Source organism: Oxyura jamaicensis, chromosome 6 (genome assembly GCF_011077185.1).
Source record: "Oxyura jamaicensis isolate SHBP4307 breed ruddy duck chromosome 6, BPBGC_Ojam_1.0, whole genome shotgun sequence".
NCBI classification, from domain to species: Eukaryota; Metazoa; Chordata; class Aves; order Anseriformes; family Anatidae; genus Oxyura; species Oxyura jamaicensis.
The window spans coordinates 26264337-26379865 of NC_048898.1; the positions used below are offsets into that span (position 1 = coordinate 26264337).

General features: G+C 39.8%; 1 protein-coding gene across 5 annotated transcripts; it reads right to left on the bottom strand.

The window, feature by feature from the left end:
- Positions 1-52512: 52512 nt before the first annotated feature.
- On the bottom strand, positions 52513-101205 carry GPAM (glycerol-3-phosphate acyltransferase, mitochondrial). 5 transcript variants are annotated; one of them, XM_035329392.1, is made up of 21 exons: positions 101182-101205; positions 81528-81658; positions 79401-79523; positions 76370-76443; positions 73924-74037; positions 72563-72712; positions 71576-71672; positions 70469-70605; positions 69756-69855; positions 68811-69023; positions 68258-68371; positions 66142-66227; positions 65072-65187; positions 64117-64187; positions 62794-63058; positions 62142-62284; positions 60809-60886; positions 57684-57824; positions 56997-57186; positions 56830-56888; positions 52513-55823 (listed from the first exon to the last, which is right to left on the bottom strand). In XM_035329392.1, the coding sequence occupies exons 2-21, from the start codon at positions 81627-81629 to the stop codon at positions 55707-55709; spliced, it is 2490 nt and encodes an 829-aa protein (XP_035185283.1). In that variant the 5' UTR covers positions 81630-81658; positions 101182-101205; the 3' UTR covers positions 52513-55706. The 5 variants fall into 5 exon arrangements, with proteins under 5 accessions (XP_035185283.1, XP_035185282.1, XP_035185281.1 ...); XM_035329391.1 differs by lacking the exon at positions 101182-101205 and adding an exon at positions 99042-99133; XM_035329390.1 differs by lacking the exon at positions 101182-101205 and adding an exon at positions 83045-83136.
- Between the last annotated feature and the right edge of the window lie 14324 nt (positions 101206-115529).

The following is a 115529-nucleotide window of genomic DNA, read 5'->3' on the forward strand; positions in this document are numbered from 1 at the left end:
AATAGATCAGAAAAAAAAATCAGAAGGTTTTGGGTTCATTCCACAAGAAAAGAATATGGCAGAACCTCAAAGTTCTCCAAAATGGAACCACCCTGTAGTTAGCTCCAAGTTCATGCTTTACACCTGTTACTGCTCTCAGAACATTCCCTGCAATAACTTGGAATGGTTTTTACACATTAACTTATAGTAGATGACAAGTAATGGGAGAAGCTCTGACTTCTGCCTACAGTATAAAACTTAGGTTCTCCCCTTTTGAGAAGAACAGGATCCAAGCACACAGATCACTATTGCACAGTGGTCTGAATAACACAATTCAGCTGGAAAATAACAGAAGTTGTCCATATTTTCTCCATTACAGGCACTTCCCTGCACAGCACACACAAAATAAGTCAGTGTCCATATTAAATACACTGGTGACCAAGCCTGGGCAGTTACCTGCCCATGCATTCCATGTCTGGTGCATACCAAAGCATCACAATCCAGGATTCACAGGATTGTGAACACCACTTGTGTTGCCTGCAGTGTGCTATACTCTTGTGCAAGCTTCCTATGCCTGGAAGACATATTAGAATGCCCACAAGGTGCAGGTTGGGACAACCATTAAGACTTTATTGGGGAGTTTTTTTTTTATCCAGCTGGTCCTGGATGTTTTCCTAGGCTTGCTAGGTGAGGCAATTGTTTGCTTTAACATTTCCTTCCTTAGCAATTCTAAAAGCAATTGAAGTAGTTTAGAGATCAGTAGAAATAATGCATAAAAATTCATCCCATCCCTAGAGATATTATAGCATGCTCTTCTATAGCAATACTAAAATACCAGATGCAAGCCAACAGCTGTCAGCTTTAGTTTCAGTAACTGTACTGGGTTTAGAAAAAAAACTGACCCTGATCTGCAACCAAAGCTTGGATAAGAGTCATACACATTTATTAGCCTGAAGATATTTAATTAATCCCACAAATAGGAGATAATTTTGAGAAGTATCCATCTCCAAAACAGCCTGTGGATCTTCTATCATGGAGAAAATAGTTTTCTTTGTTCTATGCCATTTTCTCTAGCAGAGGAGATAGAATGGGCTGCCCAGAAAAAAAGAGAGATCTGTCACTCAATTTTGTACATACACAAAAGATGAACCCTGCTCTGAAAAGAGCACACTACGCTTGACAAAAGGCAAAGACAAAAAGAACAAGGTAACTATTCAAATAGAACTTAAACATGCAAAGCAAGCTCATTTTTTAGAGAAGTAATTATTAGCCCAATAAGAACATTTAGTGAATTGCACTGTCCTGTGAATATGCAATTTGTTTCTAAATTATAAGTTCTATAGTAAGGACATGTTTCTTAGCCCTTTCCCACCTATTGAGCTGCGTTGTATACACTTTTGATACTTTACAAATGGACAAATAATAGCAATAAAGCCATGTCATTTCCTGTTCTCATTAAGGCTAGAAAAAGCAGGGAAATAGAACATTTTTATTTTCTCTCCCCACCCCCAAATCCTGTCATCTATTTGGTTGTCTCTCTAGAGGAAGCTGTAGGCGTGTTCACCAGAAAAATAAAATCTATCTATAACAAGCTTCACAAAGTAATTACCCTACTTGGAGTCTGATTGTGCAGTTGCTTCTTACTGATATGTTTGCAGAAGAACTAAATTAGATGGGACTAATTAAATTCATTAAAGATTATGAGCATTCAGGATCAGATCAGGAGTGAAACTGATTTCCGTCTATGATTACACAAAGTGCTAAGAAAAGTACATATCTGAACTAACACCCATAGATTGTGTTTGCCAGCAATTGCTGTAATGGGGGTGGAGAAATAAGCACTAACCTATGCTCTTACCATAAAAATCAATAATGTGCACCATTATCATAAAATTGCAGCAAACAGCTGGAGCCTTCACATTTCCTACCTGAATTTACATGCTCCATAGCACCTGTAGGTCATAGCACAGAAAAAAAAGGTAATCATTTGCTTCAGGTAGAGTACGCAAACAAAAGCTAAGACTACAGTTTGCACAGGTTTTATGCTTGCATTTAATTGCCTTTTGAAGCATCTAATGCTTGAAATGCTAAAAATTGAAGGGATTTAAGACAACATGTTTTGATAAGACCAAAATGTTTTGTTCAAATATCACTTATGAAAGTTCACAAAGCACATTTGTGTGCTTTTACCCCAGAATGGCATTTTGCAACACTAATGCATTTTCTTCTAGAGCCTCCAGCCAGCTCACGGTTCATGGATTTTATTTTGTTCTAGTTCCACCAGGTAAATGATTGGCTACCAAGCTCCAGCTATGGGCTTCCTGACACTATCAGCACAGCCACAGGCTAGCAGTCTGCCCCATAGTTCCAGCAGCTTTGCATTCAGGCAGTCATATGTAGGAAGGGTCATACTTTAGGCCTTCTTTTGTTGCTCCCAGGATCTTCAAGATGAGGGTTTATGTAGATACATAGATTTTCCAGAAGGTGGTCTGAATGTTTTTCCAGTAGCTTCTCTATAGACCCAGAAGCCAAAGATAAGCAGAACAATGAAATATTGCCAAACAATAACTTCGGGAAAGTCAGACCAGAGTAATGTCTCTGAACTGTAGAAACATGTCAAAAAGCATAGAATTTTGCCTGTAAGTATTTTATCCATGCCATAGAAGTCTACTTAAGAGTATTTATTGCAGTCCAAGTTCAACCTATATGAAAGCTCAATTCTGTGCATTACCACAAGCCTGACAGCCCATTAAACATCTAATGCATTAAAAACACTTTTCTTGTACCCAGCTAGAACTGCAATATATACTTTTGCTGGCAATAGGTTAGCTACATGCTCACTTTTAAACTACAGGAAGACTGAGCTCTCAGAATGAGCTCTGAACAAGGTGGTAATTTTACTATGGCTACCCAATAATAGTACTACTAAAATTAAATGACCTCACTAGAATATTTTTGGCAAAACCTGCATGAAGACAGCAAGTGACTTCTGTATTTTTTTGTCAGTTATTTCATATCACCTCACCTTGCTGGTCAAAATTTTAGGAAGGATAGTATCAAATAAAACCTTCAGCTAGTGTAGAACCTAAAAACATCATTAAAATCACAAATTTAAGCTGGTTTTTGTTGTATTGCATTTTGGAATCTTCTACTGTGAAAGTCTGATCAGGATCACCCTCATATGATAACAGAAATTGCGTGCTTGAGAAAGATTAATATCAGACAAGTGAGTGAAAAACATCAGTGAAGTTTTACTCTAAGTCACAGCACCCTCATCTTAGAATATTTCCAGAAGTTTGGAAGTCCTCCCTTTCACCTGATGATTAAAATCTGATTTCTCAGATTCTTCACAATGAATTCATTTCCTCCTACATGCAAAGGATGTTTGTTACAGCTGTAAGTTGAACAGGTATCATTTACACCAAGAAGATACCGTTTGCACTTTTATCTGGTTTCACCGTACAAAAAAAAAATCACAGATAACTTTCAAGGAACCATATATTTGCATGGCAATAGCTCCTAGGGCTATGAGCTAGGAACAATGGAGGAGGGAAAGTTATCAAAGTTTACTGGACTTTTCAAATACCAACAAGATATCTGAAGTAAGATACCCCTATGACTATGATAAGTCTCTTAATTAACCATGAAAATTGATTATACAGTTTGGACAGTAAATAGTTTGAGACAATTATGATGTAGCCATAGAATTTTCAGGAACAGAAGTAGAAAGCTAGGCCTGCCGTATATATTACTTTCTGCAAGTTATATGTTCAGCATACTTCTGCAGAAAATTTATATAAAATGTAACGCAATAGGACTGCATAAAAATTTTAAGTCTCTGTATAGTTTAGTAGTTATTTTTCTTTTGTATATCTATTGAACCACCCACATGCTTCTATAACCAAGTTATGGGAGAGTTTACTTTTTACTTCTCTAAAAAATTCAATCAGTCACCTTCAGAAACAAAAAGGCAGTAGAAAGTTTCAGAGTTTAAACTTATTTAATGCTTAGAGTTTTCTTTAAGGGGTTGGGAAAAAAGGTATTACGCTCTCATTCTAGGTTCAGCTTTTAGGAAAAATAAATAACCAGACTTTAACCTACTACATAGATGAGAGAGGAAAAAAGATTCACATGGCATGCTCACACAGTATATCCAAACCTGAGTTGCATCAAATCCATAAATTCTTAAAATGAATGGACACAAACTAGTTCTTTACCTTGTACTTCCAGGCATCACTCTTGTAATGCAATTTCCTCCTAGACCACAGCATATCTTAACCAGTGCATACCATGCAGAATTTTTAAAGCAAAGAAAGAAAACTCTTCCTATAAAGGTAGATCAAGAAACAGTTTTATATTGACCACATGCAGAAGACAAGAAAAGAAGCCTTATCTTACTGTTTTAGTGGTCTAACAGCCATTCTGCATTATCATCAAGAAACAGTAGTTTAACTTTTACCCTTCAATTATTACAAAATGAGTATAGAGCATCACGAAGTAAGGCTAGAGAACTAGAGCACAATGGTCTCATCCTCAGCTCAATAAGTTATCTAGCAGCACTACTTTAGTAGTTATATTCCAGACAAAAGTATAACGCCTATACTATGACACTTCTGGACATCTGGTTATCATGACCTAGACTCACATCTACCCTGTGATACAAGTATAAACCCAAATCCCACGTGTCCCCACATCCCTATGAAGGAAGAGAGAAACAAAGACCAGAGTGTTCAGACTGCAGATTATGTATAAGCCACCTCAGGAGGGACCATGTTCTTAACCAGAAAGTAAAATAAGCCTGTCTAGAGAACTCAGTATTTCACAGAATCACAGAATCATCTAGGTTGGAAGAGACCTCCAAGATCACCGAGTCCAACCTCTGACTTAACACTAACAAGTCCTCCACTAAACCATATTCCTAAGCTCTACATCTAAACATCTTTCAAAGACATCCAGGGATGGTGACTCAACCACTTCCCTGGGCAGCCTATCCCAATGCCTATTCAGTAAAGAAGTGCTTCCTAATATCCAATTATAAGAAACAATTGGTTTATACAGCAGCACTCGAGTATTTTCCATGTTATTCTCCAAGCTGATGCAGCTTCTGTTCTCAACCTGTATCATTTTAATGTAAAACTATGGGAGATTTTATGTCTCGCATACCTTTGGGCCTGACCCATTTTTTTTTTTTTTTTTTAAATTATATTGATATGAAATTCAAACCTCTCCTTTGTTTTACATTAGAAAGAAATTTGCTTTCAGCACTGGAGAAGGAAAGCTTGAAACACAGCGTAAGTCACATTTAAAAACAGAAGCCAGAGTATTTAAAATATTGAGACCATGTACTAGTTACATTCTTAAATATTTTGAATCAACAGTATTTTGGTTATACTAGTCATGTTATTCCTATATTTGCAGTATCTTCTAGATTTTAAGATACTTTTGGTCCAATATCTGAAATTAGCTTGATACAAAATTTCAGACCAAACCCTGATCTCCAAGATGCTTTTCAGAGTAGTGATGTTTGATATCAAACACTTACAAAAAGCAAAAAGTCAACTAATTTCAAGTATGCAGAAGCTACTATTACTCTTGTTCTCCATGTGCTCGAATGTGACCAACAGCCACAGACCTTTAATTTCTTGCCTTGAATTGAGAGGTTCAAAACACCTCAGAGATACAAGATAAACTATTTCTGCTGAACAAATCCTTTGTTATTCATTTCAAAGAGAATTTCACAATAGTAGAATGGAATTCCCAACATCACTACTGCCAATTTACATGAGCCAGCTCAATACAACTTAATATTTAGGGCAGCAAGAAACAAATTACATGCTAAAGGACCAAGTCACGTTCATAATTCATCTTTTGAGATTAATTTGGTAGGCATCTAATCTGAGCAACTCATCCAGATTTTTTCTATATTCCAAGGAAATAGAGAGATGTCTAGTGAGCAATTTGTTTCATTTTAAATCTTTCTGAAGGCACCTTCTAGACTCTACTGATCACAGAGAGCCTAAAAGATTATCTTTGAGTATCTAAATAAGATTAGAACATGTGAAGTTTCTTAATGTTTGCATTAGTACTAATTATATAAAGAAATTTTAGCTACCAGTATGAAAATAATTTGTTTTGTATGCACATAATTGCATGTTTCATTCACGTGACAATGTTAGTGGGTATACTACCAATAAATCTCTCAAAGAAAAAAATGGACTCTTAAAAATTGAAAGGCTACCATATTTTTAAAATCCTGTCCCCAGGGGTTGACTAGATTGGTTTTCTACAGTTCCCTATTAGCATGCTGCTAATGGAAAACTGCAAGTCCTCTCCTTTGTTGGGCATCTAATGAATCTGATCTGTTTCAGTCTGGCCTACAGCTCTATACAATTTTATCCTACAACACTGAATGTCAAGTGCCACTCCCATCCCTGCCTGTGTTCCTAAAAACCCAGGCAACACATCCTCTGGGAAAGAGGAAAATGCTATATACCAAAATTAAACACTTCATTGTTTTATTACAATATGCTTATTCACATAAATGCCCTCTATTTATCTTATTGGATCAGCACAACCACAACAAAATTTACATTTAAATAGTATCACTATAATTGACATCAAGTACCTGGGCTTATTTTCACACTCTTATTTCCATGCATAACAGGCAGGAAAAAGCTTTCTCTACTCTGAGAACAAAAGATCAGCATGAGATAATAAGAAGAGCAACTTCTCAGAAGTCTGCTTAAGTTCTCCAGGGACCCTGTGCTTTTCCCTACTTTAAAATATGTTGGCAGTTAAAGAAAAACAGCAAAGTTAAACTTGATCTACTCAAGAGAAGATTGAATCTACCTGTATGATCTCATACCAAAGAGTTCTACTTATAGTCCTGAGTAGAAGTGTCACAGGACAAAAGCTATTCAAACAAAACAAATGGGCAGCACTGGCCATTGCACTTGTTTTCTGATCAGCACAACTATCATGCCAGTGATCATACACTGGAAAACAAAAAGGTGCTCCACAGAAGTGAAGTTTTTTACCCAATACTTGGCTTTCACTGGAAGAGCTTGTCACTTTAGAATAGAAAGAGATGGCTATGGGAATTGATCCCAGAGCTTCTCTGTAGAAGCATTGCTGGAGAAAGGCAGTTGGATCATACTTTAGAGATGTTATGAGAAAAATTGGTGATGAGAATCATACAATTCAGAGAGAATACCCCCTCAGAATTCCAGCTTAGTTTACAGTAGATTAACAGCCCCACTACCTAAAAGCATCATGCAGACCCACATTTTGCTACAGGAAGGATACCACTTCGAAAATGCTTTGTCATCTCAAAACAAAGCCTGAAACAGAGGGAGCTAATGAAGGTTTCATTTCCTGCAGTTCTGGAATACAGCATGAATCATTGTTGGGATGAAGAACAGGAGTCCAATAATAATTATGGGATACTGACTGTTTTGCCGAGGTGGTGGTTGTCCCCCTACTCCACCCCAGTTCTCTTCTCCACTGGGCTTCTGATCCATAAAGGCACAGAAGTGTCATTGCTGTTTGACAATACTTCCAAATGAAGCATTGAAGATAGAAAGCTTTTTCTTCTGATTTCAAAAAATAAAGGACAAATATTGTAGCAATATTCACAAAGGGAAAAAGCCTGGGAGAGTGCGGAGAGATGTATAAACACAGCTGAGCTACTTCCATAGAGCAACATTTCTAACAGAATAGGCTGTAAAGCACCAAGATGCTCACAAAAGACAACCCACTTCAGACAAGAGGAAGACAGCTCATTTCTCACAAGGTGAGGCTGAGCACAGCTGTTCCAGTTAGGGGCTGTAGGTTTCACAAGGAAGACAACTGTTACCTCTAATTGGTAATTCTCCAAATCACAGACATTGAACACTTTGAAGAGCATGTGGGGTGGGGAGGGTGACCTCGAAGAGCATGCATTGTACAGCCTTCAGACTGAACTTTACGCATCATTGTATGGAGGCCTCATTGTTATGTGAGCATAGGGTGTTTTTAAAACAATTAGTGATCTGTTAGCTGAAGTATTTCATTGCTCAGTGAAAGAACAAGACCGACCTTGAACAAATTCACACACACCCTGCAGTATCAGAAGTATATTTGTGTTTGATTTCTCATTTCTATTCAAAGAAATAAGACAAAACTTTTCAAACAGATGTGAAACTCCATACATAAAAAGCAGCCAGAAAAAAAATGTTTCCAAAGACAACCCAGAAATGAACATTTACATATTTGCAAGTTCTCTAATTATCCTCATAAAATCTTAAAGTTGCAGACAAAACACTTGCACGGCTTAGTCCTCAGATGAGCTGGGAAGGCTGAGGAGAAGATACCAGAATACATCTTTCAGACATTTCACCAATCCCATCACCCACATTCCCCAGTGCAATCAGAACTACTGCAAGGTGGGTCTAACATGTGCCTGCCTGTAATGGCCATTTAGGAGCTGCTGCCTCAGCAGGGTTCATCAGAATGCACTACCTTTTCACTCTGGTGTGCCTCTGATGCCAGAGACCCTGAAAAAGGCACCATTTGCTCATCTCTTCTCTTGGCAGAGCAATCAGCTTTACAGGTAATGCAGTTTCATAGTGTCAGTTCAGGAAGTCAGCTGTGCTGCGCTGGGAAGCTGAGCAACTGAAAGCTAAATCAGAGGATCCTGCAACAGAGCTGTTTCTGTATAACTCTGCTCCAATCAAGTTAAAAGAAATAGGACAAACAGGCTGTTTTATACTTGCAGAATGACAAACCCACACTGTGCAGCCCATCAGATTATCATGAATCTCAAAACACAGAAAAGCTGATGTTAAAACAGGTCAGTGCTCAAGCATAAGGTTTCACTTCTTCAGTCCCCAAACACAACACAAACAAAAGAGCTCCAGAATGATATTCTTTAACACTCAAATGCCAACCCTGTCTTAAATATCACTGAGAAACAGACTGCTGTGTACTGGAGTTCAAGGACCTGTCAGACCCAAGTGTAAGTGATTTTAATCAAAGACAATACACTTATTGTTGCTCATTTACATAGCAAGGTAAATCCTTTCAACCCAAAATGCAGAATTGCTATGCTGAACAGCAGAGTCCATTTCTGCATAAGAAAAGCTGGACAACTAGGTACATCTTGTCACAATTATTGTGGCATAATTTATCAAAGAAATAGTTGTCACACAGTGGTCTTAGAGGACATTACATGGTAACAGACATCTTAGCTACAGAGTTTAAGTTGAACTTCTGGTGACTATCATTTAACTGTGTTTTGATCAAGAAATTTGGTGTGGTCTTGTCTGTAGCCAAAACCATGTATTTATGCATTGTTCCTCAAAACTAAAGGCAAAGATAGACTTCAGCTACAGAACAGACTGTGTCAAAGGATATTGCTAGTGTCATATCTAGGCTTTGAAGTGTGGGAACATTTGAGCAGGGAAGGGAAAATGCCTTAAGTACAGAGAACTCTACAAATTACATGAACGGTTCCTGAGAACCTCTGATATGCTTAAAGCTCAGTTGATTATGATCAAAGGCATGCAAGTACTCATTTGTTAGTCTCTCAGATTCTTGACTGTTTACAAGTTTGCACACATGTGAAATCAATAATTTAAATTTTGAGCACTGTACAGCAAACAATCCCTCTGCAAAAGGCCTTTTTAAATGTAACTGGACTAAATAATATCATTTATTCCTATTAGGAAACAGTGCCCAAGACTACAGTAACTGGGTCTCATTTAAAATCCACATAAAAGAGTTAGAGATAAAACATTTAATTGAAATGTAAAGGCCACTAGCAAAAGTACCAAAGCCACCCCCTCATTTCTGTGCAAGATTCTGCTGCAATTTTGCACTGCTAACTTTATCAATAGCTAGAGAGTGCATGTTAAATCCATGTTACCTTAGCTTAAAACAGTTTCAAGCAATTCAGGACTTTTATACTATAGTTTGGAAGGCACCATAGATCTTGAAAAGTATCTAGTCACTTAAATTGATGCAATTTGTACCAAAGCCAAAATGGGCACTTAACCACTCCACTGCCTACAAACCTCAGACAGTCCAATGGCCTACTAAAAACTATGACATAAGTGAACATTTTCCTCAACTTTATATGATTCATTTTTTTTTTTTTTTTTAATCTTTTAGCCAGGTATTAATGGGTACAGGAGAACTGCCTGGCTTGTTTCTTTGAGTTATTGCAAGCCAATGGACTTGTCAGTTCTGACAAATACAGTGGTGTTTTTGCTTTTTCTTCCAAGATATAAAATTCAGTTACAAGTTGAATTGTTGTGTTTTAAAGTCAATTCCCCATCCTCCTACCAGTCAGAACAAAATGATCCACTAATACACTGCACTATTTCAGGTTAGATACAGAGGAGTGATCAGTTCCCACTGCTGCACATAGGCATATCAGGAGTCTGCAAAGGGATCAGAAGTCAACATGTATACACTTTTTCCCCAAAAGTTGATGATTTTTTACTTCTAGTAGAGGAATAAAGTTCTCTACACACTGACTGTTCACTCAATCAAGTCTCAGATTGTCAGCTGCTTTAAAAAATTAAACAAGCCTCTTTTAGTCTGTTCTCCTCCACCCAGCTATAAGAATTCACTTCAGATTTGTCCTCGAGACACTGAATTCAAATGACTGACCTTTGGCTTGCCTTTGAGCTTTCAGCTTTACGGTATCATGAGTTAAGACACTGGGCAACCATGAAACTTCACATGAACTTGAGTGTAGACATGGGATCATTAAATACTAATGGATCTTCCACTTCCTGCATCTCCTCCATCTTCAGTATTTATCCAGTCAAGTTATCCTAGTCTTGACAGAAGCCTGATGGCTGTCACATTTCTGTTACTCGTTTTTTCAATGAACATCATGCTCTGCATCTAGTGACTCCTCACTCCTTTCCACACTGGAATTGTACCTAACACCTCCAATTGCTGCTGGTGTTCCTATATGCAGTGTTTTGGTTGCTCCTCTCTGCTTTGGAGAAGTACAGCCTGAACCTCACTGGATATCAAATTCTAATGGGTCTTTCAATGCTTACTCTAAAGCGATTTAGTATCTATCCTGCAGATAAAGCATACTAGGAGTACTGGCAATTTTGCTGGTCTCTTCTATAAAGCACCCCAGTTTCAGCCTGATGAAAAGCAAACCCCAGTTCTCATCCATTACTCCTGCAGAAGCAAGTAGCTTGACCTGCTTAAGTGAGCTGAGGCACATCTAAGTTTGACAGAGAAGCCTCATGCTATTCTGCATGACTCTATGGATGTGAATGTCCATAGCTGAGGGCTAAACCATTAGCAATACTTCATATCCACCCCTTCTCTCACTCCCTCCTTCTGCTGTTTAATGCCCTTAATGTGTTAAGGATATGTTTAGTTACCAGGGAATAACAAGTTCATAATGTTCCTTAGTTCCATTTACAAGTCATCTTGTCCTTTCCTTTTACCTGCAATATCTCACCATTGACTATCTTAGCTTTGTATTTCAGTGAGTCATTTCTGTGCCTGTGCCCCCCTCCCCCATCCTCTTCCAGTCCTCTGTGCTCTACCTCTCCTACTTGTGACCACCTTCACCTCACTCATTTCAGACTCACAGGAAAAGTGACATTGGAGGCAAGATGTGGTCAAGTCACCACAAGCCATAAGAAGTAATTCACAGGATCACAAGTGGCTTTTGCGAACTGTAGAGCAAAGAAAAAAATAGGTAAAAGCCCTAGTAAGCATTGAAAGACCCATTAAAATATGATATCCAGTGAGGTTCAGGCTGTACTTCTCCAAAGCAGAGAGGAGCAACCAAAACACCGCATCTAGGAACACCAGCAGCAATATCCAGGCCAACGTTTTTGGAACAGCTATTCATCAGCTGCTGTGGAGACAAGGGATCAAGGCTTCAGGAGGAAGTCCAGTCCCATTAGGGCTTTCTGGGTGAAACACTATGCCCACAGCTTTGCAAGGAAAAGCTGAATGGATGAAGGCCAGGGCCTCGTCTTCCAGTGAATTGGCCTCAAACTTGGGTGAGCAGAAATTAATATCCTACTGAGCAGTTGCAAGCTTCTGTAACCCTAAAGTAACATTTTCTTATTTAGAAAGCAAGACTGGTTTCATATTTCCACTAGAAATTGTCAGAACTCATGCCTTCCTTATCTCACTTTACAACTTTATTTTCTTCCCTAAATGTAGGGGGACTTTAGAAGACATGAGCCTGGCAAAACCAACTTGTGAACATACTGATTTAGTCCAGTTTGTTACTGAAAGCAAGCACAGCAGGATATGCGCCATAACATCTGTCACACAAATCCCCAGGCTTAAGTACAAAAAAGAAATCTGCTTCAGTTCTCATCAACGCTAGGGCTGTACACGTGAACCTTGTTGTAAGACTTAAGCTGTTGTGCAAAGTACGGACAACAAAGCCCATAAAACTTGTGCTGAGCAACTGCTAGTAATAATACGTGAGAGCATTAACCTGATCGCAGATAGCAACATTTAGAAGTGCAGCTTTCTGGGGGGGAGGGGGATAAAATCTAGAAAACACAGCTCTTGCATTCAACTCTAAGGTCAGTTGAAACTGATCTAGTAAAATGTTAAAGAGGCAAGAGGGCTACTGCTGAAGGGTATGGCTGCTTTCCATCACTGGTAGAATGAAAAAAAACAACTAGAAGAGTATTTCCTAAGGGCTTATATTGACCAGATTAAACTCTTGCAACAGTCCCATTGGTAATGGTTTAACAGAAAGTGCACTCCACCTGTGCAACTACTACTAGAACAGCAAATAGTAAAATTTTAATGTAAAAATTGAGTTTCGTGACTGCTAGTCAGGGTTCTTGTTCTGCTGAAAGAGATTAGGCTCCGCAAGGCTGCCTTTTATGCATCTTTTCAGGTTCAGAGAATAGCTTCTGGTATTACAAGGTCATACTGTGTTCTTTTGTATACATGTTTTTATACCTTCTTGAAGTCTTTGCAATATATTTCCAAAGATAGTAAAAGAAAAACCCAAACAAAGCATATTGATCTTCTCCAGCTTACTATTCAGGTTTTGACTACAATTTCTGTAGTGTGCTACACCGGCCTCAGAGTTACACAATTGGTGTATCCACAGCTTGAAGCTTCTGAAAGGCCAGACAGCCCAAATGAATTGCCTTTTATAAAAAAAAAAAAAAAAAAAAAAAAAAAAAAAAAAAAAATGAGTCAAGTAATCTCTTCCGTATGCTAAAATACTTCTAGAAGAATTCAAGGGGTGAAGCACAATTACAGAAGCTGTGTAAATGAAGCAATAAAGAGCTTAAGTACTCTTTATAATATATACAAATATGAAAAATAATACATTTGTAGTACACCAAAAGGATGTGTGACAACCTATGCAACATACCTATAGAATGGGAAGGTGTAAGTGAAGAACAAGAACATCCACATACCTTAAAATCTACTTAGGATGAAAGGAAAACACAACACTGCGAAGAACTGCAAAGCAGGTGTTGAGGCTCCAGCAGGGTAAACTAACACACTCATTGAGAAAACACAAACCGTATTGCAGCTTACCCCATACAAGGATGAAACACCCTCATAACAGACAGAAGTTTGAGGCCAGGTGCTCTGCTCCAGGACAGCTGCCTTAGCTATTGTGTTTGCTGCTGTATTCTTCCAAACAGAACACACCAGAAATAAGAATTTCTCTGCCAGAGGGAAAGACTTGGAGGAAACGCTGGGCAGAGTCTTTTCTTAAGTTGCCCAGCATTTAAATCCAGCCCTTTAATACAAAAGGTGTTCCTCCTTTCCCTGCCTTCATGAAAACTTCCTGCATTCCCAGCAGCTTCTAAAGCCTTATATTAACTCCCTGCTCTTTTGTTCTCCTGTCTGCCAGTATCTGTATCTACCTTTTTTTAAGAAAGGATTAGCAGGAACATGTTTCAGACATGCTTTGATACCAGTGTCAATTCACCTTACTCATAGACTCAGCATGGTCAGGAGACCACAGCTTGCAGGCAGACAGTGTTGCAGTTCAAGTACACCAGCAGCAACTATTGTTACTGATGGGTACAAAAACCCACACACCATAACCACAGCCCACTGAAAAAGAAAAGCAAGCAAGTCAGAAATTGATATTTTGGTAGATTGCAATTACTTCCTTCCTGCTCTGCTGCCAGACACTCGCACCCCCAAGGCATGCCAGAGGAAAACCAACATCTTTTCTTTACTACTAAGGCCTCTCCCTACAACCTTGCTTGCCTCATTACGCACACAATTGGTCTGATGTTAGTTTATGTTCTAAAGATAACTGCAATAATTGTTAGGTGAGGAACAGAAATCAGATTCATTGAGGCTACGGAAAAAGGAAGAGCAGACCATAAGAAGTCTGCTGATTTCTAAAAGTTTGGTTAGAGACGATTTGAAAAAAGTTCTGGTAGAGGAACCTGAGCTGAATGGCCTCCATCAGTTACGGAAACCTTTGACTTCCCATTTCCACCCATTTTACCAGCTGCCTTCTGAGCATTTCAGTTCCCTAATCATTTTCCTGTTCCCTGAGCTTGTTGTTTGCTTATTTTCAACCATGAAGGATACCCCTTCTTGGCATGACTAGGTCTACTGAAGGGTACTATTTCCACCACTGCAAAATATCTAAACATAAGATCTCTTCCAGGTTTTCCTCACTCAAGATTTACAAAGCTTGAAAGCGCTCATTTCCCACAGGATTCTGAAAAATTCCTTTGCATGATGGATACAGTTTGTGCACATAACAGATTGTCAACAGACAGAAAATATGCTTAATTTCTGCCTACACAGTAAAAGGTATGCTCCTAGGTAGCGCTTGTTACTAACCTAGTTACCTATGAGTCTTTTTTTCTAAGCACATGAATTCATAGATAGAAGTTGGCTCATTTTTTGTTTGGCTGGTTTGTTGGGGGGGAGGGGAGGAAAAGTTTTTCTACTTCTTCTTCTTCATGTTTTCAACATGAACGTTTTGCCAACTCAAAACTATAACTATTACTTCAGAAGTATGACATGTATTACTGATGTATCCAGAGTCATTTTGGTCCTCACAATGTGCTGTTCTCTATACACGCATCTCAAGAGCTACCCCTGCCCTAGAGAACCAATCTGAGTAGTGAGAAAAGTCTCACCATGCCTACTTCACAACAGGAGAAGCTGCCATGATGAAATTCACTGACCATGGATCACAGCTGGAGCTCATTCCTGGCCACCAGCAATCTAGCTTTGAGCAGACACCGTGCATGGTAGCTATGGAAGCACAGGATGACTGCAACACTGCTGCATGTAAATACTCAAGTGAGGCAATTTAAGACTAGTGCAAGGTGATTCCAGTTGTAGAAACAGCTTTGGGCTGAGGTCAGAGACAGCCTTAACCAAGAGCATGCAAGAAATCACTAGCAGAGCACAGCTCTAATCCAGCTCTCCTAGATCACTAATCAGCAGTTTTCAACTCAGCATTTTTTAAAGCTATGGTCTCCACTTCTGATGTTCAGAGACTCATTTCTGTTACTTTTTTTAAAAAAAGTAGTTTTATTTTTCCTTTCTCACTATTTACGCAAATCACTCCACAAGACCCGTACTAAGCATCTGGAAGTGCTGCTTAATTTCTTGCCTTCAGCAGATCAAGCTGCTCATCCTGATCAGAGACAATAGCTGTGATTTCTACAGCTTTCTCATGTTTTAGTTGAAATTGGGCTTTATATTTGAAGAACAGACATCAGATAGCTACAGAAGGGAGTTGTGCTGCCAAATCAGAAGCAACTACATGGTCACAGGAGCATGAGTAGGATGAACACACATAGCTGTTCTTTATCCATTTTTTCTTCTACCCTCTCTAAATCTTTGCTGACATGAATGTATGTGGAAACAGTAGAGCTTAAGGCTAGCCTTCTCTTTCAAATAATTACATGCAAACAAGAAATTGGTCAGCTACTTCATGCCACTACGTTTATATATATATATATATATATATATATATATATATATATATATATATTTAAAAAAGGAATCAAACAGTGAAAGTATGTCTTGCTTTCAGCAGCTTGACTCAGGCAGCTATTTCTCAGCCTACTAACATACGCCTCTCATTCAGTTAGGTATTTAAGCACACGACTATCATTATTTTCAAGCCAAATACAATGAAAGCAGTGGGGTTTCATCTGCCCTTAATGTTAGGCTTCCCTTTGATGAAAGCAAGGCTAGATAACCCATCCATGGGGCATATTACTCCAGTGAAATATTTGCATGCTCTCAGGTTTTTGTTAATTCCCTAACACCAGATTTATAAAGAAAGATCATATTTTCCTCTAGTAAAACCTACCTGATCCTTGAGCCCACGCTGATCATGGCATTCAGACTGAAATAGTGATCGCATTCACCTCTGCCTATTCCATTCCCTCCTATCACTAACATTGGAGAAGTACTCATTTCAGGCTTATTAACAAATCTGCTCATGAAACATACAGCAAAAAGTTTCAAATCTGATGCTTTGGAAAACTGTCCCATTTTGCAAAATATGGGATTTTTAGAACACTGCCTTATCCCATTTCATGATGGTTATGGTAACTTAAGAGTCATTTTACACACAGCAGAAGTTATGATTTTTACCCTTGCACACAGGGCTGTGCCTAGAGAAGGCAGGCCAGGGTTTGCATGGGAGATAACATTTCTCTTCTCCTTCCCCATTTGTGGGAAAGGACGGACAGCTCTGGAGCCTATAGATATTACACGTGTGAAGGGCAATGGGTATCCCACATGAGAGAATCAGTTCTCCACTCAGCTCAGGAAAAGGGAGAAGTTAACTACTGCTGTTTTGCATAGTGCCTTGAAACAAGGTATTAACTATTATTTGACATTCATACAAAGGCAAAAGGAGAATCAATCTTCTTAGACACCACGATAATTTGGTTCTTTTGTGTATTTCAGCAACTGATAAGACATGCTCAAAATTTCATCCTTTACTGAGTCACTTTACATTTCCTTGTTCCCTCCTAAAGGATTTTGTCCTCACTCAAGATGAAGGCAAGCCTCACCTCAGGCATAGCCCCATCTTCAAGGGCCAAGACAGAGGAAAATAAAGAGACAGGAAAGAAAAGTTTGGCAGATGGTATCTTTAAGAAAATCATTAAGAGCGGTGCTTCTCTTCCTCTCCAGTCCCACTCATATTCTAGTTATCTCACTTGAATCATAATTAACTTTACAAGTAGTAAAAAGAAAAAGTAAGCTAAGGTCTGCATCAGTATTTCTGCTATGGTACTGGGTAGCAAAGTTCACAAGCTCTCATGGCTATACCTAAGTCCAGAAGAAGAAAACTCCCTTTCCAATTTATTCCTTACCATCCAAAGCCTAAAGCCACTATTCAAGTTTGGTACTCTAGATTTACAGAAAAATCCCACCAGCCCCAGAGACAGTTCCTTCATTATCAGCCAAGTGAAAGCTGCCATGCCAGCCATTCGACAACGCATTAATCCCTTCCCAGTTTGAAGGAGTGAAGAGGGTTTCCTGACTACATAAAATACATAAAGGCAGGTGAGTTAAGCTGAAGCAATCCTGACAGGAACCTCCCAATGCTGCCATTAGAAAAAATGGAGTGGGAGAGAGAGAGCAAGTAGCAAAACATTAGCTAGGGGATCACAAGAACTTGGTTCAAAACCTAAGTGCGTTTTCTTAATATAAGGGGCTCTTCAACTTGTTGGCATGGAAATATTTTGGAAAAAAGTTTTCTTAGCTTCATATCCATGTCTTGTAAAGGAAACTGGAGGATAACTCCAAGGTATGACAGAAAACACTGCCAAAATAATAAAAACAAAGAGAAAGAAACATGCATGCTGAAAAGGAGTTGGTTTTGCAACACTAGCCACAAGACAAGTAATTTGGTCAGCACTAACAAATGAAAACTGCATTCTCAGACCATCCAGGTGAAAGACCCCTCCTGAGTTCTCACATGATCCTACACTCTTCAGAGGAAACGACATTCATTAGCAAAGCATGCAAGGTCATCTATAACATCAGCTATTTTCCTGTGGAAGGCATAAGATCTCCTGAATTCTGTACTAAGTGCTAACAAAACAGAGGGCACAGTTTCAAGTTTTCAGATTCTGCATCCATCTTCCCAGCTCATTTAATTAAACAAAAGAGTTACAGCAGAAGCTGGCTGTCAAGACCTGGATGATTTATTTGGTACTGCATTAGCCTGCAGGCAAAAGTTTGGCTCTAGCCTAGTCCATAACAAATCTGGATTCAGTTCTTATAAAGCCATGAGAGCATTGTACAGCCTTAAGCAATTCCTCTTCTCCAACCTCCTTTTGGTAGACCACGGTCATATTGCTGCTTCCCACAGGGGAGAATAACCACTCTGGGAGTTGTCATGCCTACTGTCGTATGCTGACCTGAATTCACTGATGGAGAAGACTGGGTAGAAGTAGGAGCTGGAAGAAGTACAGTTAGTCCACCTCGTTCATACAGCAAGTCCATTAAGTGCCCTGGGAGCACTCTAGTGCCCCGAGTCATTTGGGTCAGCTGCACAGAGCAGCTGTGGCCTTTCCACAGAGCTCTGCAGGGGCATCTGCATCCCCAGAGATGCATTGCTCAGGAACCAGGTTTCACCCTGTTATCTCATTGTGCAAGGAGCAGACCCAGAAACAAGCTCATTTTGTCTAGTGTACAGGTCTTCAGCCACAAGTTTTGACAGCAGCTGACAAAAGAGGACAGAAAACTCTTGATAAATACCAGAACTGAACTGTCATGTCCAGGTCACTGTCTGCAGACCATGAGCATATCTCAAGTGATAAAGCAGGCTCAGCTGTGGTTTTAACATTGGTGGCCATCATGGGATGGCAAGACCCTCCTTACTCCATCAATTGGCTCTCGCAGCAGCCAGCAGAACAGAGGAAAAAAGGCAGGAAGTAATTCAGGAAAGGGAAGCTCTCTCCAGGTCATAGTGCCTCACAAAGCCATCCATGTTGCAGGCAGATTGTCCTTGGAGCTGGCTACAGCTCCCAAAGTTTACAACAGCTTACTATTCAGTCACATTGAACTTGCTCCACAAGTTTCTCCCTAAACACTTACACAGCAGGAAAATGAGTTAAACACATGGAAAGAGTTCATTTTATGGCTAAGTCAATCTCTGCCTTGATGCACTGAAAAAAAAAAAAAAAAAAAAACAACACAAACACGAGATAGAAAAACCTCAACACTAATGAGCAAGAACTATGTGCGAGACAGAGGCAAGTTAAATCTGTAATAGCTGCTAATGAGCTGATCAGTTGCACAATTATTTACCATTATTAAAAGAGGACAATCACTATAGCAACAGGAGCATCTACCAGTTTTGATTTCTCCAAGACACAGAATTCCTCTTGGGAGCATACACCATGGACTGACAAGCTATCAGAGCTTTCCACTGGGTCTACTAAGAAACATTCACTTGTTTTTCATTGCAGCAAGTTCTGCTGCACCCCAGTCCCTTGTTTTGGCTGAAAATTTCCCACCATGACTCCTCAAAACAGGGGAGAGTTTCTAGCAAGAGTAATAAGGCCACACCAAGACTTATGGCACCTTTGGGACCAACTCCCAGGTTGTAGCAGTTTATGTCATTTCTCAGTGCTCAGCTCTGCCGTTCTCATTTCAGCTCCACTTCCTTCCAGCTCACCTTATGGGTCAGGGCTCCAACTTACCCCTTTCCCTGATGCTTGCATCCATTTACCACCCTCTCCTAAGGACCGAAACAGTTGCTTTTAAACAAGATCAGTTTCCAGTTCAGTTCATTATGCAACACCAGTGAAGAGTAATACAATCAAGGAGCAGAAAAAATTGGTAGTAAAAGCAGCAACATCAAATGAAATGCTGATGTATTTTTATGCAAAAGTGAATTTCTACAAAAACAAGCAATGCAGACAGGAGAGTGCCAGGAAGAACAGCGTTTCTGTCCCTGTCTGCATGATTGTCCTATCTTTGTGCTCCATAGGGAGCTAGGGAATGCAAGTCTGACCATATTATTTTATTGGCCAAGTCTATCCCAGAAAAACAAGTTGGTTCTCACATCAGGTCAGTTAGGTCTTCAAATCTCCCTGAGGCCATACATTGACATTTGGTGCAAGGGACTCTGGACCACAGCAAGAAACAAGCCTAAAGTCATATCAAATAAAGTCTAATAAAGTCATGCTCTAATGCCTACCTGCAGGCACCTGAAGTTACAAATATACTTTAGGTCACGATGACACTGTTTCAAACTCATTGGCCACTGGTAATAACCAAGGCGAGTACCATTTTATAGTTGTGACAATTTTGAGTACAGAAGCACAGTGATATTTTGGAGTATTGCAGTAGCAAAGATCTACAGTAGTCCCTCAACAGTTAGCAGATACTTTCTATTTGCAGAAAGCTCAGTGGACAACATGGGAGCCAAGAGATTTCAATTCTTATTTCTGAAGTCACTGGGACACAATTTGTTTTAGCATTATTAGAAAGTTAAATGTACACTAAGGCACTTCCTCAAGAACAGCAAAATGAATGTGACCCTATTTTCTATACTTGCCTGGAAATACCTTATCTGAAGATTGCAGGAACATGAAGTACCCCAAGGAAAATGAACGTTTTAAACCAGTGCTAGAAAATAAGTCAAGGAGCAATGCAGACTTTCAAAAGATTCTTAGGATCAGCATAGTTAAGAATAATCAGCAGTAAAACAATTACCAACTGAACTCCATGCTGGTCATTAAAACAAACAGTATTTCAAAGGAAAATAAACAACAGCTGAGGAATTGCATCTCTATGATAAAAGAAAAAGTTCCCCACTTATTTCCCCTACTTTTGGTTCAAAAAACAGTGTCAAAAAAAGTGAGACATTTATGAACCTCAAAAGTATTCATGTTCAAAAGGAAAGTATATCTTCAAGATTTTCATGCCCTCCAACTCTGTCCCAAAATAATTTCACTTAGGACAGAGAACAGAAGAAACAGTTCCTCCTATTACAGAAAAAGTGACAAAATGACTTAAAAGCTTGCCTTTAAATTTCTTTACCTTCCCCAGTATATAGCCAGTAATTCAACAATGGCATAGAATAGAGCTGCCTGTGCCTACAGTGAGCTCCTAACATGAGCTATGCACTGTGAGCTATACTGCTGGCTCAGAAACTAGAAGAGACGTTATAAGGTCTAGATCACAAACCCAAGCGTGGTTCTGCTTATTCCTTCAGAATTCTTCCCAGCTTCCCTCAATTGCCTGCCTGATGGGGTAATATTAAAGTGCCTTGCAGACTCTTATAGCAACCTGCTGCTGTTTCCACTGAAGAGGAAAAGACAACAGAACAGGTCAGTGGTCCCTTTCTCCCTTCAGGACAGCCCACTGGCCCTTTCAGGGCTTGGGGAGAAGCCCTGCATTTAGCCTCCTTACACCTGGAGAAGGGAGGGAGGAGCCTAGGTGACCAAGGGGATCAAAGCAATCAATGATCTGGAGGTCTTGGAGACAGGCAAGGAAGCACCCCACTAAGTAAGCCATGACCCATTTGGAGAATGAGAAGCAGAAACCACTGGGATGGAGGACATAGGAAAAAGATCGCCTGCTGCACCAAGGCAGATCCTCCAATATGCCAAAAAAAAAATAAAAAATAAACAAAAAAACACAGTACTACTCATCCACAGAAACAGGCAGGTCCCAAACAGCAACATAAAGATGTCTTTGAAACATCTTTATTTCCTTGTACTCCTAAAGTCATAATGCCGAGGGCCATATACTACCATAGACCAATATTATTTGGGCTGACAATACTGAACAGTAGGTTCATAAATCCATGGCACAGCTTCAAAGTTAGCAACATTGCTCTGGAGGCACCTCTCATAACATGAAAGATGAGACTTTCACCCTCCAGGATGTTATAAACACTGTACGGCACTGATTTGACACAAGAACATTTTGTCAACTGCTCTACAAGGACAGACTTCTCTTGTTCATGTTTTAAATGATTTTGCCACACCGTACCTGACTCAGTTTTCCCCACACAGTTTCTTCCCCTTCAAATCTGAAGATGTATTTTTAATAACAAGATGCTTTTTACTTAAATGTCCTTTTCTTTTGTACGATATTTTCTGTGTGGATATATGCCAGTCCATATCTGTCTCCTGCTGGGAAATGCAGGATGTGCCTTCCCACATTCAGCCCCAAGGCTGAGCCACAAGCTTGCTCATCTTTCTGTTTGTGACAGCTCCAGTTTTATGTTGAGAAGAACACCTAGAAGGAAAAGCAGCTCCCATGGCCTCTGCTTTACAGACTCCCAGGTTCTCCTGTGCCACACAAGCAATCCTATCCCCACAGCTTGCTCAATAACCACATTCGTAAGTAGCTACCTTTGAATCAGTTCTTGGAATTGGGATATATTGCTTCAGGACTTGTAAACTCTGCCTAACTTCTAACTCTGTAGCCTTCTTTGTAGTGATAGGGAGGTGGGAAAGAATTTGGGGGAGTTGCTAAGGGATTTTCAGGCTTCGAAGACAAAGCATGGCTTCGAAGAAAAAGCATTCCCTTATAGGCAGATGGATGTTGAGGTTACATTTCTTCCAGAAATTAAGAGAAATTCATTAAGGGTTAAAAATAGCCAGACACCACTCCTACCTCAGGAAGTGGTCAGATGAAAGACAGAAGCTGGGAGAGTACTCAAGGCAAATGATTACCCCCAGGCATCCACCTATACCTCTGCTGGAGTCAGGACGCAGTGCTAGATGGACCCCAGCCATGGACATATGCCCTAAATCCAAGTATGGCACAACAGATTTGGTGCAGCTCAGTGACATTAGCTAGAACTCATCCATCTGAAAAAATCCTAACACAGACAAAGTAGACAATACTTTGCCAGTTGAGAGTGCTGAGGAGCTTCCACAAGTTGATGCTATCCAAAAAGTTTTCTTTCCAACGGCATTTCATCTTGGAATATTAGTTGTCCTAAGGCTGGGCGACTGAAGTACAGCCAGGGAGGAGCAATAAAGCCAAAAACATTCCTGTCCATCCTTCCTTCTCACTGGACACCTGCAGCAGCTCCACTGCTCAGATGGCTGAAAATGATGCATCTCCCTGGAGCAGGATTTTACACGTACACACTATAAGTGCAGGTTGAATGCAACCCTTTCCTTCATACCATTTATAATCCCTTCAGACCCAGGACTATCACGCTCCATGACTAAAGGCTGGTCTTAGTGAACACAGACTGATCAGGGATCAGGGGAATCTCAGTAATACCATCGGTGAGAGCCAGAGTACACAGATTCAGCTGCTCCAAAGAAAGGAGAGCAACAGACCAGCATCCTTGAGTGGAACACCCCCTAAAAAAATAAGCCAAGGAAAGAAGCTGACGCTTGAAAGCCTTGCAGACTGAAATTATTGCTAAAAACTGCAGAAATGTGCATTATTGGAATGTACAAAATTTATTATTTAGTGTTGAGGTGAAGGACTCTGGAACCCACCCAGAATACGGGTTACAAGCCGATGAGCTACAACAGAAGCTTAAAGTGGGGCTTTGTATCTTATTAAACATTATAGAAACCCATAGAAAACAACCACAGGCTGTTCTGTGAGCAGCAGAGCTTACTGAAATTCCTTTGGGTAAGAAAACTAGCAGAAAACACAGACTGACTTCAACTGGAAAGTAGCCAAAATGGAAAAGTAAATAAAATAATAAAGTGTCACAGTCCCACTTAAATCACCAGGGGTATGAAAATACTTGTTTTGTAGAAGCACTGTTGTACATGTTGGTCTAGGCTTTCAGAGTTATTTACGCCAACCCCTTCTTATATGCAATCAAGTAATAATTAAGTCTCAGTGCTCCGCGCACAATGTAAGTGCCTTACAATTTTCTGTGAGCATAATTAAAATTATTTATAGACAAGAATGACAGCTGTGGATATGAATGCAATGCTTCAGTATTAAGTTTAATATCAGCAGGCAGGAGGGTAATTAGTTAATGGGCATGCAGAGTTTTTTTTGTTTTGTTTTAAAGGGCAAAAGCATTAATTATTTCTATTTGAAATTGCTTTAATACATATTCCTCCCTGAGTAAACCTGAAGATTTATTTCAGCTTAGGTACTGTTTTATATAATTGAAATTTGGGCTTAAAGTTAGCTGTCACCCAGGGAATTGGTAATAACTATTATCCTGCAGTTTTTAACTTGAGAAGTAAATCACTTAATCCTGAGGAGTAACTCACAAAGGCACTAGTGATGCTGAAGTTATCTGCAAAGACTCCGGTTTGCCTAGTTCAGTCTTTTCCTATGCAGATCTTTAAGGTGCTTCTGACCATCCTGTGAGTGTTCATTCACATTGTTTCACACACTACAGGACTTTTGCTCACAGCAGTTTACAGGACTGACCAAGTTCAGGGGAAGGTTACTCCAAAAAAAGCTTCATGTAGGGACATTAAAAACAGAGCAATAAAGCTTCAGACAGGTCATGAAGTGACAACCAGGAAGTTACACTCTTTCCAATTTTAGCACTATGAAGCCTTTCTATTTCATGTGGGCAATATAAGCTTGACAGGATCCATGTCTTGTTTTGGAAGCTTTCATAAAAGCCATACACACAAAAATAATGTGGTGACAGTACAGAGCCAGCAGGAACAGACAACAGTCTTTCTAGATGGGCACTAACAGGAAACCCTCCCATGAGTATTGATGCTGCACCTCTTTGGGCAAGAGCAAGACTGCTGACATTATGATCTTGGAGTAACTCTAAATATCATTATGTCTAGCTTGTTTCCTGGTGTCCCCAGTGAGCAGCAGTTGGGTAAACAGTCTTTACTCAGCAGCAGAGCTGTGCCTGTCACCCAACAGCATCTCATTGCTCCAAGCACACACAAAGCCTCTGAGTTGTAATGCTTCCACACATCAGGATTGAGCCCACCAAATAAGAGCTCTGATGCTGCAAAGATCACGTGCAGCAGAAACTGGTGCTCAAAAACGGAGATCCCAAGGACAGAACTCCACTCCCCTGCTCTTTGCCAAGGGTCACTGTTAGCACAAGGCAATTCTTAACAGTGAGCCTCAAAGACACACCACTCCCACCAAGCTGTGAGTTTTATTTGAAAACAGCTCAAGTTACTGCTAAGATCCAGTCCACCCCCATCTTTACTTTTTTCTTTTTTTTTTTTTTTTAAGACAAAGTTGATGCTGATGTCCAGACCCATAGCCAAATCTGGAACACAAAATTTCACTGTTTCAGCATTCAGTGATAGAAGGCACCAAAGTAATGCCAGTCAGATGCCAGAGGAAAGCATTTCCATCAGCACAGCAGAGTTGTTCAAGACAGGCTCTTACATCTATCATCCACATTTTGCATCAATGCCTGTCTTATACATATATACCAACTGAAGGTTTCATCTTCTGCTTCAGCTATTGAGCATTTCTTATGTTACTTCCCATGCAAGTATCTAGTAAGTTGTATAACACAGACCCTGATTCATACTTGCTAAAGACTTCGTCATTTAATCGTGTGTACTAATTAAAATACAGTATGCCGATAGAGGTGACAGTGTAAACAACACTAGATTGAAAGCTTCTAAGCAATTCATCACATTGCTAAAATATGCAGACATGTTTCTCAACACCAGAGCATCTTTTCTAATTTACAAGTGAATTAAGCATTGCTGTATGTCTGTGACTCTAAGATAATTGCAAGACACTTTTCCTGGATTCGTGTGTTTTCAGTTTGCAATTGCTGCAAGAAGTTTAACGGCAGCTGTAATTCTTTGTGCCTCCCCAGACACCCCTAAGGGGCGGGCCACAAAGCCCGTTTATCAGAAAGTAAACCATTACAGTACTTGCCTGCTATAAAGATCAAAATGTAGAATAAGTGTGAAATAGAACGTGACTAAGAACTCTTTCACCAAGAACTATTTCCTTCAGGATGTTATTCGGAAAGGCTGAGTGTTTCAGTGAAAGCCAGTGAAAACCCATCTCTTGGCCAGGCAGCAAGGACTACCTCACAATGATTGCTTTCTTAAGAATTAAGAATCCCCTCCAATTATCTGCTCACTGTAGATTACACTGAAAAACAGCATACTAGGTTGCTTAATGTTAAATCACATGTAGCTCACCACAGACAAGTGCATGAATTCCCCGTGAGATAGGTTAGAATAAGGAAAGATAAGCTTTACATAACATTGAATTGGCCAATAGTTCATACTAAAGGCAGGAAAGCTTACCCCAAAAACAGTTAAATGAATATGTGTGAATGTTTTTTGTTTGTTTGCTTTAAGTTCCACCTGTAGGATCCTAATATTCTTTGGCAGCTGTCTTCCAGTCTCTTGAAGGGAAAGTGTGCGAAAATAATTTATGATGTTTATGACAGATTCTCACTAGAAAACAGCAGAAGCAAGAATGTAAGTTCTGGATACTGAGCAGTTGCACATCTGTAGCAAACTCATGTAACTAGGATCAAAGTGTAGCCACCATTAACCCATACTGAGGTTGAGGAAAATGAACAGGTTTATCAGAAGCCAGTCAATGTGAGAAACATTTAAACCAGCAGAACCCTAAGAGTCCAGACAATTCAGAAAAAAAAAAAAGTCCCCTCATCAGATCATCTTCCAGTGAGTACTTAATTTTGGACTCATTTTTCCATGCCTGCACAGCCATGTTAAAGAACTTGAGGCTGGAGGAAGCGTTAAGTCCTTTAAAGTAGTACATAGCTCCCTTAAATACACAGTAGAGTTCTGCTGCACGTTAAAGCACGTGTCCCAGAGTTCTGCACCATAGCATCTGAACAACTAGAGACCATGTGTTTACCAATGAAAGAAACTGAGATGAACAAAGAAAAACTACTTCTGAAGTCAAAACAAACACTTATGAATCAGAAGACAAGAGGGGGAGGTCAGAAATGGAGCCTGCTACAGAGGAATACAACAGGATTATACAAACACCACATCAGCACAGTCAGAGCACAAACATTACTGCCAATACCACCATACTGCCTCCCAGATGTAATCACACCCCCTGAAGCATACTTGAGCACAAATATATTCTGCTTCTCCTCAAAACAAAATTAACTCCAAACTTGAAGTGTCCCAGAGATACACAAATGTGAAACCCAAACTCGGGGTTTGAGGTTACACAAGAATAACACCAGATAATCCAAAAAAAATAGAAGGCTTGAGAACCCCAAATCATTGGACAAAGGCATAATAGGTGTATGCAATTTAAAGATGAGAAATCTTGTGAAACACATTAAACTTTTCTACAGTTTATTCTCACCTTTCTTCACTCCAAATTTCACATTGGATCAGGAGGCAAGAGGAGAACACTCTCTGAAGTCACTCCAAGGTCTCCAGCTGTAAGGGTATGCATCTTTAATACAGGACCTTTCCATTAGGGTGAAGGTTTGCATCAGTTCATCTGCACAACAACTAAGGAGTCACTTTTGCTTTCTGCCTATAGACACTTTGGGGACACTGTTGGACCTACCAGTCACAAGAAACTCATGAAGTGGCTGTCTGTCACTGGGGCCTCACATCATCAGGGCCCCAGTAAAAAGCTTCTCTTCCTTGTTGTAAAGCAATCTGGAGAGCTTGAGGTGGCAGAAACTACACAGCATACGCTATTAATTACATCTAATTTTCTATCAGGAAGATCAGTAATTTATTAGGAGACCTACACAAGACAAGGAATTTACATCAAGCCTCCTGCAGATCAGGAAAAAAAGTGACTTTTATTAACACGTACACACCCTGTGATTCTAAATGAAGGATTTTTAGCCTGGTATAGTTTAGGTAATGAATGAGAACCAAACAGAGCTCTCACTGCTGGAGTCACTTCAAAGTGAAGCCATATTTTACTGAAGAAATCTGGGTAGAAACACAGAAAAGTCTGAGACCACATTAAAAAAAATCCTTGCCGGAGGGAGATAAACTAAAGCATCTTTAAAGGAATATTCAATTAAGCACATGTTCAGAAGTCACACCTGACATGAATGGAAGAGTTCTGCGTTGTTGTTTTTCTCCATGCAGTAGAATTGTTTGTTTTCAGACAGGGTGAAACAGATTTCCCTTGGCAAGTTAAAATCAACCCTTTCAGAATAAAAGGCATAATGTTTAATGCAATAGCATGAGATTTAAAGAGTGCTTTCCCAATAACAAAGAACAGGATACCCAAGCTTGCTATGTTTCATTTTTAAGTAACAATATGCTGCTAACTCACTACTTTCTACTCATTTTAGCCACCTGTTGTTCCCAACTACTTTCCTCCAAAACACTCACAGAAGTTAGCTATTCCCTGCATGAGACTTACAGCACCTGTCTGCACATAACAGACATTTCAGAAAAAAAAATAATCAAAAAAAAAAAAAAACAGGTATTGCAAGATAGCTTAGATAAACCAGGAGCAAGAGGTGCTGATGCATGCTGTGCAAAAAGAGGGGAGAGCTCCAGGTGTGCTTCTCCACACCTGGACAGCAAAAGGTCTGGGAAGACGTCTCTCCCAGCAGCTCTGCAAGCTGCTTCTTGTCAATACCTAAATACCTGCCAACCTTCATGTTCAAAACCCAAAGCCGTATTCACACTAATCCACTTCATAGAACACCCTTGTTCATAAGCATTGCTGAGTATTGCCCTATTTGCTCAGATTTGCTGGCTGAATAAGGTCTTCAACCAAGCAAAGAATTACTCACACAGCAGTGCTTGTAAGAAACAAACCAAAAAATACATTATTCAAGCTGAGCTCTCCCATTCAGTCAGCCTACCCCTCCAACGCCTCATTTTTCCTGTTTAGCCTAGCACAGCATTTCCCTGAGAACAGGCATAAGGCTGACATTTTAGTGATTAACTGATTTACTTATTTTCGAGGCCACTCCTAGATGAAAAGCACAGCCCCACCACACGCAGAGCCTTATTTCCCCATTGCATTGTCCTCTGGGGAAGGCCTGCTCCCCACTGAGTAGCTCCCTCCATTTATCACAGCCTGCAGAGAGCCCTGTTACAGGGCTTGGCTGTATGCTGCAGCACCCTACCGACGGCTCTGCAGGTTACAGAGGAGCGCAAGCATGTAATAAATTATGCCCGATGTTCAACATATCTCCTTTCCTCTATTAATCACCTGAATAGTCAACACGCACAAGTTTTTGAAAGATGTCTGTATTACATGTCATTGAAGTACAACCTGAACACAAGTTTTGGCTCCTGATATTACATAGTTAATCAAAACCCTCAGGCTACCGCTATGACTAGCTTTGTTGATAAAAAAAAAAAAAAAAGATTTTATTTTCTTACGAATTAATGATTGATGAATCCACCAACAAGAAAAAATATTACTTAGCATACAGGAGAAAAATTGTATATTTTGTGCTGTTCTATCACACAACGGACATCCTATCACTAATTAAGTTGCACTCATTGGGCTCTACCTTCACTTTTTGAAAAGTAGTTTATTACATTCTCTGTTATCCAAGACCTACAGAGCTTGGCCTAGCCCGTGTCACAGCCACCGCTCTGAAATTACAATGTCTGTCTGCCAAGTTCAGCACCAGCATATAACAACTCAGTCTGCAGCTCAGAGTTCATCCTGCATCTTGCACCATTTTATCCCTTCCAAACAAAGGTCTAAAATCACAGCTGACGCATGAATTTGGCAATAAAAACAAGAAACACTGAAGATAGAAGCAGGGTTGCATCCCTGATTAGCAGTTCTTCTGCAGCTCTCATCACAGTCCCCAGGTAAAACAGATATTTAGCACAGACACAGTAACTGTTTATTTTCCTTTCTGAGAGAATAAAGAGATGCAGGATCATCTTATGACATTCTTGACACACGTTTTGCAGATAGCTTGATTCTATGCCTTCACTAAACAGCATCTCTGAAAGAAAGCTCCCTTCTGGGACGCTGATGCACCACCCTAACATGAGGATCTGAAAGAAGTAAAATGGGATGCTCATTTGTGTTGCCTTGAGTAACATGCACAGCCTCTTACAGACAGGTATTTTGCTGAGGTTCAGCGCTACATCAATGAATCTTGGTACATCTTACTGGGGTAAAACTTTTCCAGGAAAACAGCTAGGACTCCCTCAAGTCACTGGCAGTTTCATTCTCTATTCTGGAGCAATACAGAGAGGCAGGCAGTAACTCTACAGGAATAAGATTACATTTCACGTAGACTATGAAGAGCACCTAAAGATAAGTAGGTTTTAGTTGCAGCATCTTTGCTACATTAAGAAATAAGCAAAAAACCTCAATGCTTAAAAGCTTTGATGCATCTACATTTCAGGCCTGCTAGAGCTCTGTACTAAGCACCAAAATCTCTTGTGAGAAAATTAGCCCAGCACACGTAGCCCAGAGAAAGCAGGGCCACAAACAGAGCAACACAGCCTACAAGTTAGGTCAGCTTCTAGAGAAAATTTTATTTTAATTAGGGAAGAAACAAAGCAGACCTGTATTTAACATGGTAGGAAACACGCATGCAAGGAACCTTACACATTAATCATTTGATACTAGGTAAAGACATTCCCAAACTAACACTTCCAGGGGATTTCAGCAGCAAAATCTAGTTTCTACTTTCCCTCTAGACTAAACACGACCTACCCGCAGCTCTCCACCATCACCTAGCTAAGGCACAATACTTGCACCTCAGGAATTCAACGCTTCATAACTGTAACTTACACTCATCTTTAGAAATCTGTAGCTACAAAAGCCAATCAGACTTCGAATGTTTTTAGGTAAATTTCACCCACATCACAGTTTTAATTTCACCCCACCAAGACCCTGTAAAGCACTTACATTTATCCAGACCTTGTCTAAAGAGCACATTCTTCTCCTAGCAGCCCATAGAAAAAATCCTCTGCAGTCTGAAAAAACCTTTTGCTTCTTCCTTCAGATTTTATCCTTTGTGGTGTACTGGCTTGTTAAGTCAGGAACTTGGCTTCACCTGGAACGTGTGTGTGTGTGCATGTCATTTTGCAGGTGAGAACAATGAACTAATCTGAGACCAAGGCACACCGACAATGGGAAGTGCATAATGTCATATTGATAAAACATGAGTGTTTTTTACATAAGAAATATTTTGTGTGTCCTTGTAAGTCTGCTAAAGACAACACAAGTATTTCCACAGATTTTCTTGTGCTTCAGACCTAAATAAACCAGAAGGATTTCTGCACTTTTAATTCAGCCATCCTAAGGTCCTAAACACATTTCAAAATGATGCAGTTTTTCTAGGACCCTGTATCCTTCATGAACACATACCCCTCCCTGCTTCCAGTTGGATCTCAGATTGAACCTCAAGTCCCCCACCTATGAGAATGATGGCATGTCTTTTTCTTGGTATCCACCAAAATATTTTATTTTATTTATGCTTTATTTCTATATAGTAAAAAAATATCTCAAGCATTTTAATAATATCAGACACTGGTTTTGCTTAGGATCAATCTCCATGTTTTATATGCGGATCTTTTCATAGAAAGAAAACACTGAAACTCTCAAAATGCTGTTACCAATCTTTTCTCACCTGGGCTCTACCCATCAACTCTATTTTTCAGTTAACTTCCCCTTGAAGTTTTCCCTATGCTTCCAGAGAAATCTTTTATCTCTCTCTTTCAGCTTCATGTGTTTTTTTCATTGTGATTACCTAAGAGAATAGTTAAATATTTCATCTTTGTCTCATAGTCAGAATTAATTGTTTTATGTTCCACTCAGAATATTTGTTTGATTAATTAAAACACACATGCAGGAAGTTATACAGTAATTTTATTGCTGTTTTCTACTAAATAGCATTTTGTGTTCTGGATATTATCTGGCAAATGTGAAGTTCACTTAAGAACTACAGAACAAAATTGAAAATTAATATAAACTGGTTAATATTGTAGCAAAACTAACAGCAATGCCATCAGTTATAAGAATAGTCATGACACACCGTGCATTACTTAAGAAAAGTGGCTTTTTTTGGTCTGTTTTTACTGCTGCAGAATTTAAATACCATGCATTGCTTTGATGACATGATAGAAATGCATCAGGTTGCTTACACACTGCCTGAGCTGATGTAGATAATTTAACATTCAAAAGAGAAACTTAAATGCAGAGCAGGCCCTTGTGCACAGGCCCAGGTGCAGCAGATCAAACCGTAAATAACGGACCTCAGCATACCTGGGCCTTGCAGCATCTGAAATACAGCTGAAGACTCAAATCTTTCATGTTGAGGCCGCTTCTAGGAAAAACTTAATATAAAGCAGAAGATATATTTCACGCACTGGTGATAATGATCACTTTAGCCAATATGGGCAAACAAACGTCTTCGTCCCGTTGGATGTAGACAGGACTGACGTTCATCACCTTTAAATGGGGCTTCTGCAGCACCCTCAGTTGTAAATGGCACAGCTATCAGCAAGTGTTTTAAGCACAACAGTGCAACGAAACCAAATCTCTGTGCATGTGCATCCTTTCCCATCTTTCATGCCTCAGGAAGGGGCTAGTTTCAATGTATGTATAATTCACCCTCTGCCTGGTTTTGATCTCCCAAGGTCAGCATGGAGTCACATCTGCTACTGTGGCTTCACAGATCAGCTTTCTGGATCCAGCCTGCTGAATCCAGAGCTGTTCATTCTGGTCACTGCCAGTCTTTTTGTATGCCTTGAAATTCACCTCTGGATAAGGAAATCAAGAATTTTTACCATAAAGTCCATCACTGAGCCTGATTTTGGCTTAGAGTCCATACCTCTTTCAAACTACAAGGCTGATCCCCAGAAAGGAGGCAAAAGCAACAATTAAGCCAAGATTAGTATAAGCCAGATGCCCAGATACTAAGAGATCGTATGTTCAAGCAAACTGAGACCATATGCATGGACACCCTGCTAATTGATTCCCAATGTTCTGAATAAGCATATGTTAAACTCACTGCACCTGGAGTTTCTTGCCTGAATTGCAACAGTTAAGGTCTTTTTTGTTTGTTTAATTCTTTGGTGGCACTTGCCACAGCTGCAGTTAAAGCAACACCAAGATCAATTTAATGTTTTAATAGGCAAATCTTCAGTCACTACCTGGTCCACACTATTTTTCTATATAGTACCTGGAACTATTTCTTTTTTATTTCCCCAGTAAAGTGTGAAATTCTTTTCAAAAGTAATTAGCACATTGTGCAGCAAGTAGGAATTAGTACAGCATTAAACATCACAAAAAAAAACGAGCAGTCCACAAAAGAATGGATTTTGAAACAAATCACCTAAATCTTCATAAGCGCTTGAGCCCAAAGAGTCAGGAAACAGTGACAGAGATTCAATGTGAGCTCCCATTAAGGCATTAAGTCACATTTAGGAATCTAACATAATTAAATTAAAAGCAAAGATTATCATTCTCTGCTATGAAATGATAATAAATAGCCTGTAGTGACAAAGATGCACAGCCTAATTCTCCTATACCTGTAATTTTCCCCTTTCTGAGAGAGGGAGCTCAGAGGAACTTCCAACACCTGCAAACAGGAGACAAGCGAACTTGCATTTCTCCACCTTGCTAAAACAGGGAATCATCAGCTGGGTTTGAAGAGATGAATTCCGACATCTCAGGAAAGCTGCACAAGCAACTGTCTGGTGCTGAGCAAGCAGAAATATTGTCAGAAGTGTTTCATCATTAATTATACCACAGACAAGAAAGCTACATGTTTGTTGTCTGGTGTTTGACTAACAATGAGATGGAGTTTTAATGTGGGGGAGAAAAGGAAGGAGGGAAGGAGGGATTGATTTCCCTTCCTCTCATTCTGCCTAGTTATTTCATTTTGTCCCTGTTTCTAGAAACATCATCATTTTGTTGGGCAAATGTCACTTTTTAATTAACTTGCTGTTCCTGTGAAACACTGGAGTAAAATGCTTATTTGACTATTTCCTTCTCAGTCCTTTAAACTTAAAATAGTTCAAAAACTTCCTATTCTTTCCAGATACTACAGATATCTTTAAAGAGATTAAAGATCATCTGTTTCCACCCCCCTGCCATGGGCAGGGACACCTCTCACCAGACCAGGTTGCCCAAAACCGCATCCAGCCTGGCCTTGAACATTTCCAGGGATGGGGCATCCACAGCTTCTCTGGGCAGCCTGTGCCAGTGCCTCACCACCCTCTGAGTGAAGAATTCCTTCTTTTATCTAATCTAAATCTACTCTCTTTCAGTTTAAAGCCATCGTGCCTTGTCCTATCACTACACTCTCTTGTAAAAAGTCCCTCCCCAGCTTTCCTGTAGTCCCCTTTGATACTGGAAGGCTGCTATAAAGGCTCCCCAGAGTCTTCCCTTCTCAAGGCTGAACAACCCCAACTCCCTCAGCCTGTCTTCTCAGGAGAGGTGCTCCAGGCCTTTGACCATCTTTGTGGCTCTCCTCTGGACTTGTTCTAATACATCCATGTCCTTCTTGTGCTGGGGGTCCTAGAGCTGAACGCAGGGCTCCAGGTGGGGTCTCATGAGAGCAGAGCAGATGGGGAGAATCATCTCCCTCACCCTGCTGGCCATGCTGCTTTTGATGCAGCCCAGACATGGCTGGCTGGCTTTCTGAGCTGCAAGTGCACATTGCCAGCTCATGTTGAGTTTCTCCTCATCATCTAACAAGAATTTCTCCTCAGAGCTGCTCTCAATCCATTCTCCACCCAGCCAATATTCGTGTTTGGGACTGTCCCAAACCATGTGCAGGACCTTGCACTTGGCTTTGTTGAACTTCAGGATGCACTGGCCCAACTCTCAAGCCTGTCACGGTCCCTTTGGATGGCATCTCTTCCCTCCAGCATGTTGACCACACCACACAGCTTTGTGTCATCAGCAAACTTGCTGAGGATGTACTCAATCTCACTGTCCATGTCACCAACAAATGTTAAACAGTGCTGGTACCAGTACTGCCCCCTGAGGAATGCCACTTGTCACTTGTCTCAGCTTGTAAAATTGTGTTGTTTGCAACTCTTTGAGTGTGACCATCCAGCCAATTCCTTACCCACTGAGTGGTCCATGCAACAAATCCATGTCTCTCCAGTTTCAAGACAAGGAAATAAAGGCAGGTCTAGAGGCAAGAGTACAAGATATTCCTGTGGGTCCATCAAGCATAAAAACTACCTACAGTGCAGGTCCAGGTCTATTCAGGATGCAGAGTTCAGGAGACAGGCACCTCTACAGAGAGGGACTGACAGCCTGTGGTGGTTTTACCGTGCTAGGCAGTTGAACACCACAACCGCTCTCTCACTCCCCCTCCTCAGATGAGGAGGGGAAGAAGTAAAGGAAAGAACAACTCACGGGTTGAGATAAGGATGATTTAATTAAAGAGGGGAAAAATATATATATATATATAATTAAGGAAATATTATTATTAATTAAACAATTCAACTAAAGGGAAAAAAGGGAAAGGGGAAAAGGGAGGGGGAAAGGGAATAACTAAACAAAACAAGTAAAGGCTATGTGGAAGTGCAGAGGAAAGAAATTACTCTCTACTTCCCACAAATGAGCGATGCTTGACCACGTCCTTGAAGCAGGGCCTCAACGCACGTAGCCGGTGTTCGGGAGGAGGACAGACGTTTTCACAACGAGAGCCCACCCCTCCCCTCTTCTTCCTTTTTCCACCTTTTATTGCTGAGTGTGACATCATATGGTATGGAATATCCCTTTGGTTGGTTTAGGTCAGCTGCCCTGCTGATGTTTCTTTCTCACTTTTTGCCCACCCCCTAGGAGGGTCAGAGAGAGTCCTGATGCTGTGCCAGCACTGCTCAGCAGCAGACACAACACCGGTGTGATACCACTGCTGTTCTAGCTACAAGTGCAGAGCGCAACACTGGGCTGCTGCAGGGAAAGTTAACATCCCAGCCAGACCCAGTACACAGCCCTGCGCTGATCTGAAATGAGCCTCCTGGGCCATGGACAGGGTTGAAGAAGGTCCCAGGGAAGGCTGGGCAGGAACACTAAGGACCATTAGTGCCCTCAGGGCCCTGACAGTATGACCTGTCCCTTCTTTTAAAAGGTGATATTTGTAAACATCATTGCCAATATAAAGGTCAACAACAAATTAACTTCAGTTTTATGATCTCAGTAGCAATTCCCCTCAAATACTCGCTGGGCTGATTTTTTTTTTTTTTCACATTTTATTTTTTCATATATATTGGTAGACAATTACCTTCAATACCAGATTAGAGAATCCACCTAATGGCTCACAGAAGTAGGGAGTCTTCATCTCTCATCATTAGCACTCAGTTAGTTCACCAGCTGACTGAATTATTGCTCATAAGTACTTTTGGATTGATTAACTCTTGCCGGATATTTTGAACTGCTTGAATAAATGTACATTAATTTGGGGATCTTAAATTGTAAGAAATCACATTATTGGGCACTCACAGAAATTATTTATTCTACCATCTTTTATATTATTTGCATCATTTACATGGATACTTCTGATGTATTCCTGTCCCACTAGACAGATAATTAAAGCACAATTAGATCACTGACACCTCTAAAGTTTTCTCTCAGGACTGGATGGTCAGTCCAAATTACGCTAATTTTTGTTTCCCTGCTTTACATTAGTTTTTGAACAAAAGTTATTTCTTCACTATTCACTATTTTAAAAATTCCTATTTAGAGCCTGACATTGATAGCATGATCCATCCAAGGGCTGCTGTATTTTTTTTCTGATGTTCTTAATAACAAGCTGGATTTACTAGAAGTAACAAATAGAAACAATTCTAATTTTAAACCTCAAATGACAGAAAACAGACATGAAATCTGCAGGAATATAGTACTAATATAAGCCTTTTTGAAGAATGAGTTCAAAATACACCTTTCAGACCTGGTACAAAACTGAATGCATTTCAATCTGGAGATGAAAGCCCATGATTTTTGACAGAAGTTTTCCCAAGATTTTGCCATTTCCATCATGCCACAATGAGTGATTCTGAACATCTCACTTCTTTTTGCAGCAGCCTCCAGCAGTGGAAACCAACAAGACACAATCTGTTCAGTCACCTCTTCAAAGCACACATCAGAAATGAATATGCAGTACTGCCTCTACACGTGGGACAAGTTGAAATATTTAGTATTAGCCAGCATTGAGGGTATTCAAGCAAATTCCAAAAAAGCTACAACAGAACTGCAACACAGTGCCCAAATATTCCCAGTCTCAATTCTCATTCCAAAGTTTACATGAAATGTGTCTTTAATAATTGCCCCACTGTGTCTTTAATGATTGCCCCCTAATGCCCGCTAATGCCCCCAGCTGGGACTAGGTCTCACAGACCAAGGTACTAACACGAGCAACATTTTTTGCTATGTGAAGACACTGTCTGCAGTGCAGACGAGGTGGTCCTGCAGTGAATAAGGTCTCTAAGTATTGCCAAATTTAAAAATTGAAGGTATGGTCCTCAGACAAATATTCCCAGCACACAATCAAAAGGATGTATAAAATTTAAGGCATATAACCCACAGCAGACGATGGGTGGGAAACGTGCCATTGAAAGATAATTGTGTAACAAATTAACTGAAGACTTCATTAGCATATGAAATTGAAGACTTACAAGTTCCAGTGACTGTAGTGGCTCAGCAGTTATGAAGGCAAGCATTTCATATATGTAAAGAAGGAATGAATCTTCCTTCTTGCCAGCTGCTGGTATTCTCAAATCCCAAGAGGTCTTGCCACTGCTCTCTTGGGGTCTGTGATAAACTTCAGCAGTTTAAATATTAGTCAAGTGGGATGTTCAAAGCCACATAAGGGACTTGTAGGCCCCGAGTTCATTAATTTTAGAAGGAACTGAGTGCTCCAAAACCTTTGGGAACATCAAGCATTTTACCCTCATTTCCATGCCTAAGATTTCTTATCAAGGAAAGCTTTTGGTGACAACTGCTATTGGGAAAGCACTGATTTACAGCTGTTGCTGGAGAGAACTGATCACTACAAGCAATGGCCACATGAATTTTCTTTGTGCTTTCTAGTTACTCACGGGTGCTGTTTGTAGAAGTGATTTTTTCTAAGATCTCTGGGCTCTCTGTTGCAGGTGACAGCTGTAAGGAGAGGCGATGAAGGATATGTGCCGTAAGAAGCTATGGGATAAAAGTTTTAAAGCACTTGCCTATGACAAGCAGAAGGATTCCATCGCTGAGGGTTACTGACTCTCTAACACAGCAGTTTATCACTTTTGGCCATTCTCTCTCTCTGCTTACTTCCCCCAGAAGTGCTGTCAGAAATGAAGCAGATGACAGCACAAGCTCACACAAATATTTTTGTTACTGGTGGACCAAGACACCACTTTCTTCAGATGTTTACTCTAATGATTCAAAAAGCAGGGGTGTTCAAACCTCAGATTTTATTTCAACATTTCCTGAAGATGGGGATTAGCCAAGTCAGCCACATTTGCCATTGAGCTGCAGGGTTAGTCATAAGAGATGTTGCAGGAATTCACTAGGACCATTTTGCTTTTTCAGCCCCATTACAGAAGCAGAGTGGTAGTTCCTACATAATGCACTCTACAGGTACCTTAAAGGAGGCTGTAGCGAGGTGGATGTTGGTCTATTCTCCCACGTGCCTGGTGACAGGACGAGGGGGAATGGGCTAAAGTTGTGCCAGGGGAGGTTTAGGTTGGATATTAGGAAGAACTTCTTTACTGAACGGGTTGTTAGTCACTGGAATAGGCTGCCCAGGGAAGTGGTTGAGTCACCATCCCTGGAGGTCTTTAAAAGACGTTTAGATGTAGAGTTTAGGGATATGGTTTAGTGGAGGACTTGTTAGTGTTAGGTCAGAGGTTGGACTCGGTGACATTGGAGGTCTCTTCCAACCTAGACTATTCTGTGATTCTGTGATAATGTAGGCATTTTCAAAGTGCTCTTAGGTCTGGCACACTGAAGAGGCTCATGGGGTGGCTTCTTCATCACAGCTGTGCACAAGCAAGTCCGCAGTGGAATTGCTTTGCTCAGCAGTGCCACGCCTCCCCTCTGACCTTCCTTCACCAGGTAATCATACCTCAGGGACAGAGCACCTCATTGCAGCCAGCCATCACAAGAGCCTTTCTGGAGGACTCAGCCTTCACATAATTCAGTTAGGTGCTTTTTAATATTCTACACCAGCAAACTTTAGATGTGGTATGAGACATTCATTGACCTTGGCAGAGAGGTATTGTAAAGTCCCCATGGCAGTAACCTCATGGCCTGCCCTCTTCCTCGTCCAGATGACAGCAAATCTGCTCACACATATTTTCTCTCTCGGGATCATTTCAGATGGTGCTTTCAGATGACTCCCTACACAAGCAATATTGCAAGGAAAAAAAAAAAGAAAAAAAAAAAAGAAAAAAAAAAACTCTTTCTTTATGAAATTCCTTAACAGGAATTTATTACAGAACAAATGGTAATAAGAAAACTGTATTTCTGTCTCACAAGCTCCCTTGCAAGAAGAAGGGTTTGAGGTACCCCAGATGTCCTGGACCATATGCAGAGTTCCCTACGTGGACAACTGCAACCTTTGAACACATCAGTTGTGCCCTTTGACACCTTGTGGCCTGACACCAGGCAGAGTCTGACCCAGTGCCTCTGGCTCACAGTCTGTTACTGTGAAGCAGTGCAGGGAGCCCTGCAGTCTGTTAGACTGATGAAACACATCAGGTGTTTCTGAGGGAAAGCTAGAGGGAAATAAAATGGTAAGAGAGCAACATATTTCTGAATTTAAACTTTGATTTTGGAAAGAAGTCCTAATTCCTTCCTAAATCCGGTAGTAAGTAATAGTGTTGCTTTATGAAATCAAAAGTTTTACAATGCAACATCACCCAGGTTTAAAATGCCACAATACAGCCTGATGAGGGAGGATTAGGAGGGACTGTTTGTTCCTGCACACACAAAACATGCAGGGAACATCCATGCTGCCCGAATCTCATCAGTGAGCAAGAGCTGATTCCTATAAGACCTCCTTTATCTGAGTGAGTCTCACTTCCTATCATTACTTAAATCCTCTATTACAGAAATAAAGAACAGTATTGGCATTTGCTTAAAAATATTCCTGAAGCAATATGGGACTGTGTGTGATCCTGTGCTACACACACACACTGAGGCACCCTGTGAGAAGATCTGACTATCAGAGAGCATAAACTTCACCCTATCTGTACAGACTACCAAACACACTTTTCCATGCTAAATATCTCTTTCACATACACTGACAGGCACCCCAAGTATCTAATCCAAAGGAGCAGCTGCAGAGCAGGAACAGGAATGTAAGGGCAGATAAAAGAGAAGACAGGAGATACAGTGGTAAAACGGGTAAAATATCGAGTTGGGTATGGAAAGGGCAATAGAGCACTCCTGCATACATCCTTACAAAAGGAGGGCAATGGTCTTGTTAACAAGAATCGGGAACCCATTGCAGAATGGTCAGAGGAAATGCATGTCAGTTTGGGAGAGAAATGATTCAAACAAATGCTAAAGAGCCCTTGAAAATCATTACCACACAGTGTCATTTCGTGCCACAGCACTGAGGAATACAGAAGACTATACAACAAAAGCTATCCTGCATTTCAGCCTGTGTTCTCAGCCATGAACACAAAGAAACTTGGAAATGAGCTGGTGTCTTAGCACATGGTCCTGGCAGCTGTCTGAGGCAGGATGACACAGACCAGATTTTCGTCCATCAGGCCAAATCTTTCATTTCTGTAATTCATGGAAACTAGAGAGTCCTGCTAAGAGTTATGTTTATTAACCCTACAATACGATGGAAAACTCCCTTTGTTTCAGTTCTTCTGAGCAAACAAAAATCCTGGGTTCTTGCCCTTCCTCTGTATTCCTTCACACACTTTGGAGAGACACTTTGCAGAATTAAAATCCTCCCCAGGAAGATTTTGTAGGACAAAAGCAGCACACCTTAAAGATCCCTGCCAGCTAGCTGAGGTCATTCAAAATCCTTCAGGAAATGTTTAAAACAAGCACACTAAAGAGACTGAAGTAAGAGAAATGTGAGCTATATGAGTATACCAGCAAACAACCACATTCCAAGAGCCCTAAGGCTCCCAATGAGAAATGAAGAATCAATTTCTAAAGCAGCAAAAAACAGCAAGCTTTATCTTTAATTTGTGATAACCGGAAATAAAGCTATGAAGAACCTGTGATAACAGATTTATAATTTGCTCTATAATAAATGTACTAATAAAAAAGTGTTTTAAAAACACATTTAGTAAGGTTTTGTGGTGGAGATTCAGCTGAGTTAATCCAAGAGCTGGAACACAGCCTAACACACTCTTATGAATTCATAAAATACTTTAAAGGATCGCATGAGCAAGACCCTAGAAAACTAATTTGAAGTCTGAAGCACGCTATTTTGTAGTTCATATATAAAATCAGAACATCAGGGGTTTGTAATGACAGTGCTGACACATCATTAACTATAGGGGGAGCTGGTAATTTTAAAATGAAAAAGGAGAAAAAATATGAAGAGAAAAATGTGATGGGTGCTCTAAGTATACATGTTTTCTGTTATTTTACCTGGAAGCGGAACTCTTACTTCAGACAAAGACAAATAGTTGAAAGCACTGCTGAAATCCTACCTCATGTCACTGAAAAGTAATGGTGCTTTTCAAAAACTCTTTCAGATGAGGACTAAGTTATAAACCAACTGAGTTGCTCCCAGCACTGGGATTTGCCATGAGTGCCATTTGTTTCTTTGCAATGTACAGCCATAAGCTTTCCTTTCCTGACAAGGAAAGGCAAAAGCAAAAAACCCTTGTGGAATATGTAATTGGGATTTATTTGATGTTAATTATATAGTCTTGCTAAACAACAACAAACAAACAAACAAAAAGACAACAATAAAAAACCACCTTGCCAAGACATACAAGTAAGAGCATGAACACAGAGAAATATACATAATAATTAACTTCATTTTCATGTATCTAATCAAGTACCATTAGTTTTCTTGCATGTATATTGTGTATAGGGAAACAACTATGAAAGACATTGTAAATATATAGATATGTAATTAATATGTATTACAATGCAATACATTTCATTGTAAATGAAATACATTGAAGAGTGTCAATCATCTTATTTCACAGAACCAATCACTGATTGGGTCATCAAGCCAAGAAACAGACAACTCATTGAACTGGGACCATTCAAAATAAATACGCTTTCACCTTCTTCTTCCTCCATCAATTTGCATGAGTTAGTAACAGATTCATTTCAGTCATGCTATAACTGATTGCTATAATTTTGCGTATTTTACTTATATATATTAAGAGGTATCACGGGGAGTCTCAGGATTAACAGATCTATGCTTTGAATTACCTTTCTTTTTCATGCAAAATCCATGCAATTCTTTACAAGGGCTCTTCAGAAGAAGTTCTGCAATAAAAAAATGCCAGTAAATTTATGGTAGATTAAAACTCAGCAGTAGTGAATTCCTATGTCATGAAGAAAGGAATTAAAATAAGAAAAGAGTTCCACTTCACATTTTCAAAAAAGAGAAAAATCATGACCTTACAATGATCTTAATTATTACAACACAAACCATAATGTCTCAAAGGCTGTTCAAGTCTGTTAATTTGTTTAAGTAGACAACTAAAAAAGTATAGTTTCCTGAAGTTTGTTCCAGTTCCCAGGAAATAAAAAAATAAAAAAATAAAAAAAAAAAAAAAAAAAAAAAAAGGTTGGGAACTACATCTGGAAGTCACCTGGTCCAACACCACTGCACCCTAACTCAAAGTAGGGTCAATTTAGGAGAGGTTTCTCAGCCTTTTTTCCTGTTGGGCATTTGACACCTCCAAGAACAGTGCTACAATAGCCTCTCTAAGCCCTTGCTCCAGCATTTCACCACCCTCACTGTGAATTTTTCTCCTGGTAAGTAATGAGAACTTCCTTTATTGCAGTCTGTCTATTGCCTCTTGAAAGAAAGACAAAGCCCTTCTCTATACTCTCCGTTGAGGCAGCCAACAATAAAAACTTGTAGGGGGTGGGAGGGGCGAACCGCACGCGTTATTCCAGATGTGGCCTCTTAAGTGCCAAGTAGAGAGGAGCAATCACTTGCACTCCAGCTAACACAGCTTCCTGCGCAGTTGGCCTTCATGGCCTGGGGAAGTACTGTTGGTGCAAGAGCAGCTTGATGCCCACCAGGCCATGCTGCTCCTTTTTTTTGTAACCAAATTTATAGACCAGTCAGTGACACTGAGAAATAAATAACATCTCTACCATGTCCTCTGTACTAGCTGAAATTTTAGAACATTCCAAGGTTGCCTTGGTGTATCTCCTATACTACAAAAATGTCTGAAGTTTTGTTATATTTTAATTTTCTCCTGGACTGCAGTCGTGTTATTAGCAACCATTGATCCAGAGTAGATTTTAAAGACACATCTGCAGAAGCCCATCTGGAGAAACAATTAAGCCAGTGCTTTTTTTGGGAATTTGAAAGAGAAAATGGCAATAATTTCAGTAGATAATAAATTTGAGTAAGCAACTGATGCCTCTCTGCATTTATTAAGTGCCAGTCTCCACTTTGAGTTAAACTCTCAAATGAATTAGAGTCCAAACCCAAACTCTTCAACTGGGTGCAGTATGAAATTTATCTAGCACCTGATATGCAGCTCTCATGTAGTTCTCCAATTACATTTGAGCCCAACTCTGCTTTTTTACAAGCATGGAAAGATACAGACAAGTCACTCAAATTTTTCTCCTGCCTAGAAGTTTCAGGTGGGTGTTATGTTTTTATTCACTGAGCTGCTGTCATCTGATGCTGTTTCAAATTGTTAAGCAGCTTCTGGATCCTCTCTTCTGATGGATGAGGCAATTCTGTCTTTACGTAATTCAGAGGAGCCACATGAGACTTAATTAATATTTATAAAGCATTTAGGATGCTCAGTCGAAAAGGGTGATGATATAAAGGCTCTACAAAAACACTTTTTTTTTTTTTTTTTTTTTTTTTTAAACTGTTTGTTTGTGTAAGGTAAATTAAAAAAAATTTTTTTTTTTTTTTTTTTTTTTTTTCAAGCTCTCTGATGGTGCAGGTCAAGTTAAAGACTCATTTTTCCCTTTCATTTTCCTACAGTAATTCTGTCCCCTATGTCCCCTAGGCTGTGTTGAAATAGTCAGTGCCCCGAAGCCAAAAATACAGGGAATTTAAAAGAAGAGAATAAACTATTTACTTGTAAAGAATGGCATCCCAGGAACAGCAAAACCAATTAAACATTATTTCCTGTGAATTTGCGTCCTGTCTCCTCTAACCACCAGCTCATCGTACATCTTCCCACAGCCCTCGCATCTCCAGCGGGGCGCACAACAGCAGAGGCAGCAGCTGGTCCGGCACCGCGCCGTGCCACGAGGCCGCTCAGCTGGTGCACGCTGCTCAGCCACACGACTGCCACGTCTCGAAACAGCAAACAGGTCGAACCGCATAGCGGTGATATTGTGTCTTGTTATTACATCTGCAATTACTCTGGCTTGTGCAAGTTGGTTGAAATTGCCTGGAAAAGAAGACAGACATCCCAGCTGTCTGAAGAGCTGCCAAGCACACCCCCAAGCAGAGCGAAGCAGACCAGACTGAGGCTCTCGAGGCCTCTCAGTGGTGTCTGGCTTCTACCTATGCCTCATTCTTGCAAACAGCTGCTGGTGCCAGCAAAGAAATCAAAAACTGCTTAACTGAGGCTGGAGCAAGCTGGAAACCTTCCCACCCTGCTGCAGGGCAGTACCGAAGAAATGCAATAGGGATCACAGTGACAACAGAAAGGCAGCGGGCCGGAAGGGATGTGTTACAGCTGGCTAACAAAAGCACCGGTTAGAGGAACATCATTGCCCATAGGGAAACATACGTGTTTATTTTTTCAGGTCTCATCTACCACACAGAGAAAAATTATAGGGAAAGTGGTTGTTTGTCTGTGTTTGTACCTCCGCTCAACCATGCCAGCAAAGCAAAATCATCCAGAGCACAAATTTGTCTCATGTGGGCTGATTTGATGGCATATGGCATAACTCAGCACGTAACCGAGGCGGCCTCCTCACACGGCCGGGCAGGGCCCTGTTGCCACCCTCCTCCTGTCCCAAAGCTGGGGCCTGCCATGGCCAAGGCCTGCTCGCTGCCCCCCCCCCCACCACCACCTCCTGTTGCCCCAGATACTGCTCCCACCCCCACTGAGCAGCTGAGGGGTGGACAAGGGGCTGCTCCAAGGATGAAAAGTTAGAAGTTTATGCCTTCAGCCCCTGAGACCTCTGCCAGCTCTGCCACAGGCAACACACTTCTGCTGCTAGGTGCCCTCAACCACCTTTCATCCCGAACACCCACAGTGCCCATTGTGTGTCCAAAACCCTTACACCAGGCTGGTGTAAGGGTGGCATCAGTGGGGTGAAAACTGGGGAGCTGCAGTCCTGGGTGCTGGAAGAGCTGCTGGGTGCAAGTGGTGGGGAGAGAGGAGAGGGAACCTGGGGAAGCAAAAGGGAAATGTTTGACAGGGCGAGCCTGAAGTGAAAGGTGCTGGGAGAGGTTGGGTTGTACAGGGCAGCTGTGAGTTTTGACGCTGCCCTCCAGTGGCCGCATTAGTATCCATCCATCTCCCCCCTGCCTAATTCTCTAACATTTCAAACGTGGAAGAAATCTTTTCAGACTTTTCCTTGTGCCAGCATGGCCAATTCTCACAAGCAGCTTAATGGCAGAAGAGTTGATTCCTTGCCAGTTTGACTAAAAACAACAAATTCTGATCCCAAACCATTTAGGGGCAGAAAAACAAAAGCACTATTCCTACAGAAGCCATCCCCAGGCCGGGGCAGGGGACTGAATGCAGCAGGCTCAGCACATGCTGTTGGGTGCATGGTTTCTGGGCTGGCAGCCACCGCCGTGCTCCTTCTTGCTGCTCAAGCACCTCTAAGGCAATTGCTCAGGTTCAGGCCCAGCCGTGAGCTCTGTTTGCACGTCATGAGGTGACCCATGGGTCCTCTCCTTGCTGCTTCATTCCCCGCTCCTCCTCCTCTGGGCTAGCTGGAGACTGCCTGAATCACCACAGAGACCCGAAGCCCCTGAACAGTGGGGACAAGGGGAAGGCAAAGGAGCAGGATTTTTTAGCATCAGTGCTGCTGGCTGGAAACACACATGAATCACATTTCCTGTGCTCCACAGCGCTGCTGGACAAGGAGACATTTATCAGAGGTGCTCTACAGGGCACTGGCCATCTCCCTGTCCAGACCTCACACCTACTTCACCTTGCTACACAGGGGCTGCGTAGCAGAGTGTAGAACAAAATCAGGGGACTCCTCAGTTTGCTTAGGGCAGGTTCAAATCTGCTTTGCACTAGTTCATCTGGAGATTTTTGAATAAAAAACACTGTTGGCTGAAGAATTAAGTTGTTCACTGGGACACTTTGATTCAGAAGGTTATCTTCACGAGGAAAGGAAAGGCCTTCAGAAGAGTTTAAAAATAAGCTAATGCTTGTAATGCTTTGCAGAATTTTTAGGAGGCGCTCTGAGGACACCTGGTACTCACATTCAGCCATGGTATTTGAGTAACCCTCCAGTTTCAGAGGAAGGTTTTCATCTCCAAGGGGATGAGCTGAGCTGGCAGCCCTGCCAGGCTCCCCAAAACACATCAAGGGCAGTGCTTCTCTTTCCCATCAACCTTCCAGAAGACCCACTTCTCAGCTGCCATCAGCTGTAGGGGGCCCTTGGTTTGCATGGGCTCTGGGGACCTGATGTGGGCCTACACCCCAGAAGACAGATCTGGCATCTGGGGTACTTCCAAACTGAGGTGTGCTCAAGTCTAGACTTTGAGTGATGTCTCTGTTTCCTTAAAGAGCCTGTCTGGACTAGAGGTTGCAGGATGACTGCTGTGGTGGGGAGGATGTGAAGTGTTGCTCAGAGCCTGTCTCCTGATGCTAATTTTCTCTTGAAGCAGCATGAACACCACTCCATGCCCACAGGCATCAAAGTCATCTGTCAATGTGTTGTTGTTAGTGTCGGGTGACAAACACAGCCTGACTCCTGTGATTATAAAAATCAATCACAGCCACAGATAAAATCAGCTCTAAAAAACGTGCTTTCCATGTTAGGCAAATATTGCATCTGGCTGCCGAGGAAATGATGTTTGGTTTCTAATGGACAGCCTAGGGGCTGAGGTATGGGAGTGGTGGTGTCCAGGCCCTCTGCAGGAATCGCAGCTGTAGATGAAACTCCACCACCATCTACTGGACACTGAGGATGGAGCTGCTCTCATGCCTGGTTGTCTACTAGCCAAATGCCAAAATCCATCCAAAGAAATGAAAAGAACAAAAAGACCAGGGCTAAAATCCTTAACTCCTTGTTATCCAGGCACTGGGATTTTTTCTACCCATGGACATAAGTGGCAGCTACTTATCTCCTTTGGAAAGCTTGTTTTTATTTCATTTTATCATAGCCCTGATACTTCTGAGAAGCAATTTTTACCTTACAAAGTACAACCTTAATGCAAAGTGACGCAGAGTGGGAAAACAGTGTTTTCTTAGGCAATTTAAGCAAAAAAAAAAAAAAAAAAAAAAAAAAAAAAAAAAAACCTCTTGTGTGTTTTACACACTAGGGAGCAAACAGAATCAAGGTTAGCCCCCTGCATAAGAATGATTTGGGAGAAAACAAACAAACAAACACTACCAGAGCCCATGCAGGCAGTAAAAATTACCATAGCCACATGGCAGCAACAGGGAGAAATGAATTTTGGTATTGAAAAAGAAAGTCCCCCTTAGCCAGTTGGACTAGGAGTCTCACGGCATCTCTCTCCCCTCATTTATTCCAACCTGTCGTGATGCTGATGGGACACACGCTCCATCATGGGCGTGGAGCAGCTGAGCAGGTACTGCCTGCAGCAGAGGTGCCCTGAGCAGCTCCTTGAGGCCGTGCCCAGCACCAGCACCTTGGCATGGCTAGCACAGGATGGCTCAGCACCATGGGCATTAACAGCTGTGGCACTGCAGAGACATCGGCCCAGCCTCCAGTACTGCCCCCAGGACCTGGGTATCACAGGGCACCACGCCATCACCTCCCAGGTGCCAAAGGACTTTCTAACAAACATAGAAATTAAGTGCTTTTACCGGGGTAACATCTGGAGACATTTTCAGAGCCAGGGGCTGAGTCCTAATTCCTCAGCCCGGGGAAGATGTTTGTCTCTTTACTAACCATTTCACCTTCTCACACGACCTACAGCAATAATCCTGAAGGAAGGGACCATTCAGGCAGCTACCCACTTAGCAAGGATTTAATCCACAGCCCAAAGCTTCCATGCCAAAGTGCCAGGTGCCCAGGCTATCCAGGAGGTCCCACAGAGCCAGGACTTTCTGCACAAAAGCCACCTTCCAGCTTATCCCAGGTCTGAAGCAGGGCACAGAACACGAGGCTATTGCAATGTCTTAAGCCTGCTGCATCATTTAGATCTGATTCCTTAATAAACGAAGAAGTGGGGCTTTAATAAGAGATAAGGGAGCTTCAGACTGCCTCACTCAGGCTAATCTTTTAATGGTTGAAAATGATAGACAAGCTGCTCCAATTTCTTATCTAGCATTTTGCTTTGAATGATTAATATCCAATTTGTATTTAATTTACTTAGTTCAGAAAATTAACTACATGTGTCATGGGTTCCAACATTTTTCATTTTTATTGCATTCTGCACTGGCAAAGGGATAACTTTGTATAAACCAATTAAAAGACAAAAGCAACCAACCTGCTGCCCTGCATTCTCTCTCCTAACTTTCTGGAGCATATCCAGAAATACCAGATTTAATATTTCTATGCTTCCTTGCTTCAGATTTCCCTAAACTACAACTTGGGTTAATGGTTATTGCTAGTAAAGGGATAAAATTCTCTTAATATCTAAAAGAGTTTTTCCAGGCTCTTGGCAAAAGAGGAACAATTCTGAGTAAAAGGGACAGAATTAGCAGTGTTGGAGAACAAATGGAGGTAGTGCTTGTGGTCAGGGTTTGCACGGAGGGAGAGATGAGGACAGAGTGATTTAGGAAACACGAGATCTGACTGCAGCTGGTAAACAATGCAACTCCTGTCCCGTTGTGACTGCTGATCCCTTACCATCATCTTTACTTCAAATTAGAATGAAAAACTTAAAAGTGTCCACCTCCTAGACACTGAAAAATCTGAAAATGGTGGGTTTACAGTAAGATGTTTCCTTACAATTATGCCAGTTCATAGCCATGGGAAATAGAACTAGAATTAATTCACATTATAAGTATTACGAGACATGACACAAGATGTCTAAATTTCCTTATCTCCTAGAAACGGGGAATATTCATTTTGTTCCATGTAATGGTTTATATGTGGGATTTCAAGAATATTGGTCAAAAAACATCTCCTGTGATATGTCTCCCTCAAAATGTAATTTGTTTGCATAGAATGCATTTTTCTGGGAACAGCAGTATAGCAGTAAAATTATTCTCATTTAGTCATTCTGATCATTTTCAAAAAAGATACGCAACATTTATTCAGAAAAACAAATATTACTTAATGAATCAAGCTAGTAGCCAAAAAGAAGGGGGGATGGATGACTTTTCAGTGCGAGCTCAATGAAACATTACAAACATTTTGATTGAAATTGCTTTCTTAAAGGTTTTTAAGGAAAATGTTTATGAGAAAAGGTTTGCTCTACCTTCACTTTCAACATTTCACACTGAGCAGCTGCTTGCTAACACAGCATTTTTTAAGGAAACAGGATTCTCTGATCGGAAAAAAAAGATGTAAATTACTCATTAATTTTAATTACCACATCTGTATTTTAAAGGAGCTAATGCTTACACTTTAGGGGCTCTGATTGAATGAGAAAGCTGAAGAGCTGCTGTTAAAAAGGAATGGCAATGACACACACTTGGACATGGGAATGATCACAAGTGTCTGAGGAAGAGGAAGCTGTGGAAAACAGAGGTTATAAATGGCTAGAGACAGAGATTTGTAGGCAGAGGTGCTGAATTGTGATAAGTCAGTTTAATTAAGGGGAATATCAACACTGAAAAAGAGCTTTTATAGCTGGCAGGTAGCATTTAAATTGTCTTTCTCCATCCTGAAGAGGTAAGAGGATGACTAATTCAAGGTGCCTAGCACCACTGCTAAAAATAGGCCTCAGCTAAATTTAGGTAACCTGTGTATTAACATAGCCATAAGGCGAGCCTGTGAAGTTTTCCAGACATGCAAAAATACTTAACTGAAGAACAAAACCAATCAACCAGCCCTCCCTGAGCCTCATCTGATGGTGAATAAATCAAAGGCAAGACAGGTGTTTTATTGATGCACTCCAGCCGGCTGTTAACAAGCTGCGGTGGGTACCCATCACGTGGCAGCCGTCACACAGCACAGAGCTCACGTAAAGAGGCTGCTCAAGTATTTGTCTGGGGCTCTGGAAAGCCTCCCAAAGTAAATGCACGGTGCTAAAATTGTGCCACCATGTATTCCGTGGCATTTATAAACCTTGTTGACTTTGGGTAGATATAGTCAGTGGAGCCCAAAGCCCTGAAATAATGCAATTGTCAAGGCAGTGGAAAACTAAAAACTCAGGAAATGCCACCTGGTTTCCAACATTTCCAAAACAGGGGCGGAGTTAAACTGTAACCTGCCAACAGATTGCAGAGTTAATTTTTAATTTGTTGTAATCTGCCAGGAAGAGTCTGGAAGGTGAACATTTTCCAACTGGTAGGGTGCTCCTACGCATCCCCTGTGGAAGTGCTCACACAGGATGCAAGGCGCGGTGCAGAGGCACAGGGACATTACTGGGTTGCTCTCTATTCCTTTCCTAATGACTTCTGGTACTGCATGTGCATTTTGACAAGCTGAGACACTAAACAAACATTTTTACAGAACAATCTTAATAAAGCCCTCATTTATGTTGTCTTGAATGGTAACAGCAACAAGTGTTGTAATTTGAATTAGAGCTGCTCCTGATCTCAGGGCTCAGGAATAAAGAGCCAACCAGCCAAAGGAGCCTGACCAAGCTGCTTCTGCACAAATCCACTTCTAGCATGCCTAGGAAAAGTGCCTGGACCTGGAAGGCTGACCTTCACCATCCATGAAGTGAATTGTTCTAAAGAACAATTTAGAGAAAAAAAATCATCTTAAAATCTGTACATATGCAGCCTTCATCAAACTTCATCGCTTCCTTGATGGAAGTCAACATCAGAAGTGAAGTGTATTAGGAGAAAAGGATAAGAGGTTCATAGGTGTCATTGAAGCCACGCATGGCTTTAGACATCTTATCTGAGCTCCATGTCTAGGTTTCCTTATCTGTCAGGGATTGTAAAGCATTTGAGACCTAGAGATTTTAAGTACTACCAGTTTAAGAACCACATTATTACTATGCTGGGGAATGTCCTTTTGAGGCCAATTACTCATAGAATTTTTTTCCAATTTTGTTGAAATTTGCATCTGTAAGTACACATGTAACTAATAGCTATACAATAATTAATTAATTAGCTTTTGTTTCTGTTACTGTCAATGGTTATGACATAGATGAAGTCTAAAAGTGTCTACAGGCTTTACAGTCTCTGGGGCCTGAACTCTGGCACTACACACAGCGATGAACATTTCATACATATTCCTTCACAAAAGTCAGAAGGTTTCAGGTGGGACAACAAACAGAAGAATTAACAGGGACAGTATTTCTCACTCAGGAAATCCAAAGTGCAACAAAGATCTATAAAAGACTGAAAAGAAAGCGTTTCAAGTAGCAATTCAGATCAAACGGGATCTTACCTTGAAAATGCAAGGCTGCTGAAAACTTTGTGTACCGTAAGAGAGAACAAAGCAGAGAGTTCAAATCAAGCGATCCTTCTAAATAAGCCTGACAAGCTTTTATTACAAGAAAACTGAATTAAGCAAAAAACAGAGCTAAGTGCTTTATCTGACATTTGGGATTTTAGAAGACTGAGCAATAGGAAGACATTTACACAAAGAATAACTTGTAAGGTCATCACCAATAAAAATTGGGTTTTATTCCAGCTATTCCCTATAATTAAATTTCAGTTTCCTACCTCAGCCAAGAGTTGTCAACTAATTGAACTTTGCTTGCAGGTGAACATTGCTAGAGGCCTCTTAAAGAATCAGCTGATTATGACTTTTTTTTGAAAGGTGAAACAGCATCCCTTCTCCTCAATTTAAGTAATGATCATCTACGCAGGTTTTATTATATTAAAGCCCCACTCCAATTGATTCACATTTGCCAGATGCTGTCAGAGTTGCTGAACGGGGCTTATTGTTCTTTCTCCTGGTCGGTTTGAAATCACCACGTGAAGGGATAATCTGTAAAATCAGACTTCTGCATGGCCCACCCCTCCCTGTAAGATAAGAGGAACTTTCAGAGACTTTAAAAACATGGAAGCCACATACAAGATCCTTGAGAGGATGGGAACAGTGAAACTAAATGGCACCTCTGCTTTGTGACCAAATGGAACTGACTCAGGAGTCAGGATGTCATCTCAATCGCCTTTTTAAATGGTTCTGCAAACACACCAGTAGAAATTCGTCTCGGTCTCAAACTGTCGTGCGTACCCACATCTGTAAGGAAGGCTTTTCATAGTTTAATTTCAGGAACCAAATGGAAAGGAACGAAGTTATCAAATCAATTATTATAGCAGGTCATTAAAAAAAAAAAAAAAAAAAAAACACTAGAAGAACTTGTTAAATGTCATATTAGCAAACAGTTTAATTTATTAAAATGAATCCAGTACACCTCTGTGCTTCTACAATAGACACCCATTACACATAACAAATAAACTGTGGTAACATTCACAAGGAAGCAGTACCAGTCTCATAAGCACAGAAACAAAATAGCAACAGTATCTTACAACACCTCCAGCTCAACCTTCTTTTAAATTTGTGATTCCAATACTTCGTGGAGCAGGCGGTCAGTTCTGTTAAACCTAAGTGTGCGTATTTGCTTCCTAATCGAAGATATGTGAGTAAAGCCCTATGTTGTCAAAGAGAAGGCAGGTATGCCTCATACATCACTGTGAGTAGAGTAAACGTGAACAAATTTATGATGCCCGGGGACTGGGTAGTTGTGGCAGCATGGAAAATGGAATTCTTCCATCACTCTAAAATACACGATCTATAGGATGCATATGAAAACATTAAATTTCACTTATTGTGAAAGACCCTGGCCCAAAAGACTTGCACACCTGAGTAGTATGTTTGTAAGAATGATGGGACTTGTGTAAGCCTTTATAAGAGGAGAGTCTTAAACTACATTTGTGGTAATTCAGAGTCCATAATTTCTTCTTTACTAGTTAACTTTACCAAGGTTAACTCAACCTGGTGTTGTATCAGCAAAGGAAACATGGGAGATTAATAAAATCAGAAGACACTGAAGGTGTAAATACAGTGCAAAAGTGTTGGGTATAGTTTTTGACTGTTACAGTCTGATAATTTTTATTCTGTGCTTTATTTTCAGGAAAAAGCATAGTTGTGTGTCATAATATACATGCTTGCATACATACACACTTGCTGCAGAAAGCAAAGGCTTCCACTGGCAGATGATTCATAGTACATGACTTCTCACATGCAGATTTTTCTTACAAAACACAGTCTTAGAGGTGTACCCTCCCTCTGCATACTAAAAGGGTTCATTAATGTGTATTCACATGCATAGTGCCCTACCCTCTCATTGACTTAAATTAATCAGATTCTTTATTCTTATTTTTTAAAAGGTAATCCATAAGTTATCTTTAGGTGCAACACCTAGCCAGAACACTCCAGTGACCTCAGTACTCCTGGGTTTTACGGTAACTAATACAGATTGTTGGCAGAACAATCTTAATAAAATGACTCAAGTTTTGTTTGCTTCATATTGCTTCATTTGTAAAAATCGTTTTATATACAGTCGTCACTGTTAGTACACTTCAGATTAACTGAAATGTAGTAAACTGAGACTTGTTATTCAGAAGCACCTAGTCTGTTTTGACATTAAATGGAAGCCATCAGCAACAACTGTTGTATGAGCGTTCATTGGGTTAACCAACAGTGCACGTTAGCTAGAATGAGATGAAACTTTTCTAAAGAGATAGAAGACTTCACAAAACAAATTATGTGCTAGTCACTACCCTGCCAAGACAGCAGAAGTGTATAAAAACAGATGCAGTTCTATGGTCAGTTTGTATCCGTATTAATGTAGCTTTGGTTCAGAAATTCTTTAAGTGTTGTAGAGCACCTGGTTTAGTGACAAAACACATGCATCTCACAGTGCTAATTGTATAATGCTAACAAACTATAAACCACAGGTTTCAAATATTAATAGCATTTAATAAAAAAATTTACAGAAATATTCTTGTTGACGAATGTGCAGTATGAATGCAAGCTCCTTGGCCACAAACTCAAATTATGTGCATCAGTTTTGTGCTGGCATAACAGTGCAAATGCTGGGATTCAAGTATGTTTGTCCATATTTATGCTAAGCAACAGAGACCCACACGATAAATTTAGGGAGATTTTCTGCTCACAAGGCCATGATGTGAGAATCAAGTGAAACACTGCAGGAATGGAAATGTTGATTTCCCTCATAGCAAAGGCAATCTAAATGAGGAAAACACATTTCACAAGCCAACCAGCTTCATGTACCACCAAGTTATTGCTTCAACTAGATCAGCTGTACTAAAAACACAGGACCACAGCTTGCAATCTAACCTCCTCTCACAGAAGAGAAGATGAAATCTACAGTGCAAGTCCTCTGTGCAAAACAATAACACTGCAAGACTAGAGTCCTGTTTCATTGGGCAGAATTATTCATCATTTGTTGTTGTTGTTTTTTGTTTTTTTTTTCTTATAAGCCAGTTAAATTAGAGCCCGAAGGACATTGTTTATGACATTCTATGTTTCTAGAGGCTACTCCTTCGTGCTTATTTTAATCTGTTCAGCAACAGAATACAATATGAATCACTGTTTTACTAATAATTGCAAAAGTTATTGCTGAAATTTTAGGGTCAAAATTAAAAATTATTTCACCAAATCAAGCTTTTACTCCACTTAAAAAACATCTGACACCCTATTAATTAAAAAAAAAATCTTAATAGCTTTTCTCAATTAAATAATAAACTAAGATTTTACAAGATATTCACACTTCAGCAACTGTCTCCTGACTTTCAACTAGCTGAAGGACAGATGCCACAATAAAAACAAAAACGCTATTCTCACATTCTTCACGACAGCAGTGATTAGTGCAATTTACCACTGCACTATTCAGCTCTAATAGTGCAAGCTGTGCCTGCTGACAACACTTCTCACAATCATCTGCTACATGATTGTTATTCTCAGATGTTTGTAACTGTTACTCTCGTTAGAATTTTGGCATTTATGTTAGCAGTTATGCAAATCTATGGCTTTATCCATGAAGTATATATAACCTGCCTAAGCAAAGTTTTAGAAACCATTTGTTTAAAACAATAAAACTGGATTGGAATGAAAGTTAGTTGTTTATGCCATAAGCTGTGTTGCCACTAAACTCAAGATCTCAGGGTTAGCTATAGATCACAAATATTTGTATTTGTGCATCTGTTACAGTCTTTAAAAGTACATTTATTTAAAACATAACACTGATAAAACTTCACTCTCCATTTTAAATCTAATTGCTTATTTTATTTTTTGCAACATGTTTAACTCGTATCTGAAGTGTCGTCCAAGTATCATAACAGGACTGGGACTGTTAAGAAAACAATAAATGCATACATAATAAGGCACTTGTCTTCCAGTAGTTCAAGTCAGAGAAGGCCTTACCCAGACAGTGGCACCTTAAACTTTGAAGGATTAGCAAATGTTGTCAGGCTTTGACACAGTCTCAAAACCTGTCTTCATGTCCCTGGACAAAGGTGCTTGTATGTGTTCTATAGTACCATGAAGCTCATGATGAATTCCAGTAGTTTTTGCCTGTTGCGCTGAGGTAGGAACGTAGTGCTAAGTTCCAAAATAGTGTCTCTACTTTGTTTTGTTTGACTGAAAACCTGAAACACAGCACGGATATATGTAATTATCACCATATTCAAGTAATTACCGTTCTTAAGAAAAGAAACTATGAAATAAGCACAACGTAAGATAAACAGCCAACTCCTAAGAAAATTGAGGAACCAAGCAGGCATTCAAGATGCATCTGAATGGAATATGCATGCACTTTGAAAACAAGGATTCACGTGCTATGCTCTAAGCAGATGCTATCTAGTTCCACTTTTCCAACAGCAGAATAGACTAGAATTAAAATGATGAATGCCTTTACCATAGGCTTTACTCTAGGCTAACTATTGTTGGCTTATTTAATACATCAGAACTCAAGAACAAAGACTACAAAACCCTCATCCGGCAATATTTTGCCTAAATGCTGGTGCTTTTAAAAATTACAATGCTAAATCCCATCTGGTGCTCAGGAAGTCATGCCATTCTGATGAAAGAAATTTTTTATTTGCACATTCAACACAGAAAATCTAAAATTTGAAATGTGAGTGGTATAGTGCAAAACTGACCCTTTTCTTCAAAAATAAAGAATATCTGTATCCTTTTGATGGGTCCAGTAAGATGATGCTCCTGGAACATCAATCAGCACTAAGACAAAATTCACCAACTAATACTTAAAGATTTAAGTAGTCCTTCAAACTTTGATATAGCTGTCACTAAGCACAGAGCATGCTCTTTGCCTTCCAACATTGTTACTGATGTGCACCAAGGACACGAAACAGAGCAAATAACTTTATTAGCTAGGAATAAAACACCTGGTCCCCTAGATAGCATCTGGACAAGTTTTCACAGGTGCAAGAAGTGGCCTGTTCTGCACCCTGTGCTCCTTTCCTTCAGCCCTGAGCTTTAAAGAAAGCAAAATGTTCAAAAGGCATAACACATTTGCACAGATACACTCACAGATTTTAAGCTGACATTACACAGATTTCACAAGCTGTCAAAATTGTGCTCCTTGTTAAAATGAAACTTAACAGCCTCCAGCTTTGATCACAGAACACTTACCCCAATTTCCTTAAAGACTTTCACTGCATTTTTCACATGACTGTATGTAGCGCTCTCAGCTGCGAGAGAAAACACAGAAATAAACAAACTGCAATTGAACTTGGGCTATCCTGTTGCCAGGACAAACAGAATCAAGTACAGTTCCAGAGAGAAACTGTTTGACATACCATACACAGCAACATTCTTCTCTGTCCTGCTTATTAAGTGCCTGTGTAACTTCTGAATGTATTCAGACTCTGAAACAGGACCACTAAAATTGTGCACGAAGATGACAGCAGAGCTATATGCCTCCAGTAAAGGTCCCAGTAACCTCTGCAGAAAAGTGATGTACTGCTGGTGCTCTTGAGACTGACTCACCTAAGAAAGAACAACAAGAGCTTAGAAGACAGAGACCAGCAGAAATGAGAAATGACCCGCACCGCAGTACGTGGCAAAATGTCAGCCCAAATAATTCCTACTACAACAAAGAGTACAGGGGCACAAGACAGTACATTATGAAAGCATGTCAAAAAAGTAGTTTACCAGTTTGTTTGTAACAGCTCTGTGAGAAAACTGGTGTAAGTCTAAAAATCAAGATGATCAATCTATGAAGAATAAAACATTTAGACACCAAGATGCTTAAGCCTTTTTGTTTCATGACACCACCATTGCCTTTCCACCTCCCTATAGGATTATTTGATATATCTTTGTGTTTTCTCCATGGGAAGGAGAGAAAGATTTTTTTACCAAAGCAAAATATGACAGACTAATACTGGAACCAGCAAAAAGAAAAAGGTTTTATCCTTAGCCCTCCAGAATGAGAGAAGTAGTCTGTCTTCAAGGTTACTAGATTTAGTACCTTAGCCTTTCATTACCTTCAGGTAGCAATCTCTCTGCTCTTCTCCAAAATCACTGTCTTCATCTTCCTCATCACTTCTCCAAGTTAATGGTTCAGGGAGCTTCTTATCCCACTGCTGCTCCGTAAGACTGGGACTAACATCCTCCTGATCATCCTGCTTAAATTTGAAAGACAAGGTGGTTAAATGGGTAACATAAATAAATAAATAAATAAAATGAAATCTAAGCAACCAACAGGCTTATTTTATAATCTCATCCAACTAAATCAGTCTCTTCATTAAGCAACACTTAACGAAAACAGGGGAGACCCTTATAGACAGGGTTGAGATATGCAGACAGAAAAGAAATTTAATGAAAAAGACTGTTTTTCTGTAGCCTGCCTGTCATATAACAGTGAAAATCTCTGCTGTAATGTTGCTGAACCTTCCCATCAGCAGCCAGGCAGCAGCAATTGCCAAGAAAGTATTTCCAATTGCATTAGCGTAGAAAGCTGAGACACTATCTGGATGTGGATGTTGCTCACCATTGTACTGTTACTTTAAGGACATATTAGTAAACCGTGTTTTATTGTATTACAATAGCTGAAATCTCAGTTAATGCAGAATGCCAGAAGTTGCTATTTCTAAGTGCTTACTGCCTCTAATGATGTTGTTCGTGTATTTGTCGCCACATGAGACATCAGTTGGAATATAATGAGCCAGCTTTAATTGCCAAGGACCCAAATTGTTTAAATCTCAATTATACCAAGAAACTTAGTCCCCTCTACCCGTTGTGTCGCAGCAAGTCTGTTCTGCTAATCACCCTGACAGGTACCACCCAGGTTTAGCCTACAAATACTCCACCAGTAATCTGTCTTCATATCAGGGCACGGATTTACACTCGTACTTACCTAAGACACAAGTAAGCGTCTTAGGTAAATACACATTTCAAGGCTTCTGAAATGAGTGCATGGCAGCAAGAATACCACTGATAGATTTTTTCACCTTGAACTATTTTTTTTCACAATATCCATAGTTTGTTTTTCATCTATTTAGGAAACAATTATTAATTAAAGGTTTTACTGAAATTAAAGTGCTCTGTAAAGTCATAAAGTATTGTAAAGTTCTGTTGCAAAGAAAAGATGAGGCAATAAGCACAATCGAAAAGTACAAACATACTCGAACTACCCAAGTAGTGTTTTAATTCTCTTGTGCAATAACGCAAGTATGTCACAAGTTCAGGTGCACAGTAATTCAGGTGCAACAGAAATACTCCAACTAACTGATGCAACAGTTACTTTCAACAATGCATCTTCAGAAATCAGTTTCAGAGATAGCAAATACACACCCAGAAAAATAAGGGAAACCCTTGTGTCAATCATTCATGAATATTTGTTTTGCTCAAAGTAGAATAGAGATTCTTAAAGGCCACCAACACTAAGTCACTCAGGAAAGATCCCCATATCCCATATAAATCATGCAAGATTAAAAACAAGTGGATAACAGACATGTCATTATGATTACTGTCATAATATTCATGACAAAGACAATGGCTTCTGTAGTAAATGAAGTATAACATCCTTCCCATCTCACACTATGATCAGATGTTATATTCAGAATGAAGCAATGGGCAGCAAATAAGCTTTAAAAAATACTTGAGAGATGTGTTGGGATTGTTTCTTATTTATAGAAGCCGGAAAAGAATCGAGAAATTTTTAAAAAGAATCGAGAAATTTTTAAAAAGCACGTATCAATCAATGTATTAGGAAATTTCCCAATGTGTTAAATTCAGCAGGAAAACAAAAACATCAGAAGGTGCAGAAAGTAGCTACCCCTTTTAGATAACAGGTTTTAAAAACCCACAATCATTTCCAAGCTGTCCCAAGTCATGAAACAATTACTGCTTATAGTGTTTGCACTGATTATGTGAATTCTTGATGTTTTAAAAGAATAAGCAGGCATAGAGTTTCACTAAGTTTAAGAAGTTTACTGATGGAATGTCTATTTTTTAAGCATTCAAATGTTGCATTGGTGTGGTATGTCAGATAACACAACCGAGTGTTTATACACTGTCTAACAGTTATGTATATCCCACCTATAAGCAGCCGAGTACCAGCCTCAGCAACCAAAATGTACAGAAGAACCATCAGGAAAGGTTGCATACTTGAGTACACAGAGGTGTGTATCTGCTACCGTCCACGCCTATTTTGCTCATCTGTCCCCAGGCATGGAACATACAAGTTTCTTCCTAATCCACTGAGTAGCATTCAGTTTTGGATTTATTTAATAATGATTACATTTTAATGCATGATAATATGTCAGTAATTAAGATAAAAAGCATGTAGTTGTAACTCCAAAGGAGGAGAAAGATTAATATCCAGGAGTATCAAATAAATATTACCTACAATTACTATGTATTAAAAAAATATCAAAAGGTGCGCATTAAGACTAGGGAGGTGTAATGGCCATGAGCACATGAGCAAGCACACCAGAAGTATCTCTAACCTCTTTTCAAAGTAGAAAGCTGGAGAAAAAAAAAAAAAAAAAAAAGGCAGCCAAATATCTCTTCTCCATGCTATTTTACTTTTTGTCACTTCCCCCTGGGCTCCACGGATAGGTTACTGTGCACAAAAAATGTCCGGGAAGTAACAGTATGCTGAGTCAGCCGCTGCCTCATCCCCACATTCCTTAACAACATATGCCTCTGGTGACAGATTGCACCACACAGCAACTCCAAAACTTCACACTGCGAGCAGAGGAGGTTTACAGGAATTCCTAGATCAATGCAGAGGAGTCCAGGAGTGCCAAAAGATCTGTTCTTTTAGAAGTAGAAATTAAACATCTGTGTAGCTATACTACAATTCTAAAGGGCTCCAAAAATAAAATCTCCATTTCACAAGGCAGTATAAAATGTCATCTTTAGTAGGTATAATGGAATGGGACAGTGACATTACAGTCATTTGTCGGCCCACTTTGACCATACCCAAATGTCTGATGCTTATAAACGTAAGAATCAAGTAGCATCAGGCCTAGACTTGTTCATTTGCTACGAGCCTTCTGTAATAACATATATATAGAACAAGACTAACAACTAACAAGCATAAACTACCCACGGCTAAAGTCACGTGCAAGAAACAGCACATTTATTATCTCTGTCATCTTACCTCGGCAACCAGAAGAATACCATATTGTATTAGCCGTTCCACTGATTCATGGCAGACTTGATATATCACCTGACAAGGCTGCAAAGCAAAATGAAATGCACTAAATAACATAAGATAAAAAATGGTATCCATTGTACCCATTACAGACACACACCAGTTCCCTGCTCTGTATGATTGTTTTTAGATACAGCATTATTATTCCTCTTAAACAAGTTATTAATCTTTTAGCACCATAATCCAAATGGACCACTCTCATCTATCCTGGCAGACAAACAATTTTTTCTGTCTGATGATTTTTTCTGGAAAAAAATCATCATAAAAGTAAAATCATTCAGACTTAAAGCAGTAATTTCTTTGGAAGTCCAAATAAAAAGAAAAGTCCTTTTTTAAGAAATTGCCTTGTATGTTTTGAAGCTGAATTTAAAAAAAAAAAAAAAAAAGCACCTCACCCCTCACCTCTTTTGCATTGATCATAACCATGTAGGAATTATTTTTTAAGTTAAAAAAAAAATTAGTTATTAACTCTGGAGGCAGAAGGATGAGATTACTGAAGAACTCTACCGTATGAACTACATTACTGCCCAGATAAAAATACTATATTTGGTTTATGTTTCAGTCAAAAAGGTGAGAGTTGGGAAAAAAAAGCCTGCAAATTTAAGAAAGAATCTGAGAAACTCTAGAATCCTAAGTAACTTGTACATATAAAAAAAAAAATCCAGCACTGAAAATTGTAGGCATCTTTCAATACTGAGATAACGTGAGTTCTCTTCAATACTTTGCAACAAAACAAAAACCGAAGTCAGGCCATATTTAAAATTGTTACTAATTATTAGGTATGGCACTGTGGGGTTCTTGCACAACAATGTAAATTAGGGTTAGATTCTCAATCTGGAGCCTTAGCTTCCAGTGTAACTTCAATCACACATGCAAACTCATATGAGTTTGGTACTCTTAATTCTTGTATTTGTTTAAATCAAAATATTTAATTAGCTTTGGGGGAGCGTAGATAATAGTTGTAATGGTCTAATGACATTAGCAAGACAAAAGATGTTAGAAGGCATTAACAAGTCCAACCTGCAGCTGTTGGAAGCTGACAGAAAGATCAACCTCATTCAAATGTTCAGACATTTCCTTGAAGCAAGTGGTAACAACACTTTTTCCTTTTTAAATGATGTTCAACTTCCTGCTACCTTTTATCATCAGACTGCACTTACAATGAAAATATCAGAATCAAGACACTTCAAGAAAGCATTAACTCTCTTTTAAGTAACGACAAAAAAAAAAAAAAAGAAAAAAAAAAAAAAGAAAGTGGACAATTAATACAATCACTTACCAAAGATATAGTAAATTCATTAGAGAGCAAGTAACACAAGCTGGCAGCTTTTCGGACAAGGTGTTCTTGACTAATCAAACTGGGGGAAGCACCGTTGGTACCATTTCTGTACCTCTTACTCTGAACCGCACGAAGACTGCAGGCTAGAGCAGAAATAAACATCACCAGAGTTTTTCTAAAGAGCTTTACAGCAAAGGAAACTTAAACTTTTGTTTTTTTTTCTATTTCTCGGTCTATAAACAGTCAAACATTACACATGCAAATGAGAAATAAAGAATCACCATTATTCCTTTTGTTTTTAATGTATCTCAGGTTGAAATAAATTCTCATTAAAATATTGCTAAACAAAGCACAGGTTCTGCCATATTGGCTCAACAATCTGCCAGTGCCTTTCCTATGGCAGTGAGCAATACATTAATGCTTCCAAGAAAGATAAAGGCTGATGGGAAAGTTGAGTGGAAACACTCCAAAAAACAAAACCAAACTTACTTCAACATCAACTTTGTTAGGGTAAACAAGGGCTTAAAAAGGAAGGTGAGAAATACATACTAGTAGTAAATTACATAGAAAACTGGGTTTGGGGTTGAGTGCAAACACTTTTTGACTTCAAGGGTCACAGAAATGTCTTTCCATGGTAAACCCCAGCACGTACCAATAATTGCCTCTTTAATGAATACATGAAGAACTCCATTGCTGTAGAAGTTAAGTTCAAAGACAGCAGGTATCGTTGTGCTGGGAGTGATGAAGAACTCATTGTTTCGACTAGTGTTTGTGATATTTACACAGTTCCCCAACAAATGGATGGCATGCATAACAACATCATCTGAGTTCCCTGAAAAACCCAAGTCAAAGTCACGGGCTAAGACCTCTTCCTTCATGGAGAAGAAATCTTCTACCAACCTGGAAAGATCAGTTCCCTAGAAATAAAAACAGAATCAAAAAGTAAAATAATTTTCTGCACGAGAGTTTATCTGTACATTACATGTATATAAGCAAACACATATTTTCAATAATCCAAAGCCAGTCATATTAGAAAGCCTTGTTTTTCACTGAAATAGACCGGGGGTTTTCAATTACATACAATTAAAGCCATGCATCTATTTGAGAATGCAAGATTTTTGTTTGAATCTTGGTTTATTTCACAACCCACAGAAACCAAAGTCATTCTGTAAGAAGTTATGTTAGAGATCTCGTATTTCCATTACCTCCAGTATAAAACAAAGGAATGGTTTATCTGGCCACAGTGTAATTAACAGAACTCACAAGTGGTTGGAGATAGGTGGAAGAGCTTGCCTTCCTTGTTTTTTTGGCAAGATAGCTTCAGATCACATAATAAAATGCTTCTTTCATCCCATTATTTTAGGAAATTGGAAAGAGTGTACGATGGGAATAGTGATACTGACTTTGACTGGGAAGATTACACACCTGACCAATACTTTTCAATGTGTTTTCAATTTATGTGCAAAAAAAGCTTCAAATTGGAGAAAAAGGAATTACAGACAAAATGCCAAACATGCTTGTAGGAGAAAAAAAAAATCCAAACCCCATGCACAAAGGTTAATTTAAATATTAAAATAATTTTGCCAACTTGGCACAATATTCTAGTAACAAGGAACAGCAAAACTCATTTGTAAATTAACTGAAGAGGTGCTAGCGTATTCAGTGGTAAATGTGCTTCAACATCAGAGATCTACAGTGTGATTTTAACACAATGGACAAAAAACATTTACTCTTTTAAAAAGGCATAACTGAATTTTGAATTTAAAAATCTATTTTTATATGAATGTATATTGTTATCTCATCAATAATGGATTATCTCCAAGCATTCACTGCTAACCAAAATACAAGAGTACATGAAATCCACTTCAAATGCATCTCTCTTCTCTTGTCAGTATCATGCAATAGTAGAATGCATACTGTGCTTCTAATTAACAAGTTTAAAGCGCTGGCCATTTATGCAGCACAAAAGCCTTACCTGCCTATGTCTATACAGCAGCAAACAGGCAACGATGTGGGTGGACATCACTGCACAGGATTTGTTAGCAGCTAGAAGTAAACAACAGCAAGTTAAACTGAAACACTTCAACTATCAGAAAAGTTTAGAACATCATTACAATTGAAACACTATCCACTACTTTTAAAAAGTAGTGATACTGGCAGAGAACTGTACATTCTGAATGAAATAAAAAGCGTATTAAGTCTATATAGTAACAATAAAAGGCTATGAGCTATAGAATTTCAAGCATGCTCTGACACTACCGTATCTCAGCCCTTAGTGCTTCAGCTCTTTCTAGCAATACATGATGATCATCATATTCACCCTACAGAAGTAGCATAAAGACTATGGACAATTCTGGAGACTTGCCGGCATGTAAAATATTAAAGTAATCAAACTCAGGCTTGAACTCAGAAGCCTGAGTAAAACTCAGAAATTTACTAAGCTAGAAGTGCTGTTTCGTATGCATCTTTTAAATCTGAAATCACAGACCTGCCAACTGAAATGCACACCACATAGCCTGTAAGCCAGTGGTCCATGCAGCTACATGAATTTATGAGAACAGTAACATAAATAAAGCCTACAAGACACTGAAGGAACTTCTTACATGGCACGATGAGAAGTCATTATATCATATTGGTACACTGATAATCAACAGAAACACTTCAAATTACATCAAGTTCAGTATACTAGTAAAATAAATACACAAGTTACCAATACAAACAGAAGGTTTGTACAAACAAGACAGTCTATTAAACATTCCAGAGGGATGGAGGATTGCAAAGGACAGTGAACTCTCAAGAAAGCATGTGAATTCAAGAAATGATCACCTGGAATGGAGAGAATTTGGAAGTATGACACTGTCAAACAGCAAGTTAGTTCATGCAACAAGCAAGACAAAATAGGTAGCTGACAGTGATACTGGAACACTTACTGAATAAAATGTGCTCAGCCAAGTTAGCTATCAGCTCTCTTCTGTAGGGCTCACTGGTTATATCCCTGGTGTTAGGCAGTGAAGCCTCTCTACCTTCATCCACAGTATCATTAGGTCTAAATACAGAATAAAAAATTGTATTATGACATTTAGATTTACATAGATTATTTTTTAGCTACACTAAATGAACTACAGTGCAAAAATACACTATGAATTCTGATAAGGGCACAAAATGTTATGCATATCAAGCTCCACAAGAAGTTGAACGTCTACCAACTTTTCCAGACACTTTCTGCACACTAAAGAACAATCCAAGATAAGAAGAACAATCCAAAAGAAAAAGGGCAAACAGAACATTTGCCTTGTCCTGTGGCTATTCATGACTTTGCTATTGCATCACTTACACCCCACAGCTCTTTTCAATGAATACGGACAGAAGTAGATTAAACAGATCTGCCTAGAAGGCAGTTTTCAGCTCAGCCACTTCCACAAGCTAGAAATCGTCTTTTGTAGGGACCTCAAACTTTCCAAAGATAAATGACTGTGTCTTTACTAAGACCACACAGGTTTGTAAAAGTCGAGCAAAACTACAACTAAAATCTAAGTCTTTGTAACGAATGCAAGTCTAGCCCTATGGTGAAGTTTTTCATTTCTGAGTGAGTCATATGCTTGAACAAGGGGTACTCACTCACAAGTTCTCACTATTTGGTTTGGAATTCTACCGAAATCCACCTGAGATGTATGTTTGTGGGTTCTAAAAACATATTCTTCCTTTTTAAGTGTTATTTTTCTTCGCTGACTAAATTATTCTGTAAAATTTCAAATTAAACCAACAGAGGTCACTGTAATTATTTTTTTAAAGCCTCCTCAAGCTTATTTGAAAAAAAAATATCCCCAGAAAGAATGCAACTCTTGGAATAAATTGCACAGTTATAATCGTATAATCATTGGGGAGCTCAAGCATTTCTTGAACTGTAACGCAGAATACTAAGAGCCAAAGGAAAATTGAAAAAAATAAAAATAAAAATCAACCTGTCATCCCTCTCCCCAACAACTAAAAAAATCTCTACCTTGATGGAAGTATAGCTGGTAACAAAGCTTGTTCCAGAGAAAGAGGAGCAGGCACAGGTTTTTGACTTTGGCTGTTGACGTATTCCTATTAAGAGAAGGATTTATTTTTGTTGTGTTTTTTTTGTTTGGTTGGTTGGTTGGTTTTGTTTTGTGTGCTTTTCCCACCTTACTTCTGCATTCAACTGGTAACACTATTTATATGAAAAAGGCAATTATTCAAAAATACAACAGTGATTAAGAATAGCTTACATTTAAAGAGTACTAATAAGGTTACAGAAGTGACAAGTTTGCAACACTTTATTCTCTTTAATTCTATTTTATGAAAAGGAAAACTTTCCACCGCAAGGAATCCATACTTGGTGAAAAACACTGCCACAAAAAACAACACATAATCCCTGTCAGCATCTTGCTGGGAAGAAGTCCTTTGAGACTAGCTTCTCCATGAGTAAATTAATGAGAACTGCCTTCATTAGCATGAATGAGAGCGAAGTCTAGTACTCATTCAGAACCCACAAAGAGATGATAATTATTGCTTGGTGCTGCTTTCCTCAAACACCAGGACAGGGAGCATCACCATAGGTAAACACCACTATAGAAGCTTTAGCTGTAAGACATCACAAAACTGAAGCGCCCAGGAAGCAGGCATCAAACCACATACTTGGAATTCTTGAATCCCACGTTTCTCAGAAGACTCTCCTTACAGGTTAGCATTTACATTACTCTGTTTTCAGGACACTGTGTTCTTCCAGTTCCTGTGAAGACTAATGTGGGAAACTACAGAGCCACTTAGCCTGCTGGTCAGAAAAAGTTCTCTCCCAGGAAAGCTGTTTAAAAGGCTTTCACGGCCAGCTCTCCCTCTTCTGCTTCTAATTCTGTATTCACAGAACTTCAAAAGCTCAAAATTAACCCCCAAAAAACTCATCTTAGAAAAATTTGCAGTGATATAGCTACTTCAACTTGAATTGATATAGTTATGTTTTTTGCAAATCTTGGTTAAGGCATATTTTAAAAATTTATGTCATGCTTATTCTACTTCTGGAGTACAAGAAAGAATGCACATACAAACGAGACCTGGCAAAGGCTGCTAGGAAGGTATAGAGTGATCAGTATTTCACTAGATTAAGAGGGCAGATAACCTTCTTTTCCTTATACTGATACAAGAACAATCATTAGCTTACTACCAAGAATAGCCTGGAAGTGACCCAAGCCTTCTTCTTTGGAAGTGAATTAGTATCTTTCCCTACTACGCTAATTATAATGCCGTGCAGACAGTCCCAATAATTTCATGCTGTGGTAATTGAACCCTCCAAAGCTCTCCAACCTACTGCTTTTCTGAGAGAAGTAGGGCAGAAAGAAGAATGCCTAATTAATTTGAATAATGTTCTAGTAGGTTGTTGTTACAGCAGTTAATCTTATTAAAGGCACACTAAAAAAAAAAGGTATACTGTAGCAGAAGACAGATTAGTGAAATGCAGATAAATTAAGTATAATACTAGCAAATTCCGCAAAGTGATAAGGGAAAGAAAGTGAAAGCAGCTGGTAGTGAGCCAGCCCCTTCCCCAAGAAATGACAGAACAGTATTTTGTGAATTAGTACAGGCAACAGGTGAAAACTAATATTGAACTATGGAATATGTAGATGGGTGATATATCCATGGTGCCTTTATAACTACTAATTTGCTTAGCAACTTTAAAAATCCAATGAGACAAATACTGTTCCTCAACAATAGTGTTAACCATTCAATTACTTAAATTGAACAACTGTAACCAGTTTCCTCCAACTACAAACATCTATACTACATAAAGAATTACTACATGGTACACAGACCTCTTCAAAAAATGTTAAAACAAAAAAAACGGTGAAAATATTTACACTATTTCAAAACTAACATGATCCATTATACCAACTTTTAAACTATTCCAACTTAACACAACTGTGTCTGAAGATTCATGCCTTCAGCAAAACAGGGAACTTACATACTTTGGTCCTGCTGGAATAGAATTCTGCAGATAATGCTAATAGTGACTACCCCCAATGAGAAAATAAAAATAGGTGTCCCATTACTGAAACAGCAAAATCAAACTTCAAAACAAATCTTCAAAATACCAAACTTACTTTTAAGGAAAACGGTTGTGCAAAATCTACTCTGACACACCCATAATTCTTCCGTAGCATTCTGAAGACTCCTCTAGCTATACTCCAAAGGCTTTCATTCTTCTTAGGCTTGCCCTGGAAAATATGAGTAGTAGTTGGCTTTGGGTGTTATTTCTTTTTGCTTTGTTTTGGGGTATTTTTTCTTGCTGTTTTCTTCCAATTTTCAGTTAAAAAGTTATGTTTAAAATGAAAAATGCATCCAACAGACAAGAAGGCCAAATCTTCTGACACATCTTATAACTTCAAGTAAGTCTAGAGAACTACTGTTTTCCATGTGTGTTACCATTTGAATGTATTATTTTTTATGTCATGGATTTGCATTTAAAATTATGTTACCTATACCTCGGCACTCCCTATCAGAGAGGTTCTGTGATTCATGGCTCTACATTCTTCATCACTAATGCCAAGTGCATGTGACAGAGAACTACTAGCACATAATTTAACTGTGTAACACATTCTCCTGTACATAAGCAGAAAATCCCCAAGGCAAAACAAGCTGTTAAATTGCTCTTACCAGCTGTTCACTGTTATAGTGACCTTCAATTATGCGATCATAGGAGATTCCCACAGGTATAATTAGGACATCAGGCGTAGCATTTGAGAAGAGAGCATCCACCACCACAGATAAAAGACCCGCTCTAGCACTGGATGTCTTTCCACTTCGAGACCTTGTGCCTTCCAAGAATATTTCTAAAAACTGCTGCTGTCTCAACAATTCCTCTATGTGCTGAATACAAAGAGATAGAAAAAGAAGACAAAATAAATATCTTCATATACTCGTATACTGGCAAATTCACATTTGAAACATATTGCTCCTTAGCAGCAAACATTTCCTTATAAAACAATGGAAGACCATGAGCTGGCATGAATACTTGTAAGAACAAATAAAAAGGCAATAATTACTGCTTGACACATACCCAGACCAAACTGCAGTTTAATTTGCATGAATATACAAGCAGTATAATGCCATTTGTTCAAGAACATCTCTAGCAATGGTTGATCTAGCTGATTTGCATATGTCTCTTCTGGTTCCTCAGTACATCCCATCTTCTGAGATGCAAATAGAGCTATTTTACTGAGTTGCACAAAGAACTACATCAACATATCATAAACAGAGACTTCTATTAAGTTAATAAAATCAGTGTAGATAGGCCCCAGTACAAAAGAAATCAGAGAAACAAGACTAAAGTTTACTATTAATTCAGAGAGATTAATTCCTCTTACTTTAACAAGGATTATGCAAGGTGAGAATCTTCTCATCCTCAAAGGTACCAGGCATTCAATTCTCTCTTATTTCACACATTCAAGACTTGATACAAAAATGCATCCCGCTTTTCTAGCATGAACCCCTAGACAAATTCAAAGCAGTAAAAACCATCCCCAGACTGATGGATATTACTCTCCTACTTGCCACCCAACTGAAATGCTACCTACGGTCACAAAGACAAGAAGTACATACCACATAGAGCAAAGCTCTGTAGAGGAAGTCCTTACGACCATCAGGACTCTGATCTAACTTTCGACGAATGAAAAATCCTCCTAGCTTGCGGATCAATGTGCTACACAATAAAGAAGAAATATACTCATTGGTTTCAGATTGTACAAAACTACTACATAGCCAGTATAAAATTCCCAGCACACAACAGGACACCCTCTGAGTCAAGATATTCTCCCTCTTTTCTTGCTATTTACCACAATGTCCAGTGCCTCTTCAGAGATCAGGTATTCCTAAGTTCTTTGTCACTGGCAAAAAAATACCTAAAAGATCTTCAGATGTTCTTCTGCCACCAGAAATACAATTTAAACAGACATCAAACTGGAGTACTATTCACTCAGTACTGTCACTGCCCAATAGTCATCTCATGTAACTTCATAAAGAATAGCAGCCTATTCACATATGGTTTTCACGTACTAATCTTCCTTTACTCAGCTACCCACTTTGAGACTCCAGGAAGAAATTATTATTCCTTATCCCACTTAATTTCTCAAAAGGATTTTGTTATGGTCTCTCTCCAAGAATGCAATAGGAACCAAAAAATTCTACAGAATTGCCCAGTAATACTGACGCCTTTACAAGTAGATGTATGATATAGTGCACAACTGGTCACCTGATGATTCCCCCACCTCAGCCTTTTTCAAATAATGAAGTTCCCCACAGTTTATCATCATTACCTGAAGATGGGGATGTTGAGATTGTTCCCTGCAGCAATATAGGGTGCTTTGATGTTATGGCAGAAAAGTATGAATGTAAGGAGCAGGTAGTCAATGTGAGATTTATGAACAGGCAAGAAAATAAGAGGCAAATTCATCTATGGAGAGAAGAATAAAATAAATAATTAAAAAAAGACAATTGATAAGAATAGTGTGGAACATCACTTCTTTTCTAAAATCCGTCATCAAGATTGCTAGTATATTATCAGAACTGATGTTGCCAACACTCATTTTGTCTACTTCTGGTTTTCGTTCAGCTATGACGAGAACATTTCAATGAACTCTACTTTTTAATTTTCAAGGACTGTAGCTTTTAGTTGTAACCATAACCAGACAGAATGATTGATATTCTTTAGATTCACAGTACTGATAAAACAATCAAAAAGTTTCAAGGGATGTGACCAAATCAGCGTCACCAAAGTGTTGCTATTTCTTTCTATAAGACATCAACAAGAATCTATGAATAGCAGGGTTCCCACCACCGTAATCAAAAGATAACAGAAAATATCAGGAACCTTTTCTTTTTTAATCTAATTTATGCATTTATCTAATGCATCTTCATAAAGTAAACTCTGCAAAAACAATCGATTCCTTTGAGTGTAAACAAGATGGCTGAATTTAGGGGTTATTTTAATCAATTTCAATAAATACTGAAGGGCTGGCAACAGATTGCTAACAAGAAGCTAAGTTCTTAAAGTTTATTATTCCAAATTAAGAGCAATTCTGAAAATCCTAAACATACCTACTAATTTATTACTGCCTGCCTCAGCACAGAAAAAGGAATAATGCTGGATGCAGGTTTATGTGATACATGATTCAACCTTACGGTGAAAATCTGATCCTGAAGCAAAGATGAAGACACTGCTGACACAGTATTTTAGTTTACACAACTCAAAGAACATTGCATTTAATTAAAAATATTATTTCTGAGCTTTGAGACAGATCTGTCTAGAATCTGGTATGACAGAGACTTAAGAGAACTCTTATGAAAAGATGAAGCACTGCAAACATTAAGAGGAACTCCATCAGAAATATGCCTTACTAGATTCTTTCCCACCTCACCCTTACCTCTGTTGCTGCTTTGACCATTTCTATTTGACCTCTGTGGATCTGAATATTCCAGAAAAAGCTATTAAACAACTTCAGTAACACCCAGCCAGTCAACCTGAAAAAGGAACAAACATAATTCAAAGAACTTCATTCACTGTTATATTGCTTTTATATAACTTTTAACTGCCTTCACTTGTATATTGCTTCCATACAGCTAAAGACAAAGCCATAAATTCTCATTACTTCATATTCAAAAAAACTTACTATGAAATCAGATTGCTTAACAAGTCTTTGCCTATCAACAAAAGCCTCCTGTAATTATGACACAGAAGTTGTGTCAACTGCAGTGCAGGCTGTTCACACCGCAAAGACTATTGTATTTATGTGGCAACTAACAGAGGTCCTATGATTGATTGCAGTAACTAAGCCCGTGGATAAACATGTTAGGTGACACGGCAAATCTGGTCTTGTAGGAAAACTTAATATAGTTACAAAAAAAGATAGGGTTTGCATCACAAAAGTGAGTGAAAGGACTTCGAACATGACAGAAGCAAATTGATCGTTAGTAGTGAAGTCGTATATTTTATCTAAGATAACACTCGAAGAGATCTGTAACTACAGGCTATGATATTCAGTGTGTTACTGGAAAAAAGATCTTTCACAGTCTAAGATCCTGCAGCTAGCTGCTCTTCCCTGTATCAGCCTCAAACAACAAAGGATACTAATATTGGTCTAAGCATTAGCAACAAGCCTAGTTTGGGGAGAAAAAAAACATTTGCATTTAATCACATCATAAGATTTATCCCTTGAAAAAGAGGAAGGGTTTTTGCTGTACCTGAAAATGAAGAACAACAACCACCTCACTAGGTGATGTTAGAAAAGGATTTTTTATGAATAATTATTCATCAATTATGAAAAACATGTTACAAGCTCTGCTGGTATAATACAGAGACAGCTTGGCTGTTCTTTTATCCATTGACAAAGTTGATGAGCCATTTTCCTTACCTGATTAAAGCCGGTGACACATTTGCTACCATTTCCTGGAGAATTTTCCTAGCTTTTTTCTTCACTTTGTTGATAGCTTTAGGATCCGTCTGAGCAAAACTACCTGGAACACTTGGTTCAGAAGCTTCATCTACAATGGCCTTCTGTACTCTAACATTAAAAAGTAAAACTTATGAGACAGTTCTGCAACAGAAGAGTTCAAGACAGACAACAACTGCTAGGAATTATCTATATACTACTACCAGAGTTAATTTGCAGGCATAAAAGAAGATAAAAAGCCACACCAATGTTTTGTGTATTCCAAATGAATTCAATTTAATTCAGTACTGCTAAGCTCTTAATTAAAGACGTGGATGATGGATGGATACACTCAGATTTGGTACATAAAACAGTAAGTACACACTTGATAGGTACTGATACTAAGTGATCACTGAATTTCAGAAATGATTAATAAAGTTAAAACTGCAAAAAGCACAGTTGAAGTCTCCTCTTTGTTCATACTTTTTACTACCATAGTATTTTCATTTACCTCATTAGACAGATTTATGCAGTTGCTATTTTGCATTTCTACAGTATCTCCCCACTTGAAATCTCAGTTTTACAAAGTGTAACTAAATTTTATATGGGCTGTTTTTCCCGTTTAAAATTTATGTAAGAGAGATTAAGTGGATTAACACACTGTAACTGTGGCACGAGGTAGTCTGCATTGTTTTAGAAAAGCAACGCCATCATCTTCAGACGGGACTTGAACATTAAAAATTCAGGAGAGTTTTCTGACTAAGCTATACTGGAGGAGTGGGCATGTGGCTGTGTTTCTCTGTGTCCATGGAAATCTGATACCTTAGTAGCTGATCAGGGGATCAACATGCCTTTTAAGATGCAGTAGATGAGATAGGAAACAAGCTCCACAAAACAAAGAGTGGGTATAGACACTCTATAATCTTTTTCCAATTTTGCTTCACACTGTTGTTGCATCATAAACTAGGGTAATCTGCCACTTTCCCATTATTTGTGAAGCACTGAAAATTTTTGATGACAATAGTATGGCTTTAGTAATAACGATTTAACTTGAATTAGATCAACAAAAGTTTGAAGAGTTTCCACACAGCAATTTATTTTTCTGTGTACTGAGTCTGCTGTCCACCCACTATGCTCTATTCATTTGGAGATTAAGAATTACAAATCTCCCTTCTTAGTATTCAAACTGAAATTGAAAGCCACAGTCCTGAATGTCTGTGCTAAAGACACTGTATCTTCTAATATATTTTAAAGGCATGGTTTTCACAGCTGTCAGTTTCCAAATTTGTAGATTACAATATAATGTACCAGTCACTCAAAAAAATGGTTTTGCATTATCTTACCTGCTGTTATTCAGCACATTTTCTGTCAGATTCTTCGCAAACATTCCCTTATGAACATCCCTCTCTTGCACAAAAAGAACATAGCAAAGCCGTCTTGCCAGCCATCCTCTGTACCTACAAAAACATGAAGCAAGTTTGAGTGCCAGCCTCAAAATAAACTACTGGCAAAAAAAAAAAGGAAACTTAAATACTAAAAAGCAAAAATAAGTAAAGATATTTGAAGAACTACTTAACAACTTCTACAATTTCTGTATCTTAAGTCCTGACCACTCCTGAGCTTATTCGTTATTATTCAGTATTACGCAATGCTCTTTCATCACCTTGCACACATGGAAGTACTTGAAGCTTGCACTTTACCGCTGAAAGATCTTCATGAATGCAGAAGAAAAAACTGTGAGAAGCTGTTAATCCAAGAAAGATGAAGCATGTTGCTGGAACCAGGTAGAAAGTCTGGGCCCTGATTAGCAGTTTCTCTATCCTCTGCCTCTACCAAGTGACACAGAAAGCAACTGCCTATAGTGCCGTTGACGACACAGCAGTAGGGCAACATGGAAAGAACTACAGGGATACAGAACGAAGCATAGGAAACTACTGAAGCATACAAAGCCCATCATTTTTTTCATCCCTCTTCACAAAATGTCTGTCCTTAGGACTGGCAGTGTATTGCAATGTATTGCTGATGCTCCAGTGGGTGTCCCAGTCCTCACCCTAGATGGAAACGCTGCCAAGGTCTCATTTCCTTGTGGCCACCTGAGCTGCCAATGTTGGCCGTTAAACCTCCCTACTACATTTCAGCATATTTACACATGTTGTAAACAGTTATAAAAGATGAGAAGAAACTTGCATACTGCAAAATGTCAAACAGAATTAGCCACAACTGCTGTAATTGGGATGAGTGCATATGCACAAGCAATCAATACTGTCACATAACACGTACACAGATATTCAGACTGTCTCTAAGGACAAAGAATTTTGCTAACCATGTTGTCAGGAAAGTAGATTGGTGATGCTGTTTTAATTGCTTTTCCATTTTCCCCTTCCCACCTGAGTTTGAGATAGTTTTATTGATTTTTCTAAAAAGCAAAGCGAAGGAGATACGCTTCTTTCTGTCAGGAGTTTTTGTAACTAAGAACAAATTGTAACAGCATGCATCTATTAGAGGGACCTGTCAAGGTATAAAGGCTTCTGTATTCATTTTAAAGCTCAGACACAATGCAGAACAATTAGAAAAACTTGTTTTTTAATCGTGTAGCAAGGATATAAAAAACACACAGAGCAGACCCAGTCAGGATGTATTGTTTTGTTCAGAATCTTGCTCCAAATTACCAAAGCTGACATATTCACACCTCAGAAAAAGGCCACTGATAATTCTTGGCCTTAGGAAGATTATGGAGACACCTGTTATTGTGGAACCACAGGGGACCTCAGAAGTTTATTATAGTTTGAGCATTGAGGATTTTAATGACTTTCTGAGCTAAAGGCATTTTATTTCAGAATAGTTCATTAACCCATATTTTGTTGCCCTTATGTTTCTAATTTAAGAATCTCTGACTATTCAAAACCACTCAAGGATGAGACTTCTCAAACTAATATAAAAAGTTAAACACTATTTCAGTTATCTTTCTGTATTCTAAACTACAGACTCAACTCTTAAAAAAAATCTTTAATTCAAATTGAAGAAAGAACAGTCCCTAACATTAGCTTCCTCCCTCTCAAGCACAGCACAATACTGCCTTTCTTCCACTCAGACACTTTGGCTCATTTCTTTCAGGCTGCTGGCCTCTCTTTGTTTGCTCTGGTTCCACAAACACTGCAGAATCTGCTTATGCTAATGATTACTGCAAAAACTTCAGCAAGCATTATTAACTTTCCAAAGAACAAAATGAAGATTTTTGTGTACTTCAGCATCTTCCTTCCAGGAGACAAGATATAACTCAAGTAGCACAAAAATACATACTCATTTTTATGTTGAATACACCATCTTTCAAGAGCTGCATTCTGCCACAGAGGCAGAGGAGTCACAGTCTAGCAAGACATTTTCAGATTTAACTGTCATTAGTAATAGCAGTGAAAGCCTAAACTGTGAGCCAGATCTGCTCAGTAAATTAAAATGCAGCCCAAAGTCATTCTTAAGCACGGGAATAAAACAGCTCCTCTCAGCATTATGCTACAGATGCTGCCACTTGCGATGAAGGAAAAAATGTGGTTTTTTTTTGTGAAATAGGTATGACCTTTACACTCCTTGCCAATAATCCCAAAGGACTTTGTCCTGTTCCTGAATGCACACAGCCGAATCTTACAAGTATATTATTTTCCTTAAGTCAGCATCAATTCCTGCATTTCAGGACTGCAATGTACATTCATTCTGGACTATCCTAAAGATTTCCCTGCCACAAGAACAGAACACAGTGAATTTCAAAAGTAAAAGAAAGACTTGCTACTTTACCTGGTATGCGTTTCATTGATATATATGACATTACGTAGTCCCAAAGAAGGAATACTAGCATTGAAGAAGTTATCCTGTAAAAACAAGGAGAAGATTGGAAAACCATTTCCCTATATAAGAATAGTTGTGTCTTTACATTCCTAATAGCATTTAAAATAATGCACCGTTTTTCACCTCTATTGTAAACAAAAGGCAACGCAGAGAAGTGCTAAATTTCCTTACCAAGTATACAGAAAATGTTTTGAAATGAAAACAAAATTCAGAAAGTCACTACTCCCAACTCCAATGCTTTCAGTGTATTCTCTAGGCTTCACTGCGTACAGAAAAATGTTCTCGTTATTTTCTTCAAGCCAGATTTTTTTTAATTATATTCTGGTGTAACATAAACCAGGACTTGTCACAATACAGACCTCTATTTGAGCCAGAAATTCATTAAGCCACACTCAGCATTAGTAAAACCACGAGCCTTTTTACGCTCGGCCTGTGACATTCAGTTTGACAGCAGATCAGGCATCACATAACAGCAGCCCAGGGGTGAGAATATCCATGGTTACATGGTAAACTGTCTTCACATTCCTGCTCTGCCTGAACAACAAACTCAGTCCAGCCTGCTACATAAAGGCCCTCCATGTCAGACTATTAACTGCTCTGGGATGAGTTTGGGAGCAGTTCCACTTCGGATAAACAAACATTCCCTGGCAGGCAGACCTGAACTTTAATCTTCCATTTTCCAGCTAAGAACCTTGACCAAAAGATTAAATATTATTGGGGCAGAAAGAAACTAATTCTAAAACTGGTACAGCACCAACAGGAAACTATAGGTAAAATCGCTGGGATTGTGCATTTCAAGGAAGTCAAAGGCAGGGAAGTTAAGGAGAAAGATGGTTACCAGCAACAGCAAAGCTACAGAACAGCCTCATTACCAATTTTGCAATGGGAGACAGATAAGAGTCTTATTTGTTTGTAGTTTGTTTAGGACACTCCATTTGCCACATATTGAAAAAACATGAGTGTCCTGTGTCATTTGCAAAGCAGGTAGAAATTACACACTGCAGTGGCAGCAAACACTCTTGCCCCATGTTAAGGCACAGCTGTGTAGTATATACAATCAACGAATTGTAACTTTAGGCACTTAAATGGAAACTTTCAATTAATACCAATTTCTCACAACGTTCACTCATAATTTTGTGCACAATGACAATTTCTTGGTCTCCCAAAAATCAGCAACAAATCTGAGGATGCATCAATGAGTGCCTGAGTCCACTCCAGTGCTCTAACCATTAGGTTAAAAATTTGTGCCGTGAAATCCATCCTCCAGGTGCCTTGTCACACTTCAGCTTTTGCTTGTTTAATCCTGCTCTGATCCTCTGTCAGGCAGAAGATGTGGTTCTGTGAGACGACGTGAGCTAATCTCCCAGCTCTGCACCACAAGGGAGCAGCCCAGCTCCCACACTGCCATGCCCTACCCTTTCCCACCACCTCCCCAACTCGTAACTTTCATCACCACTAGCACTGATGAATATCAGACCCCTTAATGAGCCAAATTCGTTCAGGTAAGGCAGAACACTAAGATGGCCACAGACTTAATAAATAAATAAAGCAGGTAATTCTGCTTGGTGAACTTTATCAGCCACAGGAGAGCAGGAAGAACGTCAGGAAAAGTAAGACTGGCCACTTATAGCACCAGAAAGGTGTTAGCTTGGCCAGCTCACTAAGGAAATCTGTCTTGCTCATCTATTCCTCTTCCTTGAGATAATTAACTAAATATGCAGCACAAAAAAAGTGAAACGTGGACTCTAATGAGAGGATCTGGTTTGTTATTGTCTGCAGTAAGAGCAGTATCTTCTTGGGGAATAACCCAAAAAAAGACTTGATCAGGTCATGCCTCGTTCCTAAGTGAGATCTCAAGACTAGTAATTACTTACTAAACAGACAAAATACAGAACAAGATTTTTCTTCTTAAAGAGTAATCCCCAACATGAGAGGAATAGCCTAATTACTAATAGCCTAATGACTAAATGCATAATGGCCCTAGTTACTACAAACCTTTTTACAAGTCAAAACACTCCAGTGTTTGTCAGAAGCAGTCCCAGTTTCACTAGTTGCCTGTTTTGCTGCCCATATCGTACGTACTCTTCACAGCACATTTGGATTTCTATCCCACATTTGTGTATCACTGCTGTAGCTTTCTTTTGGCATAGTAATAAAGTGAAATAACACCTTCTCCTTAGTCAAAGGAAAAGAAAAGACTCATTTCAGTCTGGCCAATTATGGAGCTCAGTGCAGGTGTAGTAGCTGAGTGCAATGTAAAGCCTGCGGTGTACACATAGTCAAGCCAGATGATGAACTTGTTGCACACTGCATTATGCCATTTATCAGCATTTTACATCTTCAGCCTACAGAAAACCTGCTCGATGCAGTTCAATAAAGGTCACATTTTAAATCAGCTGGCGCAATGTCTCCAGTGCCACCCTCTTGATGCTGTTCCCAGCAGACAAATATCCCTGCCATTGTAACTGGCAGGTCTTGCTGCCGGGATGGGCAGACAAGCCAAGAACTATTTGGGTGCAGAAAACCAAGCTGTCTTCTCAAGCACAGGACTGATCTCTTCAAGTTTGAAGGGAAGTATATTGCTTACTTTCAAAACTGTGACTATTGTGTGGATAGAGAATTAAGTAACCTAAAAATAAGCCTTAACGCTTTTGTAAGCACCAAATTTCCATTACTAATCCAGTAGAGCAGATAATTTTTTTCATACATTTTCTTAGTACTAATTCTGAAGAGCTGGACAGTTTTGTGCACGGAGTAAGTCCGCACTGAAAAGCGGGAGACAAAGCATCACAATAGATCTGTGTCATCCATTAATTCCATGACAAAGAAAATATAACCACAAACAAATGAGAAAAACTATATTCCTTTACAAAGTAAGAACATTCTGACCTTAATTCTGAAAGTAAGAAAACTACTGAAACTTCATTACACTGTAACTACGCATTATTGTCAAACATAATCCAGCCTGTAATCTTCTTACCCGGCTCTGGGGAGTGCATACGTAGCAACATCGTCCCACAAATGGCCTTTTTCTGCTCAACAGAGTTTCTTTCCATTTTAAAGTGGCAGATCGGAAGAGAGGAGGCCTAGAGTTACACTCTCCCTATGGAACAGAAGAACACCATGTCAGTATCCAGCAACATGTTTTAACGGGTATTTGAAAACTTTTGATTAGAGGTGCTGCCAGAAACACACACAAAATTATCACACACACAAAAAAAAATCCTGAAACCAATACTTATTTTTCCAAGATTTTTTCTAAAACAAATTCTATCATCTCCAAATGATGTGATTTAAAAGCAAAAAAACAAAAGCAAAAGCAAAACCATTGTGTTGTACATCTTGAGCATTGCAGCATTTGCTGACGTGAAATTTTGAAATAATAACTCTAATACAAAACAGCAAGGGACTTGACAGCTGAGAAAAGGTGAAGAATTTAACTGTAAATTACACTCTAATGTAAAGGTGTTCATAATATGAGCAACGCAGTTCAAGCTTTTACCGGACAACACCCTGTAAAATTGCAATTTGAATATACACGAAACATTAACGCCATTGACTCTGTAGGCTGTTCTTTGGCAGTTTTATTCAAAGCAACACAAAGAAGGAATCACTGTGCCTTCTCCAGTGTTAGAAGATTATAGAATGGGAAAAAAAAATTGAAAGTAAATGCATTTACAGAACACATTCTGTTTGTTAAGACACAACAAAAATGTACTTAACTACAAGATTTACAAAGACATTGGCTGTTCCCTTTAAAGTCTACTGCATTACTGCTTCCCTGAGCATAAGCATCAGGTCCACTGGATTCAGATTTTCTAAACCAAATATTGTAAAGTTTTTAACAAAAGGGAAGCCACAGAAACAAACCAAAATGAAAAGATAGCAAAATAAACAGAAATATGTTTAAAATCGCATGTTCAAATGGAATAGAAGCATGGTAGAACCAGTACCTTAAAACCAGCAAGCACATGGGTTAGAAACACAAATACAGATCATCACATACCCAGCTAGAAAGCCAGCCCACTGAGAAACAACCAGAAAGTCAAAAGCAATGCTGAAGATGAGTGGAAACAAAAATATGCACATATCACATCTGGCAAGCTGTATGAATTGCACTTATTCCAAGGCTAACTCTTCAACTGAAATAAATATGCACCAAAATGCTAAGTCTGGCCCACTCCGCGCTCTGTCACCCTCAGTAATGCTAACTCCTCATTAACCAACTTTGTAGCAAAAATGCTTCTGCTTGCCTCCAAGCCCTGACCAAACTTACCACCACTTTCTTACAAAACCTTTCCTATCTTTTTCGCTTGCCTGCCTTTATCCTACTCTCTCACAGATCTCTTTGTTACCACAGCTTGCTGTGTAATGTATCCTACTCCTAGCTAGATACAAAGCCCAGCTGCCAGGACATCTGTCCTTTTCCTCAACTCTGACCATGTCTCCAACCCTTCTTCTGCATCAAGTTCAAACTCCTCCTCTCCAGAGCAATGCCTAATTCTTCCCGACCTATGCTTCTAAACCAACCAGCACCCAGCTTGTCCCCATGTGGCTTTGTGCTCCACCCAACCCTCTCTGCTCCTTCCCCCTTTGTCTCCTCCAAATCCCCAGACTCACTCAATAGAGGACACGGAGTTTTAATAGGCTCCTTATTTATATCCACCAAGTTTCCTCTGCCTGCTGTACTGTGTGAATAGCTCCAACTCTAACGGTTACATCACCGTGCATCTTTAGACTCATGCTCCTCTTCCCTTGCACGTTTCAAACAAGTACCTCTTTTGGAACAGGAACCAGCTTTCTGTTTGACCTCAGTCTGCTACGGAATGAAATTCTGCACGTCTACTATTATATAAAATGATTACTAACATCACACCAGTAGATGGTGAGACTACGAATAGAGTTCAATATGAAGATTTTCCTCATCGAGCATCATTAGTCTTTGGCACAGCACTGAACTGTTTGTTCTTCCTTACGTTTCAAGTTATATTAAAACCAAAACCGTACCATACATTAGAGATGATATAAAAGTCCACCTTCAACTTGCATACAAAAACAACAAAACAAAAGGTGAACATGGCCAGCCACATTCTCAGTTTTTACTTACCCATTCTTCACTGGAATGCTTACATCTACCGATGCTGCACTCTGCTGAGGTGGACACGTAAGAAACATCTATCGTTCCAAGGGACAACGCAGTTTCATCCATGACACACGAGTTGAACTGAAGATTAGAAGCTGTAAAATAACATATATTTATTTACAAAATACTCATGCATATATCGTTTCAGGGATGGGTATCTAATAATTAATTAGGTAACAGTTATTTTTGCACCTTTCAGCAAAAGTTAGATTCTGAAGAAGTTTCACTACAGTCAGAAACCAGCAGGATTTTAGTATGATAAAAAACCCACCACCATTTAACTCACCACATTCAGTTCGCATGACTGTGGCATACCAATCAGCTGTGTGCATGTTTTTCCTTCCCTTCTCTTCTTCCCATTACAGGTCAACGCAGCCCCCTTACGCTTTTCCACTGTTCTTCACTGCATGGATGAGACCATTTGGCCACAAGGATACGGAGGACGTTTCAGCCAGGGCATTTCGGCCGCTTTTGAAAGTTTACTATTCTCTTGCACTACATGACCTCATTCTTTCATCATTTGCTTCTGAAGGACACCAATCAATTTGATAACATTTCCTTTATGTTCTCTCCCAGTCCTACCCCACAGCAAATTTTATGTGCCTGGTCTAGCTGCAGTCAGACCAGTTTACAACCTCCTCGGACGGAGGAGTGCTCCATGAAAAGCACACCCCTAATTTTGAACGCGCTGCTGCCACCAGTGACGTTACGGGCTCGCTGGATTAAAAAGCACTGAGGATGTCTAAAATTGCACAGTTGTTTTAAAATGGATGTTTTATCGTTCATATAGTAAGAAAGGTAAATAATTCTCCCTCAAACAAACAAAAAAGGGAGGCCAAACATAACAAAACAACTTAGCGTTGTCTATCTGCAAAAGTCTGCATGTTAAGCTGTTTTGAAGTCCCATCAACAGAGGAATCCCAGCACCTTTATCTAGAAAAAAATACCACAGAGCACAATTCTGCCTCCTGCATCTGTCCCTGCAATGACACATTACAGCCCAGCTACAAGCCAGCCGGGAACGAGCCCGTGCCCATCTAAGATTTGCAGGAGCAAGGCCTAGAGGGCTCCATCCCAGCCCTGTGCCTCCTGCTGCCTCCCCAGGCAGCCCCGACCCTCTCGCGGTACCTGCCCGCACCAGCGGCACCCACCGGGCTCCCGGCACCAACTGCAGCCGGAGCACGCTCAGGCTCGCACTCGGGCATCGTTACACAACCAGAGTACATAAGGGAATCTTTTACTCTTGGCTGACTCTTTAAGTTTCATTTGCCCTTTTTTTTTTTTTACACTGAAGCACATCGATACTCAAACTACACAATAAATACAAAAGAGAGTCCCTGAATGCCTAAAGAATTCAAACGAAGCGTGTCCTCAAATCATGCTCAAGGTGACCTTGGTTGCACTTGCGTACACAACCGGCCTTTAAAACCCGTATCTCGGTATTTCAAAGCCTGCTCGAGCACTACCAACGTGGCACGTACCTCCGCCGAACGCTCCGCGCCGCCAGGCTCAGGCTGCGAGCCGCCCGCAGGCCGCCATCCCCGCGGGGCTGGGCGCAAGGACCCGGCGCTCTCCCGAGCTCTGCTCCCTCTCACGCCACCGCCTGCTGCCAAGGGGCCGGCACCGGCACCGGGACGCCGCCGGGGGTGGCCCCCGCCGGGCAGAGCCTCCGCGCCCACACGGCTCCGAGCCGCCCGCTGCCGCCGCCGGCCCGCCCCCTGCCGCCCGCCCTCGCCCCGCAGCCACCGGGGGGAGCAGCCCCGGACCCGGCTCCGGCTTCCACCCCGGTCCCTACCCGCGGAGAGGGCTCGGCGGCAGCCGCTGCCCCCTGCCCGCCCGCCGGCGCCGGGCCTGACGCGATTTCCTGAGCGCCCGCCGCCATGGCGCGGGCCCGGCCGGCCGCCGCGGCTCCCCTCAGCGAGCCCCGCTTGTCCCGACCCCGCACCGCCTCAGGGGCCTCCGGGGGTCCCTGGTGGTCCCCTTCGGGCCTCATGTCACCGCCCGCCGCCACCCCGGCCTCCCGGGGGTCGCTGGGCAGCCTCCAGGCAGCCGGCTCCATCGCCACGCTGCCTTAATCCCCCCCCTCCTCCCGGCTACTTTTCTCTCCGATTAGGGCTGCTAAAATAAAAACCCTGAAAAAAAAAACAATACATAAAAGCATGTTTGTGTGGGTGCACAGCGGCTCGGAGCTGTTGAAATTAGAACAATTGCAAAAAATTCGGGACAGGTATCGATCTGCCTACCTGGCCTTGCAGCGCTGCCAGTTTGTCTTTTGCTGAATGCAAAAGTAAATGTTGATAGAGATTGCTGCACAGAAACAAACACGGACTAATAGCATGTCTTGGCTTCGGCAGTCTTGGCTATTTAAAGATAGCATTTCTGGGGCTTAGTCTGAGTTACATGCCTGTGCAAAGGGGGTTGTATCTACATTTCTTTGAGCCTGCACTGATATTTAATACAGAGCAACACAGGTATAAAGTGACAAAAAAATAAAAAATCATTTTATGCTAATGCAAGCACCCCATTTACAGTCTTTTTTTTTTTTTAAGTCACCCAAGGACATATTCTCGTTCTAGATGCCACTTCGAACTTAGGACAAAGGAGAATTAGAGAATTACCCATGTTTTTCACACTTAAAGGAAATGTGCAAGATGCGATAGACAGAAAACCAAACTGCTGCATGCAGTTGTGAATTGCCCCATTTCCCGTGACTGAGTATCTGAGGAGAATATTTACTATTCTTTTCGGGAAAAAAAAAAAAAAAAAAAATGCTGATGCTTTCCTAAAAGTATTCTACAGCTTAGGGGCCAGGAGAGATTTCAGATCCCTGCTTAGCAAGGAAAGATACTCTATTTGTTGTAAGGTGGACTTCGGGGTTTACAGCTACTTTTCAAACCACAACAATATAACGTGATCTCATGAAACACACAATTCGTGTAAAAAGATTGTGTTTCTGCAATAAAACACAGTACAGTGCGGCACTTGTACACAGCATATAGAAAAGCACCACCACCTAGGGTGCTGTATTTTGTGTAGCAGAAGAGCAGTCCCCAATTGTATTTCTCACAGCACTTTCACAATTGAAGTTTTCTCCCGGTTTTCTCATCGGCCAAGAATTCCATCCTTGGTTAGCGCTGTGTGTGTCAGTTCTCATGACGATTAGTCCAGATAGTGCCAAACACCCCCTTTCTGCTCTCCAAAAGCATTCCAGCCAGCGTCTCTGGCCACTTTGGAATTACAAGCCTGTAGCTGACCAGCTTTGTAACAAAGTGTTTGACTTCATACCAACTTCTTCCTGAATAGATTTGCTGAAGGTCAGCAAGAAAGGGAGGGCAGATTCCACTTGTGTTTGTGCCTGCTGAAGCTAAATGGATTTGTAACTGCTTCGCTAATCCGAGTCCGGCCCAGGAGGCTGTCTATATGAAAAGAAAATACATAAGGGCTTCATCGATCGAGTTGGAGCCCTTCTGTCAGACCAGTGACTCAGTTACTGACCTCAGCGCCGCTCAGCTTGCATTACGAGCACCTCACTGCCTCCCTCGGGTGCCGTGGGTCCAGCCGGCCGGCGGGGCCACGTCCTGCTGTCAGGCCTGAGGGGGGAAAACTGCATCCCAAGGGGAGGCTCCGAACACCACTCAGAAAAGTGAAATCCAGCATTGCATCACTCACTGTGGTAACTCTCCTTGCATACACAGCAGCTGCGGTCCCAGTGTAATGCTGCCGCCTCACCCTGATCACGGTGTCTAGGATGGGCCCAGCTAGGTGGATGAGACCGCGCGCAATGGGGCACCGCCAGCTGCGGCTAACGGGGCAGAGCTGGTCTAAAAAAATCACCCTGGAGGAAATGATTCAACAACTGGATCGTGTGACAGCTGAATCAAACAGAGGTGGCAGTGAATGTCATATCTAGAGTTTAAGAAAATGCAAGAAACGTAAAACAGTTGAAATTGTAATTAGTGCTGACTAATCATTTTGTTGCTCCATTGCATTTGTATTTTTACTTGGGAACTTTCTAGTAGGTACTTTTCACTGTAAAAGACCTTTTGTATTTCTTACTGGCAATTTTACCTTCTCTAGGTATAGAATTGCTTTGCTGTTTTTTCCCCTTTCGCAGTCAAGTGCCAAAATATGGGATCAAACTGTGCACTCAGTTTCAGCATACTGTGATGTAACTCTGAGCAAACTCCCAGCCACGGAGCATACAGGGTTGGTCTGCATCACATCCCTGTAACAGATGACCTGTAGTGCATTCAGAATCTAAAATGGATCCTTTTTCAGGTTGGAAAGTGGTTATTTCTTTGATATAATTAATACAGAAATCAGAACAAAACCTCAACGGCCTTATCATCATGTTACGCAATTCCTAGAGTCTGTGTTAGCATCATTTATGATGAGACTGCTTAGGCAGTTCTCTAAGCTGTTTTGAAAAGAATAGCAAATAAATATTGTGTTTTACTTAAACATACTGATTGTATGTAATGACAATAATAATAAAAAGTTGTTTCTGGTATAATTTCAAAGCTTGTTTTTCTAACCTTTCTAACCTTAGCAAATTCTTGGCTTATTGTAAAATAAATCCAGAGATAATTTTGCCACTCATCTCAAAAGGATAAAGAATTAGTCCAATGGCAACTGCAGCTCAGCAAGATCTTTTTACAGGATACGCTTGTATAAATCCTCAGGCTTACTAGTAAAATCTTGTTTCAGTATTCAGGGCTTGGTACTGATGTGTTGCCATGGAATCAGGCAAATAGGGAAAAAAAAAAAAAATGGAATGCTGTAAAGGAACAGCCTTTGAGGGCTGCATGTGCTCCAAAAAACTCAAGTACTGCTGAGCCTTGCTTCCAGAAATAAAGGGACTCTGCCTGGCCACCACTGAAGTCAATGGGAGGTTTGCCACTGACCTCTGTAGGAGTAGGAGCTCGCCTGAGTTTTGCAATACATCTTTTTAAACTTAAAACGAGGTGTTTACTGCGCCAATGAGTACAGCAAGGTGATTTGCATTTGATGGCAAACCAACAGATCCCTGGCTCTCTGTGAATAAGCTGCAAACCACTTCATGCATAGCAGCCTGCAATTGAGAACAAGCTGCTAGGATTCATTTTTTGTCACTAAGGATTAGTCCTTCCAACATTCACATTCCTCAAGAAGCATCCAGCGGAGCGCAACAAAGTACCTGTTTGCTACAGGATGCTGTGGGGGCAAGGGGGGAGCCGGGAAGAGGGGGACTTCTTTTACATCGTGGCTACCCGTGTCCTGCACTCCAACTTGCCTTCAGCAATTCCCATGATGTCACTTTTAGTAATGGAGACACATTTACAAAAGAGTACACAGCATCCTCTTCAAAAAGAAACTTTCAGCCCAGGGAGCACTACAAAAGTTAGGAAACCAAAAACTGCATGAGGAGGGAATAAAGACACAGACAAAGAGATTCGTTGTTCGCAGCGACCGGACGTCACCTCACGTGACTACGAACAATAATGAATATGCAATTTGGCAGTCGCGGGACTCGATGTCAGCAGTATTTTCTTTGGTATACAATATACTAAGAGCATTTGAGAATGGCAAATGGCCATGAAATGGACTGATAAGATTGTACATAGAAATGGTTTGGCTATTCTTTATATCTCCTTTCAGGATAAATGATTTCTTCTCATCTATTTCATCTCCCTTATCTTGAGAACAAGAACAAAATTCATTAAGAGCACAGTGACTCTCTCCTATGTATTACAGTGCATTGTGATTCTGTAATTTCTTCTCATTCAAATATCATATTTGCTACTTGAAAAGATAAGGGCATTTCAGCCCAAGCTGCTCCTTGCTTTTCCCTTGAATTTGGAACTCACATCAGTACAAAAATGGTTTTTGTTCTAACGGAAAGCATTATTGGATTAAAACCAGTATAACTAACTTTTAAAATTACAGACAACATAGCACCATTCAAGCACCATATCAAGCAATTGCACACATACTTGTATTACCTACAAATCAGAAAATCTTCAGTATCCAAATTAATTTGCCAGCATTTTTAAATTAGGGACACTTACTGACAGAAATTGGAACAATATTCTCCCACGCTCAGACCTCAAGCAATTTTCTAGCATAACAATTCAAGCTTCCCCGTACCCATGGTAAATAAAGGGTGCATTTTGTAAGAGCAGGTATTTCAGTTCTTTGCTTTTGCTTGTGGAGGATATTTGCAAAGTTGATTTTATCTCAGAGTTGATTTTATCTCGAAAATAACAAAGATGAAACATTGATTTATTGTATATTGGCCTTAAATACTGTGGGTTACATCAAAAATATTATGCATTTGTGTAAATCATTAAAATCATTACATCTGCAGAACTCTGTTATATAAAGGATAAAGTCAGCTTTGGTTCTGGAGGTATTTCAAGTTCCACTAAGGGCTTTATTTTGTGTCAAGCCCAAAGGATTTTACTTGTTGCCAAGTCCCCCACAGAAGACAGTGAGAAGGCCAGTTTCCTCTCACTTGGTTCCATCTCTAAGAACGCAAAGCTGCACTCTCACCTTCCAAAGAAACAACCAAGAAATGGAAATAAAGAAATCAAAGCAATCTGGGAGTTGAGGGCAGTGAGGGCCATTTTGGAGGAGAATATACATATATATATATATATAAATAAAAAACATAGTATAAAAATAAATCACAAAATTGTGATCTTATCAAATTCACTGTGACTAATCCTTGAGGGATGGCAAATTGTTCTAGAATAACACAACCCCTGATTATCATGCGATGCTAGACAAATCTTTTATCAGTATCTCCAAACGAGGTGGGTTTTACTGCTGAGGTGGGCTCTGCTCTGCAGCAGGTGGCTTTAGAAGGGCTTTTCACATCTCATAACTTCAAGCACTGTGGATGTTGGAAGTCGGGATCACAGACAGCTATTCCAACCACCAGTGCAGAAGAGTTCTTACAACAGATTATGACACGGGGTTTCAATCACACGATGTCACACCCCTGCCCTCTGTTGTAGGTATTCGGGACCTTAGCCACCGAGGTCTCCCAGCCCAGAGCCCTGGTGTCGGACACTAGCCATGGAGCTGCTGCCGCTAGCCATCACATCCCCAGGCATCCCCAGGCATTGGTACTGCACTGACAAGGCTGATGTCAAGTCGTAGGTGCTGCCATGGGGCCACTGGAAGAGGCTTAACGCTTCTGACATGAAAGGCATAAGACTCGTTGGCAGATTGTGTCAGAAACTTTGGGACATCTTTTGCAAATGCCTCAGGAGGTCTATGGAGTCTGTTCTGACCTGCTGCAGTGGTCCTGACATAGACTGCCACGTGGACTTGATTATCCTTGTGGGTCTCTTCCAACTCAGAATACTCTGTGATTCGATATATTCCAGTGAAGAAGTCATAACCCCCATATTTTCCAGTCTCCTGTCTGATTATCTGTTCTGCAGGTGAGCAGACCCATCTCCAAAAGGCAAGCTCCCCACAGACCTCTGCCCAATTTAGCTGGGTAAATAAAAGGGGTTCACTGGGTTTCATTCTGCACAAAGTAAACCTGAACTTAAACTTCCCTTGGTTGTCTAGACATATTATATTTTTTTTTTTTTTGGAAGTCAGTCTGACTGAAAAATACAAGGTCTCTAGGCTTCAGGTTGTCATATATATCTATAATTTTACATTACTGAAATTTTATCTATAAAAATAAAAATAAAAAGGAAGCTATAAGTTTTGTTTCAGCACTACAAAACTGACTAAGAACACTAACGAGCTATTTTTCTTGCCTTTGGCCTTCTCTTTGCATTAATCTGGCTTCACCAGTTGTTACATTTCTATTCTGACATTCAAATCATGTTGAGAAATTTTCTCACAGTTTGTTTCCCAAGAAAAAGCATTTTTCCTACTCACATTTATGTGTGTTCTGGATCTGGAAACTGCAGAAAAATATTCTTGAGTTCTATGCCTAGGCCAACAATTGTACTCTACTGCCAGATTTCACAAGCTATCAGTAAGCATTTGATGAAAATAATACTGATTGACCAGGCAAAAATATAACTTTCTGTTATTAAATAACATATTAATCTCACAACAGGATAAAATCCTACTTTTTTTTCTTCTTCCTTTTTTTTTTTAAAATGCTTGAAGCATAACCTAGTAATTTCCCAATCTCCTTACACCTCTTTGACATCAGAAATCTTTTATGCATGTACCCCAGACTGTTAAATTGCTTAATTATTCCTGGATATTCACTTGGAATAGCAGAATTCTCGAATATCTTCTGTTGTAAATAAATGATATTTTTGCAGCTCTGTCCTTTCCACTTTATCAAAGGTTAGTGTATATTACTAGCTTGGTATTTTGTACATGGTCAACCATTGCTTCAGGAAAATTACATGGTGCATAGCGTGACAGGGTGGTTTTGTAAAGCTGTTTGCAGGCTTAGGACTGAGTTGCTCCACAGGTCTTTCAGATTTCGGATCATGGGTTTAGGAACCATGTTTATTCTGCACTTTCCTCTTTGTTTCTCTCTCCATAGCAAGAGCACAGCAAAAAAAAGTTTTTGGAGGGTTTTTGTTTACCTTTACATTCAGTGAAAGTTACTGCAGCATCTCCCAGATCAAACTGAGCTCCACCACTCAAGCTGGGTGGTTTCCCCCGCTTTTCTTGTGACAGAATTCTCTGTGCATTTTCACCCATGACATTTCTCATATATGTGTTTTTGCAGTTATTCTTCAGTATTTCTTATATACATGTTTAGAATGGGATAACTAAACTTAACAAATTAAAAAATAAATAAATACAAGCAACAAACAACCACCATGGGTATCACTGCCAATGAAATAGGGATTAAAATGTTATAGAGAAATTGGATGTACATAGGGACCAAAATAAAAGGGATGAAATTCAAGAGTGCGCCAAGAAACTAACAACTTAAATTCACTATAAATTGTCATTGTGATCAGTTAGAAATGGTAAAACAAATAAACAAACAAACAAAAAACACCTTGGGGTTGTAAGTTGACAATAGTATGACCAACTAACATGGTGCCACATCTAGTTGTATTTCCAACACAACTAGAATATATTCCTGCATTATTTGGAAAGTGTTGTTATTAGGAAAGATATAAAACCTTGTCTACAATACCACGTTCAGTGCAGCTACCATTCTCCCAAGCCAATGACTTCCCACTGTAACAGGTACAGAGGAGGGCTAGTACAATAATCTTTACAAGTTTGTGTTGATTAACTCTAAAAAAAAAAAAAACGATCAGGAAGGAGGCTCCTTTCTAGAAATCCCCCAGGGAAAACACCGTACAGGGAAGTACGCCTTGTGAGCTACAAGGTAAAATTGGCACAACATAAAGCAAATGAGTAAGCACTGGCCAGGTAGGAAACTAGAAATGTCTCCTATGCAGCTAAGAGGTAGTTTCTGGTACAGCCTTTCAAGAGGATAATGGGAAAAAAAAAAAAAAAAAAAGAAAAAAAAAGGAATTATCAGCCTACATCATGGGATTATCCAGACATTTTTGACCATTCTTTGTTCAGTTTTAGCTCCTCTGGTGTATCATTAGTGCATCTGGGCCAGGAGGTATCATCAATAATCCCAGTATGATGAAAAAGGTGAAGCAAGATTTCATAGTTTGTTTACATTAGGATCACAAATTGTAGCTACAAATATCTTAGACACCATATTTTAACTAATATTTCAAGGGCTAACATAGTTATCTGTTCATGATCAGCCGTCTAAGTGAGAGCCAATATATTTTGAAACATGATTTATTTTCTAATCTAGGCCTTGTTAAATCTCATATAGCCTGGGTCAGATTGATCTTGAGGAAAAGTCATCTCTATCTCTGTACTTGCAACATCTGGAAGCAGAACAACCAATGATCAAAGAGCCTGAATGCCATTTTGCAACTTCACTGTCAGTAGCACAGACCACTCCCTCCACTTCTCTGTTCCATCTGTCCCTCTGGTAAATATATATAAGATGGCTTCTGACCATAGATGTGACACGTTTTATATTCAGATGGTCACTTGATATTCAGAACTGAAAAAGGCTCCACGCAAAGAAAGGTGTGCGTTTTCAGAGGACCACAACAGAAAATATATGCTGATGGGACACTGCAATGAAGAAATGCTTTAAATCTAACTTGTGGGGCTTGCTATTGGGATTCAAATTAATCGTTCAGAAAAGTGTTAATTTAATGTCAGAGAAGGAAAGGAGGTAAGTGTTATTATAGCTAACAACATTGCAAATTACAACCCTGTCCAAAATACCAATTTAGATATTTTTTTTTCATTTTTCTTAAACTAAGACTTCCCCATCAAGTCTCTTCAGTTTTCTCAATTCAAGGCTAAACTCTGCAGTTAGTGCAATGCCCAAGACGTGTTTTGACTCTTTCCCTAGTACAGATGCCACCTTGGCTTAATTAAGATTAGATTAAATAAAAGAAAATGGCCTAACACAGTAGATCATGCATAAAATGAAAAAACTTTGTGACTGTGGACTTCTGATGTCTTCTCTGCCTACATGATCTTGTGTTTCAGCTGATCTAGCCTGAAACCTGGGGTAAATTCATGGCAATACTAAAGTCATTGGTAAAACTCCCACCCAAACCAGGAGAGCTGTATCTGTTATATGCTAAGAATATAACAGGCACTGTATTACAGGGTAACACAGCTACATGTTTTCTGGTGCCTATTTCAACTTATACTGGCCTTCTGAATTAATAAAGCATTTGGTCTATGTAGGAATGATTTAATCAAGGTAAAATTACTTCAACCGAGAGTAACTTTTGAAAACATGCTTACATTTATCAGTAGTGATTTGTGCAGGGTACCTCATGGAGCTGCAATCTATGCATCCTTTCGTAACAGGCATTAAGAAGCAGTTACACAACTTAATGCAAACACCACCAACAGATGAAAAACCCATGGCACAGACAGGATCTTGAGTAATAGTCAAAGCAGTGCCAGAAAGCAAATTCTACCTGCAGAATTTTTTATTTTTTATTTTTTTTTTCCATGCTAAGTGCACCTCAAGAGATGGTCTGAATTTCGGTGGCTGGTAGGCAGGTAGTACATTTGTAAGCCTTAATGCACAGTCTACCAAAAAGTGGCACTTCATTGTAAAACTTTTCTTATTCAAAGCTTAATAATACAAACTTTGACCAACACTGACACAAAACGTGTGTGCAATTCAACTCATATCTTTACTGACTGCAACAATAAACTTTTGGTCTAAAACAAACAGATCATTAGGAAACAGATATCGTTGTGCACTGTGGTTACTTGGGCCTCTCTCCTCCTGTGATCCCTTTCTTTCACTAACTGTTCACATGCTTCAAGTTTGATGTGTGAGCCTGTCTTCATGGTGCCAGGGCCTTGCAGCTTTCTGAAATTCAGCACAAATAAGGAACACATGCCATTTCTCTGGGCACAGTTTATTAGTGCCCCTTAATCATAACTGGCAATGCTTTCATCTCAGGCATTAGCTTAGGTCACAGGGTATGTTTAATTCAGGCAGCCATGCCCGTAGATAGAGGTAATCTATCTTCAAGAAACATTATTCCATTAGCTATCTGCACTATCTTTTGAATACTTTTTGAAGTTGGTGCTATTTCTTGATAAATGATTCTCATTTTCTACAAAAGGAGCGTTCCAAGACCCCTTTCAGGTACCTTATACTGCAGAGATTCAAGTGCCATACAGATTATTTGATGGGACAGATTGCAGTCACTTGACATCAGTAGAAATTGGGATGACTCCAGATTTCTACTGGTATTCTACAAATACTCATATTCTCCAAATTTCTAGCAGTATTCTACCAAAATAAATAAATAATACTAAAAAAAAATATCCCAGTCACTATAAAAGACTCAAATTCAAGACTCACCTGCACAGCAAGACATAACTCTATAGTCAGAAATACTTTTTGAGAGATGCCTAGTTTGTCACAGTTTAGCTACATTACATCTTTAGAAAACACTCAAGTATTTTATATAACATCATGCCTGGAAGGATACACTTCCAGGGCTTTTTTAATGTGACATAGCCTGCTTCCTTTACTGAGATGTTTGCAATGGGTGAAGTGGATAATATACTTGCATAGAAGATATTCAAACAGCAGTAAAATATTATCACTGGATGACTAAAACACATGGATCTGGGCTGCATTCAGGGCACATTAATGCTGAAAGAAGGGTAAGATTTGTTTTTACCTTTTTCTTCATAGCTTGATCAACCCATCCAACTTCTAACCTGCTAGTCTGAGGTCTTTTATTTTCCCTTTTGATTTTCCTGGTTTTAAACTTCAGTCTCTCCAAAACCTCAGCCACTTAGGAATACTTAAATACATTCATTGTCACTAAAAAACCTTAGTCATCAAAGTACAAAGACCACGTTTAAGAACTACCTGAAAACCTGACCCCTCCTGATTCACCCTTTCCCATTGTTTTTTCCTCTTCTCTCAACAGAAAGCAAATGTCATTGCATAAGATTGTTTTGTTTTTGGTAAAAAAAAAAAAAAAAAAAAAAAAAGGTAAAAACAAAACAGACCAGCTGGGAGTGAGCTAGTAGGGAGATGGGTGAGCTAGTATGGGAGATGATCCACGTGAAAAGTAAGAGGTTAGCAAAACCCTGACCCTGGTCCAAGCACAGAGATGGGAGGAAGAGCTGAGGGAGGGGCAGGAGTATCCCTGCCATTAGATGCCAGGTATCCCTGCCATTAGAAGATGCGTATGTGCAGTTGTGCTCCACGAGTCATATCCTACTTCTCATGGGGAGTAGCGCTCTTTCTTAAAATTGAATTAACACAGAACATAAGGATGGGGGAGGGAGAGTCCCAGGAGGAAAACAGACTTCATGGAGAATGAGGTCAAACCTCTGCTGGAAGAAGTACATTCTTTACATGATTATCCAGGTTAAGGCTTAGTTTTGTTTTCTGGGAGTAAAAAAAAAAAAAAAGGAAAATAACTTAAATAGTCCTAGTGTGTCTTTTCCCTCATTTCAATTTCCAGTTGAAATATACATATATACACACACACATTTTTAGTTTTGTTTGTATGCTGCGAATTCAGTTTACCAGAACATATTTGTATTTATTCCCTAACTAAAAGTAAAGTCCATTTGTCAAAGCCCTTAAAAGTGGAGTGGTCACCAAAAGATGCTGTTCTCAAACAAGGTGTTCTCCTAAATATTATTCTTTGCTACTACTTACATCCAATTCAGCCATGATTGAAAACACTGTAATTATATCAGTCAGGAACATACTTTTTTTTCCTTAATGAAATAGTTTCATAAGTGGTTTCTACCACCTACATTTTGGAGGCCAGTATACTGTCATACAGGCTACTTTCCTTCCTTGCAAAATCACCCCACTATTGGCAAAGTGCCACTAGATCTCTATGTACATGCCTAACTGACTGCTGCATACAAACTAAGGATCTATGAGTAAAGAAGAATCTGGGAAAACGCGATGAAGCGTTTATTTACTGTCTTCTGAATTCCTATTATCTTCATCTCTTAATTTTTTTAATGTTTCTTTGTACTGGTTGGTCCATAATTGTCTGTCATCTACAACATCCTAATTGTATTGCTTTAACTAACAGATAGTTATGAAATATTATTCTGCAGATTTATTTTTAACTGTGGATTTTCCTTCCTCGATTAAAAAGTGACAATAAAGGAACATACGAAAAGATAATTGTAAAGCAGGTCACAATTCTAAATAAAATAAATAAATAACACTTAAATTAAGCTGCTTTGTCCCAAACAATTCAGCTCCCTTTGCTCCTTGTAGGAGACTTGCAAACTATGAATTTCCCACTCCTCACTCTGCCTGCTAGTATCCTGAGCACTGTATGGGCACCTCCAGCTATATTTTCTTTTCCTCCTCAGGAAAAAGATTTTATTTTCCTCTCCAGGGGAAGGAGAAAACAAACAAACAAAAACAACAGACAAAATAGCCACCATCTTACCACATCTCACCAGTGCTGACAAATGTGTGGTCATGAACAAGGACAGAAATTACATTTGCCTGGATGAAGCATGATTCATATTTAGAGGGGAGGTACCCAGGAGATGTGCCAGGGATTACCTCCATCCCCTGCTGTTTTATCTGCCTTGCTGAGGCATTTACATGGCTCCCACTACTGTTCCTGAATACATAGGAACATACAGCTATTCTCACAACACCCAAGCAGAAAGGAGAAATTATATGGGTTATCTCAGGTCAGAAGTTTGAAGCAGAACAGATCATTACACTGACTTCACAAGCACTTGATCAGTAGAAGGTGTTTATCAACCATTTCTATATAAATCAACACCTAGTCCCATTCCTAAACATTTAGGCTACTAAAAAAAGTCATCAGGAATTCCCATCTCGGAGGCTTTATTGGAAAGGAACCAATGGCTGTAATGAATAGGTGTTTGGCTCATAGCAGTTTCTTTTGGTCCACATCAAATGCTCTGGCTGTCAAGATAAATATATTTCATAATAAGACTTCTAAATTTATATTTTAGTCAATAATTTAAGTCATAGAGCACCTAGTAAAACTGTATTTTCCCTGCTGCCCATATGAACATAAAACTGTGTCTATTTTTATTAGATAATGTCACTAGCCCTCTCATGCATTTTTTTTTTTAGACTTCCGAACATGCTTTCAAACAGACTTATACCTGAAATTAATTTAGAAGCAAAGTATACCTGTCTACATGCATCAAGAAGTTGGTGATATGGATATATGTATATGATCTTGTTTGTTTACTGAAGCCAGCTGTGAGATTTCTGCATGGGACACAGGCATGTTACCACCTGCCATGAGTAAGTTCAGGCCGATGGTCGGATGTCGCCGGTTGCTTCTCCTGTAGAGGTACCTACTGGAGTAATCTTTTTTAGATTTCATTTAGATTTCATCTAAGAAATGTCTTTTTTTTTGTCATTTAGTTTCTAAATTAACTTCTGTGTTTTATTCCTTATTTCAGAGTCACAACACTAAGTTCTATATATGTAGACAAAGTCCTCATGACAGAAAGCCTGTCACCAATAAAGGTACTGAGGGAAAAGCAAACAAAAAGGAAATGTCACGAAATTCCAGAGGGCAAAGACACTTTCTGCAGCAGCACCACTGCAGCAATGCCATGAAATAAGTTTTCAGCACGTATTTCATAAATTTCCATTTTTACTGGTGATGATTCAAGCTTAGTAAAAATCAAAGGACTTGGACTGGAACTGATGGCACAACAATGCTAGTTTCACACAATACACCTATTCAAACAACTCCTGGAAGTTACAGTCTCTACCTCTCAAGTCTCCATGCTGAAATATCATTGTGGCTATTTCATCAGCAAACAACAAGAGCTTTAAGATTAATTTAATACACTAACCTTAACATGGTTTAGTCAGAGCTGAGAGCCAACCAATTCTAAAATGTTCTTAACACATTTTAACAACACCTTGCACTAGAGCCAGTAAGATATTTTTGCCTGAAAAATGCCAAGTGTTATATAAAGTTAGCCTTTATGGGACTTTTTATTGTAGTTCAAATCTAATTTCATACCAAATTACAAACAACTTTGTCCCAGTCACTCTCTGGAAAATGAAGATGTTAGCTCAGAAATATTGCAACACTGCCCAATGGAGATGGGCAATCAGCTCACGGTTTGACAGTGTGTTATCAGTGACGTCGCTCTGTTTCAGGAGAGATGTAATTTGAATACTTCCTGTCTTCTTTCTCCAAAGTGTGCCAGGAGCCTTGACTATGCTATATGTTGTGCAACATCTTCCCTGGCTTAGTGCACCTTGAGAGAGATCTTGAGGTAGAAGTTCAGGCACTGAAATATATCTTCCAGGGTTCTATATGATATTTCTGAATAGGCAAGCATTTCAGTTTTCTCTTTAAGAAATCTTTGGACAAATCTGTCAACACAAACTGTTTTCTTTATAGAGATGCATTCCACATACACACGACTATGATGCATTTATAAATAGCATAAATAGATAATTATAATAAATAGACATAAATTCAAGTCCTGGCCTTCAACATTTGTTCAGCTGAACAGCCCTCTTTCTGGAGATGAATCTCACTGATGCTAAAGAGGCCTGTGACGGTATATATTACTCACAGGAACCAAGATGCAAAACTTGAAATTCACTTCCAACTCATTCATTATGCATGTATGGTTTCAGTTCTCTTAATGGCAGGCTCACATGGATCATACATTTTAACTACATGTTAGAAAGAAGGAAATCTATACATAAATAAGAGGAAGGAAAAACTAAGTTCCACTGTTCACCATTCAGTGGAGATGGAAATCTACTCATGAATAATGCTGAGAAGGCCAAAGTGTGTTGTGTGTTTCCATTTTCCGTAACTACCACAAATAATTCAGGGAGTGCTTTAGCTAGTAAATAAAATATTCTAATACATATTTTTCAGATTCTGGTTCTCTATATATAAATTCTATAAAATATTCACAGAATCACAGAATAGTCTAGGTTGGAAGAGACCTCCAAGATCACCGAGTCCAACCTCCAACCTAATGCTAACAAATCTTCCACTAGACCATATCCCTAAGCTCTACATCTAAACGTCTTTTAAAGACCTCCAGGGATGGTGACTCAACCACTTCCCTGGGCAGCCTATTCCAGTGACTAACAACCCGTTCAGTAAAGAAGTTCTTCCTAATATCCAACTTAAACCTCCCCTGGCGCAACTTTAGCCCATTCCCCCTCGTCCTGTCACCAGGCACGTGGGAGAACAGACCAACCCCCACCTCGCTACAGCCTCCTTTCAGGTACCCGTAGAGTGCGATAAGGTCGCCCCTGAGCCTCCTCTTCTCCAGGCTAAACAGTCCCAGCTCCCTCAGCCGCTCCTCGTAAGACTTGTTCTCCAGACCCTTCACCAGCTTCGTAGCCCTTCTCTGGACTCGCTCGAGCACCTCCATGTCCTTCTTGTAGCGAGGGGCCCAAAACTGAACACAGTACTCGAGGTGCAGCCTCACCAGAGCCGAGTACAGGGGGAGAACAGGTTATTTAACCTGTTCTTTTTTTTTCCACTTAAGCTCCTACCACATAGTTAGAATTAATTTTGCTAAACTTTTGGACACAAGAAGTTTGAAAGCCTTGAATAATTGCACTTTCTTATCATCTGCAATTTGACCTCTTTCCATGGTAAGTAGTGAGCTTCTAACTTGCCTTTTTATTTACATTTTTGTTATGAAATCTTTTCTTTTTGCTTTGTATATAAGCCGCCAAATATGTATCAGTTTAGCTTTCCTGACTGTGTTTCTGTGTTCTTGACCATCTTTCTCACCCTCAGATCTCTCTCTTTTCTCCTACTTTTCATAAAAATTTCACTTTGATTTTCAAGTCACAAAAGTCATCCTGATGCTCTGCGAGTTGTGGGAACTGTGAAGACACAGCCTACTCCAAATCAGAAGGTTCAGTTTTAAGTCTTTTTAAATGTATCCCTTACAAGAAATTAGATCATTACATACCAGTGCCCAGGAAAATCCAGTTGCTGCTATGGTATGGTTAGTAGATATTCTGATAAGTGAGAACACATTTGGTGCTAATCAGGTGAGAAAGTCTGAAATAGCAACGAAGAGAAGCATTGTGGGGTTTTAACCCAGAGGAGGTAACCACCTGGGATGATATTGCATGTATTGTAAACACAATATTGTAACCAGAGCTCTAGCCCAAGGGGAGTTGTGATTCTCTTTCCCTGGCCACGTGCTAGACCTACAAGGGATACATCAGGCTACAAGGTACAGGTGTTGCTCTAGTACACTCAGAAGGGAAGATCCTTTGGAGTTGTTCTGAAAAATCAACACAAAAATCAAATGGACTTAAAGGTCCAAACGAGTTATAGAAGTTATATGACAAATTCTGCTTTTCTGTCTGCTTTCTCTGTGCCCCCTACAACACAGAAAATTCATCCCAAATCCTACTTAGTCTCGCTAATACTGAGAGATTACTGAGAGGCTAAGGAAAAGCTGACCTGGAATGAAGGTCATATGTACTGGGTGAGTTTCATCCAGCTAAGCTTTGACATCTATATCTGTATCTCACTCTGGAAAGAAACATTCATTTCTAGGGCAGAGTTCATCTCATCCCAAAGTGGATGACTCGAACATTCAGATGCATCGCTCCTAACAGGCTCTGAAGGAGCCTGTTTCTCTGCACTGAGCACAAAATTAGTTTCCAGTGACTAGCCAAAATAGAAACAAACCATTGACTTACAGCGCTGGGCAGGGTAAACCCCAACCCAATTGGCAAACCTTGACCGTACACTACAAAGCAAATAATTGGGGAGTTTATATAGATGCACAGGACTTGCATAAAGCCCTGATGTATTTGTATTTACCCACTGGAACAGCTCAAGGAAGTCAAAGCTGGATTTCAAAATATGAAGCTCTAAACAACTTCAGACTGATCATCAAAGTCTTTAACCAGCTCAAATCTATTCCAGCAATACTTAGCAGCTAGGCTTCAGTCTTCCATGAAGGGTTGTTTCAGTCCTTGGAATAGATGTTATCTTCCCACTGAAGATCTCAAAGGATCTAGCTGTGATGGAGCTACTTATAGGTAATCTGCTGATATGTGATTAAATATTCTCACCAGCACAACTTGCAGGTTGTGTGGTATGCTCTGCTATGCCAAGCAAGAGGATCTGACATTGAACAGTAATAAATACCAGCTTGGACTGCAGGAGATTAGTGAACTGAAGCACCTGTTGTGTGACAAAGACATCCATGGCAGGAACAGCTCAAACAAATTTCCTTAAACAAGGAGGCCTTGTCATGTACTTGTTAGGAAACAAAGTCTTCATTAATGACAACTAAGGAATCATTTCTGAATATTTATTTTTTATTACAGACCAGAGGAGGAGCGGACACAACTGCTAATCCACCCACTGTGCTCAATGTGCTACAATTATAGCAGGAAGATACAATTCTTCCACTGAGGAGACTGCAAGCTAAAAATACAAGGCAGAGGCTGAAGGGCAGCCAAAGGCACACAGGGTGGTATGCTGTGCCTGTGATCACCCCGCTGGTCTGTGCCCAAGGGCCGTTCTCTGTCCCTGCAACACTGCTTATACAGAGCGACTGCAGAAATAAAAAAGCCTCCAGAGACTGCTAAAAAGAAATTGCTTGTAATGATGTCTTTTACACTGTCCTTAAGCTAATATGAAGCCAAAGATGTCAATCAGTGCAATACTGAATGAGTAGCTGCCTAGTTTTATGTAAAACCAATGGCAGGACCTGGTTCTGAATGACTAACCCTGCCAGCACTGTCTGTGAACTGATAAAGCCAGTAGTTGTGTTTGATTATGAGTAGTCTCCAACTGAATTAGAAGAATTTGGAACTTGTTTTAGAGAAACCATTCTGCAAATCAGCTAGTGAGCCTTAGGAGAGGTCCAAAGCACTGCAAAAATCATTGAACTGGACACGCAGGCTTTTTGAAAACGATCTTTCACCTACACCAAATTCTCAGAGTGCCCCTAGCCTGAACACAAGGAACTACAAAAAAACAGGAATATGTTCCATACGAAAACAGAGAGGTTCAACAATGGAACATAAGTGATTCTGCCTTTACATCTAAAAAAAACATAACCAATACAAATATAAGCATACCTTGACCGCAGAATCCTGGTGTCAAGATGAAATTATGTCCTCCCAAAAGTTTATGCCACTGTCAAACACACCCAAGGCTGAAAAATATACAAGAGACCCAAATGAGCATGGTGAGTTTCAAAACTAGTCCAAAATGTTCAGTTCAAGTCAATTCTTGAAAGTTGCCCTCAAATGTGAAGCAGCAAAATGATTAAAAAAAAAAAAAAAAAAAAATTGCATCAAAGTACTACCAACAGAAAATGAAAAACCTAAAGAAACTTCTGATTCCCTGCAAGGTGGCTAGCATGTACGTATACCTAAATGTGACTGGTTTTATTCCTGTGCAGGGACTACTCGATGTATTTATGTTTGGAACTGATCTGTTGCACAATGCAAGAACAACACAGTAATAACAGAGCATAAATCAGTTTCCTTGGCACCAGGGTCTAGATACCAATAACATGCAAATAACACATGACTCATAGGCAATTCCCTTTCATTTGCTTATTTAAAGGGAACAATATCGAAATTCATGAAATTATGCCCATACAGACAGCTATACTCTATTTAGACAGTCCATATAGGTGCTGGCAGTGAGTCATTTTGTCCACGGGCTCCTGGGCCAAAGATTATTAACCAAAAGCAGTTACAAGAGGATGGTGAACATGACACAAGTAAAGCAGTATCCTTAGGCCATTACATCTATGACAAAACAACTGCTATCACGTAACAGCAGAACATAATCTACAAATGAATTAACACCTGATTTACAGGTGGGAGAGAGATGTTTTCAAAGGGAAGGTGGCAGACAATTTGTTTTGGAAAGAGTTAACGCCTTCAATGGTAGGATAATAAAATTTAAGCCACAGTTGCAGGTTGTTTCATGAAGAGCAGGAGACATGCAACCACACCACAGGAGAGGTCCTGACCTCCTTGACGTGCAATCAAGAAATGTCGCAGTTTTAAGCCTTGTTTTTTTACACCTGTTCAGTTCCATAAGAATAATACAGGGAGCAGAAATTCAGCATAGGGGAGTCAGCTGGTGGATAAAACACACTTCCAAACACTGCAGAGTTAATTACCGCCCTGGAATCACACTCAATTGATAGTGTGGGCCGAATAGATGCTGGGGTTTTTAATTGCTTGTTGCTATATTAATGTTACTTTTATAGTGATTAGAAAAGACATGACTCAGAAACGAGCCACCACTGGAACGACAAACATTGCAAACTTGAAAGAAATGCACTGGTCTTTCCTGATGAAGAGCCATCAGGAGTAAGGCAGTGAAAAAGAAAGAGAATCTCACAGCAGATAAAATATTTTCTTAGCCCATGCATATTATTAAATACTTATTAGACATGAGTAGCATACAGTCCTCTGAGGAACAATATTGATATAGTCAAGTCATCTATGCAGTTGGTTTGGAAAGACCAGTCCCTTCTAGAGAGGAGAACCCCAGTGAGTAAATCCTCACTGTTGCTGCACTGTTGATTCAGATATTTGCAGGTGGGTGCTTAGTTAATGGGTGTACTTACACCCACAACCCAACACGCACACCAGCAGGCATGTACCCATGTCCTGATTCAGGATAACATATCTTCTCGGCATCATACACACACTAAAGAAGAGCCCACACCCCTTCACGGTTATTTTCTGGTCTTTGTGCTAACTTGACCTCCTGTCTTATATATATATAAATATATATTTTATTTTCTCATTCACTTACCTGCTTGTATTTCTTTTACCTTTTGACATTTTTCAAAAATGAATGCCATGCAAAAGCTGTGCTAGTGCAATGTTTACCCAGCAAGGTCAGGAAGATGGCAAAAGCTATCTAGCATACAAAGATGGGGGAGAAGTGCAAACACGAGCAGTCATGCCAGACACTTTCAGAAACACAGCCAAACGCAGGGTCAGAGAGACCACAACAGCAAAAATGAGTCAAAATGTCCTATCCTGAGCACTGCTGCAAGACTCAAGGGATACTCATGTAAATAATCACCAATCTCAACAGGCTAAAAATATTCTCAAATTTTCCCTGATGTTGTGTAAGAAAAAAATTTCACACCAGATGCAAGTATTTCCTAGTAGACTTTTGACTACAGAACCTGTCTAGGTCTCCTAAATGTATCTTTCACTTTAGGGCAGAAATAAAAACAGGATGCAGAGGCTGACTATTTTTCCGCTCCCTATCAGCTGCTAGTTGGCTATTTAGAAACTCATTAACTTCCTCAACAGACCTTGACCCTAATTAGGGCCTGAACTGACCAGCCTGCCCCTTTCTCCTTCACCTCTGCCTCTCTGAGCCTTCCACAAAGATTAAAAGAAACCATACTCCTTTTCTACAATTTTAAAACTGGAATTGCTTGAGCTATCAGGATCTGCACACAACTGCTAAATTCCCTTCTGCCTCACAACTTGCCAGACCATTCCAGAATTATCCAGCTTGCTTTGACACCCAAATTCTTCATCTGTACACATACTTCAGAACCTTCTCTAAACAAAGCTCTGTGGTTTCCTTTTCTTTGCCTTTTGTACAACAGAATCTGTTTAACTGTGATTGAAGAGTCACTGGGGCCATTTAGCCAACTGCAATGTTGATGCCAATCTTGTAAGCTTTTAAACAGCATCAAAAAGAGGGAAACGAACAAAAAATTGACTCATTCCATCTTCCAAAATTATAATGTATTTTTTGTGTAGATATGTACACATACAGTCCATAAATGTGACAAAAAGCAACTTATTGATATCATCGAAAAACAACAGAACCTCTCACGTTAATTTATATCTAAATGGATGCAGCCAACAATGTTAAGTTCAATGAGTATGTGAATGGAAAGAAAAGCAAAATGCAGAAATCAAAATGAGAAAATTCCTGATTGCAAAACATAAGTGTGATGTTACTCAGGCACTTACACAGTTTAATATATGTAGCCAGCTAATGCAAAATGTTCTCTATTTCCTGAGTTTCTTCCAATTTATCAGAAGTATTTTTCACATTCAACATCTGTGAAACAAAACAAATGCTTCTATGCCCTGAAATTGGTATTTCTGGATGACTAGACATCAGTTCCACCTCTGCACAGCCAGATGTGCCCCTCATACTCCAGCTCAAGCTATTCTCTTCTTGGTTAACTCTGATAGTCCTTACTCTCTAAAATAAGGGGAAGTACTGTCTGTGCACACGGACTATTAAAATAATCAGTCCAAGGGCTATAAAGTAATAATGCTATCCTAACAACTGTCTAATTATTATTATTACTGTAAATGCCACCTAAAGACTCATTTTGGATAAGTACAAAGATCTTCCGTTGGCATCACAGGAAGGCAAACTGAGGCCATCATAATTCATTATCATAATTACATATTGATGATAACCCTAGTTTTCTTACGTGTTTTTTTTTTTTTTTTCAAAACAATGTTTTAAAAACATCATTACTGCAACAACAGGTTGCAGGATGGTAATCTCCTGAATGTTATCATTGGGTACCTGTAACAATTAAATTAAATTGTAATCAATAGATTTCTCAGCTCAGAGTCAGTCTGGTGAAAATGATATGATGTTTTAATAAACTATTTTAACAAATCATGATGCTGTGACACCCAAGCAATTTCTTAACGTTAAATTTTAAAGAGGCGTGAGGCTACAAGGTCCCTTTAACATCATAGTCAGTAGCCTGTTAAAAATATTCCCATTCTGGCATCCTTACCTTGAGTAGTCACTTATTTACCAAGCTTGAGCTGTAGACATGGTCAAACCACTGATTAAATATTTCCCGAATTCTATCACTGTTTTCCTTATGATTCCATATATGGGTACCGAAACCACACTTGCCTTTTTTTCTGCTTTCCCACGTTTTCATACACTACTATCCAATTCTATGCTAACTGTCCTCTCTTGGACAGAATTGTCCCTCAAGCTCTCATACCTTTTCAATTTCTTAAAGACCAACCATTAAAAAGACCTTTACTGAATAAGCAGACATTTCCATCCTGAAGAACACTGTACTATTTCTACATTCATTCTGTACAGAATTTGGGTGGAAAGTTGAAATAATGACTCTACGGAATGTATCCTATGGATATATTCTCCCCGTGGAACAGAGGCATTGTTTCTCTATTGGTTCTCATTTCAAAAATAGCATAAGGGTTATAGATTACCTTTGGAGTAAACATTGCTTTTCATAATAGCCCTCTCTGCCAGTACCCTTCAGGGCAACTGCCCTGAGAAATTGCCCTCAGGAATAGTGGAGGCTCTCAGTACTTACAAGACGAAGAACAATCTGAAGGATTGACGGTGTGCTAGGTAGCCTCATTGTGAAGCACGTGCAAAGTAGCTTCATTGCATTACTTTCTGAAAGACAGAAAAGCTGCTTTGCATGAAACTCAAAGTGCAACAGATTTATTTGGCAAATATAGTTGGAGAAGCTTCCAATGCTGAATAATAATGGCAAGAGGACTATCAGTTTTGCAATCTTTTAAATCACTGGATTTCAATTCCTAAATAATTTATTTTGAAAAATATGAATTAGCCATCTAAATCACCTAGATCAAGATTTTTAAAAGATATTTAGGTGCCAAGTCCCCGTAGAATTACGATTTGGACAATAAATATGAAGTTTTGAATAGATTAGCTATGTCATTTCAAATACATATATATACATATATATATATATATATATATATATATATATATCAAAATTAGACTATATTGGCCAAGCAGAAAAAGCTGTTACCATCACTGTAGTCAACCACATAAATAAACCATCGGTGTGATTGATCTCAGTGGCCTTTAATCCTCATGGCTCTTTTCCCAGGCCATCTAGGACACTTTGTCTGGTATGTTAAATCTGAAAGATAATAATTATTGTAGATAACATGGCTATATACAGCATTTAGAAACAATTATGAGGGCATTTCTCTGCACAAGAACTATATTGTGCACTATTCAGGATGCCCCAGCTTTGGTGTGGACAGACAAATAAGAGATAAGAGGACAAGAGGAGCTGCCCCTTCTTGTACCACCCATGCAAAATGAGAGGTGAACAGACCATGCACCAGGGAAGGCTGGGGCAGGTCTCCTTGCACACCGAGCTCTGGAAGCCTCTTTCATGAAGGCAAAGCAATGAAATACCAAGATGCAGTTTCCTTCTTTCTCCTTTGAGTTTCTATCGCATCTAAACAGCAAAACTCAGGCTGTACCTGGCCTCCTCACTTCACTTTGTGAGAGCATAGCTGGACTGAGACTAAAGTGTCCAGGCTGGCTATGACTGTGCAGTAACACGGGCCAAATAAGCGCCTTTATTTCTCTCTCTTTGGATGGTAATGATTAAAATAGCTGATAAAGATGATAAAGTGCAAAACTACACATGGATAACCTGGGATCACAGCAAGAGCCTGGTGCCAAGGAGCTGTGATAGCTGGTCACCATCTACTACCCAACACCAGCTTCTGCCTCTCCCTGGCCACAGAGCCTTGCATTACTGATGGCTTACCTACAGTGAGAGAAGAAGAGGCAAAAGAGCAAGGAGAAAACCACCACGGAAACCCTGCACAAAATGAGGGAGTGTTGGAGGGAAAGATTTACCAACAGAACCTTACACAGAGGCGCATTTAAGTAGCACAAAGTCAAGAAGTGAAGGAGACCACATGAGTACCGGTGTTTGCAGAGCTCAATGGGAGTAGTAACTGAACAGAAGGGTGGTGGGAGAGAAACAGCAAAGGGAGTGTGAAGATGAGAAGCCAACCCACATTCGCAGGAGGTGGCATTACATAGTAAAAACTGCGCACGATGTGGTTTTAGCAGCATATTGGACGCACTGTAAGGGTTGAAACTAGAGGAGGAAAATGAAGACCAGGAAGTGGAGAAGGCATATGGATTAGCTATGCTGGTAGAAAAGGAGACTGAAAGGTTTGAGGTCACTCTGTAACTGAAGATCTCAACTAAATTGGCTCCTGAGAGGATTTGAAAGAGGAAGGGAACGTGTAGCATTTGTTGTCCTGGAGAGGAACATCTTTCCAAACTACCTGTTACTAGCCATGAGATTAAGATTTGGAACCAAATTCAAAAAAGTTTGGATGACTTCTCTCACTCACATCTGCTATTCCTGAGTGACATAGGCTTTGATCTGGTCTATTGTAAATTACCAGATAACAATCTACATTACTAGTCAATTAATGTATCCCCAGTGATTCAATGAGATTATGTTTGCCTTTATATTATTACCTGCTTGCTGTGTTGAAAAAAAAAAAGACTAAATAATTATCATTATAGATAATGCAAATAATCGGAACAGGCCAATGGAAGGTTCAAGAGATGGGGCAGCACTCATGTGAGGGTGAGACACGATCACCAAATTTCATATGACTTAGTCATCTTGCTTTCCTATGTCACAAGTTGTCTGTTTATAGTACACCACTAACACCATCTCCTGGCCAGTTGGTGTCTGGAGTTAAATCTTTGTAAAGGTCTCTGAGAGTCTGGAAAGAAAGGTACTGCAAACAGAGAAAATACTATTTTTGCCATATCTTATATTCTTTCACCTCTCGCTTCACATATACCAAAAATAAGACAGCAACACCCTCACCCCTCCAACGCTCCCAAAACACAATGCTTGGATGTAGGGTGCAGGCACTTCAACTACATTATTTTTTTCTAAAGGGTTTCCAGCAAGAGGTATCAGAGAAGTTGGAAATCAGCTTACATTTTCAGAACTAACCATTGATTTGGATATGTTTTTGGGGTCTCACTGAGAAAACCAAAACTGAAATTAAGGAAGATACTGTGAAAACAGACCCTTTTCCAGGGTCTCAATTTCAGTATTTTAAACCTCAGCTACTTTTTGAAATATCCGTAATGGATCTTCTTCACCTGTTGTTATCAAAGATTTAGCATTCACTCTTCTTTTCACTTGTTTTTCAGATATCATGACCATCCACAGATGCAAAAAATCTCTAACATCCCTTGCTTTTGGTACAGCTGAATTGTTAAAAGACCAAGGCCTGTCAGCACTGATAGAATTTATCCAGCTGTTTTCAAGCATTTGAAACAAGGCTTTGACATCCTCTTGGTCTTTCAAATTACCAAATTTTAATTATCCCTAGGTGTACAACAGAGCATCATAAGAACTTATCTTGGAAACTGAACAGGGTTTTTGCTTATTTATATATCAGTTGGCCCAGACACCTTAATTTTAAAATCATTTAAGACCTAACTCACAACTCAAGGAAGATACCTTCTTAGTTTTGACATAAGAGACCCCATATCCAGAAAAATCAACAGAATCAGTAAAATGTATTTTTGCCTTTAAATTAGCTCAGGAACATAGGGTCAACTTCTAATTTTAGCTAATCACAGAACAAACAAACTGCAGAAAAGCCTCCTGCGTCATCAACAGCCTAATCAATCTGGAGTCTTCAGCACAGCCTGTCCTAGAGAATGCAGTACTTGGAGCGACAGTGGGCTTCAGAGGAGAACAACACTATGAATCCCTTGGAAGAGATCAGATTATTGTACTCCTGAGGGATTTTCATAGAAGAGAACTGCAGGGTCATGCTTTCTGGAATTGCTTGTGGGAAATATTACATGAATGCCTCTAGTGTATTATAAGTGCAAACATTTTGCAGATGAACACAATGCTCTGTTCAACTAGTTTAGATTGAAATTGTGTCTTTCTGCAGAGTGCATACTTTGCCCAATTATACTAATCATTCTGTGAGCACTGTGAGCCACCTATCTCTCTACTACTGTAAATCCTGATGAATGGAAGGAATCATCTTATCATTGAGATATGTGTGTGTGTTGGGTGCAATCTGAAGAAAACTATATCCTTTAGATGGTCTTTTCTATGAGAAGTCCCAGCAACCTTTTTGTAGGCTGAATGCATTAAAGGATATGGGGAAACTGGGGAGAAGATATGGGCAAACTGGGGAGAAGAACTTTGATTAGAGCATCTGAGGAGGAAAATCTACTGTGATGTTCAACTGATGATGCAATTTGAGTAATCAAGTCATCGTTAAAAAGCTGTAAGTCCCAGTTTGAATAGTAAGCTGACAAGCAGGGGGAGTTTGGCACTTCAGATGGCAAAATAGCCATTGTGATGAATGAGTCCTCTGTTCTAGGAGTCACGGACTGACAGTTAAGGCAATCCTCCTGTAACTTCACAGAAAGGTTTTCTTATTCACAAGACAAACACATCCAAAGTTTGCTTGGATAGCTCCTCCTCCAAGCTGCTTACAGTTTAAATGACACAGGGAAAATAAAAGCAGCATGGCTTGCTCCAGAGCCCTACACTGAGCTTTGCCCTTCTCCAACTCATTTCCATTATACACAAAATAGCGATAATGGTGCTAAAATCATGATAAGCGTTATTATGATCACTTTACAAGCACAGCACAAGGTAATTAATACAGTTAAGTTAGATACATGTCGTTCTTGAAGCCACGTAATTCCTTAGAAAAAAACAGATCTGTTCACAGCAAGAGAGACTGTCTCTGAGCACGATGCTATCGGCCTGAGGAAAAATCACAAACTTAAAAATGGGGACAACATTAGTATAATGGATACAGTGTGCTAAGAAAGTAGGTCTAAGAATGAACTAGCAGGATTATGTAGCTCGGGAAATGAGAACTGTGATTCTAATCAGCAGCTGCTATTGAGAGAAGAGCAGAGGTTTTGCGCTGGATTTGATAGGGCAGCTCTACAGACAGAAAGATTATTTCATACAGAAAATGACTGAATCTTAACTCTTCAAAGGATAGGACTTACAGTGAGCAGATTAACATGGACACTTCATATTTCTATACATATGAATGGTCAACTTCAAAGTAAAATAATTGATAATTGTAAAGAAGGTGTTAGAAATAAACAGGATGCAAAACACGTTATATTTGCACTCTGGCTTTTGGAGTTCCCGTTGGCTAGCATGATGAAAACTTGTAGCTTTATATTGCAGCTGAGATTTACAAAGCACACAGGCTCAGAAACTGAAGGAATAAATTAGAAACAAATCAAATATTGTCAGACTGGAGCTAAAGTAATGTTTTAATTAGTCATGCAAAACTTTCTGCATGACTAGAACTAGGCCTGCTTTTTCCTCATCAAAAAAATATAATTTTTTTAAAGCACATGCTCTTAGCTTTTCTGGCACCATAAATCTTTCCCAGTACTTGGATAGAAGTTTGTCTCTTCCCGTGGAAGCACATGCTACTCTCTAGCTGCTCCATCATTTCTCAAGGGTCAGATTCTGTGTCACGGTGTGCTAGAAAAGAAGGCTGGAAGAGACCTGGAGAAGACAATCTAGTCTATTCACCCTTCCCCAAACTCATTCCAGACACCTCTCTCCTGTTGTATACTGAGATGTTTAGTAATTGGCACCAAGTATTAAAAGAGCTTTCTATTCAGACTTCGTGAGCCACATGAACAGTGTTAGTCAATTTCTAGAAACCAATTTTTTCCAGTCCTTCATGTGTGCAGTCATATTCAGATCCCACAACACAGCTTTGTAATTCAGCTGGCTGAGACAGCTGGAGCTGGGCTCTGCAGCTCAGCTAAGGCTGGAGGTGTTACAGAGGGAGCGGAGTACTTTGGGCTCTCAGGGAGACACAGGTAACAAGTCTGAGGAGAACATTCTAGGCCTGGCAATGTGGGGGGATGGAGGCAATTCAAGTTGGGTGGCACTTCAAGTCTTGTTATAATTCTGTATTTCTCCTGCATCTCAGATTTCTTTATCAGTTTGCAACTATATTTTCCTTTGCCTTTTTTTTTTCTTACTTAACCTAACTTACATAATTCTTATTTAACACTCTTTTTTTTAATTCATTTTTTAGCATTTAGGGTCAGTTTCTCAGAGTTTAATGGGACTGCTACTGAATGACACCAGAGGAGTGATTTGCCTTTAATATTTTCTTTAATGCCTCACTGCACTGCAGTCTTTTGTTTTGTTGGTTTTTTTTTCCACTCCTTCTGTAACAAAGCATGTAGACTGGGTGTGCAGCGTTATTAATGACCAGCCCATCAGGGCCAGAAACCAGGCAGAAGATGAGACAAATACTACAGAGTCTGTCCGAGTTGCAGTGACATACCCCAACCCACGCTGAGAAACATGATATTACTGCAGCCTTCCCAGCACTGGTGGGATAATGTCCACAAAAAAAAAAAAAAAAAAAAAAAAAAAAAAAAAGTATTACTGGAACAGGAAGAGCAATGGTTACTGTGTCAGAGCTAGCTGCCAACCTGAGAAAATTAAACTAATAAATGACACAAAGAGCCTATTTTGCCTTCTTTCTCACCTTCCACTAAAACCCTCCCCCTCGCCCCATGCCCCCAAGAGATGAAGACCTGTTGCTGAGATAACAAGACCTGAAAGGCTTACAAGGTGTTATACAGCATGGCGTGGCTGGGATCCAAAAAAGCACTTAGGCACCTCAGAAGCCATTTAGGCCAAATTCAAGTGATTCCAGAACGTTATTCCCCAACAACATCATTCTCCTATAACACACTTAACCCCCGTTTTCTCAACAGGAGGTGCCTGCAGCTCAGCTCTGGCATGCACCGGGTGGCACAGCAGCCCTGAAAACAGCTGAGTCCAGCTGCCACAGACACTCGCCCTTTAAAGCATCCTGGAGAGGACAGACCTGTGGGTCACAGCCTTTGCCCCAGCACTACGGGAGATCCAGATGCACTCCTCCTAGCCCGCAGACCTCAAAGCTGTCTTTCCCCAGCAGTGCCCTGACTCCCACGGGAGCTCGATGAACAACCTGAGGGTGCTGTGCCCACCACAGCAGCCTCGGGCACACGTACAGCAGAGCATGCAGGGCTGCTTCAGTTTCCAAGGCAAACAAAAAACGAGCATCAAGCCAAGCAGAGCAGTGTGCCTAGGTCTCAGTCCAGACATCTACAACATCCAGCCCCACTTGAGATGCCGTTGTGTATCCTGCCTGGCCTCCATATCCCATTTGAGTCTCCTATGGGTCCTGCAGCCCAGCTGCAGATATCTCGGCTACCTTACAGTGCCAGTTAACACGCTGCGTGCCCAGTTTAGGCAAATGAATCAAACGCCTGGCAAGTTTAGGCACCTCCATGAGAGCGAGCAGCCCAAGCATGGCTGCGGCCTCACGTGATGGGTTAAGTCATCAGTTCCGGTCTCGCATGACCTGCTCTACATGCCTTATGCCTTCATTAAATCAAGCCCCAACCCCTTATCCTAAACAGCTCTAAGACAGCCCATAAAGAAACACGCCAAACAAAACACTTACCCACTCAAAGGCTTCAAGGAAGCTCAGCTGGAAACCGATGTTTTTTTCCAACAGTTGTGAATTCCAGGCAAAACGTCGCTAGAGAAGCTTCCAAAGAGTATTACTTTGCATTTGCTGCCAAAGCTAAGCAGCAACAGGAACAAGCGTTCAAATGAACATGAAATACAACTGTTTACTTCAGCCACGATTCTGTGCGCCCTGAGATTTGCTGTTGTGAACGTGTGTGCATGCACCGGGCGGCAGCAATGTCCCAGGAATACTTCTATAGCAGGGTGCCTGTTCTCACCCACACCCCAGGGAGTGCATGTACCGACAGCAGCAGGCACTACCTACCTCATCATGGCTGCAGGTGATTCCAAAAAAAACTGTGATTCAGCATTGCATAGTTATACAGACAGGTGATACACAAGGAATTTTAGAGCAGGAGACCATCTCTTCCGGTGGTCCTAACCCATGTTTCTGATTTTTATGACTCCCCCTCCCACAGACGTGATTTCCTCTAATTTCCCGTTTCTGGTTTGATTTTGTGCAGTGACTGAAGAATGCCAGTACCAGAGAACTGCACATTTCTATTATCTGCTCCTGAGCCTGAAAAACTGTGTGCTGAAGTGAATGACCAACCACGTGCCACCAATAACTAACTATTGGAAAGGCATTTATTCTATAAAAGCAAAACAATGCTGGCATCCATAAGGCATTTATGACTCGGGGCTACAAGTCTCCACAGCACAGCCCACTGTAGACTTAGGATCCAGGGCAAGTTTGCCTGTACCAACCCAGTGCTGCATTTCCACAATTATTGGATCCAAAAAAAATAATATCATTATAATGGATCCAATCCATTAACTCATAACAAATATAGCATAAATGTAGCTACTGCGCCTCCAAACCCAGCACGGATATCTCCACACTTGTAGTGTAAATGCACCCCTTCTCTCAGACAAAACTAAGTATGGGTGTGGTTGGGAACACCATCATCAATACATTGCTAGTTCTGGGCAAATGCCACCAGATTTCACTCCTGCTAGAGTCCATGAACCCTCTCCACAGATTCTCATTACTCTTTAAAGTCCTTCCATTTAGCTAAGGGGCTCTTCAGGTTCACTGTGTTCTCTAAAACCACGAAAATTGGATGTCACAGTATCTCTTGCAGATTCAAACAGCAGAACCTCATTTTCTTCATGTAAGAACCAGACAGTAGATATTCACATGGCTTTCAATAATAAAGAGAGGAACAAAGATAGAGAGACAAGCTGCCCTTGTAGGTGAAATTCACAATAAGGCCTTCATCTGCTCTTTGTCAAAATCTCTGCAGATGCTTAGATTGCTGAGATTATTCAATGAGTTTAGAAAGACTCAGGGAAACACAACAAACCTCAGTGGTCTCCTTTGCAGTTTAATGGCTTCTCTTTTTCTGTGTATTCAGTTACTGAGAGAAACCTAACCCTTCCCCAAACCTTCACCTTTGATCAGAGTAGGTATCAAATGCTGTTTGGTTTAGGTACATTTTGTGCTTGTTTCTTATGCAAATGCAAACTGCTATAAACCAGCTGGCACCTTCGCCAAATTTGTTTCATGGACTTCAGTCTGTTTTCTACCTTTCACCTAAAAGGGGTATTATGTACACGGAGACTGTTTTTCTGTTAGAAGATAATGAGAGATTTATTTTCTTTCAAAAATTATAAGATTAGATCCATCTTGGAGCAATTCCACTGAAACCTGTAGCATTACATCAAGGATTTTATTATTATTATTATTAAAATCATCAGAACAAAGCTAATCTGCATTGAAAATGTTAGTATTGTGGTGAAGTTAGCTACTTACAGCATTTTTAGCAAGGTATTTACACTAAGCCTCATCAAGGTTAGCCAAATATCTTATACTCCAAATCAGACGTGTGGCCAGACCTGAGAGACCTAGTCCAACCCCAGGGCTGAGGCTGATCTCTTGAGCATGAAGAATCAGTTTGGATAAAGCTATGAGGCCTTCCTCATGCACAACATCACTTTCTCATGAAAACCTTCCCCTTGTTTCTGAGCTGTATACACCTGCTAACAGAGTGGCTCACACTGTCTCATCAGTCCCTGGTTCCTAGTTCCAGACCAAATACAGTCACACACACACACAAAACCAAGTGAATATTTACACAGCGTGTATTCAGCCAGAGCTGGGATTTGAAAACCAAATGTGGGCTTCAGTTCCTGCAGGAAGATTTGGGGTGAGAATATAACACAGACAACCGGAGTTAAATTTTCCTGATTTTAGGATTTCTGATCAGGATAATTCCTAGTAAGATCAAACTAAATAATTTATGAGCTTTTGTTCTTGTTCAGTGGATTATTTTTAATTCAATTAAAATAAAAGCAAACCCTGGCTGAGGCTGTTTATCCATGTGTGCATCTTTAAGTAATCTCATTTAAATCAGTATGTGATGGCTTGCAGGACCAGACTCACAAGAATAGTAGGAGCAGCCTATTTAACATGATGTCCTCTGTACTGCAGTCCTTGCGAAGCTTCAGGTCTAGGTTCAAATTTATTATCTGAAACTAAGCACACAACGTTATAGGCTTTAAACCTTTTTTTAATATTTTTTATTACATATATTTTTTAGGGCTTTAAATCAGTTTGCAACAAGCAGAAGTGACCTTAATTACTTATAAACATTTTCATATCACAATAGATTCACCCTCACACCATCATTGCTGGGTGAGCATTACTATCCCTTATAATGTAAAGCATAGTTATAAACATGATTATCTAATGCCATCCAGCTTGCAGCATTCCTTGTACTCTGGATTTAGGGCACTGAACGCTCTGCTGGTGGTGGGCCCATAAATCCCATCCCTTTTCTACACAGAGCACCCACAAGAGCTGAAACCTCATTGTTCAGTACTTCAGGTTAAGATCAGAGCTGCTGTGGCCTTCTGCCCCACTCCCTTCTTCCTCAGAGACTCCAGACTAGTGACAACTGGAACAGCTTTACTACTGCATGACCCCCCGATCCAAAAGTTCCTGGGAGAAGGCAGACCCACATCAGACCCTGCCAGAGATGGGGCGGGAGGAGGCTCCCTCCGCTGGGAGAACTCCACACAAAGAGGCACCAAAACCAGCTC

Bases quoted from the DNA above. Each gene is read 5' to 3' on its own strand.
- GPAM (XM_035329388.1), bottom strand. From the start codon at position 81,895: ATGCACACAGCTGATTGGTATGCCACAGTCATGCGAACTGAATGTG. The intron at 69,856-70,468 runs GTAATGATGATA...TTTATTGTGTAG, and splicing joins CTCAACATCCCCATCTTCAG to CACATTGATCCGCAAGCTAG. The intron at 66,228-68,257 runs GTAAGTTTGGTA...TTCTCTTAATAG, and splicing joins CACAACCGTTTTCCTTAAAA to GAATACGTCAACAGCCAAAG.